This window comes from Nuphar pumila, chromosome 3 (assembly GCF_984573655.1).
Source record: "Nuphar pumila chromosome 3, dmNupPumi1.hap1.1, whole genome shotgun sequence".
Classification (NCBI taxonomy): Eukaryota; Viridiplantae; Streptophyta; class Magnoliopsida; order Nymphaeales; family Nymphaeaceae; genus Nuphar; species Nuphar pumila.
The window spans coordinates 52,625,686-52,769,864 of NC_143251.1; the positions used below are offsets into that span (position 1 = coordinate 52,625,686).

At 36.0% G+C, this 144,179-nt stretch overlaps 2 protein-coding genes across 2 annotated transcripts; one reads left to right on the top strand and one right to left on the bottom strand.

The window, feature by feature from the left end:
* Positions 1-12,169: 12,169 nt before the first annotated feature.
* On the top strand, positions 12,170-67,853 carry LOC149842893 (kelch repeat-containing protein At3g27220-like). The gene is made up of 7 exons (XM_090001627.1): positions 12,170-12,512; positions 14,087-14,260; positions 28,454-28,683; positions 35,787-35,957; positions 50,432-50,537; positions 51,253-51,459; positions 67,465-67,853. Exons 1-7 carry the CDS (start codon positions 12,315-12,317, stop codon positions 67,627-67,629), a joined length of 1,251 nt encoding a protein of 416 aa, XP_089857753.1. The 5' UTR covers positions 12,170-12,314; the 3' UTR covers positions 67,630-67,853.
* Positions 67,854-84,492: 16,639 nt separating this feature from the next.
* Positions 84,493-86,820, bottom strand: LOC149842894 (uncharacterized). Its single transcript, XM_090000755.1, has 3 exons — positions 86,632-86,820; positions 85,050-85,190; positions 84,493-84,687 (listed from the first exon to the last, which is right to left on the bottom strand). Exons 1-3 carry the CDS (start codon positions 86,818-86,820, stop codon positions 84,493-84,495), a joined length of 525 nt encoding a protein of 174 aa, XP_089856881.1.
* Between the last annotated feature and the right edge of the window lie 57,359 nt (positions 86,821-144,179).

Genomic DNA, 144,179 nt, shown 5'->3' on the forward strand with positions numbered 1-144,179 from the left:
GTCAGAACTTGTGTATGGGACCGAGGTGGTATTACCTCTTCATATTCAAAAACCTGCTTTCAAATTTGTATCACTTATAGAGCTACTGCTTGATCAGTATCAACAACAGAGGTTGATACAACTTGATCTACTAGACGAAAAAAGATTCAAGGCAGCTGAGCACGCCCAAGCTTATCATCAAAGAATAGCTCTACATCAAGCGAAGTCTATCATCGAGAGAAAATTTTGGGTTAAAGATCTGGTCCTCAGGTCGACAACTCACCTTAAGCACCGTCCATGTGGCAAATGGTCACCGAACTTGGAAGACCCTTATGTGGTAAAAGAAGCACTACCTCGCAATGCATACCGTCTAATCAATGCAGATGAGGTGAAGTTGTCGGATCCTATCAATGCTTTGCACCTAAAGAAATTTTATGCCTAAATATCAATTATATCTTTTATATTCTTCAAAGAGCTTTCTTCAATAACAATGATCATTTATCCTTCCTTCTTTTATCCAAAATTCCTTTCTTTTGCTACACTAGGGCATCTTTATTATGAAACTCTATCTTCATTTTAAACGTCTTGTATGCAGGCATGATCAAACAAAATCTTTCATCATCAATTTTCATCAATTTCCAATAATTTATCATTTTCCAACAATTTTCATCAATTTCTAATAATTTTTGTCAATTTTAAACAAATTTTATCAATTTCCAACAATTTTCATCAATCTCCTTATCAATTCTCATTCAGAATAAGGGACAATCCTGAGATCATTCACATTCATGATAAGGGACAATCTTGAGATCATTTCTCATTCATGATAAGGGATAATCCTGAAACCATTCATAGGAGCTATGCAACTCTTTATAATGGTTTAGTCAAATTATGAATCTTCTTGAGCCTAGAATTTTCACAAAATTATCATCGCAATCATTAAAAGCTTTCAGAATACCAATATTTTGCTAAATTCAACTTGCAGGTCAAGCCCTATCATTCTATCAAAAATTATATTTTCTAAATATTTTCAAAATTCAGTCTTAGCATTGAATCATTTTTTTCAAAATCCAGCTTTATGCTGGACTTTCCTTCCAAAAACCCGCTTTGGGCTGGATTTAAAAAATTTGGCCTTGTGTTGAACTTTTCTTCAAAATCCAACCTCTGAGTTGGATTAATTTTTCTTTCAAAACCGAGTTTTGACTCAGACTTTCTTTCATATCCAAGTTCCGACTCGAACTTTCTTTTAAAACCGAGTTTCGACTCAGACTTTCTTTCAAAACCGAGTTTCGACTCAAACTTTATTTCAAATCTAAGTTTTGACTTGGACTTTCTTTCAAAACCGAGTTTCGACTCAAACTTTCTTTCAAAACAGAGTTTCGACTAAAACTTTCTTTCAAAACCGAGTTTCAACTCAGACTTTCTTTCAAAACCGAGTTTCAAATCAAACTTTCTTTCAAAACCAAGTTCTAACTCAAACTTTCTTTCAAATCCGAGTTCTGACTCAGACTTTCTTTCAAAACTGAGTTTCGACTCAGACTTTCTTTCAAAATCGAGCTTCGACTCAGACTTTCTTTTGAAACCAAGTTCCGACTTGGACTTTCTTTCAAATTCGAGTTTTGACTCAGATTTTCTTTCAAATCTGAGTTTCGACTCAGTCTTTCTTTCAAAACTGAGTTCTGACTCAAACTTTCTTTCAAATCCAAGTTTCAACTCAGACTTTCTTTCAAATCCAAGTTCCGACTCAGACTTTCTTTCAAATCTGACTTTTGAGTTGGAGTTTTCTTTAAAAAAAAATCAATTCTTCACTGATCTTTTTTAAAAGACAATCCTTAGGTTGATCTCTTCAAAATCAAAATCTAATCTTTGCACTGGTCGGTCAATCAAAAAAATCCGGTCTTCGCACTGGTCCAAAAATTCAGTCTTTACACTAGTCGATCAAATCAAAATCCAGTCTTCATATTGGTCGATCAAATCAAAATCCAGTCTTCGTACTGGTCGATCAAATCAAGATCCAGTTTTTGTACTGGTCGATCAAATCAAAATCCAGTCTTCATACTAGTCGATCAAAGCAAAATCTAGTCTTCGCAGTGGTCGATCAAATCAAAATCTAATCTTTGCACTAGTTGATCAAATCAAAATCCAGTTTTCGCACTGGTCAATCAAATCAAAATCCAGTCTTTCACTGGTCGATCAATCCAAAAATCCAGTCTTTGCACTGGTCGATCAAATCAAAATCTAGTCTTCACATTGGTCGATCAATCCAAAAATCCAGTCTTTTGCACTGGTCGATCAATCCAAAAATCCAATCTTCGCACCGGTCGATCAAATCAAAATTCAATCTTTGCACTGGTCGATCAATCCAAAAATCAAGTCTTTGCACTAGTCGATTAATCCAAAAATCCAATCTTCACACTGGTTGACCAATCCAACAAAATTCAGTCTTCGCACTGGTCGATCAACCAAGAATTCAATCTTTGCACTGATCGACCAATCGAAATTCGATACTCGCACTGGTCGATTAATCAAAATCTCGCTTTCGAGCTGGTCGATCAATTAAAATCCAATTATTGCACTGGTCGATCAATTCAAGAATCTAATCTTTGTATTGGTCAATCAATCAAAATTCAGCTTTCGAGCTGATCGATCAATCAAAATCCCACTTTCGGGTCAATCAATTAAAATCCAGTCATTGCACTGGTCGATCAATTCAAGAATCCAGTCTTTGCACTGGTTGATCAATCAAAATCCAGCTTTCGAGCTGGTCGATCAATTTAAAATTCAGTCTTTTTACACTGGTCAATCAATTAAAATCCAAACTTCGCACTGGTATATCAATGCTAATCTTTTCAAAGATCCAACCTTTGGGTTGGACCAATTTGCCTCAAAACTTTCAATCATTTTCAATCACCGATCATTTTTCTACAAAGAACCCATTTTTGTCATACCCGTTCAGGTTAAGGGTCAAGCCTAAGTCTCTCCTTTGGGGAAAGAAGATGAGAATCTAGTCACAGATGTGTTAATCAGATGTCAAACAATTTTTTTCACTAAGGATTTCAGAAACATTTGACAATTTGCTATCAAAACTAGTTGTTGATCTCAAAGTTTTTATTGTACAAAATTTTACCTCAAATTACCTTCAGTATTCTTTCCAAAAGAACAAAGCTCTTATGAAGAAAGAATAAAATTCAAACACTTTTTCTATTGGTCAACCAAAAGGATGTAGAAAAAATCTTTGATATGATCAGTAAAGGAAAATTCAATGATGTTAAAAAGCCATAAGTGAATTGATATTGATCATAGCTATGACTTATTTTTAAAGATCATTCTTCTTGTAATAAGGCAGCAAAAATATTCTGTGTGATAAAAAGAATTTATTCAATCTCAATATCTCTCCAATCATTCAAGCACAATTAACTATCCGCAAAAGGAATCTCTCAATCATCACCAAGTTGAAGGTCGATGGGCGAGTTAGACCTCTGAGGACAAAGAAGACTGAGATCATCTCCAAGTTGAAGGAGCATGTGACGGGTCCTTCCAGGGAAAGTTCATATTATCGTCCAAGATGAAGACTTATGTGATGAACCTTCCACCAAACTCTAAAAGATATTTGATTTATGATATTATTAAAAGAGTTCTAATCAAAGAGACAATATCATCAATCTAATCGCTGGGGACAAAAAAGGCCTCAATCATCTCCGAGTTGAAGGAGGATGTAATGTGTTCTTCTAAGGAAAATTAGAACATCTTCGAGATGAAGGGTGATGTGATGAATTTCCCGCCAAACCCCAAAAAGAGAGCTCAATTTTATGTCTCAAAGAGTGCAAAAAGATCATCATGGGTAAACATCAGATATCAAACTGCCAAATTGCCAAGAATCGTCTTTATCTATATGAAATTCTTTTATCAATATCTTTTCAGCTAATTGCTTTTATGAAACTGAGAACATTTTCTCTCTTCATATCAAAGAAATGGATAGCTTCCTTGATGAAACTCAACAACAACAAACTTGAATTTGATTCTTGATTTTACGGAGTTAGCCCAATTAAAGGAAATACTCTAGGTAGAAAAAGAGAATATTCTTCGCATAGGCATGCACATTTCAATCATTTTGAATCAACTACATTTTTTATCTTATTGGCAATGCTTTTTTGCTATCCCGACATGAAGTGAGAACTTGATGTCCATTTTGATATATCCTAGCCTTATTTATCCTTCATTAGGACTTGATAACCTGGGTTTTCAAAATCCTTCCCTTCTGTTTGGTCTGAGCGCCCGAGATCTCAGATCTCCACACTTCTCTGCTTTCTCCATTGTCCCACCATAGACAATTCATTTTCAGGTTGAGGTCAAACCTGCTATTTTTCATAAAAGGTCTTTTTCAAAAGCTATTTTAGTCTCAGTCATGAGACGCCTCATTTTCTTTAATCCCTTTTCCAAATCTTTAGGGACCCTCATTTTCCATACATTTTGCAACTCCTTTCAGATTTCTTGTGCATAATCCAAAAGTCCCATCATGGTCTCTTCATTTGAGGATTTCATATTTTTATTTCTCCGTTCAGGTAAGGGTCAAACCTGAGCCTCATTTCATGAGGTATTTTCATCCCATCTAGGTTAAGGGCTAAACTTGAATTTCTGCAAAAAAGTCATTTCAAAGGCTTACTTCTCCTCTATCAACCTCCATTTTCAAAGCTTTGAAGATCTCATTTTTCTTCACCTTTTGCAACCTCACTTCGTGAGAATCATTTCCACAATCAATTCTTTCCTGCCCAGACTGACTTTCCTAACTGGGGCATTTCTATTTTTGAAATTTGGTGTGTTTTTCTTTACTACTAAGCTCGACTTTCAACCGGCTTAGCAGTAAAGAGGGGCATCTGTAAACACCCTAAATTTTTTAGGTTCATTCTGGACATCTCCCTTCACAGATGCCAACCCCCTATAGGGCAATGTAGAGTCTCACCACCTAAGTCTACCCCAGTCTAGAGGTAAGTTAACCTTTTTTTTTTAATAAAATTACTATTTTACCCCTGAGTCGCCCTCAGCCCTTTGTCAGTAAGACCTAGCCAAGCTCATTCTAAGTTCAGAAGAGTTAGAATGTCAGTCATTTCTAGCTCCTATGTGCTCACGATGAGCAGTGTCAGTCCATTTCAACTAAATTTAGTTCATTTTAGGCAAAATGAGCTCATTTTAGCTTGAATTTTAGCCAAATTGACTCAGAGCCAGTCAAACCCAATAGATTTTATCTCCATGAGTCTAAGTTGAGCTCATCAAGAGTTTGAATGGTCCCGTTTCAGTTCAAAGTCACTTTCTATGCTTTCGAACATTCATTTTAGCCCATTTCAGTCCAAATTGGGCTGACCCCAGCTGGTTAAGCTAGTGTTTTAGCTCTAAATTTAATTCACCTTAGTATAACTGACTTCTTATTCAGTTCATTTCAAACCTATCTAGTTCAAATTAGTTCAGACCAGTTTAGTATCATGTTTCTACCCCTGCAGGGAAAAAATAAAAAATAATGTTTTCTTTAGAACATCGTTTCTGACAATTTTTTAACTGGGACAAGTCTCAATTCACACTCGGATCAACTACTTTATTTGAGATTTTATCAATATCTGAGATCCAATTCACTTTTCAAATCGGATGCTGGATCTAATGTCTATTTTCCATCCCAGACCTCGATTTTTCATCTAATTTTATTCTATAATCCATATCCAGAGTCCAAATTCACTTTTTGAACTTGGAATATCCTATTAGATATCTAGGATCCAATTAACCATTCTTGGATCCAGATCCATTTCCATATGAATCCACTTTCTGATCCATTCAAAAGGATATTTAAAATCAATTTTCGATCTCGAACTCAGATTTATCTGATATTTGAGATCCAGTTTTGTTTCTTTGATTCTAATCCAGAGCCAAGATCCAATTCTATTTCCAGGCTTGATCCAAGATCCAAATCCAAATTCCATCATGAGACTGGATCTTTTATTTCAAATTCATTTTATAAATCCATTTTCAGGGTTCAATTACCATTTCGAATCAATTTCCTTCAATCAAGATTCAGATCCAATTTTTTTTAAAACCTCGGATCCAGATCCTTTTCAAAATCCAATTTTTATCCTAATTTCAAAATTAATTCTTAGATTTCAAATTCAAATCTAGCATTTTTGTGAAATCTTTTGAAAAATATCCTGGATCCAATTTATAATTCAATCTGGATTTTGAAATACAAAAATGGATCCAGATCCTTTTCAAAATTTAATTTTTACCCTAATTCCAAAATCAATTCTTGGATTTCAAACTCAAATCCAACATTTTGTGAAATCTTTTGAAAAATACCCTGAATCCAATTTATAATCCAATATAGATTTCAAAATATCAAAATGGATCCAGATCCAAATTCAAAATCTATTTTTTTTATCCTAAATCAATTCTTGGATTTTAAACTTAGAATTCAAAATCCAATTTTTATCCCAGTTTAAAAAACAATCCTTGAATTTCAAATCCAAAATTAGCGTTTTTGTAAAATCTTATGAAATTTAATCTGGATCCAGTTTTAATTCAATTTGGATTTCAAAAAAAATCAAAATAGATCTTATATCCAAATAAGATCCATTATTTGATTTTTAAATTCCCCTTTAGTTTCATCTTTTATTTCTCAAACCTTTCATTAAAAAAAATATTTCTTTTCTAAAGGAGGCGCCACTTGGCATTTTCCTCTCAAATTCAAAATTGTTTTTTACTTTGTTTCAAACACTTTGTTTTAACTTGTTTTTAAAGCTTTCTATTTAGTTTTAAAAACCAACATGTGCACACCCTTGAAAAGGGTGCCACATGTCCCCTTTTAGCAAAATCCCCACATTGCCCATTTAGAAAAAGTAGAAAAGACCCACATGGGGTTGGCGCCCCCCTTTTATGCCACCTTAACCCTATTTCAACTAACTTTGAACTTTGGGCATGCCCAAATTGCCCCCAAGCTCAACTATAAATAGACCATTTGGGGAGTCTATTTCGATAAGTTAAAAATTTTGAGAAGTTGAAAAAGAGAAGAGGAATTCTCTTGAAATTGGAATCCGCTCTCCCTCCTCCTATCTCTCTCCTCCCTCCTTGGAGTTGGCACCAATTAGGGAGAAGAAGGCCTCCCTTTTCAGCCCAAGGTAAGCCCCTTTTTCCCTCTTTTGATTTTTTTGTTCTTTTTTTTTTTTCATAGTTAGATTTTTTATCTTCTTTTATTTTCTTTTTAATTTTATAAGTAGCAATGTAGATCTACTTCATTTCTGTATTAATTTTCATTTTATGCTTTTATTCCATTCAATTTGTTATTTGATTTATGCAATTTTATTTTAGCAATTAGGATTATAAAATTTGATCTTTTATAGATCAAATTTCATATTTCATTGGTAATATTAATCTCAATTCGTGTCTCAATACTTTGATTATATTTATCAATGTATATTATTTTAATTTTTCATCATCCATGCATTCATTCATTAGATCTCATATTTTGATCATTCATACATGTGTAATTTGCTTATATCATGTTCAATTGTCTTTAGATCATATTTTTAATTTTGACTCATTTTTAGATCTATTATTTCATATATAATTGAAGGTCATTTTAATCTATTGTTTTTTTTACAACTTCATGCATATGTTTTCGGATCTCCACCAAAAATCAGATCAAGATTCAGATCTTGTCATTTTGGACCATTCAGATTGTCCTTGAATCAGGCTCGACTTGCTAGAGTGATTTCTCCCCAACCAGAGATGATCTTACCAATCCGTAAAATGTTGTGTCTTTGGCATTGAATATAGTTTGTTCATGCCAATGTTTAGCAATTTCTATTGTCATTTCATACCTGATTTTAATAAAAAACTACAACCCTATCACCCTTTGTCATTTTAATGGCTTAGATTTTAATCCATTTTGTCAGAGTCATATCTCCCTAATGGAAGATCATTTTTTAAATCTATAAATAAAGTTATTCTCATCTGCATGTCTAGTTCATCCCTTCAAATTTTCATCAATTTTTATTGTAGATTTCTATTTTTTTTATATTTAAAATCGAGACTCTATCTATTTATAATCTCAGGCATTGCTTAGACCCAGGATCGACTTATTGCAGTCATATCTCCACAATGAAAGACCATTTTCTAGATCTGTAAAAAGAAGTCTCTTATTTGAAATGTCTAGTTTATGCATGCTAATTTTTATAATTTTTTATTGCCTTTTCACATTCCAATCTGATCGAAAGTCAGAATCCTATTATTTTTCTTTATCAGGCTTTACACAGGTTTTGAGCCAATTTACTTGGATCAGATCTCCCTATTGGGAGATCATTTTTAAGATCTATAAAATAGATTTTCTTTCTCTGCATGTCTAGCTTACCTATGCAATTTTTTAACCATTTCTAGAGACATTTTATATTCCATTTAGATAAAAAATCAGAACCCTTTAATCTTGCATCATTAAGCATTGCTTAGATTTTATCTCATTTTGTTTAGATTAACTCTCTCTAATGAAAAATGATTTTTAAAATCTATAAAAATGGTTTTCTTTCATTTTGTGTCTAGTTTATCTCAGTCAATTTTCATACTCATTTGCTATCTCAATTATGCTAAAAACTAGGACTGGGTACAAAACTTCAAGTTCTATAATAGGTTCATTTTTTGAGATAGAACGCTGACTTCCTGAAGTCACCATTTCCAAACCCGGATTGATTTTTCATTTATGTAAATTGGAGTTGTTTCATGATTGTGTTAAGCAACGTAGACTAGAAATTTGGGAGAAATTGAGTCGGTTTAGCCTCTAAAAACCCAAAACAGATAAGCTTGTGTCCTAAAACCCAATCTCCTGCTTCTAAAATTAATGTTTTGATGTTTCATTCATATCTCAAGTTTTAAAAAATGATTTTGAAGTTCTATAAAAAGGAGATGTTTTTCTGATGTATCATGAATCTATGGATTCATATTGAGCTTGATTTGAGTTGTTTTAGACCTTCATTCATCCAAAATGCTCTTATAGGTTTCTTTATAAACCCTGGTTTTATAAATTCCTATTTTAATTATATAAAAAACCCTAATTTGGATTTCTCTCAATCTTTTCTTACATTTTTTAATTCTAGAGTATTTTTAAGGTTGTTAGGAGTCTCTATATCAATTTTCATAAATTTTATATCAATTTTCATAAATTTTTATGGACATTTGACCCTTTATTCATTGCATTTTTCAAAACTGATTTTATAAAAAACATTTTCTTTGTTAAAATGAAGTTAAATTGAGCATTTTAATATTTTAAATTTCAATTTTCAAACATAATTCATATATTTCATAAATTAAAAATGTTTTTCATCAAATTAAAATACCTTAGCTTTATTTTAACAAGTTTTGGAGTTTATTTGCTTTTTATTTCAATGACTTTCAATATATTTTTCACAAAATCTTTAATTTTAAAGCTAATTCACTTTAAATTCAAATTTTAAAGTGAATTTATACATTTCAAATATTAATTTCAAATATTCAAAACTCCAAAACATAATTTCAAATGCTTTTATAAAGTTATACATCATGTGCATTTATTTAATTTAATTTCTTTTTATTTTTGAGACATAAAAGACTAATTTTGCATATTTTTCTTTAATTTTCCAATAATTGAAGGAAAAACCATAAAAGCCTACATTTAGTTCTAACAAGTTTGCTTATTTTACAGGAATTTTCTATTTTGTTATTTTTTTCAATTCTTATATTAGTTTCAGAGTTCTAATTGAACAATTAATGAGAATTTTACTTTATGCTTAGTTTAGAATGAATGAGTATATATAGTTTAATTTTATTTTTCATGATTAATCTATTTTATTTTTTTTTTATTTCAATTACACTATGGTGAAACACAAATGACACGTGCACCACTTTAATAAAGGGTAATAAAACTAAGTAAAGTTGGTATTTGTGGCTATAGTCAGAATACAAATAATACTTAGAATTATTATTCTCTATTAAAGAAAATTTAAACCTATACTCTTGGGTCATTTTCGAAAATCATCATATTTCAAAAATTATTTCTTTTTCTTTCTTTATTAGAATTTAAATAAAGATTAAATTCAAAGTATATTTGTGGGCATAGTCATGGATATATAATTTTTTTTTTAATTCTATAAAGGCACAAATTTCAAATAATTTTCAATAAAATTCTTTCAGAAATCTTTTATAAAATAATGCATTCATCACTTAGAATAGAATTGCATCCTTCCATTATTTTCTATTTTTCAAAATAACATCAATTTCAAAATATTTTCCAAGTGATTTCCAAGTTTATTTTCAATCATTTTCGAAATATTTTCTAAGTAATTTTCAATTCAATTTCAAAATTCAAAGCAATTTCAAAATTCAAAGCAATTTCAATTTCAATCTTCAATTTCAAATTTCAATTCCAAATTCAATTTCAATTCCCGATTTTGATTTTCAATTTTCAATTTTCAATTTCAAGTTTTATTTTCAATTCCAATTTTCAAAACCAATTCAATTTTAAACTTTAATTTCAATTTTAATTTTGATTTTTATTTTCAATCTCAAAATATTTGCCAAGTAATTCTCAAGTTATTTTCAAAATATTTTCAAAACAATTTCAATTTTAAATTTGAGTTTCAATTTCAAATCCAGTTCTCAATTTCAAAATGTTGAAATAAAGTTTCAATTTCAATTTAAATTCCAAATTCAATTTTTCGATTTTTAGACTTCAAAATGAATTCAATTAAAATTTCAATTTCAATTTTATTTTTCAAATTTCAATTTCAATTTTTCATTTTAATTTTATCTTTGATTTCAAATGTCAATTTTCAAATCAGATTTCAGTTTTAATTTCAACTTTTAATTTCAAAATTCGATTTCAATTTTCATTTTCAAAATTCAATCTTTCAACTTAAACGTCAATTTCTAGTTCAAACTTCAAATTTCACTTTCAATTTCGATCTCAAGTTCAAATCAATTACAAGTTTTAATAATTCTGAGTGATTTTCAAAATCTTCTCAAATCGATTTCAAGATATTTTTCAAACAATTTTTCAAAAGCATATTTTGAAATCAACTTCGAAATCACTTGGACCTTTAATTCTGAAATATTTTCCAAACACTTTTTCAAATCAAAGCAAATTTTCAAAAGTATGCATCACATTTCAAAAATAAAAATCATAGCACAAGCATGATTCTATGTGCATTTAGGACTTAGAATAATTTTTTAGGCAAAGTAAAGACATAAATTCGATCATTGGTTTAATTACTCCTAGTAAAGGCGTCAGGAATGGTTGAACCTCGTACCGACGAGCGAGCCTCATTTTTCAGTTTTATCGTATTTTTAAAAATGAAGACGAGTTATTTTCAAAATTCTTTTTTCAAAGGTCAAGTAGACTTTGCAAGAGTTTTCTTCTTAAAAAGAAGAAATTTTTTGCAACGATCACACAAAACCACGAGCTCCAACATCAATTGAACATAATGTTGCAACAATTAGAGTGTACCTCTATGATTTTCATGAAAGAGCCTCACAATGAACCCCTTTGTGAGATCCATAATGATTCGATCTACGACGAAATCAAAGATGGGGAGGAAGGAGGAGAAAGCTCATATGTGATGTCAAGCCTTTCATAGATGATGACTTTAATAGAGCTTAGTAGTTGATGTGCAAAAAGAGAGCTTGAAACTTTCTTCCGTACCATATAAATTAATCATTAAAGATAAAATACAGTCATACAATTTGAATAATCTACCTTCAACTAAAGAATCTGGGGTCCTTCACATTTCGAAATCAGAGACTCATGAAATGAACGTTCGGGCACACTCGTATGGAACCAATGCCAACAAAATTCATTCTTCCATGGGGATAGAAGCTGGAGATCTTGCCGCTAGTAAGTTTTTTGTAAACTATCTAGCTCAACTTGGCTTATTTAGCTTGAGCTTAGCTCGACTAACTACAAAGATGATCTGAACTCGATCACTCCATCTTTGGTTCGTTCCATTCCTTTACGACATGGGGCCTGTTCGAAAACTTTCAGAAAAAACCGGAGGTTTATATCATAAAATTGGGAAAATGGAGGTCCATTTTCGAAATTACGGACAAACGGTTGCTAACTAAAAAAAATTTCCCTTTAAAAAAAAAGGTCTGTCCTTGATTTTCTCGTATATCAATCATTGTCCCGTTTTTTTTTTGGTAAAAGGTGCTCGAGCACGAACGCACATACTCTCTCTCTCTCTCTCTCTCCGCGCCATTACTTGTTGTCCTCCCTCCCCCGCCAGATCGATGCCGTAGAGATCACAAATCTATCGAATCACTCAGTCTTAGAGGTGAGGATGGTGAGAGGAGGGGGAATGGGCAACGGCAAGCCCCCGTTGCTGAGGTACGTCGTCCTCACCTCCTGCTTCGCTCTGCTCGCTGCCGCTCTCCTCTTCAACATCCTCTGGGCCTCCTCTTCCTCCTCCCTCGCTTCCTACTTGCCTTCCGTCGCTATTCCGGCGAGGCAGGTCGTCTCCGTCGAGAAGCCCAAGATGGTGAGTCTAAATCGGCTTGCATTCCCCCCCCATGATCCCTTCCCACCCACCTTCATTCTCTCATTCTTTTGCCCTCTTTCTTTAGAGTTTGTGGATGTGGATTCCTGTTCAGGAGGAATACTTGTGTTTTTGGTGGATTTGAAGTTGGAAGGGGCGTTTTGATTTCAATTTGGTTGCTCTGGTGTTTCGTTTCTTTGTCAGTATCTGAATTTGTCAATATTTTGCTGTTTTTTCTGAATGAGTTCATTGCGGAATGTTTGATATTTATAGAGGTTTTAGTAGTTGAAGCGTATTTCTCTTTGAATTTGTTGCTGTATCTGGAAATTTTTATCTAGGGGTATTAGTTGTACAGCATGAATCTTGGGAGAAAGCAGTAGATTCTCAATTGTTGAAATATTTTAAAATTTGGATCAATTCTGGTGTGCAATACCAAGATTACCTACTGTCTGCTTCAATGTTTCTTCGTCTTTTGTTGCTATGATTATCTCTTCTGGATAGATAGAGTGAGATAAACCTCCGGACTAGTCTCCACTTTTGAATGTACTTATGATGTTTAATAAATCTTTTACATTGGTTTTCTAATCTGGTAGAGATCTTCCTAATCCCAGCTTGTTTATCCAAAAATATGTGCTTCTCTGCTTTTGTGTAGCTCAATATTGAAAGGCCAATTCAAGAAAAAGGACCTTGAATTTCAGGCAGCCTAGCCTCTCTTGAAAAACATGATAAACAGATGCTCTAATCTGTTAACGTTCCCAGATAAATGGAAAAAGCTAAAACATCAGGTGGCTAACTTTGCTTTTTGGGGGGCTAGTGACCAATTTTTTTCCTGTTTTGGGTGAGTCCATGGAAAATTAAGATTCAGCATAATCAGATGTGATCCAATTTGTAATTTGCCACTTAATGATGCTCAAATGAACGAATGCCACATTTTCTTATTATTCCCTTGAAAAGAGATTATTCTTCTTGCCTAGGAATGAGAACAAGGGAAGACGGGAGGCAAAGCAATGGTCCTAATTGTCAGAGGTTGGGGTGGTTCACCTAATGGGGAAATAAAAATGTAGGCATGCTAAACAGTTGTCCGAATTCAGAGGGACTAGCATCTCTAAATCTTACGTGCAGGCAACTGCACAAAATATCACACACATATGTACATGTCTATATATTTTTATGTGTATATGTACGTGGTATTGGTTAAAGGACTATGCTCGTTTGTTTTGTGTGTCCTAACAAGTTTATAGAGTATGTTCCCCTTCTATATCATGTTTCAAACTTGAGCATTCTGAATGCTTCACATTTATTTTGGTAGATAACTTCATTGATGTCCTTATGATGTCTATTCACATTTTGAACTTTTTCTAACCAATTGCAGATTTGTCTGGCTTTTAAAATGGTTCATCATTGGCATACATGATGCTTTTCCAAATATCAGTTGAACAATCGAAAAATTATGATACTTGCATGTTAGTCTTAATTATCGATTTCTACAAATCCAAATAGCATGTTAATATGTTTGAGCTAACTTGGTTTGTTATGCCAAATGGAAGATTGATGATTGATCTTTTGTTTTTTTCCAGAAAACAATTGCTAATGTTGAGAAACTAGAGTTGAATGCAACCTTTGCTGATCTACCTGCACCAACGTTAGAATGGGAGGAGATGGCAGAAGCACCTGTGCCTCGTTTAGATGGTTCTGCTAAACAGCTGGGCAATCTTTTATATGTGTTTTCTGGATATGGTACCATTGATCATGTGAGTTTTCTGTTGTGTTTTCAGATATACAGTCTGATTCTGTAATAGATTAGTGCTGTTTGTGATTTATCTGGTGTAGGTCTACACTTAATAAACAAAAAAAGAGTTCCAATGCATGTTAGTGCTTAGCATATCAGATGTTACGTTCTAAGATGTTGACAATTTTCTAGTCTATACAACAACAACAACAACAACTACGCCTTCATCCCAAAACAATTGGGGTCAGCGATATGAACCAAAAAAGAAATTCATTTTGGGTCTTCCACATGAATTCTTTTCCTCCAATCATTTCTATCCAACGCCATGTCCTCGGTGAGGTTCAAAGCATTCATATCCTTTCCTATCATCTCCATCCAAGTCTTCCTAGGCCTACCCCGACCTCTTTTAACTAATATATTTTCCCATTTCTCCAACCTTCTAACTGGAGCATCATTAGGCCTTCGCCGAATATGTCCAAACCACCGTAAACGATTCTCTCGCATCTTATTTTCAATGGGTGCAACACCTACCTTCTTACGTATCTCTTCGTTCCGAATCTTATCTTTTATTGTATTTCCACACATCCATCTAAGCATCCGCATCTCAGCTACACTCATTTTTTGAATATGATGTCTCTTGGCAGCCCAACATTCCGTACCATATAGTAAAGCGGGTCTAATAGTCGTCCTATAAAACTTTCCCTTCAACCGCAATGGCATTCTACGATCGCACAGCACTCCAGTAGCACTTTTCCATTTCATCCACCCAACCTTTATCCTATGATTTACATCTCCATCAATTTCTCCATACTTTTGAATGATGGATCCCAAATATTTGAAATAATCATTCACCGGTATATCTTGCTCACCAAGCTTCACTACACTCCCATCACTACTTCGTTGCTTACTAAACCGACATTCCATATATTCAGTCTTACTCTTACTCAACTTAAAACCTCTAGCTTCCAATGTCTGTCTCCATAATTCTAACTTAGCATTAACCCCAGCTCTAGACTCATCAATCAAAACAATATCATCAGCAAACAACATACACCACGGTACATTTTCTTGAATTGATCTTGTAAGCTCACCCATCACTATCGCAAATAGGAAAGGGCTTAAAGCAGATCCTTGATGTAACCCAACCGTTATCGGAAAATTGGTTGTCACCCCTCCACAAGTGCGGACATTGGTTACTACTCCTTCATACATATCTTTAATTATACTAATGTACTTGAGAGAAACACCTTTCTTCATCATTGTCCACCAGAGAACGTCCCTAGGTACTCTATCGTATGCCTTCTCTAAATCAATAAAAACCATATGCAAATCTTTGTTCCTCTCTCTATATCTTTCAATAAGTTGTCTAAGAAGATGTATAGCTTCCATAGTTGATCTTCCAGGCATAAAACCAAATTGATTCTCCGATATCATGACAACCTTCCTCAACCTAGACTCAATCACCCTCTCCCAAAGTTTCATAGTATGACTCATGAGTTTTATACCACGATAGTTTGTGCAATCTTGTATATCACCCTTATTCTTATATAAAGGCACCAAAGTACTCTTCCTCCACTCATTAGGCATCTTATTTGTTCGCCAAATCAAGTTAAAAAGATTTGTCAACCATTCTAAACCTTTCTCTCCCAAGCATTTCCAAGCCTCGATAGGTATACCATCTGGGCCAACTGCCCTTCTTGATTTCATTTTCTTCAAAGCCTCTGCAATTTCTTTCTTTTGAATCTTGCGCATGAAGTCACGATTTATCTCATGAAAAGGAATGGAGAAGTCTCCAAGATCTTGAGCATGACTATCATTAAATAGCTTATCAAAATAATCTTTCCATCTCTCCTTAATCTCCTCATCTTTGACTAAAACCCTTTGCATTTCATCTTTGATACATCTAACCATACCCAAATCCTTCGATTTCCTATCTCTCATCTTTGTAAGCCTATAAATATCCTTCTCGCCTTCTTTGGTATCCAACTTGTCATAAACCTCCTTATATACCTTAGCCCTCGCGTTTCGAACAACTTTTTTAGCTTCCTTCTTTGCTATCATATACTTCTCCAAATTCTCATTATCACGACTCTTACTTAGATTTCTATAACACTCTCTTTTAACCTTAATAGCTAATTTGACATCCTCGTTCCACCATGATGTATCCTTACCTAGTGGTGCACCGCCTTTAGACTCACCCAATACCTCCTTAGCTACTTTTCTCATACCACCCGCTATCTTATTCCACATTGATTCTGAATCCTCCTCGAGACACCAATCAACTTCCTTAACTACCTGCTCTACAAACATTCCTTGTTTAGCTCCTTTCAGTGCCCACCACTTAATTCTAGGATCTATCCTATGTCTATCCCTTTTGCGGCATTGTCTAATTCTAAGATCTAAAATTAAGACTCTATGTTGTGTAGCTACACTTTCTCCTGGTATAACCTTACAATCGATGCAACAACCCCTATCTCTCTTTCTAAGTAGGAAAAAATCTATCTGACTCGTATTAACCCCACTTTTAAATGTTACTAGGTGAGACTCCCTCTTCCTAAACCAAGTGTTTGCTAAGATCATATCATAGGACAAACAAAAATCTAAAATCCTTTCTCCACTTTTATTTCTTTCTCCTATACCATAGCCTCCATGGATATTCTCAAATCCATCCCTACTAATGCCTACATGTCCATTAAGGTCACCGCCGATAAAAAGCTTTTCTCCATAAGATGTCTCTTGTACTACTCCATCTAAATCTTCCCAAAATTGATGCTTAATGGAATCATCTAAACCTACTTGAGGTGCATAAACACTAATAATATTAATAATATCCGTACCTAATACTAATTTAATAAGTAAAATTCTATCACCCTTCCTACGGACCTCAACTACATTATCTATAAACTGACGACTCATAACAATCCCTACTCCATTCCTATTCCTATTTATTCCTGTATACCAAATCTTATATCCCCAAGGTTCTATCACTTTAGCTTTCTCACCTACCCATTTGGTCTCTTGAAGACATAAAATATCAATCTTTCTCCTACACATAACATCTACTAACTCTACCAACTTACCAGTTAAAGACCCTATGTTCCAAGTGGCTAACCTAATTTTATGGTCTTGGACTAACTTCTTTACCCCCACCCGTCCAACAAAGTGAGGGAACCCTTGCCTATTTGACACCACACCCGGGCGCCGGTGTGACGCGTCGCTTCTGGGCGACGACCTAGCAACCCTTGCACATTTATCACTGCCTCCGGGCCTTGAGAGTGCAGCGCGTCGCTCAGTAGGGAACGCCCCAACGAAATTCTCATATTGGTTCATTTTCATAGGATATGACAAAGTTTTTATGCTGGCTGTCACAGGCCTACCGCAACCCTCCTCCTTTATCCGGGCTTGGGACCGGCAGTGTATAACTACACAGGTGAGGCAAGCGGTGAATTTTCTAGTCTATATAAGTACTATATTTTGTTGATTCTCTTATATCCTTGGTTAGTTGCTGAAGAATATAAATGTAACTGTTGATTCTTTTCTTTTTTTTCATTTTCAAGTTGGGAAATTAAGTTCCCTTCGATCCATTATCTATAAATGCTAAAATCAGCATTATCAGCATAATGAAGCAACAACTGTACGGGCTTCTCTTTCCAATCTTCCAAATCGATGGCTATCAGTGTTGTGAAAAGCGTTGAGGCGTAGCGAGGCGCTCAACCAAAAACCGAGGCGAGGCGTAAGCCTTGAGGCGTAAAGCGTAAGCCTCAAAAATTTTTTTTGAAAACTTTTAAAAAATTATAAAAAAATATCTAAAAATACAAATAAATAAAGAAATGCGTTATTGATGAAATTGACAACCAATAAGAAATAGAAAATGTCAAATAAGTACTAAAAAATATAAGATTAACATATAAAAGTAACTAAAACCTGATTACATAACTAAAAAATATATGAGATTAGCCTACAAAAGTTAAAATATATGGGATTAACCTATAAAAGTTAAAATATATGAGATTATTCTAAAAAATATGAGATTAACATATAAAAGTAACTAAAAAATTGATTACATAACTGGAAAATATATGAGATTAACTAAAAGAAATTAAAATATATGAGATTATTCTAAAAAATATGAGATTAACGTATAAAACCTAACATCAAACCATGACAGTATATCATACACCTAACATCAAACCATGGCAGTAGAAGTAAATTTAGCCACAAACAACTTAGTTATTGTATTGTGGAATAATTAAAGATTGATAAAATTGATTAAATACTTAGTATCAAGAGCATTTACATTATTATGCCATAAAATAAGTTTGTTTGCATGTGCACACAGTGTTCTGGCCAATGAATGGAAACTCTAAATAAAGTAAAGTAAAAGGGTAAAGAAGACATGAGAGGGATCCCCAACATGAAAAGAGATCTGATATTTTTTTATGACATAAGAAGCGAACCAATACAATTAGCCAGAATCCTATATATTCCCAAACCTGTACCATGTGCTTGAAGTTAGACTATTGGATTTGATTCCTGAATTAGTTATACTTGTCAAATTATGTGTTGAAAACTACGTTTCTATAAGCTAAGTAACCAGTGAAACTATGGTTTTCTTTACTGATCCAACTGTGATTTGCATCTTTTTATGAGACAGCGTGCAAAATACAACACTCCCAGTGTGGATGCTATTGAGAAAGCAAGAACAGTTCAACTGTTACAGTTGTATAAACTGCAGTGAAACAACCGTGACACTTTCATTAACGTGACACCCTTTTCTAAGATCTAGTTATTTAACTAATCCTAGGGATGATGTTTCTATATATATACCTATATATCCATTATTTTTGTAGAATAAGATTTAAGTCTGAGCAGAAAATTGGCCTATTGTTGGCCCATCTTTAAATTCTTGTATAATAGTCTACTACACTTCTAATCTTACTAAAAGTGAATCTAACTTATTGCTTATGACTTGAATAGTAAATTCCAGGACAAACTAATTAAAGTTGAACGATTAAACCTATACAAAGATTCTCACAAAGCACATATGAACAGACACACCACAGGGAGCACTTTGGAGTGGAGATAATAATAGATCGATAAGAGAATCCTGGTATTAATTCTGTGTAAAAAGGTGAATGTGGATATGATGAACATATAAGTGATCACTTTATTGAAGGGGAAAAGTGGGCATGAAAATCAATTATATAATTTCCTTCTTCGATAGGCATGTATCTATGGATTATATATAGAGAGATTCAGATGGCATATGCTAGCTGTTGGAGAGTATAATTTGCTAATGACATAGGATAAAGTTAATTACCCACTTAGTTCTTAATTTCATAAGGGGGTTTACTGTTTTCATACAACTTGCAAAAGATTGGTGTTTGAGTTGGACTCCCACTGCATAAAAGTTAGAAAAAGTTGGAGAGAAAATTCAATAGGACAAAACCAGTGTTATTAAAAGCCTCACCTTGAGGCGCGTACGCCTCACCTTGAGGCGCGCCTCGCTCTGAGGCGTACGCCTCAAGGCGTATGAGGCGTGCGCCTCAGGGCTTTTGCGCCTTATGCCTGCGCCTCAAGGCACAAAGCCCCTCGCCTTGAGGCGAGGCGCGCTTTTTGCGCCTTGAGGCGCGTTTTTAATAACACTGATGGCTATCTATGTTTCTATATGGTGAAACACATATGCTAATGGAGCTTGAACTAAGAAATATACAAGAAAAAACTTATCTTGTATTTGACATATTATTGGGGACTTGATTACCCCCCAACATCCCTCCTTAATGTTTTTAACAGCCGAACTCCTTTTTTGGTTATTTGAATTAAGTGAGAAGCTTCTTCCTATCCTGCACCACTTCTATGATCCCTCACTTGAATGGCCCCATTTTCATGAGAGAGAAGCATGCAAATATTTCTTAGGGTCCTAGGTTTTTAATGCAACCAACTTCATATGTGATCTGTTAGCCTTAGCTAAAAAAGCTAAGAGATAAAAATTCTTTGTTTCTCCAGGATTGGTCATGAAAACTTAGTCGTAGTATTGTCATGATGGGTGGCCACATCAAACCAGTGAATTATTTAAAGTTGGGAAGCTCCATAAAACTTGGAAAATATGCAAGGCACCAAGAAGAATGCCAATTTCTTGTCAAAGTTGATCATTCATTCTATAACCTTGGTATATAATTACATTTTATGTGTGTGCCTAGTGTTTATATTTGCTTCTTAATTATAATAAAAAAGTCACTTGATGAAAAGGCCATTATACTTGATATGATAGTAAACTGCACATAGGAGAATGATGAAGGCAGCAGTTAACCTATTTGCTTCTTTACTACTGCAAGCCCTGGTGTTTTGCAAATAATCTCCAATATCAAACAATCTCCAGAAAGTGGATGTTGTAGCATGTATTTTTCTTGTCTTCCCTCTCCTTGTTTGCTTAAGGTGAGATCTAGCAAGAGTTTGTACTGAAGTCCTGATCATTTGCATTTCTGGGTTAGGAAGCCTGAATAGGCACATAACTGAAGTGCAGAGTGGACAAAAAGAAGGTTTTCCAATCAACACTGCTACTCAAATATTTGATAGCACAACAGGGCTTCAGCCATGTGAACGAGGGCCAGAAACATGCTAAGCACAGCATTTTCTATATCTAGGAAGGACCAGTTTTATGTTTGAATTGAACAGATGCCACTAGCTAATATAAAATGAATATCATGGATTTCTTTCTTTTTGTGTCATAGAAAGTAATTGATCTTATTAAATCAATATAGTATGGCACATAGTTAAGAGGTTAAAATATCAATAAAAATTGTCACGTGTAACGTTGATGTGCAGATGAATGGGCAATAAGCCCTCCCGAAAAAAAAAGAATGGGCAATTAATTGATTTAAGAGTTTATCCTGGTGATGTTGGACATTTTATCAAGCAGTTAGTAACTGTAGTCTGCATCAGACATGTGGGCGGCTTTCAAAACTTGAAAAAATTAAATATTTATATAGTTATTGATGCTAAAATGGATGGTGACTGCATAGAGGAGTAAACCCTGGTCAGCAATGCTCACACTCTAGCTGTTCAGAGCTTTTTTCCTGAGTTTTTGACTGAAGTTGACTTCAACATGGCTATTTTTTATGTAGACCATGTATTGGACACAAGAGACTTAGGAGGTCTTTGGATGACAATGAAAAACTCCACAAAAAATTGGTCTTGTTGTCTTTCATTGTTAACCTGTGTTAAAATGTAAAACTGTACATATATGTATATATAATAATATTATATTATTATATATATATATATATAAATACATTTTTAATTTCTTTCTTTTCTGTATTTTTTTTTCTTTATTTTTATTTTTTGTCTTTATGTCATCTAGTTCAGTTTGAACTAGAATGACTGTTGCTAGTCAAGTCCTGTCCAGACTTGACTAGCAATAGAGCTGTTGGACTGAGCTCTTAATAGAGCTGTTGGACTGACACATTCCAACAACTCTAAATAGAGCTGTTGGACTGTGCCCAACAGCTCTATTGAGTCCTCTTTCAGCTGTGTATATAAAGGGGTGCAGCCCCTCTTGTATTTCACTCCAATGCTTCTTAAGCAATTGGTTTTTCATATCAATAAAGAATACATTTTTATTTTTATTTTGTTTCCAGTTATACCCTTTTTAAGGGTTATGCTTTAGTGTCATTCTTGACACTTGCTCTTGTTAATCAAAGCTCGTGTTTCGAAGATCCCCATTTCATTTCATGGTATCAAAGCCGCGGAAGTACTAAATCTTGAGGAAAAGCTGCCTCGGTTTCCGTGCCCGTTTGCAAAAGTGTTCGCCACTTGAAGAGAAGTGTTTTATCACTTCATTGGAGAAGATTTCACATCTTGTTGTATTGTTTTTTTTTTCTTTCTTTCTCATTTTCCTTCTTGTTTCTCTTCTATCCCTATTCTTTCTCTCCTTGTAATCGATGGATGACAATGATAAAGTCACCATCATGCCTATGAAACTAAGCGATACCAACTATGTAACATGGGCTTCAATCATGAAGCACCATATATGGGGAAAAGGCTTATGGGGGATTGTGGATGGTTCCGATTCGGAACCTAAGCTATCTCTTACTGAAAAGGAGGGAGATAAAGACGTCCCTCTATCGGAAGAAGAGAAAATCAAGGCTATTGCCTCATACGAGAAGAAATGGAAAGAATGGAGAATATCTCATGCGAAGATAATGTCATGGCTTATCAATAGCGTTGACATTAAAAAATGCTCAAGTCTTGCCAAATTTGATCATGCCGATAAGGCATGGGAATACCTTAAGAATATGTATTCCCTTAAAGATATTGTACACGTGTGCAACCTCCAAGAAAAAGTTCGAATGATGACACAAGGAGACAAAACTATTCGTGAATATTACAATGGGTTGTCCGAACTTTGGGAAGAACTTTCCCTTTTAGAACCAAAGTGGCATTGTGCCGAAGACATCGAGCTTCGTCAGAAACAACTCGATGTTGAACATTTTTACCAGTTTATCACTGGATTAAGGCCGGAATTTGAAACCACTAAATCGGCCCTACTTCACCGGGGAAAAATTTCTTCTATTGTTGAAGCTATTGAAGAGTTAACAATGGAAGAAAATCGTCTCCGGAAAGGTTCTTTAAAAATTGAAGATGATTCCGTTTTAGCCGTGTCTAGACCAGGGAATCATGTTCGATCATATAGGCCTCCTCACTTTAACCGACAAAATGGTGACTATGATAAGAAGAAAGTTATTTGTCATCACTGTCATGAACCGGGACACTACAGGCCACAATGTCCCAAACTTAAGGAGCTGAGAGAAAAAAGAGCTGCAATTGCTGGATCGGAGCCTAAAGATCAGGATGCACCAGTTTCTTTGGCCCAACTAATGGAGATCCTTCAGCCTCTCATCAAAGGTGCCTCTTCCTCATCTGAAGCTTCAACCGGCACAGCAACCTCATCTTTTTCTGATTTAGGTAAAATTTCTTGGCTTCTTGACTCTGGTGCATCTTTTCATATGACCCCAAATAATCAAAGTCTATCCAAATGTGTTAAAAATAAAACAAGTGTGTCAAAGGTCTTTACTGCTGATGGGACTTCTCTTGAAATAGAAGGAATAGGAGATTTTGAAAAAATTTATAAAACAAAATTTTTTTTTATTCCAGAAATTAGACATGTTCCCAAATTAAATTTAAATCTTTTATCTGTATCTCAAATTTCTGATTATGGGTGTAATATTTCTTTTTCTTCTCATGGTTGTTGGGTACAGGATCGCCAGTCAGGCAAGCTGATTGGGGAAGGCCATAGAGAAGGAGGACTCTATTACATGGATTTTTTGGAAATGCCGAAGAAATCTTTTTGTTATAATATTCAAAAAATAGAGTTGGAACTGTGGCATAAGAGACTTGGTCACCCACATATAGCCAAAATCCAACATTTTCCAAATCTAGGGAAATTTTGTAACTCTGAATCATTTGATTGTAAAGATTGTATTCTCGGCAAAATGAAAAGATTACCATTTCAGAACAAAACCTTTTTCTCTTCAAGACCACTTGAATTAATACACTCGGATGTTTGGGGTCCTGCACCAGTAATTTCTAAAGGAGGATTTGTTTACTATGTTATTTTTGTCGATGATTTCTCCCGACATACGTGGATGTACTTTCTCAAACATAAGTCTGAAGTATTTTCATACTTTCAAACTTTTCATAATATGGTTAAAAACAAATTTCAAAATGATATTACTATTTTTCGCACAGATTCAGGGGGAGAGTTTTTATCCACAGATTTTCAAAATTATCTTAAATTGCATGGCATCACACATCAAAGATCTTGTCCTTATACACCTCAACAAAATGGACTGGCAGAACGAAAACATCGCCATATTATAGAAACCACTAGAACTTTATTAATAGCAAATAAAGTCCCTAAAGACTTTTGGGCAGAAGCTGCCTTAACTGCCACCTATCTCATTAATAGGATGCCATCTTCTTCGTTACAAAATATCACTCCCATTGAAAAACTTATGAACATTTCTCCAGACTACTCTAGATTAAGAATATTTGGGTGCAAATGTTTCATATTTACTGACAAAAATGATAAACTTTCCCCTCGTGCGATTCCCTGTGCCTTTTTAGGATATGCTGAAAACCAGAAAGGTTATAGATGTTTTGACTTCAAAAATAATAAACTATATGTGTCTAGAAATGTTTCCTTTCTTGAAAAGGAGAGCTTCTTTGATTTTAGAAAATTAAAAGACGTCACTGAGTACTCCTTTTTGCTAGATCTAACATCAACATCTGATGAATATGACCTTGATTGTAACTTTGATGATGATCCAAGAATTATTGATCTTAATGTTGAAAATGAAGAAGTTCATAGAGATACTAGTATTCAATATTCCAGGCGACAAGAGTCTAATACTCCATGTGCACTTGAGAAATATTCTAACATTCCAACTAGACAATCATCCCGGATCTCGAGGCTTCCAGAAAAGTTTGTATCATACGAGTCTTTCTCACCCACATATAGGGCAGTTATTGCATTAATTCACTCATATGAAGAACCATCCACATATTTTCAAGCAAAAAATGATATCAAATGGATAGAAGCCATGAAAGTTGAATTAGATGCACTTGAAAAGGCTTCTACATGGAATATTCAAGATCTTCCTCCAAGGAAGAAAACTATAGGATGTCGATGGGTTTATAAAATTAAAACCAAGAGTGATGGTACTCTTGAAAGATATAAAGCCCGTTTAGTAGCCAAAGGTTATGCCCAAGAATATGGGATTGATTATGAAGAAACCTTTGCTCCGGTGGCTCGTATGACTACTGTCCGAACCTTAATTGCCTTAGCTTCTATCAAAAAATGGTCTATTTTTCAAATGGATGTCAAAAATGCTTTTTTAAATGGAAAGCTAGTTGAAGAAGTATATATGGAACCCCCTCCTGGTCTAAGTATTCCTAAGGGTAAAGTCCTTCGCTTAAAAAAAGCTCTTTATGGACTTAAACAAGCACCAAAAGCTTGGTATGATAGGTTTAGTCGTGTTATGATTGATATTGGTTTTCAATTTTGTTTAACTGACACTGCTTTGTTTATTAAGAATTCTGATGCAGGGATCATTGTGCTTCTTCTCTATGTGGATGATATGATCATCACCGGAAGCGATAAACAGGGAGTTGAAACAATCAAAACACTTCTTAAATCTCATTTTGAAATGACTGATTTGGGCTTGTTGAGATATTTTTTAGGCATTGAAGTTGCTTATTCTCCTAGAGGATATTTATTATCTCAGACTAAATTTGCTTTTGATATTGTTTTCAGGTCTGGTATTACTGATGATAAGAAAGTTGACACTCCAGAAGTTGTTAATGTTAAAATGAAGATTGATGATGGAGAACTTCTTGCAGACCCTACTCCTTACAGACAGCTTGTCGGGGCACTTTCCTATCTATCCATTACCAGACCAGATATAGCACATGCTGTTCATACAGCAAGTCAATTTCAACATGCTCCTACTTCTGTTCATATGAGAGCAGTCATGCGTATTATCAGATACATCAAGTCTTCTATTTCACGAGGACTTTTCTTATCTTCCTTCTCTTCTCTTGATTTAATTGCATATACTGATGCTGATTGGGGAGGTGATCCCAATAACAGACACTCAACCACTGGCTTTTGTGTCTTTTTAGGAGAATCATTAATCTCGTGGAGGTGTAAAAAGCAGCAGAAGGTATCTCTCTCATCCACCGAAGCTGAATACAGAGCCATGGCAACCACGACCATGGAAGTAGTTTGGCTCCGACGACTGCTTGCTGACATGGGAGTTGAAGCAACAAAGGCTTCACAAATGTGTTGTGACAACAAAAGTGCGATCTACATTGCCAGTAACAGAACATTCCACGAACGCACCAAACACATCGAAATGGATTGTCACTACGTCAGAGAGGAATATCTACACGGGATAATTGATCTGCCATATGTCACTTCAGAATATCAGTTAGCAGACCTCTTTACAAAGCGGGGAGTGTTAAAATGTAAAACTGTATATATATGTATATATAATAATATTATATTATTATATATATATAAATACATTTTTAATTTCTTTCTTTTCTGTATTTTTTTCCTTTATTTTTATTTTTTGTCTTTATGTCATCTAGTTCAGTTTGAACTAGAATGACTGTTGCTAGTCAAGTCCTGTCCAGACTTGACTAGCAATAGAGCTGTTGGACTGACACAGTCCAACAACTCTTAATAGAGCTGTTGGACTGACACATTCCAACAGCTCTAAATAGAGCTGTTGGACTGTGCCCAACAGCTCTATTGAGTCCTCTTTCAGCTGTGTATATAAAGGGGTGCAGCCCCTCTTGTATTTCACTCCAATGCTTCTTAAGCAATTGGTTTTTCATATCAATAAAGAATACATTTTTATTTTTATTTTGTTTCCAGTTATACCCTTTTTAAGGGTTATGCTTTAGTGTCATTCTTGACACTTGCTCTTGTTAATCAAAGCTCGTGTTTCGAAGATCCCCATTTCATTTCAACCTGCATAAACTGGGTTTCAGAAATTTCAGTGTTGCATTGTTCTAATTAACAGGAGGTTCTATGTTGATTTCTGATGCAGTAGGATTAGAAATTTCAAATGGATAACAGCTATATATGACTGAAAAATGTGCACAGAATTCAAGGAAGCTGCACTACTACTTATGTCTATGCTTGCTACGTAGACACTCCTATAAGCTTGCTATTTGCGTGTCTAACATGTGATGACACTTATGCTCCTTGGAGACTTTTCGGAGTTACATGGAGTGTCCAACACTTGTACACTCATTATAGTGTTCAACATTTGTTCACACCTATAACCAGAGTTACCGGAAGCGCCTAGCCTAGTGGGGAAGTGCTCTTCCCCGAAGCGCGAACCGTCGTGCTTCCAAAACGCATTGGGAAGCGTGCTTCCCATTTATGGGAAGCACGCTTTCCCCCCTTTTTAAATTTTTTTGTATTTTTTTTGCATTTTTATTTTTCTTTTTCTTTTTTTTCTTTTATTTCGCTTCCCCTCGCTTCCTCCTCACTTCCGGTTCGCTTCCTAGGTCGCTTCTGAGACGATTCTTGATTCGCTTTTAAGTCGTCCCATGCTTCCCGCTTTCTAAAATTTTGAAAGTGCCTCGCTTCCCGCTTCCGCTTCCTGTATCGCTTCCCGCTCCCGCTTCCTCGACTGACAACCATGCATATAACCACTTTTAATTTTGACTTGGAGCCTTCCCCTATGCCCTTGTAACAAAACATATTTTTTGTAGTTGATCTCGTTAATTTTGTTTAAAATGACAGTCATCTTGATGACTAAGTATGAAAACATGTCTTCATGGTTTTTGGTGAATCATCAAGCTAAATTATGGGATGAAATACAAATATTTTATTGAGTTTTAGTGTCATACATTGCATTGCTAGTTCGGCACACTTTCTTTGTATTTCAAGTTTCAAACATGTCTTCATGTCTTAATCTTTTTATATGCATGGGTACTTTGTATGTGTATGTGCATGTGCGTATGTTCACATGTAGGTTATAAGGTTCAATGTTCCGATATATCATGACACTAATATCCATGTCTCTAGGTGGCACATTGGTAACAATTCAACCAGTGGAATCCTGCTTAGATTTTTTATTCTATTTTGTGTTTTTTCTTAATGTATCATCTGAAAATGGCTGGTAATCTATGTCACACGGACTCTTCTAACAGGGCACCCTACCCGCGTCGCACCTGCACCCAGGCGGCTGCGACACTTGGACACAACTTCCTTTGTGTTAGGTGAAGTCAACCACACTGAGGTCCATTCCTATCCAAAAGTAGATTCAGTTAACCCTAATCAAGTCCATTTTTATCTATATTATATATATAAATACATAAATACACATAAATACACATAAATACACATAGTGTTAACTTAAAAATTATATATATATCCTCCCCGCACCCCCGCACCCAAGTTTTTTTAAAGTGCCGCATCGCCGCATCCGCACCCGCACCTATGTGACATAGCTGGTAATGCTTTTATTTATTGTTGTGCCCAGTGACCGGAGGAGACAATGTGATACGTGGATTTTCCTTTTTGTTCTGAGACACAAGTCTGTTGACTTTTGATTTTCCTTAATGACATGAATTGCAAATTCAATAGAAAAAGCAATTCTTGCTAGTTTTGAACATCTTACTATTTGTACTACAGGTGCATTCTCATGTGGATATTTATAATTTTAGTGATAACACATGGGGAATAAGATTTGATATACCAAAAGAAATGGCACATTCCCATTTAGGGGTGGCAACAGATGGCCGATATATTTATATAGTTACTGGACAGTATGGACCACAATGCCGAGGCCCGACATCTAAATGCTTTGTTCTGGATACAGTGACAAAGCAGTGGGGAGAACTGCCTCCACTACCTGTCCCCAGGTTCGTGCTTTTTATGTTACATAAGCTCTACCTTGACGAGCCCATAAATTCTTCATTCTCTATCGTTTATTGCAATCTTGCCTTTATAGCCATAAAATCTGTTCCCTCACATGATGAAAAACTGACCATGTAGATGAGGTTTTAATCAGATCCTTACATGGTATGGGTTCATATTTGATTGGTAGTGTAGTCAGATGTTGGTATATGTTTGATTCATGGTCACCAATTGTCATGATATTTTCTTTAATTTGTTGCATTTTAAAAGGATTATTTTTTTTGTATGATAAGGACTCATGAATATCACAGAAAGTGCAAGAATTTTAAAATGATAATATCATGACATTATCATGTTAATTTCTTACAAAGCATTTTTATTTTTATTTTTATTAAAAATTAAAAATTTTATTTTTGTTTAAAAAGCATGAGTTTTTTTTTTGGGACAATGCCCCACATTTTTAAATTTTTTCAAGAAACATCTTGCTGATATTATCAAAAAATTGACATTCGTGAAGGGTGTCAAAGAATTGGTCATCCACAAGTCATACTCATGTTCATGGGTTTGGACAATGGTCTAAGCATATAGCAAATGATGGATATATATGGGTTTATATTTAATACATTCGATTGTAGGTACAATCTAGTTGGAATCTCATGATGCAAGTTGTTTTGTTCAGCATGCTCGATTTAGTGGGAAACGATTCTTGGATCATATTCTTTTGATGAAAAAACATGTTTTTTGGGTTGAGAAAAATTGGTGCATTTGCAACCATCCATTTTTGCATTGCCGGAAAAGCCTATACATAGATCAGATTCTGCTGATTCAAAAGCCGATTTCCCACTAAAAACATCATGCAGATCACATCCATGGGGTCATTTGGACAAAAACAAAAACAAAAACAAAAACAAAAACAAAAACAAAAACAAAAAGTTTTCTAAGTCATTTGCACATACAAATGATTGTTGCAAACTTTAGCCCTATATATAGTCACTAGCATATGAGAACTACTTTATCAACCTTGATTTTCATGAATTTTTTGTTCTTTTCTCTTAAATCTGACTATACGGATTGTAACGACCCCAACTTATCCTCGTGAAAAGTGGGATTTTTTTTCTTAAAACAATTGCGGAAACTAAAGCCAAGGATCCAGGGTCTTACAAATTTAATAATTACCAAACCACAGAGATAGTGTATTAAATCAATGAAGGATAACCAACTTTATTAACCAATAAAATGAATGTTATAAAAACAAAAATAAATAAATAGTCTGTAACATAGAGTCACTCTGTCAAGAACATCAGAACATGTCACGCAAATTCGCACGCTCCATGTAGCAAGTCACCCCATCACTGAGCTCTCAGTCCTAAAAAAAATATTTTGAAATATAAGGTAAGAACCAAAGTTCTTTATACGAATTCCTCTGAAAATCCAAACAGAAAGGAAAGAGCATAAACCAAATTCATGCATAAATTAAGAAGAATATAACAACAACAATTTCATAATCAATTTATCATTCAAGCATTTAAAACAAGTACCATGCAATAACAATTTTCATACGAAACAAAATAAGTATGAATGCATGAATTAATGCAAAACAGTAAAGATGCATGATTCAATGCACATGCATGAATAACTTATTAAGTTATTATTAGAGTTTCTTTTGTATGTATGTCCCTATTAAATGCACATAATTTTAGTTTCACTTTTTATTAAACTCGCGGATACTCAAAATAAGTACAACAATTCCCTAAATTCAAGTTAGGTTCTCAGTTATAGCTTAACGCACAATTTATATTTTATTACTGGGTTCTACACTTGTTCCTCGATCGATATCAAGAATCAACATCTAATGTCGTGACATCAAAAAAATCAACATCCACTGATGCCACTTTCTTGGTATACCAATAACAATAGTTATGTCAGCAACACCACCCCTAAGCAAAGTGGTTGAAATCTCTCTAAAACTGTGCCCGAGAGGTGAACCACCATATCGGGTTCAGGGGCGCAATTGAACATGGAGTTTTAATATCCTCACAGTTTTTTTAAAACCGTCATCCATGATTCCCACACTGTGAAAAGGACATCCAAGAAGAAAATTAATTATACTGTTTGTCTCTTTTAACTTTTTAACAAATTCAAGTTCTTTATACAAGAACTATTTTGCAAATCAACATGCAAAACCCAACTTGGGACTTGACTCACTATCATTTTTAACACTGCAATTAAATTAGAAAGCCAAAAATTCCAAAACGAATTTTGCAATTCATTAAAATAAAATTTTGGAGCAACACATGCTCCGAGCTCACATGGCCTTCAGTGGTTCACCATTGACCACAAAAGCATTTCAAGAGATATATGCTTTTTATGCAAAATTCTTAGTGAACATGCACACCTTGTTTCAACATATGTCCACAATGCACATTCAATCATACAACAGGAATGCACATGATGTCAATTTGCATACGCGTGCAAACAGATGCCTGCAACATATATTATCATGATTCATTTCATGCATAAACATCAAAACATGCACGTGATCATATTTATGCAAACATCAAAATAACTTCAGAATTTTGATGCGTATGATATGCACATTTATGCAAACATGATAAAATCAAAATCAGTTTTACGTATCACCTCAAATGGATACGTACATGACTAAACTCATGCACTTAGACAACTATGCAAAAAAAATTCTTTTTATAAGTCCAACCATTGAGGCTGACCCATATACATAACCACATTCATGTACATGGATCGACCATTGCTGAAAAAATGCATTTCTAGCATGCTGGCTGATCCATGTACATAGGTTGGCCAGACCACCCGAAACTATATGTATAACATATACAACATGCTGGCTGCACAATAATATAAAGCTGAAACATATAGTTATTTACAAATGCATCAACATATATTTCAATTAGCATAAAGCGAAATAATGCATTCAGATGCATGAGCATGTAATTCAAAATGTGGCATTCCGATGCATGAGCATAAACAACCAAGTCTGAATAAATACCAAGTATATTCAGTTGCAAAGTCTTATAATAAGACATGTTTGAAAACAAAGACTAATAGAACATGTGTTCGGTGAAACCTGGACCAGAATTGGATATATATAAAAGTCAACAAGTCTTATCAGATTTTTGTGCATATCAAGCTAAGCAAGTCTGATTAGATTTGCATACAATCAAATCTGAACAAAAGTGTATATATATGTATATATATAGGCATGAGCAAAAACAAATTCTAAATCATGTGATCTAATATCAGAACATGCTGAAAATATAGTCATCAACGAAGGATCGTACGCATATATATAAATAAATAGTCATGTGATCTGATCAGATTGCACGTCAAAACAACGGGCATATATGATCATATTTGTATATCATAACTTCTGGGTAGATCTGATCAGATTTACACACTAAAAGAGTAGGTAGATCTGATCAGATTTGCATATCATAACAATTGGGCAGATTTGATCAGATTTGAATATCGAAAGAGTGGGCAGATCTGATCAGATTTGCACATCTAAACAATGGGCAGATCTGATCAGATTTGCGCATCTAAACATTTGGGTAGATCTGATAAGATTTGCACATCGAAACAAGAGGCAGATCTGATCAGATTTGTATGCAAAAACAGTGAGCAGATTTGAATAGATTTGCATGCTAAAACAGGGGGCAGATTTGATCAGATTGCACACACACCATGCAGTGCAAAGATAGACATGAATAGAGAAATCAGTAAACTGATATATTTTATATAAGATTTACAACATGAATCGGTAGACATATATACTTATTTCATATTCAAAAGTATGATCTGAAATACATACATATATACGTATCAGATTCAACTCATGCATCAGCTAAAATCGATATACATTTTTCAGATAAAAAAAAATGAATCGAAATACATATTTATCAAATTCGAAGCAGGAATCGACTGGTAAGGATATATATACATACATCAAATTCAAACATGAACCAAGTAAAATATATATATATATATATACATATATGGACTGACTTGCAAATAAACATATAAATTCAAGTTACAAACATGATCAACATTCTGATCGTATATGCATGCACATATATGAATCAACTCGTAAAATCAACAGACAAAAATTTAAACACGTATTTTTATATGGTTCATGCTCATGGACTCGATAACTGTAAATACACAGGGCAATTTTATTAATCAAGAAATCGGTACATAAAAATACATACGTCTAAATCATTGTCCATCAAATCAACAACTAAACAAATACATGATCAGATTTCCTGAAGTCGGTAACTAAACAAATACATGATCAGATTTTCTGAAGTCGGTAACCAAACAAATACATGAAAATGTCATTTAATGCATGTACACATACATACTTTTAATTCAAATTTTTCTTTTCCATCTAAACTTACACATGAACCCGATTTAAACATATTTCTTCCTGTAAGAACTTAGAGAAAAACCCGTACCTTAGTCGAACATAGTAAAAAATCTAAAAACAACGGATATTTGAGGAGAAATCTGAATTTCTTCCTCTCCTTCCTCTTCTTTTTCTTCCTTCCTCTCTTTTTCCTTCTTTCTTGTCTTTTCTTTTCTTTTCTTTTCTCGTCCTTCTCTTTTCTCTCTCTCTCTCTCATGAGAGAGAGAGAGAGAGGAGTTAGACCCATATATTAGTTTTTTTTGGTGTTCTAGAGAGAGGGTGACGTTCTCTCTAGAGTCTTTTCTATAGATGATAGAGTATCTCTATCTAACTACTACTACTTATTGTCTTATTATCTCTTATATATATATTTATTATTAATTAATTTGAGATCTATTTAGAACACTTATCTAGGTAGAGTTCTACTCCATATAGAACTCTACCTTATCCAATAAATACAATTTCAAAATTAATTAATTAATATTTTTATTAATTATTTAATATTTAATTATTAAATAATTATTTTTTTAGAATATTCCAGAGGGTGTTGCCCCCCCTCTGGAAGTCCTCTCATAATAGAATTCTCTCTTAATTTAACCTTTAAATTAGTTACTCTTGGATTTCAGATCTAGATCCAGATTCAAGATCCAAATCCATATGGATCTAACCTGGACCAGATCCTAGTTAATATGCGTCCTTGACCGGGTTCAAATTCATATCAACTTGGATCAAACAGATCGGATCCGATTCGATCCAATCCAGAAAATGGTAAAAATAGAAGTGGGTCATTTTTGAAAAACGCGATTTCCGGGCCAACTGTAACCCGATTTCAGAAAAACGAAATATCAATGTTCTCAGAATTACGAGACACATCTAACGGTATACTTACCTGATTTTTGCCTCCAAATTTTGCTTGAATTTAACTTGAATTTCGTTCGATTTTTGCTCAAATTTAAAGGTTAAAAACAAAAAGTTTTACAAATATTATTTGTCTCGTTTTGGTCTTGTCAATGGGCCCTGGGCCACACCCAGACCCGGCTGACGTCGCCTATAATTGAGGATATTTTCCATGATTTTTATCAACTTTATAAAACACATGGCCAAAATTTCAGAATTTCAGATTTTAAAACTATGGAAAACACACAATATTACAGGGATGTGATCTACATGCTTGGTTTTATAAGGACCAGCTCTTGAATTATCCAATTATGGTGCATAAACGAGATTTTTGAAGGCTTTAAAATCAATGGCTCATAATCTTCATAAATATTCAAGCATCCAAAAATTATATTTTTTCATCGAAAATACACGATCCAATAGTTCATTCCTAGAAAATTCACAATTCAATAGTTGATTCCTAGCAAATTTACCATGTCGTACACACCTACATGGTTGGATTTGCAAAAAGATTGTTGGAAATGCCGAGTTCACATGGTAGTTCTTATTTCTAGTTCTCATATTCTAGTGACTATATATAGATGAAAAAGACATGTTGGATTAGTACAACCAACTTAAAAATAAAAGTTTTACAAAGAAAGAGTCAAGGCTTGCATCTCAGACCGTCTTAAAACTTACTAATGTCTGAATATCTGAACAGCCTCATCTTAACCTCTAAGTCTTTTAACACCTTACTTTTAGGTGATCTTCTTTAGTAAAAGATTGTTGGTTGCATGGAGTATTCTTCTATATCAGAACAAGCTGCTCTTCCCAATCTATATGGGATTGCAGAGTGTTGTTTCATGGAATAAGCATAATTTTGAGCATAGTCTCAAGTCTCGTTATCATGATTTTCTCAACAAAGGAAATTCTCACTATAAATTAGAAAAAGTTGTTTCCTTAGGAAATTCTTGGAAAATATTGGTAAATTTAAAGTTTAAAAATATATAAGGAAATACATAAAATATAAGAAAAATGAAACATATACAAAAAATAAATGCCGTGTTAATGATGCAATAATATCATGATAAAAGCACGATATTCTCAAAGTAGATGATATTTTGAAAATATCGCATTTTGTCAAGAGTACATTGGTTTTTGAAAATATCATGATAAAATTGTGAGATTTAAAAAAGAAGCACCAATATTTGTGATTATGGTTTCAAGACTATGAAAAATTTATGGATATAATCAATCTGGAGTTATGATACTAACACAGTATCATGGATAGAGGCAATATGGAATATATGATACTAGTAAGCACACCTTAATCTATGTCACACGAATACTCCATTTTGGTTGCCGCATCGTCTCCCCTTATTTACTACTCATATATAAAACTTTGTAAAAATGGTTGTATCCCTCTACCCACCGCCATATTCGTGTGACATATACCTTAATAAATTTACCCCACCTTTGATGTTAATATGTTGTATCTCCTGCTGCAATGGAGTATTTGGTCAAACAGGTTTCACTGTTGCAATATTCATCGCTCATTTCCAAAATAAATGCCTTTTCATTGAATAATCAATACTTGCACTCTGAGAAGAACCAGTATATCAGTTCTACTTGCAATCAGAACTATCCATGTTATGCTTTCTGCGTACATCGATGGTGCATGCTTTTGATTCTTTTAAAGAAAAAATTCTTGTTGCTTTTATGAAGTTAGTAGCCATTCAGAAAATTCACTTGCTTTTTGAGAAGTTGAAAAGATTACGACACCATCTATAGGTATGCCCCAGCAACCCAACTGTGGAGAGGTAGACTCCATGTAATGGGTGGTAGCAAGGAGGATCGCCATGAACCTGGGGTGGAGCACTGGAGCATTGCTGTAGAAGATGGTAAAGCATTAGAAAAGGAGTGGAGACCTGAAATTCCTATACCTCGTGGTGGGCCTCACAGGTTTGTTGGTTGTTCTGGTAACTTGTAGGTGTCGGATGATTAAGGCAATTAATTTTGAGAGTTGGTGGCTGCTCTTATTTTTTTTTTTTGATGGATGAGTACCAACATATTTTTCTCTACTATGTTCCCTGGTTATTGTGCTTGCAAGTTAACCTGATATTAAACAGTTTCCGTAAAGAAAATGCCACTCAATTTGTATTATGGTTGTTATCAATAACAGAAAGTGCTGCTGGTCCCCAATCCGTCAATTTAGGATGTTTTGCGCTTCTCTTCAATAAAATAACACAGTTTGGTTTTTTATGTAATGAAATAAACACAAAGTGTAGATGTATTAGAATATGGATCCAGTAGAGAATCCATATCCGATACAGCTTCTTATACGTGTGTGTAATATGTAATACTTGTACAGGGCAGTTTTGTCCATGTAATTTATTTGTAACCCTATTAATCTTAATGAAGGATTAGTGCAGCCATTAAGCATAGTGTGGCTGCGATTCTCAGAAAGGCCGAGTTCTCTCTCCTTTCTCTCTCACCAATTCTTTGATCCTTTTAGCAGTTTTATCATGTTATCAGAGCAACGATGTCTCTAGGCGTAAGAAGATTCTTCATCGGGAACATGAACAGCTGGGCCCTTCCTCCTCCTCGTCATCAAGTCAAGTTTTCTTCATTTTATTCCATTTCTTCCTTCTAGTTTCACGCAAAAGCTGAGTTTCATTTCTTCCTTCTTGTCGCACACAAAATCCGAGCCCTTCTCATTTCTCGAGCCCTTTTCATTTCACACAAACTTTTTCTGGTCACGTGAATATCGTATGGTCTTCTGTCCTCACGCCACACATCTCGTCTGATCTAGATCACGCCTGTTTCTTTCTTTATCCTAGCCTTTCTCATTTCACACGATCTTTCTGGTCACGTGAACCTCATCTGTCCTCATCTCCCAGATCTGGTTGAATCAGATCTGTTGTGCCCCAAACAGACCTACTGTAGTCTTTCTATTCGTCTGCTCAAATTCCATTCTGTCTTCCTAATCTTTCTCAAGCACATAAAAGCCGAGTTCTAGTCTTACATCCACATCTGTTTTCCTAATCTTTCTCTTACCTGATTACTTAAAGTTCTGTCGTGACATACTTCATTTTGCCGAGTTCTGTCATACAGCTGCAACTTTAGGATATCAATCCAATTTCTGTCGTAAGGCTGTTTTCTATCATAGATATGCAAATAAATAATTCAGTCAACTCGGGCCTTTCCTCCAATTTCCTTGGGCAGCTAGTTTCTGAAAAACTGAGTACAAACAATTATTTGACTTGGAAACGACAGATTATTCCCTTCATCCGAAGCCAAGATCTTTCAGATCACCTGGATGGTTCCATTCCAATGCCTCCAGAGTTTATCACACAAGAAGCGGAAGAAGATGGAGGTTTACCAAACATTATTCGTAACACTACTTTTGTTATTTGGATAAAGCGCGATCAGGCTCTAATTGCGTACATCACTTCCACATTGTCACAAGAAGTATTAGTTTCTATTCCTGATGATTGCACAACTAAAGTCTTGTGGGAGACTCTAGCTCAGACCTACTCTCAGATATCAGAGGCTAAGGTGTTGTTTCTCAAGCGTGAATTTCAGCTTTTAAGAAAAGGGACAATGACCATTATTGAATTTTTAAATCAAGTCAAAAGCATCACAGATCAATTAGCCATTGTTGGATATCCAGTGTCAGATAAAGAAAAGGTGCAACCGACACTGAGTGCCCTGGGATCAGAGTATCATGTTCTTGTGACCTCTTTATTGTGTTTGCCGATGTTACCTAGTTTTGAAGATTTATGTGCTAAACTGTTCCAGTACGAAATGTCCTTAAAAAACATTTCTGATGCCCCAACAGGGCAATCATCTATGCATGATGTTCTTGCCACAGAGATGACTGCTGATCGTGCACGAGGAGGGCGTGGCAAAGGCTGGGGAGCACAAATCCAGGGTGGACGTGGTTTGCTGCATACACCAAATGTCACTCCCAGCCCGTCAAGGAATGTTCCCACATGCTACTAGTGCAACAAACGTGGCCACATCAAAGCCAACTGCTGGTTCAATCCTCAAAATCCTCAAAACCGCAATAGAATACAAAACAATAGAAATGTTGCCACATCAGGATCTGCGGGTACCTTTTGGGTCAGTGATGACGCTAAGGATTTTCTCTTGTCTGCTATGGCTAACTTGAACCTGTAATAAAATGATGATGGAATATGGTATGTAGACTCTGGGGCAGCAGCTCATGTCACTGGCAATGCATATAAGTTCTTTACTTTGATCCCCTATTTTGGTAAATCTAATATTGTAACTGGAGATGAGACTCACCACCCTATTTCAAACGTAGGCAACGTTCTCATCCCTTTGTCTGAATCTTCATCCATTCCTTTATCTAATGTTGTCCATGCACCAAATCTAAAGAAAAATATTGTCTCTGTTTCTAAGCTTGTTGATTCTACCAATTCTTCTGTTGAATTCACTCCTACTTCTGTCTTTGTCAAGGACCTTTAAACAAAGAAGATGTTCGCTAAAGGAGAGCGACGTGGAAACATGTATATCTTCAATAAAGATCCAGCCTCTAGTGTTCTGAAGCCTCCCAAGTCCGATCACACCTTTAGAAGTATTCTAAGTACATCCCAATGTAATAAGCCAGAACTTTGGCATTCCCGTCTTGGTCATTGTAGTCAAGTCTTTATTGAAAAACTAGTGTCCAATGGATTTCTTCCAGAGTCTGTTTCTCCTTCGTTGAAGAATAAAATGCGTTTCAGTTGTCAGGTCTGCAAAAGTCATGTACTTCCTTTTCATCAAATAAATAAAAGAGTCTCCATGCCTTTTGAGATAACATGTTCTGATGTTTGGGGCCTAGCCTCCAATCCTTCCTCTTCTGGAAGTAAATATTATGTATCCTTTATTGACAATTTTTCTCGCTGTACCTGGATATTCTTTATGAAACACAAATCAAAGTTTTTTTTCATTTTTCGTCGTTTTCATGCCTAAGTTAAAACCCAATTCTCTCAAAACATTCAAATTCTCCAATGTGATTGAGGTGGTGAGTATTCCTTCAAAGAATTTTTAGATTTTCTCCAAGATAATGGGATATATTGTAGAGTTTCTTGCCCGTACACTCCACAGCAAAATGGAATTGCTGAACGTAAGCACAGACACATTGTGGAAAGTGCAATGAGCATGATGCATGGTTCTAATGTGCCTATTAGTCTTTGGACAAAAGCTTTTCATACTGCCACTCATGTGATAAATCGTCTTCCTATGCCTATTCTTGAAAATCAGTCTCCCTATTATGTTCTCTTTGGTGTACATCCTGATTATGATGAGTTACGAGTTTTTGGATGCACATGTTATGTACATATTGATAGATCAATGAGAACTAAATTTCAGGACAAAGCCTCTATATGCTAGTTTGTAGGTTATGAAGATGAACACAATGGTTACATGTGCTATGATCCTGCCAATAGAAGGATCAGAATTTTCAAAAATGTTATTTTTGATGAAAATAGTTTTCTGGGGAATAAAGCAGATCACAATCGTGAACATATTGACACCAATGATAATTGGTATGATCCATGGCTCAGTGCTGAACTTATTTCACAGACTGAGGATTACGCTACTTTGGCTCCTGAAAGCGCAAATGATGAGACGGTTTTAGATGAGGCATCAAAAACAGAATGTCTGAGATACAAAGGAAATGTCTATACCAGGAGACTCAAAGAGCGAACAGATGTGCCTGCTGGAGAACACGTGGCATTGTCAAATAACAGAGAGGCACCAAGAAGATCAAGCAGGATAAGGCATTCCATTGAAAAGTGGGTGAGTTATGATAGTTTTTCAATGGATTTTCAGGTTTTTCTATCCAAGATTGAAAAACACGAAGAACCACTTGGTTTTTGTCAAGCTATTCATTCTAACAAATGGATTGAAGCGATGAATGAGAAAATCGGGGCACTTTATGAGTGTCAAACATGGGAGATAGTTGGACGTCCTTCAGATAAAAATGTTGTTGGCTCAAAATGGGTTTATAAGATTAAATATAAACCGGATGGTAGCATTGAATGATACAAAGCACGTCTTGTTGCCAAAAGGTTTTACTCAAGAATACGGTCAAGATTATGAGAAAACCTTTAGCCCAATGGTGAAAATGGGAACTATTTGTATTATTCTTGGCATGACAATTGAATATGGGTAGACCCTTAGTCAGCTTGATGTTAAAAATGCATTCCTGCATAGAGATTTAAAGGAAGAAGTCTATATGGAGCAACCTCAAGGTTATGCAGAAGGAGACCCAAAAGAATATGTATGGAAATTAACCAGAGCATTGTATGGATTAAAGCAAGCGTCCAGATCATGGTTTGAAAGTTTTTCCTTAGAAATTCAAAACCACGGTTTCATCCGTTCCCAACTAGAACATTCTCTATTCATATACAAGGATGGTACCACTGTGGTTTTCTTACTTATATATGTTGATGATATCGTGATCACTGGCAATGCCTCAGACCACATTCACCGAATTAAGGTACTACTAAATATGCGGTTCAAGATGAAAGACCTTGGGGAACTGAGATATTTTCTTGGTGTAGAGGCGGACAGACAGGATGGAAAAATGTCATTAACTCAACACAAATACACTCTTGATCTTCTGGCCAAAGCAGGAATGACAGATTGCAAACCTCTGCCTATACCCAGTGTTGTCAATCAAAAGCTCAACATTTGTGATTGTGAGTTGTATTCTGATGCGAGCAAGTATCGCAGTATAGTGGGCATGTTACAGTACCTCACTTTTACCAGACCAGACATCGTATATTCTGTAAATCAAGTATCTCAGTTCATGCATGAACCGAAAACTGGTCACATGGATGTCGTCAAACGTATTCTTCGTTATCTAAAAGACACGGTGGGTGATGGACTCATATATGTTCAGTCTTCATGAGGGACATCAAAACATGATATATTGGCATACACAGATGCAGACTGGGCAGGAGACCCAGATGAAAGGAGATCTGTTTCAGGATACTGTGTTTTTATTGGAAAAAATCTTGTCTCATGGAGTAGCAGAAAACAGAAGGCTGTGGCAAGATCTAGCACAGAGGCAGAATATAGATCTATGGCAGCTGCCACAGCTGAGGTGACTTGGATTAGGCATCTACTTACAGAAATGAGAGAGAATGTCTCAAGTTCGACTCTTATGTGTGATAATAGAAGTGCCATGCAAATTGCAATCAACCCTGTTCATCACAGTCGGACTAAGCATATTGAGATTGACCAACATTTCATCAGACAAAAGATAGCAGACAAAGAGATTGAACCAGTTCATGTGTCTTCAGAAGACCAAGTCGCTGATGCGTTCACAAAAGGTCTCACAAGTAACCGTTTCTGGTATCTGAAGAACAAGTTGCATATGGTTTACTCCCATGCACAACTTGAGGGAGGGTATTAGAATATGGATCAGATATGGATCCAGTAGAGAATCCATATCCGATACAGCTTCTTATATGTGTATGTGTAATATGTAATACTTGTACAGGGCAGTTTTTGTTAAATTATATGTAATTCATATATATGTATATATTTATATACATATATATATGTATTATCTAAAATACCCGATAGGCGTATTTTAGTCATTTCACAAGTACCCGATAGGGGTACTTGTTTCTTTTCTTTCTTTTTTGTAAATTCTTTTTTTATTTTTTACTTTTTATTTTTTGTATTTTTGCCCACCTAAAAGGGGCCCCACCATGGAGTCGATGGGCCCCCCAACGGTCACATTTGTGACCATTGGGGGCTCCCAACGACTCCATGGGAGCCCCTAGGTGGCTCTTCTTTTAAGGCCATAAGGCCACTTCTCCTCTCTTCCTTTTGTGTATAAATAGGGGTGAACCCCTCTTGTATTCTTCACTCTTGAGAGCTCTCTCTCTTTTCAATAAGAGACATTTATATTTTTATGTTGTGTTGTCTCTTGTGGGTTTGGGTGTTAGCCCTTTTGTTTGTTCATGAGTGGATGTTGTAAGTGCTTAATGCACTCTTTGCTTTTCTGCATATTTCATTACATGGTATCAGAGCCTTGTGTATGCTCTTCTTCTTAATATAGCTAGTTGTGTAGTTATATTTTTTCCTTGTTGTATCTCTCTTCATTTATCCTCTTGTGAGTGATTAAAATGGAAGGAGAACAAAAGATTGATCTCTCCTTCAAGCTCAATGGCTCCAACTACATGATGTGGGCCACCGCCATGGAGAACAACCTCAAAGGTAAAAAACTTTGGGGATACGTTATGGGCACCATTCCGGAACCACAACTCCAACTAACTAAGATGGATGGTGATCAAGAAAAAGCTCTTGAAGGAAATGCCCGCATGAAGGCCATTGAAGATCACCAATCTAAAGTGGAAGATTGGGAAAGTAAGCATGCCAAGATTCTTGCTTGGTTCATGAACAATGTGAAGCTCAAGATTTACGTCAACATTGCCAAGTTTCGGATGGCGAATGAAGCATGGTTCTTTATGAAAGGTATGTTTACTCAAAAAGACCTTGCTCGTCAATTCTTTCTTCAAGAAAAAATCCGGACTATCAAGCAAGGAGAAATGAGTGTAAGGGATTACTTTAGCACTCTTGGTCCCCCATGGGATGAACTATCTTTACTAGAACCAAAATGAGTTTCTAGTGTGGATGTGGAATTAAGGAGAGAACAAATGGAAAAAGAGCATTTTTTCTAATTTTTACATGGCCTTAGGCCCGAATATGAACAAGTTAGATCTTCCCTCCTACATAGATCTAAGCCTCTTTCCTTGGAAGATGCCATAGCCGAAATATGCCAAGAAGAAACTTGCCTTGGCATGATTAAAGGGGGAGATGATGTCTTGGCCGTATCAAAACCCGACAACCATATGAAAGCTTACAAACCTCCACATTTTGCAAGGCAAAATAATTATAATGGAAACTATAGAAAAGCCATTTGTCATCATTGTCAAGAGTCGGGTCATATAAGACCTAATTGCCCTAAGTTGAATGAAGCACCTAAAAATAAGGTTGCTTCCGTTAAAGAAGCTACTCAAAAGAAAGAGGAAACCATCAAAGGGAAGGAATCTTTTTCTCTTGCTCAACTATCGGAAGCACTACAAACTCTACTCAAGATACCATCAACCTCGGGTGCCGCCATAGCTTCTTCCTCTCCTCCAGGTATGTCTTCTTGGATCCTTGACTCTGGAGCTTCCTTTCATATGATCCCACTTGAAAATGAGCTTTCCGATTTATGTAATAATTATAAAAACTCCTATGTTTCAACTGCCTATGGTACATCTTTACAAGTAAAAAGTTTTGGAACTTTAAACTTTTCAAAAGATTTCTTTGTGCCAAACGTGAGAGTTGTACCTCAACTTAATTTAAATCTCCTCTCTGTTGCTCAAATATGTGATCATGGATGTGAAATCTCCTTCTCAACTAAGGATTGCTCTATACAGGATCTCCGGTCCGGGAAGCAGATTGGGCAAGGCCATAGGAGGGGAGATCTCTATTACATGAGCAACTTGAAACTCCCCACTAACTCTTTTTGTAACTATGTCCAAGATAAAAATATTGAAATTTGGCATTAAAGACTTGGACATCCAAGTTTCTAAAAAATGTACTCCTTTCCATTTGGAAAGAAATTTTGTAATGAGAAACATTTTGTTTGCAAGAATTGTATTTTTGGTAAAATGAAATCTACTCCTTTTCCAAACCGAACTTTTGTGTCCAAAAGACCTTTTGAGTTAGTCCATTCGGACGTTTGGGGTCCTTCCCCGGTCATGTCTAAAGGAGGGTACTCCTATTACATTACTTTCATCGATGACTACACTAGGTATGTATGGATCTACTTTCTCAATTTAAAATCCGAAGTCTTTGACTTCTTCAAAAAATTTCATATGATAGTTAAAAATCAATTTTCAAGTAATATCTCTACTTTTAGATCCGATTCGGGTGGAGAATATTTATAAAATGAATTTCAAAACTATTTAGAAGTAAATGGAATTTGTCATCAAAGATCGTGTCCTAGGACTCCCCAACAAAACGGCTTGGCCGAAAGAAAGCATAAACACATCATGGAAATCACTAGGACACTCCTTATTTCCAAAGAAATTCCAAAGAGTTTTTGGGCCGAAGCGGCCTTAACCTCAACTTACTTAATAAATAGAATGATATCTTCATCTTTACAAAATACATCTCCATATGAAAAACTATTTGAAAGAACACCCGATTTCAATAGATTAAGAATTTTTGGATGTAAATGTTTTGTCCTTACACATAAACGGGACAAATTATCTCCTAAAGCTATTGAATGTGTTTTCTTGGGATATGGAGAAAATCAAAAGGGTTTTAGATGTTTTGACTTGAAAAATAACAAACTCTATGTATCCAAAGATGTAACCTTTTTGAAAAATGAAAATGGTTTTGTGAAAACTAAAGATATTGACGAAAGTGAATATGCTTTTTTATTTGATCTTCTATCTCAAGAAGATGAGACTCCTCAAGAAGAGGAAATCTCTAATGAGTCTTTGAATGACCCAGAGGATATTCCTCTTGACAATGTTATAGATGAAAGTGATAGACCAATCCAAACCTATGTTAGGCGTGGTCAACAAACTCAGATGAGCGCCTTAGAAAAATACTCTCAAGGATCCAACATAGAAGAAACCTCTTTAAGGAGATCCGGTCGGATCTCCAATCCTCCTAATAGGTTTGTTTCCTATGAGTCCCTAACTCCAAGATATAGAGCGTGTCTAATTGCGTTGCACTCATTTCATGAACCTTCACACTATAATGAGGCCAAAAACATTCGTCAATGGGTTGAAGCCATGAGCTTAGAGCTTAGTGCCCTTGAAAAGGCAAAAACTTGGGAAATAACTTCGTTACCCACTGGAAAGAAATCAATTGGATGTAGATGAGTCTTCAAAATTAAAACTAAGAGTGATGGTTCATTAGAACGTTATAAAGCACGGTTAGTAGCTAAAGGATATGCTCAAGAATATGGTATAGATTATGAAGAAACCTTCGCACCTGTTGCTAGAATGACTAGTGTCAGGACTCTTATTGCCATTGCGTCAGTGAAAAAATGGCCTATCTATCAACTAGATGTTAAGAATGCATTTCTAAATGGCGAATTAAATGAAGAAGTTTACATGGATCCCCCACCAAGAGCATGTATTGGTAAAAGTAAAGTTCTCAAACTTAAAAAGGCATTATATGGTTTAAAACAAGCCCCAAAGGCTTGACATGATAGATTTAGTAATGTAATGACAAGTTTGAATTTTCGTTCATGTTATACTGACACTGCTTTGTTTGTGAAAAGTGCAGGGTCTTCAGTAGTTATTTTACTACTTTATGTTGATGATATGATCATTACTGAAAGTGATGAGCAAGGAATTTATGATATTAAGAAAGTTTTAAAAGAACATTTTGACATGTCTGATCTTGGTTTCTTAAGATACTTTTTAGGGATTGAAGTGGCGTACTCTCCTCGAGGGTACATTCTGTCTCAGATGAAACTAGCTGCTGACATTTGTTCTAAATCTGGTATCTTCGATGATAAGAAGACAGAAACCCCTGAAGTCATCAATGCAAAGTTAAGGTTGGAAGATGGAACACCTCTCGAGGATCCTACTCCCTACCGGCAACTTGTTGGGTCTCTAACCTACTTATCCATTACTCGGCCAGACATAACGCATGCTGTCCACTCTATCAGTCAGTTTCAACATGCACCTACAACCGTGCACATGAGTGCAGTCTTAAGGATCGTCAGATATATCAAAAACACCATAACTAAGGGAGTTTTTCTTTCCTCCTCCTCATCACTTGATTTAATTGCTTATACTGATGCTGATTGGGGAGGAAATCTCAATGACCGAGTCTCAACTACGGGATTTTGTGTTTTCTTAGGTGACTATGATTTCTTGGAGATGCAAGAAGCAACACAAAGTATCTTTGTCCTCAACGGAAGCGGAATATCGTGCTATGGCCACTACAACCATGGAACTTATATGGCTAAGAAGTCTCCTCAGTGATATGTGCATTGTCATCTCTACTCCTTCGAAGATGTGTTGTGACAACAAAAGTGCAATTTATATTACAAGCAATCACACCTTCCATGAGCGTACTAAGCATATTGGGATGGACTGCCATTACGTCCGTGATGAATACCTGAGAGGAACCATAGCACTACCTTACATCACATTTGAGTACCAGTTGGCGGACTTCTTCACTAAGGCCCTTGCTGCTCCTCGTTTTTTGTTTCTCCTTAACAAGCTTTCGGTTATATCCCCGTAAAGCTTGAGGGAGGGTGTTAAAATATATGTAATTCATATATATGTATATATTTATATACATATATATATGTATTATCTAAAATACCGTATTTTAGTCATTTCACAAGTACCCGATAGGGGTACTTGTTTCTTTTCTTTCTTTTTTGTAAATTCTTTTTTTATTTTTTACTTTTTGTATTTTTGCCCACCTAAAAGGGGCCCCACCATGGAGTCGATGGGGCCCCCAACGGTCACATTTGTGACCGTTGGGGGCTCCCAACGACTCCATGGGAGCCCTTATGTGACTCTTCTTTTAAGGCCATAAGGCCACTCCTCCTCTCCTCCTTTTGTGTATAAATAGGGGTGAACCCCTCTTGTATTCTTCACTCTTGAGAGCTCTCTCTCTTTTCAATAAGAGACATTTATATTTTTATGTTGTGTTGTCTCTTGTGGGTTTGGGTGTTAGCCCTTTTGTTTGTTCATTAGTGGATGTTGTAAGTGCTTAATGCACTCTTTGCTTTTCCGCATATTTCATTACAGTTTTGTCCATGTAATTTATTTGTAACCCTATTAATCTTAATGAAGGATTAGTGCAACCATTAAGCATAGTGTGGCTGCCGATTCCCAGAAAGGCCGAGTTCTCTCTCTTCTCTTTCTCACCGATTCTTTGATCCTTTTAGCAGTTTTATCAAGATGCACATACACAAGTCCAACTAAGGGACAATATAAGAGCACAAAGGCACAACACAAAGTTAAACATAAATATATGCATTTATAATAACAATAGTCAAATATACAAATGAGTGATACAACACATTCACGGAACCAGAGATCTAACAACCGTCAATTAAAACCAAACTATAAGTCGACAATCTAAACTGACAAAACCAAGGTGCACACAACTTACCCCAACAAACAACTCTGGTTCAACAAAAGCAACATGGATCCAAAGGCCAATCAACTATCAATCAGATCCAAGACAAGTGTCAACACATTACTTATAAACATTGATAATTACAAACTGATAAGATGACTTGAGGTGCATACATAACTCACCTCAACGGCTAATTCTGACCTAACAACAACAAGGCTAAAAAGAAATGATGCATCATATAAAATTCTGTAATGGACAAAACAAATGCCATAAAAAGGCGATACAAGCATACGGAAATCAATTTCCAAATATGGGGGTTCATATATAAGAACCGAAAAAGAAACAAAGTTTCAAATCAATTCCAATGAAGGTAGATGGAAAACTTAATGAATATGCCTTCAATCACGAACAAAATCCAAATAGATACAAAAGTGGACAAAGATTAACAAGGAACCCACTATGGAATTCACACAAAAACCCACAAAGGGGTATACCACAAACATCCATACAAGGGGTCACAAGAAAATAATATTTCATTCAATATCACAAGTGTGCAAAAAAAAACTTAACACTTAAAAACATCATGTGAGGTATCGTGATGCAAATGCAATCATACGACAAGATAAAATGTCCACTAATGAGTCTTTAATTACGAACATGCATGTCCATCAATAGATACAAAATGGACAAGTACTAAAGTGAACCACGAAGAAAATACTTATAACATACACAAAGAATACTCATAATTCTCAAATTAATATTTTACTAATGCCAAATATGCAACAAACGTAATACTTAAATATCATGCAAAATATGTAAGATAATGTTCATTAAAGAGCCATGAGATTAAGAAATGACATAATCACAAGGGCCACAAAGAAAGGGCTAAGAAAAGATCGGACAATAACATAACTATTTTTAATAAGAACATATTTAAAAGGCATTCGTTAAAGTGAATAATTCTCATAAGAAATCATGCTCAATACCTTATGCACGAATAGACAATCTCATTCATCATGTAAGACAATCACAAGTACACAAGGATCATATATAAATATAAAAATTATTTATTTAAATTTCAAAAAAATAAAAAGGTATCCATGATCACTAAGATCTAATTTTTAATTCTTCATAAACTATTTTATGTTTATCATAAGAATACATCAAAGAGAGAAAATTTTAAGCAAAATCTCATAAAATCATACTTGTGAATGACAAACAGAACCATTTTAAATAATTTTAAAATATTTGATAAATTTTCAAAAAAGAACAAAACAAAGTTCAATAATAAATCCGGGCATGATTTGACACTTATTATCATGAAGTGTTCATAAAGCATCTAAATGCCAACAATACATGCTCAAGAATACTAGATCGTATATGTATATATTAAAGAAAGCGAGTTCGAAAAATTATGATTCAAACTAGATCTCATAAAAGCATACACATAATTTCACAAGATCAAACAAATATTGTAAACCTTATAAAACATTTTAAAAAAATAAATCCAACAATAATTTTGAAAAGTATTTAAAGATTTTTTGTTTTTAACAAAATTAACAAATATCTTTTCAAAGATAAGAAAAATGAGTTTTTTCTCATGCATAATAGATAATTCAAGTAACACTAAGGATATAAGATACATACCAGATCAAGATTTTCCTTGAATCCAAGTCACACAACAATCATGAATCCTTCACTAAGCATGAACTCGAACCAAAGAATCCTATGACCCAAAAAAAACAAAATACCAAGAAAGATTTCTTGACTCTGATACCATGTAATGAAATATGCGAAAATACAAAATGAGGGCCTGTAAGGGCTTATAAGATAATAAACACAAAGTACACATACATATACACAGGTCCAACTAAGGGACAATACAAGAGTATAAGGCACAACACAAACACTAAGTACATTCAAGACATCAAAGAATTGAAGAGAGGAACACAAGAATATAAAAAATATTCATCTTATTGAGCATGAATGCTTAAGAGAAGCATTAGATACAAGACGGAGAATTACCCCCTTTATATAGACAAAAGGAGAGCACTTAGAGCCCTTGGGACCACCCCCAATGGCTATAAATATAGCCGTTGGGGAGGTTCCAATGGCTCTAAGAGCTAAGGACAATAATGCCCTTAGCTCAAAACAAAAAAGAGAAAAAAATGAAAGAAAGAAAGAAAGACTAAAGTGCCCCTAATGGGCACTTCCTATTACAATGCTGTGAAATGACAAAAATACGCTTAGAGGGTATTACCTATTAAATCATTCTTAACACCTTAATGATGTGTTTGTTTAGGGACCCTATAAAGTGGAGCAGATTTACTAGACCCAATGGATCTTTTTCACTTGCTATTGAACTACTCCATCCCCTTGCCAGAGTATAACAGTAGTATGGGAGTGCATTGCTCTATTCACTTAAAATCTCAATAACCTAGAATTGTGGCACCTTGGTACCCTGTAGGCTGGGTTGTCAGTTATAGAAAAAAAAAGAGACTCTCTTTTAGGAAGAGTGTCACCTTCAAGTAGCTTTGGTCTTCTTGGGTGCCCCACATCATGGTGGCTTCCCAAATATGTTCTTTCACTGGTTATCATTTCCGTTCTTAGCATTATGTTACTACTTGGGCATCACTGGCCTTCTGTTTTTTAGTGGAATCATGATTAGTTTCCACCCTCATTCTGTGCACAACAAGATGAGAGTTTCTGATTGCCTGTATCTAGTTTAAGACTGCTGAATTAGTCCATTTGCTCAGTCCCATTTTGCCAGTAGCTGGTTAAGACAATTAGTATCGTATTGCTCTGCTTCATTTTGTCCACTAGGGTACTGTGCTTTCATTTAATCTAGGATTTGAATTCTGGGGATGGACCTTGGTTGCAGGTTGTGGCTGTAACTCGTTATAAGGCTCATTTTTTGCAATCTGTTGACGGTTACTCTGATGCCATAGAACATATTGACAAAGGTTCACAGACTAGAAATTTACAGTGCAAGAATAGTAGGTACTGGAATTGTGAAAATGATTTGTCTTCAACTAAATTTGCCAATCCTACAAGTAGGTAGGGCATCTCAGTTTGGCTAGCTAACTGAGCTATGTGATTAAATTAGAATAAATAAGGTAGATAGACATCTTCACACTGAGTACATGGAAGTTTTTTTACATAAAATATAATTTATTTGTACAACTTTAAGAATGCTATGCTAGAACTACTATAATAGTACTCAGACATTGTTATACCACTGGACTTTTTATTTTACTGAGATACTGATTCTGACTTTTTATTTTTAATGTTAGGGCATGCATTGTTGTTGATGATCGTCTCATTGTAATTGGTGGTCAAGAGGGAGATTTTCAGGCCAAACCAGGATCACCCATTTTCAAATGCTCTCGTAGGGAAGAGGTATCTATTTCTTCTCTTGGCCTTTCAACAATAATCTTACTTCTGGATCAATGGATGTTGAGGTTCATGGCTGCCTTTTCTTTAACCAAGATAAGACTGAAAATAAAAATATATATTCTTAAAATATGTCATACATGCATTGGCACTCTGAACTTTTTTGCTAGTGCCAAAACTGAAGTCAAAAGCAATTCTGGGAGGATCATTGACCTTGAAAAGGATACAAAAGTAACAAAACCACTGTCTTGACATGATTTAAGGAAAAAAAGCATGTAAGAATGAAAGTGTGTTATCAGGGGTTGCAACAAGTGGATATAAGGCAAATGATTTCATTTATTAGTTTGTGGAAGTCCTGACAGGAAAATGTTTGGTAGTAATGGATCTGGTAAAATTTGGTTCTCAATTTGGAATTATTTGGCACCCCATACCTTTACGGTGCATATCACTGATGCACATGTGCTTATGCTGAAGATTGATTTACTCTGATAGGCACTTAATATGATGATTTACTACTGAACATTTTACAAATGCAATATTGCATGTGATGTATTTCAATCCCTAAAGTGCAGCTGGGAGTATCTGTTTATTATAGGGGGCTATTGTTTTACTTGGATTCCTTGTGCATGTTTTTTTCTTCATTAAAGAATTTAAGGTGCTAGATTGACTTGTTTACATTTTGTTTTTTCTTGTAATGCAATTTATGATCTCTGTTTTTCAGGTAGTATATGGCAATGTTTACGTGACAGAGGATGGTAAAAAATGGAATGAATGGCCTCCCATGCCAAAGCCTGATTCTCACATAGAATTTGCATGGGTAATCTTGAATAATTCCATTATAATTGTGGGAGGCACAACAGAGAAGCATCCTGTGACAAAGAAGATGATACTTGTTGGGGAAATCTTCCGATTTCGTTTGGATACATTGGTATAATTTTTGCTTATTAATGAAGTCTCTAATGATGAATATTTCATATTTCTATCATAATTAGCATATCTTAAGATAGTTGAGGCATTCAAATTTTGTTTCTAGCCTAGGCTGTTAATTTGGACAGTTATGTTATAATGTGAAACAAACTTTGGAACTTCTGCGGTTTGTTGGAAGAATTCAGCTACAGAACACTTGGACATGTAGGTTTCTCAACTAGCTCTGATGTCATGTGTACATGTACTGAGGGTTAAACAGTAAATTACATGGCTGCCAAGTGGTTGAATACCCTTAGCTAAAGGCAAAAAGGAAGAAAATTGTTTAAAGACCGCTTTTCCACTAAAATCTTTAATTATGAAAGAATACAATTTTGGGAAAAGACAGGTGCCAATATATGCCATCACAAAGGCCTCAAATGACATTATTTTTCATAATTGTTAGTACTTAAAAGCCATCAGGTTTATATTGACTTCAATAGTTGATGGATCAACATGCACTTGTATATATTCTCTGTGCAGTCAGCAGATTCAGTGTAGTGGACCTTGTAGTGATATTGGGATCTTGTCTCAATGAAGTCTACCCCAGAGTTGTCAGTCGAGGAAGCTGAAGCAGGAAGCGAGGAACTTCTAAAATTTTAGGAAGCGAGAAGTGCAGGACGACTTAGAAGCAAACCGGGAATCATCTCAGAAGCGAGAAGGGAAGGGAACCGGAAGTGAATCGGATTCAAAAGCGGGATGAATAAGGAAGCTACCTAGGATTTGAGTGGAAAGCGAATAAGAATAAAAAAGGAAACGAAAATGTAATTACATTTTCTCCAATTTACCAAAACATAAGATTTATGTTATCATTGACAAAATAAAACATGAGTATCTAAAAACTGAATCATATATGCAAAGTGCAACCATTTAACAAATGCATCATGTTGCAAGCATTTAATAAATAATATATCAAGTAAAATTCAGAATTCATATTCATGTTGCAACCATTTAACAAATGCATCATGTTGCAAGCATTTAATAAATAATACATCAAAAAGATCCATAATTTATATTCCTGGTGTAACTTGCAAGCATTTAATAAATAATACATTAAGAAAAAATCATAATTCATATTCCTGTTGCAACCATTTAACAAATGTATGCAAGCATTTAATAAATAATGCATTAAGAAAACTAATAAAATTGATTAAGAAGCATACCTTTTTCAAGAAAAGATCAAATGACTTGTTATTTGATGTTGTGATCTCTGCAAGATAGAAAATGAGAAATCAATAAACTAAAAGATTACATGGAGATATGGTTAAATTTGTCAGTGCACAAAACAAATTACACATTTAAATACTAAAAAGTAAAAGCATAATTTTGAAGTGAAGGACAAGCAAATATACTTGCATCACAAAAGTACATGCATTAGTCTAGAGACTCTATATAACAGTTCGTGCATAGAATCATGCCGAAATAAATGTATGTAAACAAGCCAATATTTTAACATGCATGCCTGCATTCTACAAAGTTACAAACCATGATTTTAACATGTCATAAATAGTCAAGACACCAGAGTTATAACACTTAGAGTCTTAGACTGTAATCATGATTTACAGAACCTCTATTAAAGCTCAACAATATTCAATCGAAATATAAAATGTAAAAGCATGGGTTTATGTGCAATAATCCAAATGCTAAGCAACTTTTTATAAAATACACTTAGCCAAGATAACAAATAAATTCAGATTTTTTAAACATGGAATCAAGGAAGAAATCGTGGATCCACCAAAATAAACATTAAAAAAACAACGCCCAGATGATAAAATCATCATTTTGTTCATGTAAGACATGAAGAAACCATCACCTAAATAACCAAATAAACATAAAACTACAACCCCACAAATTTAAGACGAAACCAACAAATGGCATACTAGATCATCGTCCTCTGTTCTGCATGAAATACAAAAAAATAGAGAAGAAACAAATACCCAAATCATGAACTCATTTCAAAACCCAATGGTGAAACTAATAACAAAAACTACCAATTGAACACAGAAGCAATGCGATCACATTCAGAACAGAGGATGATGATCTACCCCACTCATAATTTTCTTCTTTTATTTTTAGTGTCTTTTCTATTTTTTAACCAACAAACGGCCTAGTGAATCATGACTTTACAAACAAAGAAAATAAAAAAACAGTACATAGAATGTGACCAGCTTATTGAAAGTCATACTAAATCATCATCCTCTGTTCTGCATGAAACACACAAAAAAACAGAGAAACAAATACCCAAATCACGAACTCATTTCAAAACCCCAATGGTGTAACGAATAACGAAAACCAGAGTGAGAGTGAGAGTGAGAGTGAGAGTGAGAGTGAGAGTTTGAGAGACAGAGAGAACAAGAGAAGAGAGATGGAGAGATGGAGAGATGGAGAGAATGAGATAGTGGGATACCCAAATGCATGTGTTCATTACCTTTAAAAAGAACCAATCTGATCAAAACCATAAAAAATCTCAAATCTGAACAAGAAACTATTTAAACCCCAGAAAATATTGAAAAATTCATAAAAAATCCAATACAACTCAGATCTCAATGATCCTTGATTTGTTGTACTCCTAAATTCAAGCTCTATGAAAGCCCTATCTCAATCGAACCAAAGCTGACAGAATGTGAAGTGAGAGTGAGAGACGGAGACAGAGTTTGAGAGATAGAGAGATGGATTGAGCGAGAGTGAGTGAGAGATAGAAGAGCAAGAGTGAGTGAGAGAGAGCGAGAGTGAGCAAGAGAAGAGAGATGGAGACAGAGAGAGCGAGAGCGAGAGCGAGTGAGAGTTTGAGAGATAGAAAGAGCGAGAGAAAAGAGACGGAGACAGATAAAGTGATAGTGAGAGACTAAGAGAGTGATAGTGAGAGCAGAGTGAGCGAGAGAGAGGAATAGGGAGAGTTAGAGAGAGAGACAGGAAGAGATAGAGCGCGCGCGTGAGAGAGAGAGGATGTATGTACTTGGAAGACACTCATCGCCAGAGGTTGGAGGTCGGTGGAGCACTGGCGATCATCGAGAGAGAGAGAGAGAGAGAGAGAGAGAGAGAGAGAGAGAGAGAGAGAGAGAGAGAGAGAGAGAGAGAGAGAGAGAGAGAGAGATTTGGAGTTTTTTTACGAAATTTTCAAAAAATGACCATTTTTCCCTCATTAAAAAAATTGCTTTTTTATTTTTTATTTTTTTGGTAAAAACAATTTAAGAAAAGGGTAAAACTGTCCACCAACCTTAAAATAAAGGTAATTCACTCCTTTAATGGGAAGCTTCCCATTAAAGGGAAGCCAATTTTCGATTAAAGGGAAGTGTGCTTCCCATTAACGAGGAAGCGTGCTTCCCCCTGTGCGTTTCGGAAGCGTCGCGTTTTGGGGAAGTTGTTAAAATATGTATATATATATACATATACTTATATATATACATTCGTATATATATACATATATGTATATATATACAATTTCCCTTTTATTGAAATACCCGATAGGGGTATTCTTGTAAAACCACAATGTAACTTTTTCTTTTTTACTTTTTTCTTTTTCTCTTTTTTCTTTTTCCTTTTTTCCTTTTTTATTTTCTCCTTTTTGTAAGACCACAAGGGCCCCACACTTGTAGTCGTTGGGGCCCCAACGGTCAGATTTATGACCGTTGGGGCTCCCAACGACTACATGGGAGCCCCTTGTGGTCCCTTCCTTTAGTCTCCCTCCTCTATAAATAGAGGAGGTATTCTCCTCTTGTAAGCATTGGGTTTTTTACCCTTCTCTTCCATTCTTCAATAAATCCAACTTATGACTTTAGGTCATTTTCTACTTTTGAGAGTTTTGTGTGTGCACTTTTAGTGTTTGTGTTCTTGGCTCTTGAGGTCACTCTTAAAGAGTGCTTTTTACTCCATTGGTGCTTCTGCCTCTTTTCATTACATGGTATCAGAGCTCGGTTGGTGATTGGGCTTCTCTTTATTATCTTGGAGCGTGTGCCTCTCAAATTTTAAGAAGGAAGGATTTGGTGCCGATGGAATGTGATTCTAAAGTGGAGCTTTCTTTTAAGCTAAATGGGTCCAACTATCTCATGTGGGCCTCCACGATGGAAAATCATCTAAGAGGTAAGAAACTTTGGGGTTTTGTTATGGGAACTACTCCCGAACCCTCTCTTGTTCTCACTAATATCGAAAATGAGGTTGAAAAAGCTTTAGATGGCGATGAGCGCATCAAAGCTATCAATGACCATCAATCCAAAGTTGAGGATTGGGAAAGTAACCATGCCAAAATTTTGGCATGGTTTATGAACAATGTTGACCTTAAAAATTGTGCTAATATTGCCAAATTTAGAAGGGCCAATGAAGCATGGTTTTTCCTTAAGGGTATGTATACCCAAAAGGATCTTGCTCGACAAATTTTTTGTCAAGAAAAAATCCGTTCCACCAAACAAATGGATATGAGTGTCCGAGACTATTTTAGCTCTCTAACCCCTCTTTGGGATGAACTTGCTCTTCTTGAGCCTAAATGGGTGGCTCCGGAAGATATTGAATTGAGAAGGGAACAAATTGAAAAGGCGTACTTCTTTCAATTTCTTCATGGTCTTCGCCCGAAATTTGAACAAGTTAGGGCATCTCTTCTCCATAGAAGCAAAGCCCTACCTATTGAAGACGCCCTTGCCGAAATATGCCAAGAGGAAACTCGACTTGGCTTAAGTGTTAAGAGTGATGAAGTTTTGGCCGTTACTAGGCCTGGATCAAATGTTAAAGCCTATAGACCTCCTCACTTTAACAAAAATAGTAATGGGCCTAGAAAGGGAATAATTTGTCATTATTGTAATGAACCGGGACACATTAGACCGGTTTGTCCCAAACTTAAAGGAAAAGTAGCCGCGGTTGGAGAAAATTCTCCAAAGAAGGAAGAAGAAAGTACCAAAGAGGGAGATATCAAAGAGACTCTTAATCATATCTCCGAAGTTCTCCAACATCTTCTCATGACTTCTTCCTCAACATCCGGAGCCGCCATAGCCTATTCTTCATCACCTCCAGGTATGTGGATACTAGACTCCGGTGCTTCTTTTCATATGACATCTCATAAAAACTCTCTTTCAAATGTTTTTTCCGAACCCATATCCTCTTATGTTTCAACCGCCGATGGAACATCATTGAAAATTGAAAGTATTGGAACGCTTGATTTTAAAAATTCTCAAAAATTTTTCGTTCCTAAAGTAAGAATCGTTCCAAAAATTAATTTAAATCTTTTCTCCGTTTTTCAAATCACCGATCATGGATGTCAAGTCTCTTTCTCGCCTAAAGATTGCACCGTGCAGAGAAGCTGATTGGGCAAGGCCATAGAAGGGGTGATCTCTATTTTATGGACTTTTTGACTCTTCCATCTAAGTCATCTTGCAATCTTGTAAAAGACAAAAGTATTGGAATTTGACATGAGAGACTTGGTCATCCAAATTTTGTAAAAATGTCTCTTTTTCCGTTTTTGAACAATACTTGTAAAGACAATCACATGACTTGTAAAGATTGCATTTTTGGGAAATCTAAAGCTACTCCATTTCCTCAAAGAAGTTACTTTACCACTCGGCCATTTGAACTTGTTCATTCCGATGTGTGGGGACCTTCCCTTATTTTGTCTAAAGGAGGATTTTCGTATTATGTGGTCTTTATTGATGACTTCACTCGATTCACGTGGATTTACTTTCTAAGTCACAAATCCGAAGTTTTCTCCTTCTTTAAAGAATTCCATGCAATGGTTAAAAATCAATTTTTGGGAAATCTATCTATTCTTAGGTCCGATTCGGGAGGTGAGTATATGTCCAATGATTTTCAAAGCTATTTAAAAGAAAATGGAATTTGTCATCAACGTTCTTGTCCCAATACTCTGCAACAAAATGGTCTTGCGGAAAGAAAGCAAGACACATAATAGAAACTACAAGAACGTTATTAATTTAAAAAAATATCCCAAAATCCTTTTGGGCCGAAGCGGTTCTAACCTCAACGTATCTTATCAATAGAACCCCTTCATCCTCTTTGAAAAATCTTTCTCCATTTGAAAAACTTTACAATATGTCTCCCGATTATAAAAGACTAAGGATTTTTTGATGTAAATGCTTTGTTTTAACTCAGAAAAATGATAAACTTTCTCCTAGGGCTATTGAATGTATTTTCTTGGGATATGGCGAAAAACAAAAAGGTTATAGATGTTTTGACATACTCAAAAACAAACTTTATATCTCAAAAGATGTCACATTCCTAGAAGAAGAAAATGGTTTTTCGCACCAACCAAATGAAAATATTGATTATTCTTTTTTATTTGACTTATTGCCTCAAGAAAACATCATAGATGATCATATTGATCCTAGTGAACCCTGTTAAATTATGTAAATCAAACTTGTAATTTCATATATATATTTTATATATATAAGGTAATACATATACATATATTATATATATGTATATGTATTTACCTATTATATATATATATATATATTCCTATTTTAGTCTTAGGGGTAGTTTAGGCATTTTACACATATTCTTTTTTATGAATATATTTTTTTCGTATTTTCTTTTTCCTTTTATTTTTCTTTTTTATTTTCTTTTCTTTAAATGCATTGTACCTACCTTGGGAGGGGCCCAACACACTAGTTGGAGGGGCTCTAACGGCTATGTGAAGCCCCTTCCAAGGTCTCCTAATGCCCTATAAATATGGGCACTCCCTCTTGTATTTCTCTCGAGGGTGTTGGGGTTTATTGCCCAACCTTTTTATTGTTTATGAAACTTATGAGTGCATTTGCACATTTGTGATTTCATGTTTTGTGTTTTTTGTGCACAAGTGTTCCAAGTGTTCTTGGTGTGTGTATGTTCATACATTTATATCGTTCCATCGACTATAGTATCTTGTTAAAGATACTTTTACATGGTATCAGAGCCTCGTTGAAGAAGAAGTAATTGCGATTTTCCTCCGTTTGAGTATCTTGAAAAGCGTGCCTTCAAGCTTTTTGAGATTGAAGTGGATCATCTTCTTCGGGCAATATTTTAGAAGCCTCTTTTATCAAGAAAGACGCGAAAAATACTTAAGGTACACATTATTTCTTGTCTTCTTTCCTCCCTAATGGGCGAAAAAGACTCCCATTTCTCTCTTGGGTTTAAGTTTAATGGCTCAAACTATCATATTTGGGCCGGTAATATGGAAGCCCATATTAAAGGAAAGGGGCTTTGGGGTTACATTCATGGTTCAATACCGGAACCGGAACCCAAAATCACCATCATTGAAGGAGGGGATATTAAGATCCTTGAAGGGGATGAGAGACTAAAGGCTCTTAAAGAATATTCAAAAAAGCATGATGATTGGGAAATGAAGAACTTCAAGATCTTATCTTGGATTTTTTCATCCGTTGAGACCAAGATTAACGCCAATATCATCAAATTTAAAAAAGCTTCCGAAGCTTGGTTGTATCTTGAGAAAATGTACACTTCAAGAGACTTATCTCATAAGTACTTTCTCCAAAAGAGGGCTTTAACCCTCCAACAAAATGATATGACCATTCAGGAGTACTTTGCCGAATTATCCTCTATTTGGGACGTGCTTGCCATCCTTTAACCAAAATGGAGTGGAGAAGCTATCGAGTTAAGGCACAAACAACTTGAGGAAGACCGATTCTTCAATTTTCTAAACGGTCTTAGACCCGAATTTGAACAAGTTCGGTCCTCTCTTCTCTCCGCCTTTACATCTCCCTCCTTTGAAGATGTTATCACCAAGCTAAGTGGTGAAGAAACCCGTATGGGGATTAGCAAGAATAATCCTAGAATTCTTGTTACCTCTTCCGCTCAAGAAGATGGTGAATTGGTTAATGCCGTGTCAAGACCGGGGAATAACGTGAAGACCTATAGATCTCCTCATTTCAAGAACCAAGGAGGAAATGATCGATATGGCAAGAGGGACTATAGCAAGTTGACTTGCCACTTTTGTAAAGAACCGGGACATATCAAACCTATATGTCCTAAATGGAAGAAATTTATTGCAACGACTATGGCATCCCAAGCGGAAGAACGACCTTCATCAAGTGAGCCTCTTTCTCTTCAACAAGTCGTAGATGCTTTGCAACCTCTTCTCAAGGGAGGCATTTCCGGAGCCACTATGTCATCTTCTTCCCTCGGTAAGACATCTTGGCTTTTAAATTCTGGGGCATCCTTTCACATGACCCCAAGTACTTGCTCCCTTTCAAATTTTTCTAAAAATACTCTTCTATCCTTTGTCTCAACCGCGGATGGAACACCTCTTGAGATTAAAGGAATAGGCAATTTTGAAAGACAAGATTTTTTTGTTCCAAAAATTCGTCTTATCCCAAAACTTAATTTAAATCTTCTTTCCGTCTCCCAACTCTCGGACCATGGTTGCGATATAAAATTCTCTTCTAATAAATGTTGGATACAGGATCGCCAGTCCGGGAGATTGATTAGGGAAGGCTCTAGAAGAGGAGACCTCTACTACGTTGATTTTCTTCAAGTTCCCAAGAGTCAATTTTGTAATGTTGTTCAAAACAAAGATATTCATGTATGACATAAGAGATTGGGTCATCCCAATATTGTTAAAATCTCCTATTTGCCTTTTATTAAACATCTTTGTAAAAGTGATTTTATATGTAATGAATGTATTCTTGGGAAAATGAAGTGTTTGCCTTTTTCTCAAAGATCCATGTTTATGACAAAACCTTTTGAAATTGTTCATTCTGATGTATGGGGTCTGGCTCCTGTAATGTCAAAAGGAGGATTTTCATACTATGTGATTTTTGTGGATGACTATACTAGGTTTTGTTGGATTTATTTCCTTAAACATAAACATGAAATTTTCTCAACTTTTAAAAGCTTTCATATGATGATTCTAAATCAATTCAATGGATCCCTAAAAATCCTTAGGTCCGACTCCGGAGGAGAATACCTCTCAATTGAATTCAAAAGTTATCTTAAAAATTTTGGTATTCTTCACCAAAAATCTTGTCCGAAAACCCCCCAACAAAATGGGTTAGCCGAACGAAAGCATAGGCACATCATTGAAACAACTAGGACTTTACTCATTTCACAAAACATTCCAAAGAATGTCTGGGCTAAGGCAGCCCTTACCTCTGTCTATCTGATAAACAAACTTCCATCGAAAAATTTAGGCAAAATTTCTCCCTTTGTAAAATTATATGAGAAGGAACCTGATTATAGCAGGTTGAGGGTCTTTGGATGTAAATGTTTTGTTCTTACTGATAAGAATGACAAACTTTCTCCTAAGGCCATTCCTTGTGCCTTTCTTGGCTATTCTGAAACCCAAAAGGGTTTTCGTTGTTATGATGTCAAAAGTGATAAACTATATGTTTCCAGAAATGTGAGTTTTTTGGAAAATCTTAGTGGATTCGAACGTGGTGAATCTCATAATGAGAATGTGGACTATTCTTTTCTATTTGATTTACTGAATAAAGATGATGACTCTAGTGATGATGAGTCAGATCAAGGTAACTTAAATGAATTTGAAATTGAGGAAAACGTCCCTTTGCTCCCTTCATCACATCAACATACTGATGAAGGGTTACCTAGAGACCCTATCACCTATACTCATTGAGATCGAAACAACTTTAGAAGTGCTCTTGAAAGATATGATGATACTGGTCCAAGTGCTTTTCAGAACGAAGTAATTCCTCGTAGAACCGAAAGAAGTAGAAAGGCTCCTTCTAGGTTTATTTCCTATGACTTTTTTTCACCTAAATATAGAGCATGTCTTAGTGCCATTCATTCTTATATAGAACCTAGAAATTTTGAAGAAGCACAAAAGTACCCTGAATGGATTAGTGCAATGAATTAGTGCAATGAACAATGAACTTGAAGCTCTGAGAAAAGCTAAAACTTGGGAGTTTCAAAATCTTCCTAAAGGTAAGAAAACAATAGGGTGCAGATGGGTCTTCAAGGTAAAAACTAAAAGTGACGGATCCTTTGAAAGATATAAAGCTCGTTTGGTTGCAAAAGGATATAGTCAAGAGTATGATATTGACTATGAAGAAACTTTTGCTCCTGTAACTCGTATGGTCACTGTCCGATGTCTTATAACCGTTGCTTCTATCAACAAATGGAACATCTATCAAATGGATGTTAAAAATGCTTTTTTAAATAGTGATTTAAACGAAGAAGTTTATATGGATGCTCCACCTGGGATGGAGACTCCCAAGGGAAAAGTGCTTCGTCTTCAAAAAGCACTTTATGGCCTAAAACAAGCCCCCAAGGCCTGGTATGATAGGTTTAACTCTGTAATGATCGAAAATGGATTTGTTTCTTGCTTTACAGACACTGCTCTATTTGTTAGAAAATCCAATGCAGGGATTGTGATTTTATTATTATATGTTGATGACATGCTTATCACTGGGAGTGATTCTAACGGGGTTAAAAGTATAAAATCTATCTTGAAAGATAAATTTGAAATGTCTGATTTGGGTTTTCTAACTTACTTTTTGGGGATTGAAGTAGCATACTCTCCTAGAGGTTACTTCTTATCTCAAACTAAGCTTGCTTTTGAGATCATTGATAGGTCAGGTATTACAGATGAGAAGCTGTGCGAAACTCCTGTAGTAGTAGGGGCAAAAATGAAAATTGATTATGGGGTTCCTCTTTCAGATCCTACACCCTACAGACAGCTTGTAGGATCTTTGATGTATCTGAGTATTACCAGACCAAATATATCCCATGCACCCATGCAGTCCATACTGCAAGTCAGTTTCAGCATGCGCCTACATCAGTTCATATGAGTGCCATCTTGCGAGTCGTAAGATACATAAAGGGTACTCTAAATAAGGGAGTTTTTCTGTCCTCTTCATCCGATTTAAAATTGATTGCTTATACTGACTCTGATTGGGGAGGTGACCCAAATAACCGTCACTCCACCACTGGTTTTTGTGTATTCTTAGGAGATTCACTAATTTCGTGGAGATGCAAGAAGCAACAAAAGGTGTCGCTCTCCTCAACTGAAGCTGAATATCGTGCTATGGCAACTACTACCATGGAGATTGTTTGGATCCATCAACTGTTGGAAGACATAGGGATCACAATTGAAGGACCCACCAAGCTGTATTGCGACAAGAGTGCAATCTATATTGCGAAAAATCACACCTTTCATGAGCGGACTAAACACATCGAAATGGACTGTCACTATGTTCGTGAAGCATATCTCCGAGGAGTCATTGATCTCCCTTATGTCACGTCCGAATACCAGTTGACAAATTTCTTTACTAAAGCCTTGTGCGCCCCGCGGTTCAACTTCCTTCTTGGCAAACTATCGGTCATCTTGCCCTAAGTTTGAGGGGGGGTGTTAAATTATGTAAATCAAACTTGTAATTTCATATATATATTTTATATATATAAGGTAATACATATACATATATTATATATATGTATATGTATTTACCTATTATATATATATTCCTATTTTAGTCTTAGGGGTAGTTTAGGCATTTTACACATATTCTTTTTTATGAATATGTTTTTTTTGTATTTTCTTTTTCCTTTTATTTTTCTTTTTTATTTTCTTTTCTTTTAATGCATTGTACCTACCTTGGGAGGGGCCCAACACACTAGTCATTGGACCCCTCCAACGGTCACATTTGTGACCGTTGGAGGGGCTCCAACGACTATGTGGAGCCCCTTCCAAGGTCTCCTAATGCCCTATAAATATGGGCACTCCCTCTTGTATTTCTCTCAAGGGTGTTGGGGTTTATTGCCCAATCTTTTTATTGTTTATGAAACTTATGAGTGCATTTGCACATTTGTGATTTCGTGTTTTGTGTTTTTTGTGCACAAGTGTTCTTGGTGTGTGTATGTTCATACATTTATATCGTTCCATCGACTATAGTATCTTGTTAAAGATACTTTTACAAACCCCTTGGTGAAGATCATATTGAACATCCAAATGATGATCAAAACTTAGAAGAAAATGTTTCAAGACAAATACAAGTCTACTCTAGAAGGAATGAAAGAAATCCTCCTTGTGCCCTTGAAAAGTTCTCTCAAAGTGAGTCAATCGAAGAGACCTCTCAAAGAAAATCAAATCGGATTTCCAAAATACCCAATAGATTTGTTTCTTATGATTCTTTTTCTCCTAACTTTCGAGCATGTCTACTTGCTCTTCACTTCTTTCATGAACCATCTCATTACAATGATGTTAAACAATATGCTCATTGGAATGAAGCTATGGAACTAGAACTTAATGCTCTTAAAAGGGCGCAAACTTGGGAAATCATTGATCCTCCCAATGGCAAGAAACCCATTGGATGTAGATGGGTTTTTAAAGTAAAAACTAAGAGTGATGGTTCATTGGAAAGATATAAGGCTAGGTTGGTAGCCAAAGGATATGTCCAAGAGTATGGGGTAGATTATGATGAAACTTTTGCCCCAGTTGCTCGAATGACTAGTGTTCGAGCTCTTATTGCTATAGTCTCTGTTAAAAAATGGCCAATCTTTCAACTTGATGTCAAAAATGCCTTTTTGAATGATAATTTAAATGAAGAAGTTTATATGGAACCGCCTCCAGGTATGCATTTAAATGAAAAAATTTTGAAATTAAAAAAGGCTTTATATGGACTTAAGCAAGCTCCTAAAGCTTGGTATGATAGGTTTAGTAATGTATTAATCAATTTAGGATTTTCTTCTTGCTATACTGACACTGCTCTTTTTGTTAAAGGACAGGTGACTCCATTATTATGCTTCTGCTGTATGTTGATGATATGATCATCACTGGGAACGACAAAAAGGGAGTAAATGATGTAAAGTCTATGTTAAAAGAAACTTTTGATATGTCTGGTCTTGGATATTTGAGATATTTTTTTAGGAATTGAAGTGGCTTATTCCGCGCGAGGATACATCCTATCTCAAATGAAATTAGCTGCAGAAATTTGTACCAAATCAGGAATATTTGATGAAAAGAAAGTTGAGACTCCCGAAGTTATTAATGCGAAACTGAGACTTGAAGATGGTGTTCTTCTTGAGGATCCAACCTCCTACCGTCAATTAATCGGATCTCTCACCTATCTATCCATCACACGTCCAGATATAGCTCATGCAGTTCATGCAGCAAGTCAGTTTCAGCATGCACCTACTTCGGTTCATATGGCGGCCGTAATGAGAATTGTGCGATACATCAAAAATACTATATCCAAGGGACTCTTCTTATCCTCTTCCTCATCTCTTGACATAACTGCTTTTACTGATGCTGACTGGGGAGGAAATCCCAATGATTGTATATCAATAACGGGTCTTTGTATTTTTTTAGGTGAATCCCTCATTTCGTGGAGATGCAAGAAGCAGCAGAAGGTTTTCACTGTCATCCACTGAAGCTGAATATCAGGCCATGACAATGACAACTATGAAAATCGTATGGCTCAGGAGTCTCCTTGGTGACATGGGCGTCCCCATTTCCACTCCCACCAAGCTCTGCTGTGATAACAAAAGTGCGATATACATTGCCAGCAATCACACTTTTCATGAGCGGACCAAGCATATCGAAATAGATTGCCATTATGTTCGAGACGAATATCTCAGAGGGACTATCTCATTACCATATGTTACTTCAGAGTATCAACTAGCTGACTTCTTCACCAAGACGCTCCCAACTCCACGATTTATGTTTCTTCTTAGCAAACTTTCGGTCTTCTCCCCGTAAAGTTTGAGGGGGCGTGTTAAAATATGTATATATATACATATACTTATATATATATATACATTCATATATATATATATATATAAGTATATATATACATATATGTATATATATACAGTTTCCCTTTTATTGAAATACCCGATAGGGGTATTCTTGTAAAACCACAATGTAACTTTTTCTTTTTCTCTTTTTTCTTTTTCCTTTTTTCCTTTTTTATTTTCTCCTTTTTGTAAGACCACAAGGGCCCCACACTTGTAGTCGTTGGGGCCCCAACGGTCAGATTTATGACCGTTGGGGCTCCTAACGACTACATGGGAGCCCCTTGTGGTCCCTTCCTTTAGTCTCCCTCCTCTATAAATAGAGGAGGTATTCTCCTCTTGTAAGCATTGGGTTTTTTACCCTTCTCTTCCTTTCTTCAATAAATCCAACTTATGACTTTAGGTCATTTTCTACTTTTGAGAGTTTTGTGTGTGCACTTTTAGTGTTTGTGTTCTTGGCTCTTGAGGTCACTCTTAAAGAGTGCTTTTTACTCCATTGGTGCTTCCGCCTCTTTTCATTACAGAAGCATGCTTCTCCATGCCTATGGGCGCTTCCGGTAACCCTGGTTTTATCTCAGAAAAAATATATTTTTGAGCTTCTAAAGAAGGTCTCTCTCCAAGGAGCTAAACTTGTCTCCACGCCAATGGTGTTGGGACCTTCGCTTTCTGCTTCAGATAGTGCAAAATTCAGTGTCCCTTGTACAGAAGTGTTGTCAGAGGTATGCTACAATGACTAAACCCGATGTGGCTTTTGCAGTAAACTGTGTTTGCTAGTTAATGCATGAACCTACTGAAAATCATTGGGCAGCAATAAAGCACATATTAAGATACTTGAAAGGAACCTCACATTATGGGTTGGAGATCAGGGCATCTCAAAGTACTCTTCTGTCTGCTTGCTCAGATGCCGATTGGGCAGGAGGTCTACAGTTGGCTATGCAGTATTTCTGGGTCCTAATTTGATCTCTTGGAGTTCCCGGAAACCGGCTACATTCTCATGGTCCAGTACCGAACTGAATACCGAGCCTTGGCTAATGCAGTTGCGGAGTTAACTTGAGTTCAGTTTTTACTTCAGGAACTAAAAATTAATGTTGACATGCCTATTCTGTGGTGGGACAATGTTGGTGTGTCTCATCTGGTGTATCACTCATGCAGTAAACATATTGAGATTGATATTTACTTTGTGAGGGAAAAAGTTGCCAAAAAATAACTAATTGTGAAATATATCTGGTCCAAAGATCAAGTTTCAGATGTGTTGACAAAGCCCTTGATGTCACAAAGGTACAAAATGTAATGCAACAAGATCAACGTGGTTGCCACCCCGTTGACCTTGAGCGGGCTGTTAGAGAAGATGTGTGTGGCCCGTCTCAGAAGGTCTCTAGAGGATCCATCTTGACATATGAGGAAGACTCTTCACATTGGAAAGAGTTGAACTCAAGACCCAACATAACATATGAGAAGGGATTCTCTCAAAGGAAGGAGACTAATTCGTGTAACTCCTTGGACTGCAAGGAAGCCATAAGTAGAAAGTCCTTTCAAGGACTCCATCTCTTGCCTAATCAAAGTCATGATGATAAGGATGAATGTAGACAAAATTCTGCATGTATTTCAATTATAAATAAAGGAGATTCACCTTCCTCTCACGTTAAGAGTGTGAGGCTTATAGCATGGATGTAGGTTCGTTAAGAACCGAACCACGTAAAACCGTATTTGTGTGTGTGTGTTCGTTAAGAACCGAACCACGTAAAACCGTGTGTGTGTGTGTGTGATTTCTTCTGGTCTGAACCAAAACTTTTAGGATTTCCTGGTCTGTCATGTACTTCAATGTCTTTTACCTTATTCAGAAACTGATAGAATGTCTTAAAGTTCAATTTCTGCTTTATGACAAGGTTATCCTGCAGTTGCAGCTTTCTGCTGCACTTTGTTCTAAGCAATTATCTTTTGTATGCTGATTACTGCCACTGTAACCATAGAAATTAGATGTGTATGCTATCTTTCCCTGAAATATGTCATAGATTAGCAGTTTAGATTCTGCAATGAGCAACCATTTTAGGCTGGACTTAAATTATTTATAGTGGTTAGACTTGTATTATTTACAGTTGATACTTGTTTCTGGATCCCTCTTCAAGTTTTTGATTAAATGAGACTAATTTAGTTATTCCGGTTTATCATTATTATATTCTTGTTCAGATGTTCTCAATGCAAATTGTGAGCTAAATTTCTAGCTACTTTTTAACTTCATGTCTCGGAGTGCACTGTCTTGAATGATTATATTGGTTCCGCAATGCAGGAATGGTCTGTAATTGGGAAGTTGCCGTTTAGAGTCAAGACTACACTGGTTGGGTACTGGGATGGATGGTTGTATTTTACGTCAGGTCAGCGGGACAAGGGGGCAAATGATCCTTCCCCAAGAAAGGTCATCGGAAGCACATGGAGAACTAAATTGAAGTTTTAATCATTCATCTTATCATTCATTTATCTAAATTTATTTTATGACCTTATGCTTTGAGAGCATCTGGTTCTTTATTTACCATCCACATTGTATACAGCAGCGTCATTTGGTCGTGTATGCATAGTTTATTGCTTTTCATGTCTGTAACAGAAAAAAAAGGAGGAAAATAGAACAGTAGATAGACGCATGAATTGAATAATTTTATTCAAAAGTTGAGAGATTGGTGTATGATTAGTAATGAGATGTGTCAAAACTAAAATTGCAGATTTTTTTTTCTCGTGTCCAGCCAGTGTGAACGTCTCAAATACATTGGTATCGTAGTTTCTTGGTGAGAGAAAATCTTACAATAAACTTGGAAAAACGTTTTTTTAGAAATACCGGAAAATAATGGCACATGTAAAAGTTGAAAAATATGTGAAGTTACATAAATGCATAAAGAAAATCTAAAAAGCATACAATCATTAAAAATAAGTGCTAATTCATGATAAAATCGTGGTACTTAATATCATTTTTTTTTGCACTGAATATGCTTTTCAAGATAGTGATATTTTCAAAATATAGTTGGTGTATGACTATGGCCAGCCCCTCCAGATGGGTGGATAAAGATGATATACAACAAATGTACGTACCACTGGGTAGTTGGTTATGCAGTTCCTGATCTTCAGCGTCACGTTGAATCAAGGTTAACGGAAACTCTACACATATAGAGTAATGTTCCTTAGGCCCCATTTTTTGTTAGGTCTCATTAGGCCCCTTCAAAAATCATATTTTTTCTCACGTCTAATACTAATACTGTAGATGTGATCTATAGGTTTTGTTTTGTGAGAACCAGCTTTTGGATAGCCAGAATCTGACCTGTATACAGGTTTTTTCGGTGATCCAAAATCAATGGCTATTAAGGTACCAGTTTTTCCCGGCTCAGAAAAGCATGTTTTTTCGGTGATCCAAAATAAAGGGCTATGAAAGTGCAAGTTTTTTCTGGCTTAAAACATCATGTTTTTTCGTTGAAAAAACATGATCCAAGAGTTGATTCCCACTAAATCGAGCATGCTAAACACATCTCCTTCATACCCAAAATTTTGATTCTTGACTTTTTTAGGATATTTTTACTTTTCGCACAAGCAAACCTGCTGATGTTTGTGTGATAGATACATAGCCGTTTGAAGATCGCAATTTCTCAATAATAAGGAGATCCACATAAACATTTTGTGAATCAGTTGAAATCCATATAAAAAAATTTGTGAACCTTGTTAAATTGAATCCCAACAAAAGAGATTTGTATATCAAATGCGCACATCTTTTGAGGTTCACAAGCTCTATGTGAACCTTCTAACCTTTTTTTCTTTAGAACCTAACTATTTTTCTCTCTCCTTACGATGATTCCTATGCAATTCATCTTGAAGCATTTTGATGAGCTTGCAGCAACTTTTTAGTCAACTTCTCAGTTTTCTGATCCCAAAATACTTGAGACAAAAACTGAGTTCTATATGTTTTCTTGCATTTTTATGATTTTTTTGTATATATAAAAACATGATCGATTTGATAGGAATTGACCTTTGGATCAAGCTTTCCTTTTAAATTTTTTTAATAAAAAAACAAGCGTTTTTATAGTTGACTTTTTAATCATCATATTTTGACCAATAAAACGCTGATCTTCACTAAATGAAGCATCTACAACTTCAGATTTAATGAAACAGCCTCCAACAATGAAAACTCTAGAGAGAATATGACATTAGGGTATGAAGACAGGAAACACCATCACAACTCCTTGGGTATCCCAACAATGGCTCAAGAGAAAAGGAAAACCCTACTTCATTAAGGCGTTGATACACAAACACATTTTTAACCAAATGCTATTATTGGAATTAGGTTCGCCACAACTTGGGTTTTGCTAAAATCTCTTAAATCATAGAAATTGTACACTACTTACTATTAGTTCTTTAAATCTCAAGTTTTTGTATGTCATCTAAATAGTACAGAACTTACAAATTCTTATTTTTTTAAATTTCCATGTTCAGAACATAAAAAACAATGATTTGGAAATTGGATTGATGATTGCAAACTGGTAGAATATGGGTAAGTACAGGCTTGACCTGACGCTATATATAGTTCTACATAATCGAGCCTGCATCTGGTTTGAAATCCTACTTAAGCCCCATCATACATTTCAGACCATAGTTAACGGAACCACCTTCCTAAGGGGGAAACACACTTCTTCGGAATTGCACTTCCGAAGCAAGATGCACCACTCTTCTTCCAAAAGGGTGAGTGGGGGAAACTTGCTTCTCATTTGAGGGAAGTGCTCTTCCCAAATTGCTTTACTCTGGCATCCTTTTCATTTCTCACTCGTTTTCCTTTTACTTCCCACTCGCTTCCCCCTCATTTTTGTTTGATTCCTCTTGGTTTTTGTGTTTTTTATATTATTGTTTATTTTTTCATTTTCCTTTGATTCCTCTTGGTTTTTGTGTTTTTTATATTATTGTTTATTTTTTCATTTTCTCCTTACTTCCCACTAGATTCTCTTGCTTCCTTCACGTTTCTTTTGTCCCTTCTCACGCGCGTTCACAGTTGCTTGCAAAACAAATCCCACTTCAAGCTACTTTTTAACACTAGCTTCTCCACTTTTGCTTCATGCATAACTTCATGTATCCATTTTGTTTCCTTGTAATAAGACTGATCTACACATCTATGTAGTAGTGGTCGGACTGATGATCTTTGGTCCAATATGATTCAAAGCCAATTGTATATATTGGTTGGTCTTGCTTCAATTTTCAGCATGACGTGCACTAAGGTAGAAGTCTTGGTTTAGAAGATATACTCAGTATTTATGTGCTCTATTGGGTCTACATGTGATATGCATTGGTTAATTTTTTTTATTTGTGTGCGTATTGGGTCTACATGTGATATGCATTGATTGTTACATCTAAGTCTAGATCGAACCCAGTGGCCATAGTTTTGTTTGAAACCTAAGTGAGGTGTTATGTCCATTTTGAATATATATATATATATATTAGCCTTGTAAAATCTACGTTTGGTTTTTGCTGTTGATGATTTATATTTGTTTGCTTGTTTTTTATTTAATATTTGACACTAGATTATACATTTAGGTTAGTTATGTTCAAGATTATATATATATATATGTATATATATATATATATGTATATATATATATATATATTTATATTTGTTGGCCTTATAATATTTATGTTTGGTTGTTGTTGTGGATGATTTATGTTTATTTGACTTTTTATTTACTATTTAGTTGTTTTGTTTTGGGCAATAGGGTTAGGGTTGACTGTGTGCATGCATTTAATTGGGGTAATGGGATTATGGTTAAAGTGATTGATTTTCAGTGTGGGGCAACAATCATGTTTGGTGTTGATTGTTGTAAGCAATTTTATTAGGATAGCCTTTTCTTACATGTTATTTTTATTTGATGTATGATATGTTATATGGATGGTGTAGGCAATTAATGATGACCTCATAAAGGGTTAAAGTACATTACCATTTTATTGATTACCCTCATTGGAGATCTATAATAATGTAAAAAAATAGTAGCTTTAAGGAATTTATGGTTTAGATGTCTCGTAAAATCATATATGACTAAGAGTAAATGAGTTTTTAGTATGAATATTCTGCAGACATAGAAAGTCAGAAAAGATTGATACTTGTTTTGAATTACAATGACACAAAATCTATGTTATATAATAATGATGTTTACTTAATTATTTTCATCGTACAACATGACCAAGTTAAATAAGAAGCAGTTGATTTATCTCAAGTAATATCTGTTGAGGGCAATCATGATGTGAACATCAAACTCTTCCAAACAGTTGGCAATATTGATGTTCATAACATGCACGTAGAGGGCATGCAGTTGCTCAAACCAATTAGAGATATAGATATCATACGTCCATGCAATGAACAACTTCACCAATAATTAATGTTTTACATTATTAGAGAATGTTTGCAAAGAATGTGGAGCTACATTAACAAACCAATTCTACTGATGTTTACTACAATAATGTGGATAACATCTAGCATTCTAAGGTGGAAGACGTAATTAGTTACAAGTTGTTGGACCATATAATCTATGCTTGAGATGTAGGTATTATGATGAATGTGTTATTTGTATGGTTAATCATGAAATTTAAAAATACAAGAATGATACATATATTAAAGCAAATAAAGAGATAAATATGATGCCTTATGATTTAGTTTATGCATCTGAACAACCAATTAGTGATAGTAATGATCACGTAGATAGTGGATAATCAGATGATGATAATGATGACCATACAATGACAGATGAGGGTAACTCTGAAATGATAGGAGAGAATACAAGACAATTAATAGAAGATGCAAATGATATATAAATGTCAATTTAAAAGTCAAACCCTTGGTGAATTTTCATACAATGAACAACAATTGAAAATCATTGAAATAGTCATCTAAAATGATTGACGAGTTGCATAAAGAAAAACTCAATAACTAGGAATCTTTTCATTAGGTAAAAATAGACTCAAATGGCAAAGACATTATTGTCAGTTGAAGGTTTAATGATCTAAAGCATTGTCATAAATTTTTGAGATATTATGTGATCCGACAGAAATATAAAACAAAAATCTTAAAGAGCTGGAGTAATAGAGTAATTTTTGTATGCATGAAGAAGAACCTACAAACTATAATTGATTTCTCTTATAAGATCCATTGCACAAAGTTGCATTGAACAACTTTCTTTCCAATGAAGGCATATGAAAGAGAGCATATATGTGGTGGTTTATTAGGCAACCTTTGAGAGGAAAAAATCTCTTTCACATAGATTGCGGGTGTTATTTACAAACTCATGTATGATAACCCAAAGATGACTTCAAAAAAAATCATTAATGACATCAATCACGTGGAAGGTGTGCAAATTAGTTACAAGCAAACATGGTGTGGATGAGAACACATGAAAGAAGTGTTATTCAGTACATATAAAGAGCCCTACTAGATGCTTCTTGCCTATTTGGATTATTTGATAAAGACAAACACATGAACTCTAGGAGTTATTGAGATTGATAGAAAAAATCGATTTAAGTACCTTTTTTTTTATCATTTTGTCCATGCATTGATAGCTTTTAAAAAATACATCCTCTAGTTCTTATGGTAAATGACACATTTTTAAAAGAAAAATACATAGGTATATTATTGTTTGCCCACAATATTGATAATTCTAGCGAGATATTTTCTATAGTATTTGTAGTTGTAAACAAGGAGTCCAAGAACTCATGGCATGGTTTTTGAAGTTTTTAAACTAAGAACTCATACACTACGATACGTTAAGAGAGAGAAGATAATTAATGGTTATATCAGATAGGCACTCAAGGCTCTTGTGTGTTGTCTCCCACACATTGCATAATTGCCATGTTGGATATTGAATGAAGCACTTAACAAAGAACTTTGCTACAAAATTTGGTATACTACTTAGTACACTTTTGTAGAGAACAACTCAAGAAGCCATGCTACAACAATGCACATATTTTCTTGAAAAACTCCAAGATCAAGATCAAGCTTCATATAATTATATTGTCATCGACATGGAACCAAAGTTTTGGGCTATATCTCACTTTTCAAGTAAAAAACATATGGGTGTTCAACATTTAATATAGCAAAGAGCTCTAATTCATGAATTTTTCTCATATATGACAAGCCTCTAGTGTCGCTATTTGAGAGATTTTGTATCATATTAATGATATTGTTTGAGAAAAGAAAGAATATTGGGCAAAAAATATCAGAAGTTGTTGTGCCTAAGGTAAAAGAAAATGTAGAAGCACTAAAAAAAGGTATAACAACCACATGTGGTTATCATACATTATCATCGACGTCGGTATAAGGCTCACAACCAATTTCATAGTTGTAGCGTTGATCTTGAAAATGATAAATGCTTTTATAACCTTTGGCAAGTGAGTGAGATTTCATGTGAACATGCAATTGCATGCATTATATATGAGGGAAAGCTACCAAAAGATTATTGCAGTAAATACTTTAAAATTAATTTGTATATAGCTACATGTCATACAATCTTATTTTTTTCAATAGCGAATAATGTCTCATACAACCCGTCATTGATTCTTATTTCAGTCTATCCACCAAAGGTAACGTATAAACTAGGAGGACCTAAGGTGAAGAGACAGATAAAAACACCAAAGGATGTTGTGTCATACAAGTATAATATATGTAGCGAGATTAGCCACAATAGGCGAAAGCACTCATAACAATATGTTTAAGTAATTTTTATTGTTAAATATGTATATATATATATATATTAAGAATTGCTAAATATATTGCTTTTATGTATTTATCGAGGATTTTTCAATAAATTGCTCCAATGTTTTTATTAAGAGATGATGAATTTACTATTCTTATCTTCTATGTATATCTTTGGTATTTGGCGATATGGATAAAGCGCATAAAGAAAAACACGACAGAAGAAATGCTATAATCAAATCATCATCTATAGAAACATAACCAAATGAGATAAGATGTATAAGAAAACACCCTGTGTATTTATACATTTATTTACAGTACATGTATGTATTTATATTCAATCGCAATTGGCCATGAAAACTAGTGGATGAGAAGCCACCAGAAGAAGTGCACGAGTATGATTTTGGCATGGAGACATTATTAAGTAGTGATATAAGTGTTTGCATGCTTGCATGTTTGTTAGGTTTGCATGTTACAAATAAGTTTGTATGTAGATTAATTTAAATCTAACATGAATATATCACAAATAATGATTATATAGAATCTAAAATGATAGATAACTAGAATTAAACACATCCATATGGGATGATGCACTAAGAAACGAATTATCAAAGACCATTTACCTTAACATGTGGTTCTTAGTGAATCCTGAAAGCAATAGTCCTATTTTTCTCTTGACTCAGAGAATTTAATTGCTTAACATTATTATTCACAACAAATGATTGGCAATCCCGAAAGGCGATTTAAGGATCGTTCTTTCTTAGAGAACCATTACTTGTGGTATCCTTTTACAAAATGTAACATGCTTTGGAATTATGTTTCCTACAAAGACTTATGAAGTCTGACCCGTGTATACTAGAAATTTTATAAGTCAGGAATGAGCACAACTGAAGCGGTTATGGAATGCTGAGAATGGTGCCATGATCTCCAAATTTCTGAATGACTAGGATATTATTCAAACAATAATTATTTGTATTTAGTTAAAACATAATATAAATAATTTATTTTTGATCTATGGTGTACTCTTTTTGAAATGTGTTTTAAAGATGTATTTTTATGAAATTAATTTGTAAAAGTCGTCCACCAAATTATAAAAATCCAACTCTCACAAGTAGTGAGAACCGGGTCGAACTCGAGGAATGGGTTTGATAAACTTTGTATTCCACTCAATGCAATTTTTATTGCCTTAAAAGAAATTTTTTAAAGTAACTAAAAGTTCAACAATGAAAAGTTAAAGGATTATTATAACCCAATGAATTGAAATAAAATTATTTATAAGGCTTTAATGTGGCCAAAAGGCTCTAATTAACTAGAAATAAAAATACTAAAGAAATATAAAAATAAAGCTTTTTCACCTTTCACTTCTTCACTTGAGATCCAAATCCACTTCACTTTAGCATAATGAACACAACAATTGGCACCCTCCTGCAAAAATACTTAACAAAAATACAAAAGTACAAAATCTATACTAATTGGGGTTAACACACAAAATTATAGTTCTGCCATTGACTATTTCAGAATTTCCTATCAGAATAGGTTTCTGTAATTTGGAAGAACCTGATATCAATTGGATTCAGATGTAACACCCCAACAATATGGACGTGAAATTTTGGATAACAATTTTTTTTTTTGGAAATAGCGGAAGTGACGAGTCCAAGTGTCAGGCAGATTACAGATAAGACAGAGAAGTACTGAATCATTTTATTCATTAATTGAAAGTGTCAACTACATCTTATAAATGAAAAATACTAATCAACTAATCAGAGTTTGAACAAGAAATACTAAAAAAAAAGAGATGTCTTGGCCACATCCAAATGCGATGCCACAATGCTCCGATTTACTCGCTACCTGAAAAAAAATAAAGCAGAAGGGTCAGACTCCCCTGTCTGCATAAGAAGTATTATATTCATATGTTGTGCTCAGTGTCTCGTGTACAAATATGTGTAACAATTTAAATTCTAAACTATCATGCAGTTTAGGAAAATTCTTTAAAAATTTAAGCATGCTTTCTAGGTCACTATAAAACAAGGAAACAATGTTATATCTAAGTTCATTTACACAAGCATGATTTTGTTTCTATCATTTCTACAGTTCTGAGCTACTATTTACAACATTTACTCAGGGACTATTACTAGAAAAATTCAACACTCTTTATGTTTATCTTACTCTTACCCTGTGGGTACGCACAAACATTCAGCATCGTATCAGACTGAGACCATATGTGGGTCTGTTATTTAGTAACCCGTATGACTAGCCGTACGAATATCCAAAGAGGATAGTCCATGATCGAGAGAGAACTCCCTGATGGCTAGAAACTAGAATTAGGATTCACCCTCGATACTTCTGCAGAAGACTCAGATCTACCACCTAGGACGCATTGGTAGTCCTGGCCTCCTAACTCCGTGGACTGGAGACCAGGTGAGACACCTAGCCCTCACAAACTCGAATGTCCACGACGCTTGTACCACCTACCCTCTCCAAGGTAGACCATGGGTCTGGTAACATACACCATCTTTCAGGTGTACCTAGAGCCCAGAGAATCCAGTAATCATACACCATCTTTCGGGTATACCCAGAATCTCAAAGGTATTATATTTATATTTTATTTAACATTTTCTTTATAACCATGTGTGAGCCATCACACCACGATGGGTTCGGTAACATACACCATCTTTAAGGCGTACCCAGAGCCTCACAACTATATGAATTTTCATACATTTTTACTCTTTGTTTAATTTTCTGTGCGAGCCATCACACCACAGAGGATTTCCAAAATCCTAAACCCGCCACTGGGTTCAGACACATTGTATGCATTTTATAGCCGGGGTGCCATAAGTACCACCAAGAAGTAGCATTTCTCAGAACTTGACTCGATTTGGAGCCCACATTTAAACATTTGTTTCTGAGCTATGGCGTACGCATTCATACCCATGAACTATGCCATCCACGTATATATATTTTGAAATGCTCTAGGCATGGTTTGGTGAAACCCCTAGCACACACGTGGCTCAAGGATCCATTGACTCAGCATGGCTTCATGGTTGCCACCACAAGGGGATACATAATCCGGGTGTTGCGACCTTACTGTCGCCCAAATCCGTGATGTATACCGCTCTCGGCAATATGAACCACCACACCACTGCCCTGCTACCGATGGTGCCAACATCTTCAACCCATCCCCCCCCCCCCCAGCAAGCCCTAGCACGTCCACAGGTGTTGACAGTGCAGACGTAGTAGTGGGACAACGCTTGCTGCCCTACGAGATGGGTCACAACCCCGGCCAGACATGACGACTCACATCGGACACACCCAGGTCCAGTTATGATAGGTGGACAGCAGGGTCTATTCAGACCCTACTGGTGGTTGTTTCTACCAGAAAATGAGGTTGGTTTCACCCGAGCCTCCAACATTTTCCTTCTTCCCTGCACAACCCCATCCATTTTTTTTCTTATATATTTTTTTCGAGTTCTAACTGTGCACACTAACGAACAACATACCATCAGCACTTACGTTCTCATAGAATGTTGTTACATTACCCAGACATGTCAAGTGACTATGCTGGATCACCCGATTTTTTTTTTGTTTTCCTCTTTTGACAGACTAAGTGAGTTTGAGTGGTATGGGTTCAGACGCATATTTTTAATCGGTGTAAAAATTTTAAGTGAAGCAACAGGTGAGGCAAGAAGGGGCCTCGACAACCACATAACAACATCCATACCTATAACACATGGTCTTATATTTTTGATATTTTCTACATACCCCTAGGTGTTTCCCTCAAAAAAAGGAATGATTTCTAGATCATTGATGAGAATATGGACACACAGTAAAAAAAAATGAAAGAGATGGTGAGTAGGAATTCCAGACTCATCCTTTCGGTCATTGATTCAACCATAATCATCCATAGAATTCATTTGAGATTTTTAGATCGGCAACCGAGACGACTGAATAAATTGCAATAAGTTACATGCTAGAAAAACTTTGGAGGCTAGTAGATTGTAGTCTCATGGTCACGCATGATTTCTTTGGTATGCAACATGGCACAAGATCACGTGTAAACTGGTCGCAGCAACACGTGACCCCTTGCATTGACCTGAATGAAGGTCTGGCCTGATTAAACGGCCCCTTAATGTCAGACCCGAATGTCATGGGGTTGACATTGTAGTTGACATTGTAGCCGTTCATCACTTTAGGGTTGCAACTCGTGAAGGAGTGCAACACTATTTGGATGGTCAAAAACCCATTACGATGGTTTCCAAATAAATCACACAACAAGGCTTTGACCCAATGCCAACAATGGCCATGATCATGGCTCGTGACCACCGTAGTAGGCACATTTTTCCTGCTAGAATGTGGAAGGTGGGATGCAACGTACTCATACTACAGAGCATTAAACACTTGCATATAGAAACAATACCCCTTACCTTTTTGGAGCTTCAAGATGCGACTACGCTTCTCTTTTTCGATGGAGCAACACGTCGTCACGAAGAGGAAGACCTTCACTGTCCAAAAATGGTGGTCGAGCACAAGAAAGAGAGGGAGAGAGAGAGAAGGGTTTATAAAATCGTGTTTCACAATTTCTAAATTTTCTTCCTATTTTATCTCCACCCTCTTAGGTGGATTTTCAAATCTCAAACTCAAGTGCATCTCCCTCAAACCCACGATTTTTGGTGGAACCATCTCCTCTTCTGATAATGCCCCTCACTCCATGTATTAAAATTTCTAACTTCCACCATTTTCTTTCTCTACTGTGGTACCCCTCATCCCATGATATATGCACTACAACAAAGCAGTGGATTAGCGACGACCTCATGCCGTCGCTAACCGGCTTAGCGACGAAGAGGCGACAGACAACTTATGTCACAATTTTTTCGACGCTAACTGGCGACAAAATAAATCCGTTGCCAGTTCCGTCGCTAATTGCGACAGAATAATGAACGACGGATTCCGTCGCAAATCCGCCGGTACTAAACGACGACCTCAGCTTGGCGACGGATTTACATCCGTCGCTAAGCCGTCACTAAATTATATATATAGCGACGGATATATCCGTCGCTAATCCGTCGCAAACTTGAAAAAAAAAAATATTTGAAAATTAAATATCGAGAATGCTACAATTTATATTTCCTGTACAATTTATATTTTCTGTAAATAAAAAACAAAGTACACATAAAATTTCATATAAAAGGAATCTAAAACAATTAATCGTTCCACTTTAAAATTAACAAGTTTAATTATTTACAATTCAACAATTACATTTTAGAAACAAAAAAAAATATAACTTCTTCAACACATTAATCTAATCATCACCAAGATTTTGTGCGTCTTCTTGTTCATTGCCTTGATCTGTCCCTTCAGCTCTGCTACACTGATTATCGCTAGCAACCTACACAAGAAAAGAACAGTCAATATTGATAAACAAAATATATTGAAATAAATTCTACAATGTATGTGATTCTATCATGTGCTCATATGTGTTCTAAGGCAGTAAAAAAAATCTATATGTGATTCTATCATGCTCATATGTGCTCTAAGGCAAGCAAAAAACTCTATATGTGATTCTATCATGAATGATATGTATTCTAAGGCAGTAAAAAAACTCTATATGTGATTATATCATGCTCATATGTGTTCTAAGGCAGCCAGAAAAACTCTATATGTGATTCTACCATGCTCATATGTGCTCTAAGGCAGACAAAAAGCTATATATGTGATTCGATCATGCTCATATATGTTCTAAGGTAGTCAAAAAATTGATTATGTGATTATAGCATGCACATATGTGTTCTAAGGCAGTCAGAAAAACTCTATATGTGATTCTATCATGCTCATATGTGCTCTAAGGCAGGCAAAGCAAAAAACTTTATATGTGATTCTATCATGAATGATATGTGTTCTAAGGCAGTAAAAAAACTCTATATGTGATTCTAGCATGCTCATATGTTTTTTAAGGCAGTCAAAAAACTGAATATGTGATTATAGCATGCTCATATGTGTTCTAAGGCAGTTAAAAAACTGAATGCGTGATTATAGCATGCTCATATGTGTTCTAAGGCAGTCAAAAAAACTTTATATGTGATTCTATCATGCTCATATGTGCTCTAAGGCAGGCAAAAGACTTTATATGTGATTATAGCATGCTCATATGTGCTCTAAGGCATGCAAAAAACTCTATATGTGATTCTACTATGCTCATATGTGCTCTAAGGCAGGCAAAACGTTGTATATGTGATTCGATCATGCTCATATATGTTCTAAGGCAGTCAAAAAACTGAATATATGATTATAGCATGCTCATATGTGTTCTAAGGCAGTCAGAAAAACTCTATATGTGATTCTACCATGCTCATATGTGCTCTAAGGCAGTTAAAAAGCTGTATATGTGATTCTAGCATGCTCATATGTGTTCTACGGCAGTCAAAAAACTGAATATGTGATTATAGCATGCTCATATGTGTTCTAAGGCAGTCAAAAAAATGAATATGTTAAGGCAATCAAAGTTACATGAAATCTAACGACATGCAATATATTGCATGAAACTTTCATACCTGAGAGGGACCTGAAATCGAAGTTCCCCTGTTCAGCAAAAAACTGTTGAACTCAGCTCGGAGAACGTCGGCAACTTTTTCATGGAAGTAGTCACACATTGTGTCCTTAACGATTTGGCGTACATCTTCACCGGAAAGAATAGGTTGCTGCTTGGAGCTTATGTCGACGGAAGAAGTCTGTGAGCCGTAACTGGAAGAAGCAATAATAGGTGAAGTGTTCATATTACTCCCAAACCCGAACACACGACCCTTTTTGGGTTCACCTGCTGCAGTCACCCATGCTGCAGGATCAAATGATGGATGCTGAGTAGCGTCATAGCCATATCGCTCTACCATCTGTTGCTCATATGCTTCCTACAAAATAATGTTTAAAGTATGCATTAATAATTAATGATAACATTATGATAACTTGCATATTGCAGTGATTATTAATAGAATAAATACATACCATTGCCGTTCTCGCCTTCTCTGATACGAAGTCTCCCGTGGTCTTCCGTTTATGTGTTTCAACAAACACATCCTTATATGGTACAATGCCTCCTTTTTCTGCTTCCTGCGAAGTTAAATGATAAAAGATTTAGTTAACAAGTTTGCAATAATACTTATAAAATTAATAGTATATATTGATGAGTTACCATTTTCTTCAAGTGACTCCCAAATGTCTTAGATCCACCTGTGTAGATGGGATTTGGGCATTTTTGCTCGATTTTGTGCAGCCTTTGCAGAGCGATTTTGAAATGCATCTCCCACCCACTTATCACACATTCCATCCCAATAATCTCTTTTGATAGTAATAGGGCCATGACCATTCCACTGTACTGGATCATCTAGTCTGCCAGATGTTTTTTTTGCTGCAGTCTTCATATTGTGCAACATGTCTGCAAATCGATTGGTGGCCAGCTTCCACTACACCTTCCTTGCATCATTTTCCTCCACTATAGTTGCGAAGCGATTCGAAGCCTACGAATATTTTCAGAAAGTTAGTAGACATGACTAAAAAAAATTTAAATAGGAAACACATTAACTATGAGAAACAACTGTATACCGTGAATGAGGACTACAATCTATCTATCACCTCTTTTGGATACTCTTTCCATTGAGCGACTGGTCCTAGTAGATGTTAAAGAAGTAAATTCCTAATCTCGCATACTACTTCTTGTGGCTCAAACCTCGTGCTGCATATGAATTAGTACACAGTAAATATCAATATAAAATATTTATAAGATATGCAACAATTGAAAACAAAATACTTACGGTCGATTATCGATATACACTATTCGAATGAGTCTTCTTGTGCCAGACTAAGAAGACCCTGCTTCCTGTGTTGGCTCCTGACTTATGTGATCAACTGGTGTAGGTGGGTCGTGTACAGGCAAAACATCATCTGTAAAAAAAATACGTTAGAAATTCTCAGAATGCGCATTTCAACTAATCAAGCATCTAATTAGTTAAATGATATACCTATCACAGGAGTCCGTGAAGATGAAGGCTGAGCTTGGCTACTACTGGATGAACGACCACTGTAACCTCCACGAACCATATTCTAACAAATAACATATGTCATACAATACATTCAAATAATTTGCATCAAGTATGGACAAAGAGAGAGATGAGAGACATAGAGAGAGACAAACGAGAGAGAGTACCTGTCGGCAAGAGATGAGAGAGAGTGAGTGATGGCAACAAAATCTATAAGACACGGAACATGAAAGCTAAACAACACAAGTGTACGTAAATAACATATATGCCCTAAACTAATGATGCCTAATTAGACAAATGTATACTAACTATACCCAGAACTAGAGATTAATACCGAAGTCAATAAAGCCCACCTGTCCTAAATCAGTAAATGTAAACAACCTATGCTAAAACATGCAAGCAATACCTAAATTAAACTATGTAAGAATGTGACAAAGTGGGTATGTTGGCCCTATTACCGAACCCTAGTGGATTATGATATCATTAAAGAAACAATCCTATTGTGAAGACCTTACACTAAATGACCTTTTTCCCAAACAATGAATACTCACAAGCGCACACTTAACAAACTACCATCCCAACAAGAAGCACTATCAATCACAAATTAACTATACGTGGGAGTTTTGGAAACAAATTAATTAAGCATATAATCGAGCACAAAATTTTAATCCCTGAATGCATGCAACATATATGAATATGAATCTGCAAACACACGACAAAATTCATACCAGCAAGACAAATTTTAGTTCATTGAGCCATTTCATCAAACACGTGGTGTGTGCCTCGAAACAGAATTTTGGCATGAATTTTCTTGCAATTCTCAACACGATAAATCGTGAAAACAACAAGATATGTCATATAAAACAAATACTGAACAATTAACATGCGGTTTTCTGATTTAATCCATCAATAATGAAATAAACAGTCATAAGAATATCAGTCCCATATGAATAAGCAATATCAAACATATATAAGACTCCTACAACAAGGTCTTATGAACTGAAACCCCACACACACTGTATCAAAGAGGATTATGTCAGAAACACCACATTCACGCATTAAGCACGATTCAGTACAAATTTCTAAGCAGCGATATTTCAGTTTTAACCAATAAAATATGACATTTAATTTCAACTGTTAACATTTGAAGATCTTAAACAAATTCTCATTCCCACAGCACACGGACAAGCCTCCATGTGGGGGCAATCTTCGCTCGTCTTCTCGTGCAACAACGCTCTCCACGGCTACTACTCACGAGGCTGGAAAAATCAGTCGGAGGAACAACAGGGGTCGACCCCCCTACCAAAACAACAATTTTAAAATTTACCTAGCGGCGGCGGTGGAAGGCTGACAGGGATCGACAACCGACAACCGACAACAGTGGACGGTGGGAGCCGGAGAGAGGCTGATGGATAGGGCGGCGGAAGGGAGAGGGTGGCGGGCGGGAGCGGGAGCAGCGGAAGAAGAAAAGAAAAAGAGGGTTGGGATTAGGGGTTATGCGACATTTAGCGACGGATTAATTCCGTCGCTAAGCCACCGTAAACAAAAACACAAAAATGGCGACGAAATATATTCTGTCGCTAAATTGCGACAAAATATTACCTCGCAAAATCCGTCGCCGTCACTAATTAGCGACGGATTTTGCGAGGGGATATATTTCGTCGCTATTTTCATAAATTTCATTGATTATAGCGACGGATGTATTTCTCTCGTTAATCCGTCGCTAACTAACGACATAATTATTCTGTAGCTAAATTTCGTCGCTAATAACCTATTTTCTTGTAGTGATGGGATTCTCTGAAATGTTTTTTTTGGTCTAAGTGAGTGGAGTAGCAACTCCTCTCACGGTTTTGGTGGAGAGAGGCTAAAATGTAGGGTTTCTTTTGAGCCCACGTTTTACCTTTTTCAACAAGGTAAAAATCGTAGGTGGTTTGTGCAAAAAGACTTTGTGCACAGGGGTTTTCAAATCGTGGTCATCCACCAGAGGGGCAACAAACCCCACCACTTGTGCTATCTTCAATTCCATTGCAAAGAGTGCACCTATTTGGTTTAACTCTAGTTTCCATGTAAAAAGGAAAAACATTTTTCCTTTCTACATGGGCGCACAGTGGGTTTTGAACTAGGGTTGTGGCACTACACAACCGTGTATCCTACTACAACACCACTTCACCACTGGTTGTTTGATTTAGCATAATTAATTCTTATATGCTCACTCGAGACATTTCTCTATTTGGCAGATTTTCGCGTTTTCACGCGGGCTTTCTTGATTTTTTTCTTATCTCCGCACTAACTTACCTTTAATATGCTTCGGATCTCACACTATAGTCCAAAAATATTCAAATTCTTTGAATTAACCTCACAAACCGGGCTGGATCTTCGGATCTCACTGAAGTCCAAATCGGAGTCCAATTTCGAGTATTCTTTATCAGATTAACACTAATTAACCCGTACACATTGGAATCACATTGGATATGACAAAAATAATTTCACACAAATGCACATTTTTATTTCATTGAAAATTCCTTAAAATTCATGGGTTTTACATCCTTCCTCCCTAAAAATAGAATTTTGTCCTTAAAATTCGTTATACATATCAATCAAATAACTGAGGATACTTGTCCTTCATCGCTGCCTCTGATTTCCACGTGCATTCCTCTAAGCCATGAATCCTCCATCTCACTTTGACTAATTGGATGATCCTGTTCCGCATTACCCGCTCCCGACGGTCCACGATCTCGATCGGTCTCTCTTGTACTGTCAGATCCTCTTGCACACTTATATCCTCAATCTGAATCACATGTGAAGAATCTTGAATATATTTCCTTAACATTGATACGTGGAATACATTATGAATCCTAGCAAGTTGAGAGGGTAGCTCTACTTGATATGTTGTCTCACCGATCCACTCCAATATCGGGAAAGGTCTGACATATCTAGGACTTAACTTCCCCTTTTTGCCAAACCTGATGACGCTCTTGGTCGGCGATACCTTGACAAACACTGCATCTCCCACTTTGAAACTAAGCTCTTTGCGTCGCTAATCTGCATAACTTTTCTGCCGGCTTTGTGCAGCTTGAAGCTGATCTCAAATCCTTTGTATCTGCTCCTAGTAATGCTGAAGTACTATTGGCGACTCGACCACTCTTTCACCAGCTTCATCCCAATGTACTGGTGATCTGCAAGGCCGCCCATACAATGCTTCGAAGGGTGCCATACCGATGCTTGCGTGCTAGCTATTGTTGTAGGCAAATTCTGCGAGTACCACATGAGCATCCCAATCCCCTTTCCAATCTAGCATATAAGCACATAGCATGTCTTCTAGTATCTGTATGGTTCTCTCCGACTGTCCGTCGGTCTGTTGATGAAAGGCAGTATTGAACTTCAACTTAGTGCCCAATGCCGTCTGTAACTGCCCCCACAATCGTGAGGTGAATTGAGGTCTTTGTCGGAAATGACTGAGACTGGCACTCCGTGTAGTCATACTATCTCCTATATGTACAATTCGATCAAGCTTTCTAATGATTGACCCTTCCTTATCGGTAGAAAGTGTGCCAATTTAGTAAGTCGGTCAACCACTACCCAAATAACATCATGATTCTTGTGGGTCTGCGGCAGTCCCATCACGAAATCCATTATGATATGCTCACATTTCCATTGAGGAATTTCCATCAACTACATCGTTCCTCCCAACCTCTGATGCTCGTACAATTCGGTCAAGCTTTCTAATGATTGACCCTTCCTTATCAGTAGAAAGCGTGCCAATTTAGTAAGTCGGTCAACCACTACCCAAATAACATCATGATTCTTGTGGGTCGGCGACAGTCCCATCACGAAATCTATTATGATATATGCTCCCATTTCCATTGAGGAATTTTCATCAACTATATCGTTCCTCCCAGCCTTTGATGCTCAAACTTGACTTGTTAACAAGTCAAACACTTTGCGACGTATCTGAAATTATATCTAGATTAACATAATATCAATCTTAAATCGATAGGAAAAACAACCTAATTAAAGCACATAAAATTTGCTCGCGAATTGGTTACCTTACAACATTGCACTTCATTCCATTCCACCAGTACCCATGCTGTAGATCTTTGAACATCTTGGTACTACCCGGATGAATGGTGTACTTTCTCTTGTGTGCCTCGATCATTAATTCCTCTCTAAGTTTTGGATCGCTTGGCACCCACAATCGATCCTTAAACCATATGCTTCTGTCTTCCTTGCGATGAAACGTTGTGTCCTCCTATAGAGCCAATGCCTTCATCTTTTCGTACTGTGAGTCCTCATTTTGTTTAACAACGATCCTCTCTCGCAGTTTCGATCGTGCCGTCAGGATGGACATCTTGAGTATACCTCGATCGTCAGAGAAAGGCTTCCACTCTGTGAACTCAAAAATCATCTTCTATCCGATGTTTATCAAATTGGCCAGATTTCCTCCAGCCTTGCGACTAAGGGCATCTGCGACCACATTTGCTTTCCCGGGATGGTAAAAGATAGTAAACTCATAATCCTTTATGAATTCAAGCCATCTCCTTTGCCACATATTGAGCTCTTTCTGAGAGAACATGTACTTCAAACTTTTATGATCGATGAAAACTTCGAACCGTTCTCTATACAAATAGTGTCTCCAAACCTTTAAGGCGAAGACTATGACTGCCAATTCTAGATCATGAGTGGGCTAGTTTCACTCATGAGTCTTCAATTGTCATGATGTGTAGGCAATGACTTTGTCGTGCTGCATCAGCACATAACCCAACCCAGTACCAGAAGCATTCGTGTATACCACAAATCCTCTACTTCCTGATGGTAAGGCTAACACCGGAGCGGTGGTAAGTTTTGCATTAAGGATCTGGAAACTCTCTTCACTCTTCTCATTCCACTCGAATTTCACCCCCTTCCTTAGGAGTTTCGTCATGGACATAGCGATTCGAGAGAAATCTTGGATAAATCTCATGTAATACTCGGCGAATCCCAGAAAGCTTCAAATTTCACTAGCATTCTTTGGTTGTGCCCAATTCATCACAGCTCAACCTTGGATGGATCTATTGAGACTCCGTCCTTTGAGATCACATGCCTAAGGAACATGACTTCTTCAAGCTAAAATTCACATTTCAAAAATTTGGCATATAGTTGATGTGTTCAGAGGGTTTCCAAAACAATCTTTAGGTGTTCCTTGTGTTTCTCTGTATTCTCCGAGTACACTAGTATGTCATCAATGAAGATGATGACAAAAGTATCCAAGTATGGCCTGAATACCCGATTCATCAAGTCCATGAATGCAACTGGTGCATTCGTGAGTCCGAATGACATCACCACGAATTCATAATGCCCATACCTGGTTCTGAATGCTGACTTAAAGATATCTTCATCTTTTATTCTCAACTGGTGATATCCCAACGTCAAATCTATCTTCGAGAAGACCTTTGCCCTTTTTAATTGGTCAAATAGGTCCTCGATACGTGGTAGTGGATACTTGTTTTTTCACGGTCGCTTGATTCAACATTCGGTAGTCTATGCATAGCCTCATAGACCTATCTTTCTTTTTCATGAACAAGACCGACGTGCCTCATGGAGATATGCTAGGTCGCACAAAACCGCTCTCCATCAACTCCTGCAGTTGCTTCTTGTAAACACCCCACATTTTTACCCTCATTCACAAACACCTACCTCCTGCCACTTGGACCTGCTCTCAGCAGTCTTCAGGGAACCAGTTGACCAACATCTGAGCCAAAGCTATTCAGAGCCCAAATTTTGCTTCAAATTTGAATATTTTAGACTTCAATCTCCTTTTGGCTCAATTCCACAATCATCAAGTTTTGCCTTTAGATGAGAATTCTCAATTCTTTGTCTTTGCCAGGGGTCCGAGACTTTAAATCCCTCATCCAGGATTTGCATTTTGCATATCATTACGTGTCATTTCTCATCATTTTATGGCATTTCATTGCATTTCATGGCATTGCATCTCATTTTTGAGATCCAACACTTCTGTTTTTCAAAATCTTTCAATCCAGATTTGATTTTAAAACTTTTTTTTCAAGATAAATTTCACAAACCTGGGTTTTGCATCGATATTTTTCATTTGTTAACCCCCACGTCTTATTTTCTTTAGAAAAACAATCTAGATTTGTTTTAAAATCAAACTTTAACTGATTTCAATCCTTAGATGAGGCCCATCTAGGTGGTGTCGCTTCTGTATTCCTTTATTTATCAAAGTTCTAAAAAATTTCAGAGTCCTAGTTGGATCAGGACTCTGTCTTTTCGTCTCTTTAAACCTTTTCAAAACTCTATTTTGTTTTTTAACCAGATGTAGACTTATCCTCTATTCATTTCTGTCATTTTGGCCAAAACCTCAGAGTCCTAGTTGGATCAAGACTCTTTTTCCAGAGTCCTAGTCTAATCAAGACTCTACTTTTCACTTCTATTTTTATCTGTTTTCGAAAAAACCTTTCAAAATCTTTTATTTTGGCCAAAATTCTAAAGTTCCAGCCAAATCAGGATTTTTTGTTAGAGTTTCAGTCGGACTAGGACTCTATCCTGATTTCATCCTTTGCTCTTGTTCTTCACCTATTTCGAAAACCTTCTCATCTGACTTTCAAAAGAGCCAAAATTTTAGTGTCTCAGTTGGATTAGGACTCTATCACGAAGTTTTAGTCAGACTAGGATTCTTCTTTTTATCTCTATTTTTATCTATTTTCAATAAAATTTTGTCAAAATTCTTCATTCTCGTCAAAATTCTAGAGTTTTAGTTAGACTGAAACTCTACTTCAGAGTTTCAGTCGGATTAGGACTCTATCTTTAAATTGCTATTTTACTTGTTTTCAACCAAATCTTTGAAAAGAAGTAAAAAACTCAGAGGTTTAGTTGAACCAGGACTCTATTCAAAGAGTCCCAGTTGGATCAGGACTCTGAACCTGACCTCAATTTTAAGAGAATCTTTCAAAAATCTCTTCAGAAACCAAAATTGTTACACTTTTATTATAGAGTTTCAAAATTCTGGGACTCTATCCCAAAGTCCTAATCGAACCAGGACTCTATTCTGAGTTTATTTTCTTACTTCATTTTCACCTGTTTTAAAAAATTCTTTTCAAAATCTCATCGTTTGCTTCCTAGAAAACCAAAAATTCTTAGAGTTCTAGTCAAATTAGGACTCTTCTCTAGAGTCCTAGTCAGATCAGGACTCTGAACCAGACTTCAATTTCTACCTTATTTTCACCTATTTTCCAAAATCCTCTTGTTTGTTTTATCAGAAAATCTAAAATTTTAAGAATTTTAGTCGAATTAGGACTTTGTCCCAAGAGTCCCAGTTGGATCAAAACTCTGTTCTGATTTAACCACTTGTTGCTATTTTCAGTGATTTTCAAAAATTCTTTAATATGTCTTTCAGAAAATACCAAAAAACTAGAGTTTCAGTCCGATCAGGACTCTGTCCCAGAGACCTAATCCGATCAGGACTCTATCCTGAATATTGTTTCTATCTTCATTCTCATTTTTGCCACTTGTTTTAAAAAATTAGTTCATTTTGCAGAGTTTCAGTTGATTCAGGACTCTATTTCAGAGTTTCGGTTGAGTTAGGACTCTAACCCTGACTGTATTTTCCAACTTATTTTCACTAGTTCTAAGAAAATCTCTCAAAAACCTCTTCATGTGGCTTTCAAGAACCTAAATATCAGAATTTTAGTTGGTTCAGAACTCTGGTCTCGAGTTTAAGTCTGCTTAAGACTATTTTCAAAACCTCTGAATTTTATCTGTTGATTTTAACTCTATTTTAAAACCATTTTCAGTCTTTATTTTAACTTTTTCAAAACCCTGAGGTGGGCCCCACTCAGTTGGTGCCACATCTGGAGGAGTTTTGATCTAGTCAGGACTCTATGTCGTTTCAAAACTTTCAAATTCAATGTTAATTTTAAACCTCTTTTGAAAATCTCTCATTCTCAGGTTTTAAAATCGTTTTTGAAAAATCAAACGGAGCCCACTCTAGGTGGCGCCACATTTGAGAGAGTCAGGGTTAGCTTAGGATTAGTCAATGTTCTAGTTAGGTTAGGAGTTTAGAAGTGTCAAAATTGATTTTAAAAAAATCCATTCTACTTTGGTTTTTAACTCTTGCTTTTATGGTTTTTAAATTAGAGTTTTAAAAACCCAATGTGGGCGCACACTAGGTGGCACCACATTTGAACTTTTTAGGGTTTTATTAGGATTTAGATTAGGTAGTTAGGGATAGGGTTAGTTTAAGAAAATTCCAAAAAATCGCCCCTCCCCCTTTGATCTATCTCTTTTAATTAAGAGAATTCTAAAACAATTAGAATTCCTCCTAATTAGAATTTGGAAAATTCTATATAAAGAAGCCAAGGGGGGGGGATCGACCCCTAGGCTTTATCTTCCTCTTTCTTGGAGCTTCTCTCTCCTCCCAGCATCATCTCCTTCCTCCATTGTTGCAGCAACATCTAAGGTAAAAAAATGTATTACTTTATCTCACTAGTTATATTAAATTTTCATGTTTATTTAATGAATTCCACCATGGACGTCCCCTTGTTTATGAGTTTTAAGCATAGTTCATATTCAAGAACCCTAAAATGAGATCAAGAACATGATCTAATGTTGTTCCATGGTTTATTTTTAATTTTTGATCTATTAGAATGGTTTAGAATATCATTTTTTATGTTTTTGCTCAATAAAAGATGAGATTCGTCCGTTAAATGGGTAAAATCTCTCTTTTCAAAGGCTAAATCGAATCTAACCATGCTTTTGCTGATTTTTTATTTATTTTATTTCACTGTATTAATGCTTATTTTGATCATCCAAACATTAAATTTAATTTCGTTGTGTTGTTTGCATATTTTTTTTATTAATTTTCATGTTTAAATTAGGGTTTTTAGTGTTTTATTGAATATCCATGTGTTTCGATCCTAGAGCAGTAAAAATCATATTTTTTCATGCTTAAATCTTCAGTAAATTTTTTTTTGGGTTCGTTCACAGATTTGTCAGTGACTCCTTGTAAAAAAAATCAGATAGTTTTGGGTTCAATAACTCTGTCATAAAAATAGAAAACCGAACCCTATTTTTTAAACCATGAAATCGCTATTGAGATTCAAGAGCAACTTGCAGATACAATATTTCTGTCATCTGAGATTTGATTTATAATCCGTAAATTGCAGTAGCTTTGTAATGGTGTCTAGTATTTACTATATTTTGTTTATATTTTTCTATTTCTTTTTGATATTTTTCCTTTGTCAGAAAGTAGAATCAGTTTCTTAAAGCTTGTTATATCTCATTTAAACTCTAGATCAACTTGTGTCGATTGTATCTCCTTAACCGAAGATCTGATTGACAATCTATAAAAGGGAAAATCTTTATTTATGTGTCTTATATTCACTTATAAAATTTAATAAATTTTGAATGAGATTTTCTATTTTTTTCTGTACCCGAAACCGGATGCACTTATTTCAACGCATTTTATATTCGTTAAAATCAAGCGTATATTGTCGGAATGATATCTCCCTAACCGAAAATTATTTTTCTAATATGTAAAAAGGGAAATCTTTGTTTTACTGTCTAGTATCTCTTTGTAAAATGTTATAAGTTTTCATGGTGATTTGATACCTAAGTCAGGTCTGACACTATGACAGGTATGTGCCCATGGGCAAAATCACATATTTTAGGGTTTTATACAATTTTCATATTAAAATAATAAAAAAAATGTATCTTTTTTATTTTATTTTAATTTTATGGTTATCATAACTATTCATGTTGATTTTTTTTTAATTTTTGATCTCATTTGATATGTTATTTTATTAAATCATGAAAACAAGGTGCCTGTAGAGTCCCGATCTAAGGGAAACACTGGCAAAAACCATGATTTTATGATATTTCGAGTTTTTTTTATAAAATTTTATGTTTTTAGGGTTTTTTATGCTTATAATCATGTTAAGATACTACATATCTGATTTGGCCTTGATTTAAATCTTTTTGAGCCCTAAATCCAAAATTTTACCAAAATATTTTTGGAAAACCCTGGTTTCAAGGTCATAGTCTTGTTTTCAGGGGTATTTTTGTCATTTTCTCTAAAATCTGAATTTTAAAGTTATTTATCCTTATTATTTATTTAATTTTATATTATATTTTATTATGTTTATCTTAAGAAATCATGGAAAAAGGCTTATATCTGAATAAATTCAGTAATTTCTAGATATTACTGGATAAATCTAGAAAAGCCAACATATCTTCACTAATAAGTTTTCTAGTTTTGCAGGGATATTCAAGGCTATATTTTCTTTATTTATATTTAATTAGTGATATAAATTAAATATAAATTTGGAATAAGAATTTATTTTTCCTGCTTAGAATAGGATTGCATTACATATAGTTTTATCTTTGCAATAACGTTAATGTGTGATGGATGATGATTCATGCATGTTCAAATCCACCATGGTCTACACGAATGGCACATGTACTAGATTTTAGGGAGTTGGTAAACTCGATTGAGTTCGTATTTATGACCATAGTAAGAATACGAACAAAATCCAGATGTATCTTCTTTTAAGCCACAATCAGCCTACATTCTTAGGCTATCTTAAAAAACCATTGCATATTTTAATCTTTTATAAATATTTTTCTTCTTTTAAAATCAAATGAGATATATTCAATCTATATATGTGGCCATAGTCAGGGATATGAGGCGAATTTACTTCATTAAAGTTCTATAAGACACATAAACTTCATTTTTCAAACAATTTTCTCAAAAGTTTTTCAGAAAACGTTTTCTTCAAAATTGCATTCATTCATCTAGGTTTAGATTGCATCATGAAAGTATTTCACAAGGACATACACCCCTTCTTTTGATTTATTTTTCAATTTTATCTAAGAAAAATCAATTTTCCTTAAATTTCTCCTAATTTTCCTCAAAATCGATTTTCTCAAAAACCCTTAGTTTTTCAAAGGATTTTCAAATGCTTTTAAAATATCAAAAACCGATTTTCCAAGTTATATTCCCAATTCAAAAGTTCAAGTCCATAGAAAATAAACTTTTTCTCAGAATTATCCAAGTTTTCCTAAGAAATCAATTTTCACAAAGCATCAAAGATTTCTTCAGAAATTGGTTTTCCTTTTCTTCAGAAATACTTTCCTAACCATGATTCATGATTTTCAAAGGGTAATCTTTTCCAAGAATTTTATAAGTATTTCAAATCTCTGAAGCATACATCATGGTCTTCAGTCAAAAATTTTCCAAGTTATAGCACATGCTTAATTCTTTGTACATTTAGGAAATAGAACATCAGTTTAAACAAGTTGAGCAAAGCAAAGCACATGATTGATCCTTGGTTCAATTACTCCTGGTAAAGGTGCCAGGAATGGTTGAACCTCGTACCGACAGGCGAGTCTCATTTTTTCAGAATTATCCAGCATTTTAAAACAGAGGCGAGTTATTTCCAAAATCTTTTTCAAATGTCAGTATGACTTGCAAAAGTAAAATTTGGCAATGATAACACTTCTTCAATTCCTCCAACTCAACTGGTGCCATCCGATAAGGTGCTCTCGATATTGGCTTTGTACCCGACATTAGTTCAATACCAAATTCTACTTCTCGCTGTGGAGGTAATCCAGAAAGTTCTTCTGGAAATATGTTAGCAAAGTTGCAGACGATTTCCAGATCTTCAATTGGCGTTGGTTTCATTTCTCCTCTGATCACACTAACCAGAAAAGCCATATCTCCCCAACAGAGATACTTCTAGGCCTTAAGGGTCGAAATAACCCTTTTCTTTATTCCAGGCCTTGCCAGACGAAACTCAACCTCTGGCATATCCGGTTGAGACAAAATTACTTTCCCTTCTCTATAATGAACTCTAGCATAGTGTTAAAAAAGCCAATCCATACCCAATATGATGTTATACTCGATCATATCAAGCAGTGTTAGGTTGGCTGGTAAATTATGTTCTCCTAAAATAACCTCTACTTATAGCATGTAGTTCACACAAATTTCATTGAACCCTATGGGGTTGTACATTACTAGTTCATGATTCAATGATTCTGTGGGGTTTCTAAGTTGTTTGGCAAAATTTAAAGAAATTAAAAAATGAGAAGCTCCATAATCAAACAATACAAAGGCAACTTGGCATGAAACAAACATTATACCTTGCACCAAGTCCCCTTTCTGCAATTGGTCAGCAGTGGTAGCATAGACTCATCCTGCTACGTGCTATGGAGCCGCCTGTGGCTATGGCGGCGGTGCACGGTGTTGTTGTGGTTGCTGCCCCCCAGTCCCATGCCACGCATCGTCGACCAGTTTCTTCCAACACTCCTTGATGTAGTGTCCCATCTTCCTCCAATAGAGACACCCTCCTGTCTCACGGGGACACTACTGATCGGGGTGGAAGCGGTTGCACTTCTGGCACCTCTGATTCTGTCCTGGCCTGGGTCCGGTGCCACCATCGTGCTTTGGTTTCTTGGTCAGATGGTTGAAACGTCTCCCACCAAACCTCTTCTTGAACTCGAGTTTTTGAACCCCAGTTCTATTCTTCTGCGACTTTTGCCCCTCCTTCCAGTCATCGTCAAGGAGAGTCACAACCTGGTTATTCAGAACAATCTAGAACAAGTCACCATTACTTGATATTCGAAACAATAACTTTACTAATCTCAATCAAACTTATCACAACAAGTGTAGTGGTTTTATCTGAATGGCTTCATCAAGGGTGTTGGGCCCTCAAGTGTACAGATGGTTTCTCAAGCCCGTCTTCAAGCCTCGGGCAAACTTCATAGCCCAATCCTCGTCCAAAGTGTACATGTTTGGGCAGTAACGCTCCAAGCTATGGAACTTGGTAATGTAGTCCGTCAGGGACATCTCACTCTATTGCAGGTCCAAAAACTCTTGCATCTTCTTCGTCCTCTCATGCTTAGAGAAATAAGAAGCGTTAAAGACCTCCACGAACTCTGCCCAATACACAGGGCCATCCTAGAACTTAACTGCCTTGGTGGTCTCCCACCACTTCTTGGTGTGTTCTTTGAGACGGTAAGTCCCAAAGTCCACCCGATGCTCATCAGGTACCTCCAACACCTGGAAGATGCATTCGATCTCCCGGATCTAATTCTTGGCCGCCTCTGGATCGCGGGAGACATAGCCCCACCGTTGGTAGTCTTCTCGTGGGCCACCTAGTGCAGATTTACGACCATCTGTTGCGTGACTGATGTCTGCTGGCCTACCACCTCGGCCAGGTTATGCAATGTCTCCATGATGTCATTGCAGCAGTTTGACCAAGTCATCTATTTGGACAAACAAAAAGGTTGTCACAACTCTTGTTTATAATTTCGTATAAGTGCAATATACAATTATACATTTTTACCTCTAAGTTATAAAAACATTATAACATACTTACAGAGCCATCATGGTCACAGAAAGAACCAAGATCTCATATTTTTCAGTTTGGCTTTGATACCAAAGCTGTAACACCCCAACAATTTGGACGTGAAATTTTGGATAACAATTTCTTTTTTTGTGAAATAGCGAAAGTGACGAGTCCAAGTGTCAGGCAGATTACAGATAAGACAAAGAAGTACTAAATCATTTCATTCATTAATTAAAAGTGTCAACTACATCTCATAAATAAAAAATACTAATCAACTAATCAAAGTCTGAACAAGAAATACTAAAAAAAAAAAAATCTCTTGGCCACATCCAAATGTGATGCCACGATGCTCCGATTTACTCGCTACCTGAAAAAGATTTAAAGCAGAAGGGTCAGACTCCCTTGTCTGTGTAAGAAATATTATATTCATATGTTGTGCTCAATGTCCCGTGTACAAATATGTGCAAAAATTTAAATTCTGAACTATCATGCAGTTTAGGAAAATTCTTTAAAAATTTAGGCATGCTTTCTAGGTCACTATAAAGCAAGGAAACAATGTTATATCTAAGTTCATTCACACAAGCATAATTTTGTTTCTATCATTTCTACAGTTCTGAGCTACTATTTACAACCATTACTCAGGGACTATTACTAGAACAATTCAACACTCTTTATGTTCATCTTACTTTTACCTTGTGGGTACACACAGACATAAAATGTCGTATCAGAACGAGACCATATGGGGGTCTGTTATTTAGTAACCCATATGACTAGCTATACAAATATCCAAAGGGGATAGTCCATGACCGAGATAGAACTCCCTGATGGCTAGAAATTAGAATTAGGATTCACCCTTGACACTTTTGCAGAAGACTCAGATCTACCACCTAGGATGCATTGGTAGTCCTGGCCCCCTAACTCCGTGGACTGGGGACCGGGTGAGATGCCTAACTCTCATGAACTCGAATGTCCACGGAGCTTGTACCACCTACACTCTCCAAGGTAGACCATGGGTCTGGTAACATACACCATCTTTCAGGTGTACCTAGAGCCCAAAGAATCCAGTAATCATACACGATCTTCTGGGTGTACCCAGAATCTCAAAGGTATTATATTTATATTTTATTTAACCTTTTTTTTATAACCATGTGTGAGCCATCACACCACGAGGGGTCCGGTAACATACACCATCTTTCAGGTGTACCCAAAGCCTCACGACTATATGAATTTTCATACATTTTTACTCTTTGTTTAATTTCCTGTGAGAACCATCGCACCATAGAGGATTTCCAAAATCCTAAACCCGCCACTGGGTTCACACACATTGTATGCATTTTATAGTCGGGATGCCATAAGTACCGCCAAGAAGTAGCATTTCTCAGAACTCGACTCGACTCGGAGCCCACATTTAAACATTTGTTTCTAAGCTATGGTGTACGCATTCATACCCACGAACTATGCCATCCACGTGACATATTTGGCTTGATCTTTTTATGTATATATATATATATATTTGAAATGCTCCGACCATGGTTTGGTGAAACCCCTAGCACGCAAGTGGCTTAAAGAGTCATTGACTCAATGTGGCTTCATGGTTGCCACCACAAGGGGATATGTAATCCGGGTGTTGCGACCTTACTGTCGCCCAAATCTGTGATGTATACCGCTCTCGGCAGTAGGAACCACCACACCACCGCCCTGCTACCGATGGTGCCAACATCTTCAACCCATCCCCCCTGTAAACACCCCAAATTTTTCAAAATCTTTTAAATATTCCCTTTTTGCCCCTGATTTCACTTTCTGAGCAATTGAGTCGCGTTTAAATCTAAATTCCAGTTCATTTCTCAAATTTTACTGAAATTAAATTCATTTTATATGTCTAACTTGATTTCGGATCCGGATCCATTGTCCAGATCCAAATCTGAGTCTCATTGTCCAGCTTTTAAATTAAAATTACAGAAAATACCAAAAATAGTTTGTAAATAGCTCAGACAGTCCATCCGACATCCGTTTGGATCCATCGTGTTGTATTTCTCGATTCGAGTTTTAAAACTCGAACAATTTTTTTCAAAACCTGGATCCAAGCCCATTCTTCTGAAGAAATTTCCCCAAAATAACCCTGACTTTTCATAAAGATCCTTCTTTTGTAAATATCTTAAAATTTTGTAAAATTAGTTTAAATCCCTTAGTTTTTAGAGTTTTGTTTTCAAAAAATACAAAACAATGTAGAAAATTCAAGAAAAGAATAAAAAAATAAGAAAATTGAAAAAAGAAAACAATAGAAAATTTCCAAAAATTCAGAAAATATGCAGTTAAACTCTTTTGAAAATTGTTTAGAAACCTCTTTTTTTTTTTAGCCTTCTCTCTTTAAAGCCATCTTTTCAGAAAATCCTTGAAAGAGAACCACTTTTCAAAGTTTTTAAATGTTTCTTTGGACCTCCCTTGTAAAGAGTGTAACAGCCTCCTGTTATAAAACAGGAGGCGCAGGGGGTCTTCAGCCCATCCGCCATCCACCTCGCCATCTCATTTCTTCTGATTGCCTTCTTTCGGTCTTATTCTTCTGATCTTCCCCAACTCCTTTTTCTTCTTCTTCTTCACCTTCCTATCTCCTCTGGTTCTCCTCAAGCAGCAGCGGAAGATCCAATTACCTCTGCCATCACAGGAAGCCGACCTCCTTCTCCAAACATCCGTCTTCACCCCATTAACATCAAGCATCCATCCATTCCATCGATTCCATCGCGCTTCATCCCACATCTTCTTCTCCCTAATCTCCTCTTCCTCCTTCTCTTCCTCTCTGAGCAAGCAAAGAAGATCCGATCTCCAGTAACAGCTACGCAACAAAGGAGTCCAGGATAGAATAGTAAGCTCCGACTTCCTTCCCTTGAGAAGTCCTGCCAAGCCAGAGGAAAATCGTTTGCCGCAAGCAATCTGGTACTGATTTTTTCCCATTTCACCTTTATAACTTCCGATTTCCCTACCTTCTTTAATTTTCCCGTTTTAAGGCACACATGTAATGTCGCCTTGCTCATAGCGAGATCGGATTACACAGTGCAAGATTAAGGAAATGGTCTCATTCCAATACTTTTTTTTCTTTTTCTTTTTTTTTCTTTCTTTCTTTTTTTCTTTTCTTTTCCTTTTCATTTTCTTTCATGTTTTTGCTATTTTGTTCAGTATTGTATTCCAGTCCATAGTGTTATTTTCTTGCATTTTTGAATCTCTGGTTCGTGTTTAATTTCCGTCTTTCTATTGATGATCGATTTATACACAGGATTTTTGGGTCTCCTATATGCATTACGATTTAACCTCCCACTAATTTTGGTTTTCTTCTAATCGGATTTTTTCCCCTCTTTGTCATGGTTTTCATTCGTTTATCTCTGTGTTTCATCTGCAGTTCTGTTAGAACCATCTGAGTTGCTGCTTATTTGACTTTTCATCGCAGACACAGTTCGATTGCAATGGCATGATATCATCCCCCACATATGATGACCTTTTCTGTATATTTACCCATTGTCTTTGCTTCATCCAATGTATACATTGTGTCCATCACCCTATATCCGTCGTCTCTTGGAAACTGAGCATACCTATGGTTCCTTCAGGTTTCTCTTCATGAATCAAGTTTGGTTATAGTATAGACTTTTATTTTCTGTTTGGGGTAGCTTGAATGTTTTATATATTAGGTGGTTTGCAAGTAGGTTTTTCCGAAGCTTGCCTATAAGAAAACCGAGTTTAACAAGGGCATTGTCATTTTTCTTTGGAAGAAAGTGTCATAGAAAATATTCTTCTGTCCGCTATTTGTGTTGTCTTCCATCTGTCAGTTTATATTCTATCCATCCACCGGTATAATATGTCCCCAGCAATCAGTAACTCGTTCAACGAGGGTGTGCTCTGATTTCTACATCTCTTCACGTAAAGGTATATGAAGGGTTCTGGTGGATAATGAATGGCTAGTGGTAGGCAAGGTTGTTATGCTTCTCCCAGATCCCCAGAAGTAATCAAGGTCCTATTAAAAGGCAATGGATGCCTATAGATGAATTCTATCGGATCATGGGAATCTCGATAATCCATGTTATGCTCAGATTCAGAAAGAGTCTGCTGTCTGCTCTTGTCAGGTGGTGTTAAATTAGCATTCTCAGTTTAGTTAACTATGACAGACCAGATGTCTAGTTGAACTGCTAAAAAAAAAAAAGAAAATCAAGTTGGGATTAAAGTTAACGGGGGTTTTTGTATTCGACTCTCAGGTTAATTTCAGAACCAGTGATATATGATGATCAATAGGATTTCATCTTCCTTGAATTTTTTTTATAAAGAAGCAGGTTTATGGGAGGGAGGGGGAGCTCGTGCATATACTCAAAATCCATTAAACCACGGGTGCTGCACCTTCAAACATATTTTTTTTTTACATCAGCATTTTGCTTCTGTTTATATTTTCATCGTTTATGATATCCATCAGTGCCTATCAATTTCATTAATATACCAAGTCACGTTCATTACAAAAACATGCTGAATATTAACAGGTTGGTGATGATTTGTTATTGAAACATTTCTACAGAGGGTTATTAATAGCAAAGAGGAAACATCCATCTCTGTGTACTCTATTTTCTCTGGTTTTACTGTAAAGGTAAGAAGGAGCCAAGGGTGTCTGCTTCATATTTATTGCCTAGTATTATTATATTTTCTCTGGGGTTTTGTCTCGTGTATTCTACCATTTGTGATTCTTTCTCTCTGGAGATGGTGTCCAAAGTAGTTTTCAACTCAGGATCGAGTGCTGAAGGAAACTATTCGTTGGTGCTTTGAATTCATATCATTATTTCTATGATCTAATATGTCTGCTAAACCTTTGAGGCAAGTTTCTGGTATTCTAGTTATTTATCGGACTTTTTCTATTTGTCCCTGGTGAAAAGGGTGTCTTGGTTGAGTTCGGGATTGAATTATGAAGGAAGCCATCTGCTGTTGTTTTAAACTTGGGTCGAGTTCAAAAGAAAGCTTCTTAACTTTGGAGTTTTGCTTAGTGGAGACTGTTTTGTGGCAAAAGGGTGAAAAAGAGCAATACCCCCCCCCCCCCCCCACACACACACACACTTGAGCAACCTGTACATTCACCTCCTGTGTTGCACAACCACCGACATTTACAGCTTGTACAATGCCATACTCATACTACCACCACCGAACCTTTCCTAATAATCACTTCACTACCTAGTTGCTGTCACATACCTCCCATACATGGCAGTGTCATACCCACCTTCCAGCAGCACCATCCTGATGTTATCGCCCAGTTACATTCTTACTGCTGAAAAATGCAACATGCATTTGCAAGTTAATCTCCTGTCACCTCAATGCACATTATCTCATCTTCCATATTCTTGCACTTTCTTTCTCCACTTCTTTCACAATTGAACTTTCATACCCTTTACACATTCTCTACACAACACATTGCTATACTCACAGCATGCATTTGCATCACTGCATTGCTGCTGTATTATCTAGCTTCTATTTGCATTCTTAGCAGTGCAAGGTGCAGCTGTGATTTCCCTAAGCCCACGGCGGTGCAATGCTGTATTTTCATGGCATTGTGCAGCAGTATAAAGTACTGTTGTAGTCTTCTTACATTCACAGTGGTGCAAGATACTGCCATGCCTCACATCATTTCACTATCAGTACATACTGCTTTCCTGTCACTATATACCTGCTGTTACCCTGTTTCCACCTTCATTACTGTGCATGGACACCTCGCAATTTCCTGCATACCATACATTATCTGTATGATTGGTGACCTCCACAACACGTTATACATGTGTTCCACCAGTTAAGGTAAGTATCATATTCTCATTAGAATGAAGGGATCTCCATATATATTTTCCATATGAGCATAACATCTCAAGTTTAGTTTGATATCTTCTCTCATCTTTCATATTTTGTGATCTTGCCCCATAATAATTCTATTTTGCAGAAAAGGCTAGAGTGTTAAATTCTTCCTCTTAGATTAAAACATCCTGTAATCTTTAAATTCAAGTTGTAATAGTTAGGTACTAATGAGAAGTTTAATTTTAAGCATTAGATTTAAATGAGCATGTATATGTCTTAGAAACTGCTAGTTTTTCATATCATTTTTCTCTTATTTTTCCAAAATCTCACAATGGTGAAACACGAATGGCACATGCACCATTTCGTAAGAGGTAATTAATTCTAAGTTGATGATTTACATCAATGGCCATAGTCAGGATGCAAACAAAACTTAAAATTTTTATCTTTTATAAAATAACACTGGATCCACACTGGACCCTTTCCAAAATTCATCATATTTTCTTTAAATATTTTCCTCTTTTATCAGAATTTAATTTAAAATTAATTCAATATATATACCAATGGCCATAGTCAGGGTATATTGAAAGTTAATTTTATTTTAAATTCTATAAAAGCACCAAAATATATTTTATTCTTTACTTGAATTGAAATATGATTATTATATAATACATTCAATGACCATAGTCCAAGATGTATTATATTTTCAATCTTATTTTAATTTGTTTAAAGAATGAGGTATGCTTTTCAAAATCCAATTTTAAATTCTTTAAATTCATTCATCATTTATGATAGAACTGCATCATATTTTCAAAATTTCATTTTCAAAATTTCAAGTGATTCTTTTCTTCATTTCTCAGATTAAATCTTATTCATAGATTCAAATTCAATTCTATCTCATTTTCAAGATTCAAAATTTGATTTCAAATTCCAATTTGATTTTGAAATTTCAAATTCATTTTGAAAACTGCAAAATTTCCAATCGAATTTCAAAGTTCCAATCAAAACTTTGAAATTCTAAATTCAAGCTTCAAAATTTGAAGTCCAATTTGACTTTGAAATTCATTTGTATATCCCAAAATTCAAAATTCTAAATTAAAATCAAACTCCAAAGTTCAACTTAACTTTGAAGTTTCTGATCCATCTTCTAATTTCAAAAATTCAAAATCAAGTTTATCTCCTTCAAAATCAAAGTTTGAGATTAATTCTGCATCTCAAAGCTTAAACCTTTCCTAAGTTTCAAATTCAATCTGGGTTTTCAAAACCCAGATCCATCTTCAAAAAGTCTCATTTGGACTTTCAAAGCCCAAATCCAAAGTTAGATCAACTTGGATCCAGATTTCTAAATACAAATTCCACTTTGGATCTCAGATTTCAGATCCAAATCCATTCTAGGATCCAGAATCCAATTCTACATTGGATCTCAGACTTCAAGATCCAAATCCATTTTAGGATCCAGAACCTAGTTCCACTTTTGGATCTCAGACTTCAGATCCAAAATCCATCTTAGGATCCAGAGACCAACTCTATCTTGGATCTCAGATTTCAGATCCAAAACCCATTTTAAGATCCAAAATCCATTTTAGGATTCAGAATCTAATCCCATCTTGGATTCCAGATCTTAGATCCAATTCTATTCAGGATCCAGAATCCAATTCCATTCCCAATTCTAGATTTCAAATCCAATTCCTTCTTCAGATCTCATCTGAACTTCCTAAATCCATTTCTATTTTTAAATGCCATTTGATTTCCTCAAATCCATTCTGACTTCAAATTTTAAATCTAGAATTCAATATCACTTCAAATTTCATCTCCCTCTCTTAAATCCATGTTTAAATTTAAATTCAAAGTCCATTTCTGACTTTGAAGCTTCATTTTCTTTATAATTCAAATCATTCTTTTCAAAATCAAAGATTTACTTTCCCAACTCTGATTATTTCAAAGACTTAGAACTTCTCTGATCTATCTCAAGTTTTAAGTTGGATTTTATCATTCAAAAACCATTTCTTCACTCCATCATTAAGTTCATCTCAGAATACTTGGAAATTTTCAAAACATCTTTTCAAAAAGAGCATACATCCTTGCATTGCACAAGCATGATTCTTTGTGCATTCAGATAAATTCTTAGATAATATTTAGGCAAAGCAAAAAGGCATAGATTCGATCCTTGGTTCGATTACCCCTGGTAAAGGCGCCAGGAACGGTCGAACCTCGTACCGACGAGCGGATCCCGTCTCCCAATTTTTCCCGCAATATATTTCAAAACGGAGGTGAGTAATTTTCTAAATATTTTCAAATCAAGGTCAAGTGAGACCCCGCAAAAGAGTTCCTCTCTCTTCTCTTTCTTTTCTTTTCTCTTTTTTTCTTTCTTCTATTTTTCTCCCTTCAAAAAGGAGGAAAATAGAGATTGGAAAGGAAAAAGAGAAGGAAGAGAGTGAAACCACAAGAGAGGAAAATTTTTTGCGATGATCACACCCCCCCCCCCCCAAGTAAGCCCTATTGGCCTGATTCTTATGTGTTTCACCACTGCAGCCCAGCAAGACTAGCACGTCCACAGGTGCCGACAGTGCAGACGCAGCAGTGGGACAATGCTTGCTTCCCTACGGGATGGGTCATGGCCCTAGCCAGACATGACAGCTCACACCGGACCCACCCAGGTCCAGTTATGACAGGTCGGCAGCAGGGTCTGTTCAGACCCTGCTGATGGTTGTTTCTAACAGAAAATGAGGCTGGTTTCACTCGAGCCTCCAGTATTTTCCTTCTTCCTTGCACAACCACGTCCATTTTTTTTCTTATATATATATATATATATATATATATATATATATATATATATATATATATATATATATATATATATATATATATATATATATATATATATATATATATATATATTTGAGTTCTAACTGTGCACACTGACGAACAACATACCATCAACACTTACATTCTCATAGAACGTTGTTATATTACCCAGACACGTCCGGTGACTACGCTGGATCACCCGATTTTTTTTTTGTTTTCCGCCTTTGACATACCAAGTGAGTTTGAGTGGCGTGGGTTCAGACGTATAATTTAATAGGTGTAAAAATTTTAAGTGAAGCAACAAGTGAGGCAAGAAGGGGCCTTGGCAACCACGTAACAACATCCATACCTATAATGCATGGTCTTATGTTTTTGATATTTTCTGCATACCCCTAGGTGTTTCCCTAAAAAAAAAAGAATGATTTCTAGATCATTGATGAGAATATGGGCACACAGGAAAAAAAAATGAAAGAGATGGTGAGTAGGAGATTCAGACTCATCCTTTCGGTCATTGATTCAACCATAATCATCAATAGAATTCATTTAAGATTTTCAGATCGGCAACCGAGACTACTGATTAAATTGCAATAAGTTACATGCAAGAAAAACTTTGGAGGCTAGTAGATTGTAGTCTCATGGTCATGCGTGATTTCTTTGGTATGCAGCATAGCACAAGATCGCGTGTAAACTGGTCGCAGCAACACGTGACCCCTTGCATCAACCTCAACGAAGGTCTGGTCTGATTAAACGGCCCTCAACGTCAGGCTCGAATGCCATGGGGTTGACGTTATAGGTGTTCATCACTTTAGGGTTGCAACTCGTGAAGGAGTGCAACACTATTTGGATGGTCACAAACCCATTATGATGGTTTCCAAATAAACCACACAATAAGGCTTTGACCTAATGCCAACTATGACCATGATCATGGCTTGTGACCACCGTACTAGGCACATTTTCTCGCTAGAATGCGAAAGGTGGGATGCAACACACTCATACTATAGGGCATTAAACACTAGCATATATAAACAATACCCCTTACCATTTTGGAGCTTCGAGATGGCAACGACTACGCTTCTCCTTTTCGATGGAGCAACACGTCGTCATGAAGAGGAAGACCTACACCATCTAGAAATGGTGGTCGAGCACAAGAGAGAGAGAGAGAGAGAGTAGGGTTTGGAAAATCATGTTTCACGATTTCTAAATTTCCTTCCTATTTTATCTCCACCGTCTTAGGTGGATTTTCAAATCTCAAACTCAAGTGCATATGTAACGCCCCAAAATCCTAATTTGGAAAATCCTTTAGATTTTTAGAGATTTTTTTTTTTGAAAATATTGCGCAAAGCTAAAAAATATAACGGAAAATTGGTTGGAAGTTCTGGGTGGGTTACAGAGTGAACAACAACAAGAAGAAACATTTTATTATCACTGTTTTACAAAATGATATAGGAGAAATAAACAACATTTCCCTTTTACAAGACAATTGCCTCAAGTTCTAGAGTGTGGGTTTAGTCCTCCTTCGCACATCGAGCACCATCGCACCACGAGAAGTCACCACCTGTATCCCTATAAAACGGGGTCAATACTCTTGCAAGTTGGTGAGATATCATCCACGATAATCCATTTGCGAAAATATAGCATTTATAACATGATATGCATCCAATAACATAAATAACCAAGGTAACAACACAAGAGAATATATCACGACAGAACAGATAAAATATCACAAACAATGCATATGTACAAGTGGGCATATATGTGCTTCGTGGTGAGACAGGTAGCATAGTTGAAGTGATTAAACAAGTGTAACTGCGATAAGTGAAGAAGCAATATGAATTATTATCAAATGACTAGCATGACTATGTAATTAATATTAGCAAGCAATGGCAATAATGAACATCTCATTAATTATAACTAAGAGCAGAAACATACAACCCTAAAACACAGGGTTTCTATTAAATAATGAATAACATTATTAGATAGCAAATACGCATCTAATAACAAAAATAACCAAGGTAACAACATTTTTTTTTGAAACCGTGTGTGTGTCATGGAATGTACCACATCTAGTGCTACGAAATGAAAGTAAATAGCAACAACACGGATCTAATCTACCAAATCTATATGCAACTCAACATATATGCATTGTAGAATCCAATTTCATGTACACACAAGGAATGAAGAACACATTACTTCAAGGAACAACAAAAATGAAAATGCACATGGAGAAAGGAAGAAATCTCATAATGCTATTCCGAAAATCCAAGGATGTCAACTTCCCTTTTGCTTAGAGTGTAGAGGGAAGTCCCTCTTCGGTACCCAACCCTACACAAAAGCTCAAGGTAGGCTCTAATGAAGGTTCACGAATTTGGTGGGGGAGAGAGAAGAGAGGAGAGGAGGGGAAGAGAGAAAATTGCCACTTTTTCTCTCTCTTCCTCTCAAGAGGATGCTTAAATAGGTAGGGTTTTCAATATGTGGTTGAGATTAAATCTCAGAAAAGGGATGACTGGGATAGATTGCACACCCATCCATGCAATGGCATACTTGAAATACTTCAAGTATGCCTCCCACGCCCTCTATGAGAAGCAAGCATTCAAATCTTCTAAAAGTTCTTTTAAAAATGCCATTGAATAAAGTCTACTATGCCCTCTTGCCTTTAAAACTTTTCAAGAAGTGTCTCAGGGCTGGAACCAATCAGATTATATCCTTTTAGCTACCTTTAAATTCTTTCAAAAGTGCCATTTTAAGAAGTGTCCTAGGGCTGGAACCAATTAGATTACATCCTTTTAGCTACCTTTAAATTCTTTCAGAAGTGCTATGAGTTGCCATCCATATGACCAATCAAAAACATTTCTGAGAAAAGTCTTACCTTATTTTACCACAATGCCATCGCCCAAGTTAGTCAACTTGACCAGCTGGTCTCTAGGGTTATCTTTGTCCACCTATGGTCAACCATGGGCTAGGTCAACTCCCTAGTCGGTCTCAAACCTGACAGAAATTCAAATATAACTCGAATATTAAAATATATTCTAAATTATTGTTTTTCTTGAAAAAACATCTTCGGTATGACTCATGCCTCTTAAAATTTACATTCCTTATTAATTTACATAAAATGATGGGGTTTTAACATCATTTAAATTCTTCGATTTGAGATCTGATCGATTTTATGCAATTCAGATAAAACTTAGGGTTTTGATGACCAATGCATCAAAGTATGCATGCATATGCAGTTATTTCAATACATATATAAACATTTGTCTATATTAGGGTTTTCGATATATAATTATACACGCATATATATATATATATATATACACACACACACACACGACCTATGCAAACACATAGAAATCATGATTTTCCATCATGTATCAGAAAACTTTTCTCAGAAAATTCTCGGGTCTTACAACATCTCCCTCAATCCCACTATTTTTTGTGGAACCATCTTTTCTTTTGATAATGCCCCTCACTCCATGTATTAAATTTTCTAACTTCCACCATTTTTTTTCTCTACTGTGGTACCCCTCATCCCATGATACATGGGATTCTCTAAACTTTTTTTTTTGGCAAAGTGAGAGGAGTAGCAACTCCTCTCACGGTTTTGGTGGAGAGAGGCTAAAATATAGAGTTTCTTTTGAGCCCACATTTTACCTTTTTAAACAAAGTAAAAATCGTAGGTGGTTTGTGCAAAAAGACTTCGCGCACAGGGGGTTTCGAACCGTGGTCGTCCACCAAAGGGGCAACGAACCCCACCACTTGTGCTATCTTCAATTTCGTTGCAAAAAGTATAAAATTAATTGTATTTAACCTATTTGGTTTAACTCTGGTTTCCATATAAAAAAGAAAAATATTTTTACTTTCTATTGTTACGACAACGAAGCCATATATGACATTTCCAGAACTAGATTTTGATGATGAACAAGTGAATCAACTGCATTTCAGCTAAGGCAATGAAGAAATATGACAAGAATTGAAGAATTCAATGAAGAATCTTTGAAGACATATGTGCAAATGTAAATTTAGTTAAATGTCTTAGATTCTTATAAGAGCCTTACTTAGAGTGAAAATTTCAATTGCATTTCACTTAAAAAGTCTTTAGAAAAACTTTTCTAAAAGAACCCTTCATGAAAATTGTTTTAAAAAACTCTTTACTTAATTTTTCATGTTTATTAGTCGACCAACAGACTCACCAGTCGACCAACTTTCTTGCGCCAATTTCTCAAAGCAAAAATATCAACTTTCTGAATTAGTCGACTAATCAACTCTTAGTCGACCAGACAGAATGTTTAATTTCTGGGAAATTTAGCAAGAGTCGACTGAAGATTTTCTTAGTCGATCAGACAGAATGTTTGTTTTCAGAAAAATTTAGCAGGAGTCGACTGAAAGGTTTTTTAGTCTACTGATGATTTTCATCAGTCGACTAACTTTTCTTTAGTCGACTAAGTTTCAAACTCTAGATTTTAAAACGGTTTTGTTAAATACAGTAGTCGACTGACGATAACTGTCAGTCAGATAATATTTGATTTTAGTCGACTAACTACTGTTCCAGTCGACTAATATAGCCATTTTTTGTAACTTTTAAAAGGTATGTCTTTTCATTTTTCAAACAAATTGACTGTTCAAAAGTGACTGTTTTGACACCCCTTCATACCCTCAACGTATGGAATGTTTCAACTATAAATAAGAGTGAATTCTACACTAAAAAACAAGAAATCTTATTGAATTACAAAGATCAAATTCTTTGCTTTTCACTCCTATTCATTCAAGTATTCATTTTCTCACTCACTTGATATTTTCACTCCAGTTTTTCACTCAAATTCTTTTGAGAGATAGTGAATTAGTGAGTTGAGTATTTCAACAACCTCAGAAGCCAATTGCATTTCATCTGCATTTATAAGAAAGGCTCATAGGTTGATTGTAAGTTATTTATTTCTTTTTCCCTATAATAGGAAAAAGATCTCCTTGGTTTAAAGAAGTTGTTTGCTTTCAGTAAGGTTGTTACTGAAAGTGGGACCGGTTTTGGTCTATATGTTCTTGTGGTTACACAAGGTTGATAGTGGAAATCTCAAGCGGGTTTTGCTTGGACACTGGATGTAGGTAAGGAAGACCGAACCAGGATAAAATCTTGTGTTATTTGTGTGATTGTTTTGCGAATTTCAAAATCCTTCAAAATTCCAAAGACGTTATTTAAAAGCACTATTCACCCCTCTCTAGTGCTCGTTGCCTCAATCCTATAGCACTTTCATCTACATGGGTGCACAGTGGGTTTTAAACTAGGGTTGCGGCTCTACACAACCATGCATCCTACCACAACACCACTTCACCACTAGTTGTTTGATTTAGCATAATTAATTCTTATATGCTCACTCGGAATGTTTCCTTATTTGGCAGATTTTCCCATTTCTACGTGGGCTTTCTCGATTTTTTTCTTGTCTCCACACTAACTTACCTTTAATATGTTTCGAATTTCATGCTATAGTCCTAAAATATTCAAATTCTTTGAATTAACCTCGTGAACTGGGCCAGATCTTTGGATCGCATTGAAGTCTGAATCCGAGTCCAATTTCGAGTATTCTTTATCAGATTCACACTAACTAACCTGTACGTAATGGAATCACATTGGATATAACAAAAATCATATTATTTCACACAAATACACATTTTTATTTCATTGAAAATTCCTTAAAATTCATGGGTTTTACATCAGATCCTTCTAAAACTTTTCAGATATGATCTCAACACATGTAGGAAGGGAATACAATTTACAAAATTAAAAAGTTTTATGCGAAACTTCAGTTATTACTAAATGAAAAATAACTTCAAAAAGCAGGAAATTGTTGTCAAACTATCTAAAAGCTTCTCATAACTGAAAAATTTAATATAGTAAAAGAGATTAAAACTGAACAAAAATTGCATACAAGAAACTATACTCATTCAAGAGTTTAATCCAATTTACAGATTTGGATTCGGAATCCGGAAGCTTCAGATCTATTAAAAACAAAATGCAAGAAAAATACAGGAAATAAGAGAGCAGAAAAATAGAGTTACCAGAATATGTCACCAGAAAAATCTAGAACAGACCATGAAACATAATCTGATCTTACTGAATTTTTGCAGAGGAGAAGTAGATTCAAGCAAGAATCAGATCCAATTTACGGATCTTGATTTGGATTTTGAAACTCTATTTATACTTTAAAAAAAAATCAGACAAAAATTAAAATTGAAACAAAATTTAAGAGTTGTCAATTTTTACTCTTTGATCCAATTGATCGGATCAAAGAATGAATCAATCTAAACTCTAGAAACTAAAACTACTTTCTAGATTATCTAATTGCAAAATAAAATCAAAGAAACAAAAATTAAAATGCAGAATTTAAAACTAAGCTTATGAGATGAATTGATCTAATGCTACCATTGGATTTATGCCAATTGAGCATAGATCCACATCTTCTTTTTATATTTTTATCTAAAATAAAAGAAAAAATCATATTAAACATAGATTCATCAATTGGATCTGATCTAAACACAAGAGGAAACAAAAATTATTGCTGAAATTAACAAAGCAATGGCTAAACTATCTCAGATCAGCCATTGGATTTGTGCAAGAAGCAATCCATGGTCGGTTGATCTCTTTGAATGTAAATTTTTTCTAAATTCAATTATACAACAACTAAAGGAATCATAAAAAATAAAAAATTACAGAATAGCAAATTGAGGAGAAGAAAAAAAATCAAAAGCGGATACACATTTTCATGCGTGAAATAAAGAATGGGAAAAGAAGACTTACCGAATTAGAGATTTGACAAATCTGATGCTTGGGTTGAGAGAAGAATGGTCTTCAACCTTTGATAAATGTGAAGCGCTCCTCTGAGTGAATCTCCATGCAAATCTCCATTAAGAAGAAGAAGAAGTAGAAGAAGAGATTAAGAGAGAGAGAGAGCAAGAGGGAGAGAGCATGAAGCAAAAGAAGGGAAAAGAAGGAAGAGAAGGGGCTGGCGTAAAAGGGGTTCAAGACCCCTTTCATGCCCCCCAAGATGGTCTATTTATGTTCTAAATTAGGTTAGAACAATTACTAATTAACTTACTAAATTTTAGCCTATTTCAAAAACCTAATAATTGAAGTAAAAAATTTGCAAGAATAGGGTGGCACCATTTACCAAAAAGGGTTTTCTTGAAAAGTTGTGAATTAAAATGGGATTTGGATGTTTGTTGATCATGTTTGAATTGAATCCATGATCCAATTAACATAATTTGGACTGGATCAAGGTCCAAATTGTCTTTGGATTCACTTTAAAATTGTAAAATGGCCATAACTTCCTCTTTGTAACTCTGAATTCTACATGATTCGAACAATGACTTCTTTAATCCTGAAACATCATAAGCGTAAAATGTAAATCAATAAAAGATACTTAAATGCATGATTTATATATTAAGAATGAATGCATTATCAAATTCTCCCATGCTTATTGTTTGCTAGTGCTCAAGCAAATGCTACTCCAGACTAAAAAAAAATGAAAGCTCCACTCAAAATAAATGCAAAAACTAAAGTAAAATGCCTAACTCACTTTCGTAGGAATCAAGGTTGAATTTAGCACATGCAACAAGCCCTTTAAACCTCCGATTTACCCCAGTAGTCGAGTAAGGTTTCATAAAGGTTTTCAGTGATGATACCCATAAATATCTCTGTCATGCATAATTTCATAATTTTCTAAAACTATCAGGCAAGTAAAAGCTATTTTTAACAAATATATTTTTGGTATTCACATTCTTTTTCATTTATTGAATCATCTATGCCTCCACATTAGAAAAATTTCTTTCTATCTTTTTAAACTTCTAGATTATCTATGTTTTATTTGTTTAAAAAAATTGTTTACTCATGTCATCCTCTATCTATCATTACACAAATGCTTTTACACTATTTTGTAAAATTTTTTAAAGCAATGTTTTCCTTTTCTTTAAGCTCTTTTATTTTTCTTTTACATTTATTGAGCACTATGTCAATTTTCAGATTTTATGACCCATGTAATGAGCTTTAGACCAGTGACTCCTAGATCAGACAACCTTAGGGTACTAGACACAGAGTGTCCCTCAGACTTAATTAATCGGGTCATTACATCTTGGATTTTCATAGTTACATATAGTTTTTCTCTCTACTTTAGCAATGTTTCTACTAACCGGGCTTTCTAATAGATCCTTGTAGCGAGCTTTGGGTCGATGGCTCTCAAACCAGATGATTTTAGGATACCAGGTGTAGAACACCCCTCGAGCTTAATTACTCAAATCCAAAAGGCCTCAAGTGATAAATGCACAGAGAGTTTTGATATTCTAGCTGCCCTATTCACTTGGATACAAACACTTCAACTCGTGTCTGGGACCAATGATTAGGAATTCAATCACATTAGTACAAGCATTTGAACTTGTGCCTAAACCTTACTTTTAAATGCACTACAGCTAGAAGTATCAAAATACTATTTGTATGTTCTTTATTTTCGTTCTTTGCTAACATTGCACTTTTTCAAAAAATTTAGCACATCTATATTCATGTAAATCATAATACATTTTAACAATTATAAACAAATATTTTCTTCAAATGCCACATAAGTAATATTTTCATCTAAATTGATTTTGGAAATTTTTTTATATGGAGCTTAAAATTCATCTCAAAATGTCAAAGATATGCAAAAACCATCATATAAAAATTGTCTAATTTTTATGAGTTTTTCAAAATTTTATCCATAGATAGAAATTTTTAGGTATATCATACCTTACCCCCATGCTTGAATGTCACTATCCTCAATGACACTCCCCCATGCTTGAATGAAACTATATAAATGCATGAATGCACATAAAGATATAGGGAAGTAAAAGAAAGAAAAGATACGATCAAATAAAAAATGTTGGAGCTCTTTTGATAAGATGCCTTGGGCTACGAGGCTCCAAACAGTCCTATACCTGTAACTCATCATGATATGTATGTATGATCTATCTTTTATGCTCACAACCATAAGAAATAAAAAAATAAAGCAGAAAAAATTAATAATTTACAACACTATTATGAGTTGTCTCCCATCAAGCACTAAGTTTTACATCTTAAGCCAGATGGATCTTTGGTTTCTCTTCATCATCCACGAGATCAATGGACTGATGGTCATGCTTAATCTAGAGGTCTCAGATATATTGTTTCATCTTTTGCCCTTTCAACCACGTTACCCCCAACTGGTCCCAAGCTCACCATGTGGTAGCCCTTTTTTGATTTTCAATATTATCATCATCCACACCTAATTGTAATTAGGTGTGTAGTGTGTGTGGATGAGTGGTAGAGCCACAAACCAAGCAGTTTGTGATGCCATTATCTAATTGTGAATCAAGATGATATCCATGTTGAATGGCATCAAGCAAGGGAAAATTTGTATGAATATGCTCGAAAGTCTTAAAAATTATTTGCATTTGGGTTTCTTGCTTTTTGAAAATTCGTGGTTTGTTAACGGCCTCAGTAAATGGGTCTGTAGAAATACAGGAAGGAGGCCTAGAGGAGGAAGGAGTCAACTGTTCTTGGATATTTGCTTGTGGTTCAATGATCGTCTCCTTGGTTGGATGAAAGTCTTTCCCACTTTAAAGGGTCATCACATAATTGACTTGCTCTTAATGAGTCTCTGCCATGTGCAGGTCATTATGTATTGGTTCTTTATCCCTTGGGTTAATCACAGGTTGACTTGGCAGTCTCCCTTCGCTTCGCCTACTCAAGGCTTTAGCCAACTGTCCTATCTATGTTTCAAGTTTTTGATTGATTGTGTATGGGAGTTAATAGTGGCTTTGATGTTAGAGAAAGCCTTGATGAGCTTCTCCTCACATGATTTACTTGACGTAGGTTCTTGGGAAGGAGGTAGGTTTAGCTGAGGAGTTTATTGAAATATGGCTCTTTGGTAACTTTGCTGAAAGTTACTTGGTCTGACCTGTGGGTGGGAGTAGGGTGGGTCTTGTGGATTTCTCTATGAAAAGTTGGGGTGGTTTTGCCAACCCTAGTTATATGTAGATGCATATGGGTCTTGAGTGGGTCTAGCGAAACCTTGGGCAACATGCACCTGTTCCTGAACAAATTCAGGATAGAGTAGTGCTACAAGGCAATCTGAAATATAGTGTGTAGGGCTAGAACATAGCTCACACACTTTACTAACTTGATTCAATGAAGTTGAGTTGACTAATAATTGATCTATTCTTTTGGTCAACTGGTCCACTTGATATAAAGGTTTTGGTTGGACTCAACTTCATAAATCCCTCATTTCTTCGAACTAGTAAGATCAGAAGTGATCTTATCAAATCTTGAAGATGAACCATGGTGCATAGAATTATCACTTAATGTTTCAAATAGGGATCAGGCTTCATGTTCATTTTTTAGCATGAATGTGCTCCCACAGGAAGCATCCACCATTTGACGGTCCTTTTTACTAAGTCTGTCATAGAAATATTGCACAAGTTGCCATTTTGAAATTTGGTGGTGGAAACACTTCCTAAGTAGGTCTTTCAATCTATCCCAAGTTTCATAAAAATTTTCTCCCTCTATTTGAATGAAACGGGTTATTGCTTTTCGAAACTGGTTTGTTTTACCTACGAGAAAATATTTTTTTAGAAATTCTTTTTTTATTTGTTGCCAACTGATAATTCTAACCATGTCTAAGGAATTAAACCAGTGTTTAGCTTTATCTTTTAGAGAGAATAAAAAAAGCGTTAACCTCATAGCATCATCTCCAAAAATGTGGATCCGCATAATAGAGTAGATCTCATGAAATTCGTCAAGGTGACAATATGGGTCTTCATTATTTAGGCCATAGAAGGGTGACAACATTTGAATAACACTAGCCTTTATTTCAAATTGATGTACTCCTACATCAGGTCTCATAATGCAGGAGGCGGGATTGTAAACAATTGGAATGAAATGCTCCCTAAGGGGATGGTTAAGGTGTTGATCTTCGGCCATGTGGCTAGATCAATGGGCTTTTCTGATTAAGGACTTGGGGTCCTCTATAGGCAAAACAAGTTTGGGGTCTTTCGACCTTCTCTCATGCACACACTTGGTTAGAGACTGGTGTAGACAACCATCCTAAATGGTTTTCTACCTATGACTGGCATGCACACGTGATTAAACCACGCAAACCACGAAGCAGGCAAAGTAAAAATAATTAAAAAGCAAACAAACAAACAATAAAACATGCACTTACACCCAAGCAATTTAAATTGCAAAAATTGAAACTACGTGCACAGTACCAATCATGCACAGTTACCTATGAGAGGGACACCCTACTAGGTGGGCCGAGCAAGAAAAGTAAACTGGCACTAAGGATAGCAAACAACATGGATCTAATCCTAATTAACAAAAAGCAAACTAACAATCCTAAAAAAAATGCAAGAAAATTAAACTAGCAATCCTAAACAAATTGCAAAAAGTAAATTAACAATCTTAGTTAATACATGAACAAGCAAAGAGGCAATAAAATGAATACTCATTTTTCAAGTGCCATTCCCTAACAACGACACCAAAAATTTGGTGTACTCTTTTTAAAATGTGTTTTAAAGATGTATTTTTATAAAATTAATTTTTAAAATCGGCCACCAAATTATAAAAATCCAACTCTCACAAGTAGTGAGAACCGGGTCGAACTCAAGGAATGTGTTTGATAAACTTTGTATTCCACTCAATATGATTTTTATTGCCTTAAAAGAAATTTTTTAAAGTAATTAAAAGTTTAACAATGAAATGTTAAAAGATTATTACAACCCAATGAACTTAAATGAAATTATTTACAAGGCTTTAATGTGGCCAAAAGGCCCTAATTAACTAGAAATGGAAATACTAAAGAAATAGAAAAATGAAGCTTTTTTGCCTTTTGCTTCTTCACTTAGATCCAAATCCACTTCACTTTAGCATAATGAACTAAACAATTGGCACCCTCCTGCAAAAACACTTAACAAAAACACAAAATCTATACTAATTGGGGTTAGCACACAAAATTATAGTCCTGCCATTGACTATTCCAGAATTTTTTATCAGAATAGGTTTCTATAATTTGGAAGAACCTAATATCAATTGGATTCAGATCCTTCTAAAAATTTTCAGATATGATCTCAACACATGTAGGAAGAAAATCCAATTTACAAAATTGAAAATTTTTGTGCGAAACTCTAATTATTACTAAAAGAACAATAACTTCAAAAAGCAGAAAATTGTTGTCAAACTATCTAAATGCTTCTCGTATCTGAAAGATTTAATATAGTAAAAGAGATTGAAACTGAACAAAAAATTCACATAAGAAACTAGACTCATTCAAAAGTTCAATCCATTTTACGGATTTGGATTCAAAATCCGGAAGCTTCAGATCTACTAAAAATAAAATGCAAGAAAAATACAGAAAATAACAGCAGAAAAACATAGTTGCTTAAATATGTTGCCAAAAAAATACAGAATATAACATGAAATGGAATCCAATCTTGCTGATTTTTTGCAAAAAAGAAGATTCAAGCAAAAATCAGATTCAATTTATGGATCTTGATTTGGATTCTAAAAACTCTATTTATACAAAAAACAAAAATCAAACAGAAATTAAAATTGAAACAGAATTTAAAAGTTATTGATTTTTACTCTTTGATCCAATTGATCGGATTAAAAAATGAATGGATCTAAACTTCAGCAACTAAAAGTACTTTATAGATTATCTAACTGCAAAATAAAATCAAAGAAACAAAAATAAAATGCAGAATTCAAATCTAAGCTTATAAGATGAATTGATCTAATGCTACAATTGGATTTATGCCAATTGAGAATAGATCCACATCTTTTTGTATTTTTATCTAAAACAAAAGAGAAAATCAGATTAAACACAAATCCATCAATTGGATATAATCTAATATGATCTAAATGCAAGAAGAAACAAAAATTATTGCTAAAATTAACAAAGCAATGACTAAACTATCTCAAGAAAACTGATCGGCCATTGGATTTTCGCAAGAGGCAATCCATGGCCAGTTGATCTCTTTGAGTGTAAATTTTTTCTAAATTAAATTATACAACAATTAAAGGAATCACAAAAATTCAAAAATTACAGAATAGCAAATTAAGGAGAAGAAAAAAAATCAAAAGTGGATACACATTTTCATGCGTGAAATGAAGAATGGGAAAAGAAGACTTACTGAATTGGAGATCCGACAAATCCGATGCTTGGGTTGAGAGAAGAATGGTCTTGTAAAGCCCTCCTCTGAGTAAATCTCCATGCAGTTCTTCATTGCTAAGAGGAAAAGAAAAGAAAAAGAAGATATTAGGAGAGAGAGAGAGAGAGAGAGAGAGAGAGCAAGAGGGAGACAGCATGAAGCAAAAGAGGGGAAAAGAAGGAAGAGAAGGGGCTAGCGTGAACAAGATGGTCTATTTATATTCTAAATTAGGTTAGAACAATTACTAATTAACTTACTAAATTTTAGCCTGTTTCAAAAACCTATTAATTGAAGTAAAAAAAATGCAAGAATAGGGTGACACCATTTCCCAAAAAGGGTTTTCTAGAAAAGTTGTGAATTGAAATAGGATTTGGATGTTTGTTGATCATGTTTAAATTGGATCCATGATCCAATTAACATGATTTAGACTGGATCAAGGTCTGAATTGTCTTGGGATTTGCTCTAAAATCATAAAACAGCCATAACTTCCTCGTTTTAACTCTGAATTTCACAAGATTCGAACCATGACTTCTTTAATCCTGAAACATCATAAGCATGAAATGTAAATCAATAAAAGATACTTAAATGCATGATTTATGTATTAAGAATGAATGCATTATCATACATTATCAATCTATGTGGTGATTGATTTTTTATTAAAGGATTGAATGGTTGTATCTAATGCAAACACTAGGAACCTACCCAAAATTTTAACCTACTAAAATTTAATGTTTTTGTTGTGTTTTACAAAAAAATGTGCTATATTTTTTGTGTAAAAATTTGGGGTGTTACAGTTTTAACCAAATTACTCTACAAAATAATAAGCTTGAAACCCAGTATTAATCATACCTAATATGAAAGCAAACTAAAGATATTATTGAATAAGTTAACAGTTTGTAATAGATCTGACGCATCCTTGTCTGCATGCGTTGTGGTCCCCATGAAATGTTATGCCTGAACTTTCTTGCTTTCATGTTCATCTCCCAAAGAACCCAATGTTGATTGTCCCAATGTAAATCGAGTTAAAGGCATAAGCACACATCGTATGTATTGTAAATATAAATATAGGTATGCATTATAATAGAAAATCAATACACTATGACAAAGTGTCAAGCATAAATGAGCATACATCATTAAGATCATATGAAAGCAATATTATCACATTCCTTCAAGACATATATAACATAAAGTCATGCCATATCATAGAACCATTTACTAAACACATATACAACATTTGGAAACCAAACAAACAATATAATTTGAGGCATGTAAAAACTTACAACTTGACATTTACATAATCATAACATAATTCAGTAACAATTACCCTAAGTAAAGCTATTCAAGTAAATTTTTTTGTTTCTCTTGCTTACCCCCTGTGGGTACTCGCAGTTTGCTTATGTCAAGACAGATGAGATTACTCAAGGGTTTATTATGCGATGCATTTTAATGCCCTGAATAACTATTTGAAAAAGATTTCAAAAGAGGTGGTATAATAACCCAAAGAAAATCCCTAGAAGCCAAAATAAATAGGATTCATCCAACTTTTGCAAAAGATAAAGGACATACCACCTAAGATAAATTGGTAGTCTGGTCCTCTAACTTCGTGGGTGGGAGACCAACCAAGCCATTGTTGCTCAAAGTATATTAAAATAACAGCCCAACGGAGTTTGTACCATCTACCCTCTCTAAGGTAGCTCGAGACTGAATGGGTTATAAATTATGTTTTATGTTATCACATTACTTTACAAGCGTTACCTTGAAGGTACTTGCCTCAGTTGGCACCCAAGGCTCCAAAACTCAATTACATTTTTAGGGTAACTTAGCACGACTGCCCCCTTGGCAGGAGCAATGGGCTACACAAATATGGTAGTTTAACTATTTAATTTAGTTCATTCAATTTAACTTATCAAGTGTGCTCTGGTGCCTTTAAATCAGTCAAACATTAATTTAGATTATGTGTGAATGTATGTCAAGTTTATAAATTTAGGTACATTTACAATACCTTTGGGTCTTTACAAACATATGCCCAACCTCGGGCAATCACATGTGTACCAACGCATTACTGCATATTCATAACATGCCACACACATAACATATCATGAGGGCTCATATGGCACCACAAGGGTTCTTCGGAACCACAAGCTCAAATTTGAGTTGTCACTATAAAAGCATGGACATAACATTGCATTTTTCATTATCATGCATTTTATCATAAACATTCACTTACCATCCAGCGGTCCATACCCTTGTCATGAGTTCATTCACATGCATTTCTTAATGATATATTCAATACCATACACAGGTATGTAACATTATCAAGCTCTCATCTTTAACATATGCATCATCAACATAACATCATTATTATGTGCAAAAATAAATAACAGCATAATATCAACATGTGTAAGAAAATTGAATTTAATAACAAATGCATATGTGCCATATTTTCGTGACATAATGGGCAGAATACTAAGTGCATAGAAACCGATACCCCAATAGACCACGAGTCTCCAAGTGAAACAAGTCGTTCTGATTTGTTATACAACTATATGGGAAGGAGAGAGAGATTAAAGAGAAGAAAGAAGAGAGAGAGAGAGAGAGAGATTAAATGAGAAGGAGGGGCGTGTGATGATCCCTCTAAATAGCCCTCCACATGGAATTTTGATTTCCCATGTGGAGTCTTCCTCCATAAGGGAAAGAGAGAGAGGGGTGCACCTACTTACCAAAGTTGGGGGACCCTCTCAAGGTAAGTCTCTCTTATTTTTTTTCTTTACTTAAGGAAAGGCGGGGGATGATCCATCCCACTTTCTCCTTGGTTTAAATAGGTTGAGTCTATCTAAAGTAGACTTTCTATTATATGGGAGGGGACCACCTAGGAGGGGGCATCCCTCCACATGCCATTTTTATAAGATTTATACTTCCTCTTAAGCCTCATTTTTATTTTTAGTAATGTTATTGAATTAACTTTTAATTTATATAATATCTTAGGTAGATAAGGTTTTAGATATAGACAATTTCTTATCCAAGTAAGAGGGCCCACAAGGGGGGGCAAGCCACCATTGAGATCTTATTTTCCTTTAGTAAAAATTTAAATCTTTAAATTTTCAAATTGGATTCCTAACCTAATTATCCTATTTGAACCCAAATCTAAATTAGATCCAATTCTATTTGGGTTAGACATATCCATATACAATTTTAAATAAATTTTCAAATCTGTCTGAGATCCAAATCTAATTGCTAGATCCAAATTTTACCCCTAATAAATTCCAAACTCTAATTTAAGCTTAATTAAATCCAAATTCATATTCACGTAAAATTAACTCCAAGTTCTACTCAAATTCCAATTTCATGTGGAATTTAACTTCAAATTAAATTCAATAGAGATTCAAATTCACTTGAAATTCAATTTCAAATTATCATTCATATTTATTTCTTATTTAATAAAAATTAAATCTAAAATTAAGATAAAATTTTATCTTTATTAATTTAAATAAATACTAAAAATTCATGGGTATTACATTCTTCCCTCAAAAGAATTTCATCCTCAAAATTCAATACAAGCCTTACTCAAACAAGTGAGAATATTTTTTCTGCATGCTAGCTTATGGTTCCCATGTGCATTTTTCAATGCCATGGTATTGCCATCGTACTTTGACTAGAAGAATGGTATTTGTCCTCAATACTTGTCCTTTTTTATCTAGAATCTCTCATCCTCTTTCAGTCTAAAAGAGGTATGCTTCTACTGAGCAAGTACTTTCAACTTCTTATATTGAGGGTCTTCCTTCTATGCACTGAATTCTATACACATATAATGAATGGTTTAATGGTTCACCATTCACCCTTAATTGTTTGATAAAGTTAAAAGATATGAATGAATTTGTTACACCATAATCAAATAGAGCAAGGGCCGCTTGACCAACAAGTATAGTGCCTTACACCAGGTCACTCTTCTTCAGTTATTCCACCATGGTGGCATAGACGCATCCTAACACCTTCTTTCGGGTAGTTTGTTATTGTTGTTGTTGCTGCAATTATGACGGTCTACCTCCAATTATTTGCCTTTGCAAATCTGCTGCCTTCTTACTATAATCTCAGGCATAATGGCTCAAGTGGGGTGAACCTCTTCCCTCTAAAAAAGTGCTGCTTGCAGGTCCTACTATTGCCAACCGACCTCTTAGATTGATCCCTCTTGGATTTTCCCACTCTTTAGATAGAGTGGTGGAAGCCTCTATTGCATCCACAAGGGTCAATGGGCTATTGGTCATCACCCAATACCCATGTCTATCCTTAAGTCCTCGAACAAACTTCGTTGTCCTAGCCTTATCATTAGCAAAAAGGTTCAGACAATAGCGCTCTAAACTCTAGAATTTGGTGGTGTAATCCACCAAACTCATGCTCCCCTACGTGAGCTCCAGAAACTCCTACTACTTTCAGTCTTGACATGCTGAGGAAAGTTTGTCTCCAGGATGACCTCTCAGAACTCTCTTTATATAATTTGGTTTGCTCCATGAACTGAATCTCTCGGGCCGTGTCCCACTACTTCTAGGCATCTCCATTCAGTTGGTAGGTACCAAAATTTGTTTGTCGGTTCTCAGACACTAGCAGAACATGGAAGGCTGGCTTAATCTCCTTGAGCCATCTCTCAGCAACCTCAGGGTCAGGTTTTCCCAAGTATGTGGGTGGATCCAACTTCAGAAATTTCTTGTACGTAACTGGATTGAGATTATTATTTGTACCCACCAGTGCAGCCTGCCCATCATGGTCTGGGCCAAGTTGTTAAGAGCATCCATGATGAAGCCCCTCTACTCCTGCCAATCATTTGCAACATTTATGTTTGCATTTTCTCGGTGATATATCTGCCATTTGTTTACCAATTTTTCATGAGTAAGTGAAGAGTTGAACCATAATCAATTAGATTAAAAGCATTGCAACTAAAATTAAAATTAAAAGACATCGATTGATCATAATAGTAGTTATTTCTTTATACTTTTGCGACAATATTCATTCAACACTTAACATTTCTTGTTTACTATAAAAAGAAAAACTAACTATTAGGAGTCCATTAATTCGACTCATTACAAAATGTGGCGTCAGCTACTACTCCCTAGGGTAGCATGAAAATTGCTTGACATAGTTAATCACGTTGCCCGTTCACCTATTCTTCTGCAGAGTCTCGCTTCCCTCCCTTACCGTGTGTGGACACCCCAAAAATTTCAAAATATTGTAAATATTCCCTTTTTGCCCTTTGCACCCATTTTCTAGGTAATTGAGTCACTTTTAAATCTAAATTCCATTTTTATTTCTCAAATTTTGTTGAAATTAAATTTGTTTTACATATCTGACTCAATTTCGGATCCGGATCCAGATAAAAATCTAAACCTGAGCTTCGTTATCCAGTTTTAAATCAAATTCCCAAAATTTCTAAAATAACTTTTTGAAAAGCTCAAACAGTTCGTCCAGTATCCGTTTGGATCCATCGAGTTGTGTTTCTCAATTTGAGGTTTAAAGCTCGAATATTTTCTCAAAACTTGGGTCCAAACCCATTTTTTTTTGAAGAAATTTTCCCAAGATAGCCTTGAAAACCCTCTTTTGTAAATATTTCTCAAAAAATACAAAAAAAAATAGTTTTAAAACTTTATTTTCTCATAAATTTTAGGATTTTATTCCAAAAATATCGAAAAATATAGAAAATGAAGAAAAGAACAAAAAAAATAATATATACAAAAAATAAAGAAAATGCAAAAAATATATATATATATAAATAGTTTAAAACCTCTTTTTGAAAATTACTTTCACTAGAACCCCTTTTAGAGAGAATTCCTTTGAAAACAAACCATTGTTTCAAAATTTCAAAAAAAAGTAGGACTCCTGCAGCAAGATGTGCAACGGCTCCCTCTCGAAAGTTCATTACGAGGACCGAAGGATGGAGGACCCTTCGATCGGTCGATCTTGCCTCCTCCGTTGATTCTCAACAACCCTCTTCTTCTCGATTCTTCTTCCCTTCTCTATAAAAAGAAAGCAACAGGAGAAGCGAGGGGATCATCGGATGGCGCCATTATTCCATTAAATATGTTTTCTTCATCCTGATTCACTTGAGTTCTATCCTTGGGTTCCCGAGCGAAGGGCTGAAGAGCGATCTCTCCATAGAGCACCCCCTCCCAGCAGTCGCCAAAAGGAAACCAATCTCCTACGAAATCAGGTAGGAATTCTTCCACTATTTTCAATTTTTTTTTCTTTCTTTCTTCGTTGTGGTTCTTCGTTTCCATCTGGTTTTGCCTTTTTTTTTCTTCTTTTTTTCTTTTTTTTCTTTTTTTTTTTAACGCACTCTAGAGAGGTTGGTTTCGCCTGTAGCCACATCAATCTCTCTCTCTCTGTGCAACATCAATGGAACAAATGGTTCCCACATCTCGCCTTCGGTCTTATGATTCCTTTTCGCCAAGTTTACTTAGTTTATATAAGTGCATATTTCCTCAGACATGTTATTCTTGGTGTGATTCACGGCATCACACTTTTTTTCTTTAAGGTTTCGCCCTCCATTTTCCTTCATCTTGTTTACAGCATCATCCTTCGCTATATGTTTTCGTTAATCTTGTAATTCGAAATGGCTAAATCCATTTCAGCTATATGCATGCTCTGGGGTAACATTTTTGTAAATAATAACCCAGAGTTGCTTTTAGTGATCTTGTCTTCCCTGAGACCACGCTTCTGCCGTTAATGATGGGAAGATTTCACTCTCTTTTTTTCTTTTTCTTTTTTTTTTTCTTTTCTTTCTAATTAATCTCGTATTTTAGTATAATGTCATCATCGCCACTTTTCAATTCTGTAATGTACTTCATTTAGTGGGTCTTTTAGTATCAAATCTATAATACCCCACTTAATTAAGTTCTGTTTTGCAGCATCTGACCTTCATTTTTGTTGTGATCTCTGTTTTATTTGAATTCTGGTTCGTTCTGTATGATCTTGTTTCATCATGATCGACATCTTCGTTAACAATTGTAATTCAGCTGCATATTAGCTTTAATCATTAGCATTATATTTTTGTTAACTTATCTGAGATGATATGATTTTTTTTTTTTACACTTGATCCATCCCTGCATTCCATAAGGCATTTGTCCCCTGCATCTTAGGCATCGTAAGTGCCTGGTTTCTGTTTATCATAAAAAAAAATATACATATATATTGATATTTCATCATTAGAATGTCTTTGTTGCGAAAACTCTCCTCCGTGATGTCTTCTGGTGTTTCCTTCAACAATACCCATTGGCGGCACTCCCTCGTTAGGCAGTAAGGATATGAAAATAGCTCTTTCGTTTATACTTACATCTTCAAATCCCTCAACGCGAGGTTCAATCACAAGGCTAGTATGGTGAGGTTGGCGTAAGAGAAAGAGGTGCATTTTGTCGGCCTTGATCAATGCACTTTTTTTTTCTTTTTCTGCAAGATGAGCGCATCAAGAAGTTGGAAAATTAGGCGATCTATCTTGACTTTGAATACCTCTTGCAGATGCCAGGAGATTCGTTCGATCACCATCTGTCATAAGATCTTTTTCCAAAGGAATGTCATAAGAAAGGAGGATCGAAAACCTCTTTTGTTTGGGTGGAATGGCCGAGAGAATATGACATTGAAAATCTTCTTCGGGCCTCTTAGTTTGTTACTGCTACATGTTTACTATCATCTTGCCTTGCGCGGACTAATAGAGATGGTTTTTGCAGGGATTTTTTTTCCCTTTTTTTTTTCTTTCTGGGGTGTTAGCTACATCTATCAGATTGCCAACTGACACAACAAACCCGGAATCACCAGGATCAAAGATCTGGGCTATGAAAATGTTTGGGTAACCAGTACCCAAACAAGCTGAATAACATTTACATGATTTCTGAAAAGAAAATGTGGTGACGCCTTATCAACCTAGTTGTATTTGATTCTGTTTAAAGGACACTGAGATATTGAAATTCTATTTCTAAACCACACCACCACCATTCACTATTTGCCCATTACCCACCATTTCCAGCATCTGTTGCTCCTCTTCACCCCATTTCCCTTAAACATCACTTAGGCATTCATTTGCTGCATTGGTGTTTCTCTTTTTTTTTAGCAGTTAGCAATAATATGTATCTCATTTCCTGCATGTCAGTCCCAACCATCTCCTGCAAAAGCCATTGTAGCAACACTGATGTCCGGTTATCACATGCCTTCTTAGGATCACACCATCTCATGTTCACAGCATGTCTACACAACAGTATCTTGCTGTCACCACCTTCTTGCACTCATATCACTCTCACCATTTGCTGTGCAACACCCTGTGTAATGTCTACATAACAGCCCCTGTTTATTGGCAGCAAGTTTTTCAGCCCCCATGCATCTTTGCCACAACACCTACAACATTTCGTTTCTTCATTTCCTATTTCCATTCTAGCATAAATCTGATCTCATTTTTTTTTCTCTGCTTTCGATATTCACTAACTTCTTTGTTTCTTTAGTTAGTAGCTTTTCTTGCTTAATTTCTTGTTTCGTCATATAGTAGTTCTATATGATTTTCTGTTTTACATGAATCTACTGTGTGTTTATATGACTGCGTTTCTTGTATTATCCATTTTTTTGATATCTTGAATTCCTGCAAGTTAGCTTAATTCTGCAAATTAGCATCATTGTCTTTTATATTACATTTGAAATCTGTTGCCACTGTGTGTTTTTTAGTTTGCAGTAAATATGGCTTAAGAATTGAATTGAAATCATTGATAGACTCACAATCTCTGTTCTGAACGAGACCACAGTGAGGTTCACAGTCTGTGTATTAAAAACCCTGTGAGAATGGTTCATTTGTGAATGAATTAAGAATTGACTCAGCACCAACAACAATTTAGAAGAGATATGGGTGCCAAGCTTACCAGCATTGCTGAAACTCACTAATCTTCATAGCCAAGAAAGGGGGGGCCAGTGCATTCCAGATTATTCCAGCAGCACCTTGCTGCGCCAGTCCCTATATTATCTGCATTCATGTCATCTTCCTAATATCATTGCCCATATGTCCACCAGCACACCATTCCACCTATGTATATGAATATATATATATATATATATATATATATATATATATATGTATATATACATATGCATGTATATATATATTTATATTCATGTATACATATGTGTATAGATTTACATATATATATATTCATATATACATATGTATATATATATATATAAATACATTAAGTTATCTTTCTATTATCTATATTATTTCATTGGAAGTTAAGCATAGGATAAGCATGTGAATACTTTATCATTGGCATCTTTGGAATCCATATGATAAGGGCAAATTCTCTTCTATTTTCATACTAATCGAGTGTTTTGCAGGAAATATGTGGAAAATATCATCATTGGGAGTTGCAATTTCAATTTTTTATATTGTAATAGCTAGGCCTTAATGAGAATTTATATTTCCTGTTTTAGATAGAATGAATGAGCATTGTAAATGTCATCAATTGCTTGTTTTCATGCATTTCTGCCTTTATTTTTCAAATTTCTACAATGGTGAAACACGAATGACACGTGCACCATTTTCGTAAAAGGTAATTGATCCTAAGTTGATGATCCACATCAATGGCCATAGTCAGGGTATGGACAAAACTTAGGATTTTGATCTTTTACGAAATAACACTAGATCCACACTAGATCTATTTTTAAAATTCATCATATTTTCCTTAAAATATTTTTCTCTTTTATCAGAATTTAACTTAAAATCAACTCAAAATACATACCAATGGCCATAGTCAGGGTATGTTGAGAGTTAATTTCATTTTAAATTCTATAAAAGCACCAAATGTGTTTTATTCTTCACCTGAATTTAAATACAGATTATTATATAATACATTCAATGACCATAGTCAGGGATGTATTATATCTTCAATCTTATTTTAATTCAGTTTAAGAATAAGATAGCTTTTCAAAATCTAAATTCAAATTCTTTAAATTCATTTCATCATTTAGGATAGAACAGCATCATATTTTCAAAATTCCTTTTCCAAAACTCCAAGTGATGTAAACATCTTCTTCAATCAATCTTCAATTCTTGTAAAAAAAACAATTCATCTGTTCATTTTCAATTCTATTTCATTTTCAATCTCAAAGTTCAATTTAACTTTGAGATTTCAAATGTATTTTATATTCAAAAATTCTAATTCAAATCAGATTTCAAAGTTCAATTTATATTCAAAACTCCAAATCAAATCCAAAGTTCAATTTAACTTTGAGATTCTCTTCATCTTCTAAATTTCAAATTCAAACTTTAAAATTAAGTCCAAATTGACTTTGAAATTCATTTGTATATCCAAAATTCAAAATCAAAATGAATTTTCAAAGTTCAAATTTTGAAACTTTTGATTCATCTTCGAATTCAAAACCAAGTTTATCTTCAAATTCAAAATCCAAGTTTAAGATTGATTCTGAATCTCAAAAGCTTGGCCTTTTCTAAATTTTAAATTCAAATCTGGGTTTTCAAAACCCAGATCCATCTTCAGAAGTCCCATTTTGGACTTTCAGAATCCAAATCCTAAGCTAGATCCCAATCACAACTTGGATCCAGTTTTCTAAATACAATTCTACCTTTGGATCTTAGACTTCAGTTCCAATTCCATCTTAGGATCCAGAACCCAAGTCTACTTTGGATCTCAGACTTCAGATCCAATTCCATTTTAGAATCTAGAACTCAACTTCCATCTTGGATCTCAGACTTCAGATCGAAATCCATTTTAGGGTTCAGAATCCAACTCCACTTTGGATCTTAGGTTTCAGATCCAAATCCATCTTAAGATCCAGACTTCGGATTTGAATTCCAGATTTCAAATCAAATTCTTTTTTTAATTCCAACTTTCAAAATCCAAATTCTATTCCCAACTTTAGATTTCAAATCCAATTCCATCTACAGATCACATTTGAATTTCTTAAATTCATCTCTAGTTTTAAATACCATCTGGATTTCTGAGATCTATTCCAAATTTCCAACTTCAAAAATTTAAATTCAATTCCATCTCAAGTATTCATTTCCTTTCCTAAATTAAGGTTCAAATTCAAAGTCCATTTTTGACTTTGAAACTTCATTTCCTCTCATTTCAAAGCTTCAAGTCATTCTTTCCCATTTATTCCTCCAACCCTGATTTACTTCAAAGACTTAGAACTTCTCTGATCTATCTCAAGTTCTAAGTTAGATTCAAATCATTTCTTCACTTCTTTATCAAGTTCATTTCAGAATACTTGGAAATTTTCAAAACATCTTTCAAAAAGAGCATATATCCTTGCATTGCACAAGCATGATTCTTTGTGCATTTAGATCTTTAGGATAAATTCTTAGATAATATTTAGGCAAAGCAAAAGGCATAAATTCGACCCTTGGTTCGATTACCCCTGGTAAAGGAGCCAGGAACGGTCGAACCTCGTACCGACGAGCGAATCCCGTCTCTCCATTTTCCCACAAATTTTCAAAACGGAGGCGAGTTAAATTTCTAAATATTTTTCAAATTAAGGTTAAGTGAGACCGCGCAAAAGAGTTCCTCTTCTCTTTCTTTTATTTTCTCTTCTCTTTCTCTTTTCTTTCTTTTATTCTTCTCCCTTCAAAAAGGAGGAAAATAGAAGTTAGAAAAGGAAAAGAGAAGGAAGAGAGAGAAACCACAAGAGAGAGGAAAAATTTTGCGATGATCACACCGTGTTGTCCAGGAGGGTTTGCTCCACTGTATCCTAAAAATACCTTAGCTTGAGACATCATTGGCGAGAGCTTACGCCGATGTGTACTTTCTATCATCAGCCTTCTTCATTTGACACTCCCATATGGAATGGCCTATCTCACTGCAGTACAGATAGTCTTATAATCATGAGGTCATCTCAATCCCTCATGGTGATGATGACACCATGTTATCATCGCAAAATTTTTACTTTTGTGAGTCAAACTGACCTTTGAAAAAGATTTTGAAAATAACTCGCCTCTGTTTTTAAAATGCGGGATTATTCCGAAGAATGGGACTCGCCTGTCGGTACGAGATTCAACCCTTCCTGGCGCCTTTACCAGGGGTAATTGAACCAAGGATCAATCAAATGCTTTGCTTTGTTCAACTTGTCTAAACCATATTCTAATTCCTAAATGCACAAAGAATCAGGCATGTGCTATGAATTTCTAAAAATGCACATTTGAAAACGTGATGTTTGCTTCAAAGATTGGAAAATATTTGGAAGATTCTTGGAAAATAAACTCTTTGAAAATTGTGAATTATTTTTGAGATGCTGTATTTGAGAAAGTGAAAATCGATTTCTGAAGAAACATAAGGATTTTGTGAAAATCGATTTTGAGAAATGTGAAATAACTTGGAAAAACTTGATTTTTTTGAATTCAAACTTTGAAATTGAAAATATAACTTATAAAATCGAATTTGGAACTTGGGAAATACTTGAAATATCATTGGCAAATCCATATTTTGAGAAAATCGATTTTTGAATAAGACTTAGAAAATTTTTGAGAAAATAAACTTCTTTGAATTGAAATTTGAATTGGAATTGGCAAATGCATGAAATGAATGAATATGGATTTGAGGAATTGAGAAATACTTTTTGTATTTTTGAGAAATGCAGTGCATTTTGAAATTAGCCTAAGAGTGTAGGCTGAATGTGGCTAATGTGAAGATCATAAATCTAGATATCCTTCATATTCTGACTATGGCCATAAATACGAATTCCACCAAGTTTATAAACTTCATAAAAGCTAGTGTATGTGCCATTCGTGTAGACCATAGTGAGTTTGAATATGCATGAATCATCACCCATCACACATTAACATTATTTTAAAAAATAAACTATATGCAATGCTGCCTAAGCTAAGCAGGAAATGTAAATTCTTATTCCAAAGTTTAATTTAATTTACATCACTATTGAAATTTAAATATATGAAAAATAAAGTCTTCAATGTACCTGCAAAACTAGAAAACTTTGTTAGTGATGATGTGTTGGCTTTTCTAGATTTATCCAGCAATATCAGGAAATTGCTGGATTTTGCTAGATATAAGCCTTTTTGCCATGATTCCATTAAATCAAAATGATACAGTATGAAATAAAATTGAATAACTAAGAAAGAGAAGATATGAAATTTCGAAATTGGGGTCAAAATGACCAAAATATCCCTAATAACAAGACTATGGCCTTGAAATTAGGGTTTTCAGAAAGATATTTGGTAAAATGCAAGTTTTGAAATACAAATAATGATGAATCAAACTAAATATGATGTGATATGATTAATAATATGAAAATTAGGGTTAGGGATTTCAAAATTTAGGTCAAATGACCAAATTGCCCCCGATAGCAAGACTGTGGCCTTGAAATCAGGGTTTTCTGAAATAGATTTTGGTAAAAACTTAGGTTTTATCCACTAAATGAAATCAAATGAACATCAAATTCAACCTAAAGTATCATAATATGATTATGAACATGATTAAACCCTAAAAATACATGCTTATACACAAAAATCTAAAAATATCACAAATTTTGTGATTTTGCAGTGTTTTGGAATTCTTCGGGTGCCCTGTTTTGCAATTCAAGCCATTCAAGCATCAAACGGATTCTAAAAATCCTCAAAATTGGTACCTGCACTTGTGATAACCCTAATATCAAATTAGAATTATAAAAATATTTTTTTTGGCATTAAATTAATCCGAAAATAGCATCAAACCCTAAAAATATGCTATTTTTGACCTAGTTCACCAACCAGTCTCAGTCCAAGACCCGAACCAGGGGTCAAACTTCCATGAAAATCTATGAAATTTTAAAGAGAACAAATAGACAGAAAAACAAAACTTTTCCTATTTATAGATCTGAAAAAGCTTTTAAAACCAGGGAGATACTCATCCGACAATTCAGACTTGAATATATTGATTTTAACTTTGGTCCTGACTGATACTTTCAATTGAAAATTCCGGGATAAATAACAGTACTCATTAAAAATATCTAATAATTTAACAGTGAACATTTGACAGAAAAATAACAATACTCACTTTTTACAGATCATGAATCGGATCTGTAGTTTGGGATTTATAAACAACACAAGTCTGATTAGGGTTTTGGTAAACCCTAACGAGTTTTAAATTGAAAATCGGAGTTTCTGACAGAAGAAAAATACTAAAATGTGGTACAAAATTCTGAAAATTTCACAGTAAATAGATCTAATCAACATGAATACATAGCACTTTACAGATCTAAAATCGGATATAGGATGAGAAAAATATCATCACAGCAAGTTACCTTCTTGATTTTAACTTCGATTTTAAAGATTTAAAAACCCGATTTGATGTCTGATCTTTCTGACAAGGTTCCCGAAGTCCAAAACCTCTTATTTTTTTACAGTAGTTTAATCACATATGCATGCATCACATATAAAAAAATCAGAAATTAACAACACATATTTCAATCCGAAATAGCATGCTCGTTTCTGTTCTAAACTAAAAACACACAGAAATCTAAGAAACTTGAGAAAACATGCATTAACTAATGAAAAACAATAAAATAAACCATAAAACAGTAAAATAAAATTGATTTCTATACTGGAAAACGTGTAATAAACATGAATAAGCAAAGAAATAAATAAAATACAGGGAATCCATGGCTGGAGTTTGCTTTCACCTTTGAAATCATGGATTTAACCCATTTAACGGGTAAATCTCACGTTTCGTTAGTTAAGAACATGAAAAACGTACCTCTCATCAATTCTAATGGATTAGAATCCTTGAACTCACCCTCAAACTGAGTTAGATCATCTTCTTGGGTCGATTTTGGGGTTCTTGGATGAAATCCATGGTTAAATCCATGAACACAAGAGTTTCCATGGTGAAATCTATTGAAAAATCATAAAAACTAATAAAACAAATAATAAAATAATATTAAATAAACTCACCTTGGGGCTGCAGATTCAATGGAGGAAGGTAGAGGTGCTGGAGAGGAGAGAGAGGCCACAAAAATTTGAGAGAAAAAGAGCCCCTTTTGACCTCTTGAAGTCATCTTTTTATAGGTTTTTAAAACCTCCTTAATTAGGGTTAATTAAGATATTTTTTTCATTTTTTCAGGACTCTTTCTAATAAACCCACTAAGGGCAACGATTTTTTGGGAGAATTATAGCCTAGGTGGGACTCTAATTAATCCCTAATTAAACCCTAGAAAGTCCAAATGTGGCACCACCTAGTATGGACCCACATTTGGTTTTTAAAACCTGAATTTAAAACCTTTAAAAACCAATGGTTTAAAAGTTAAATAAAATGGATTTTTAAAATTGATTTTGACTCAACTAGACATCTAACCTAGGTAGGACATTGACTAATCCTAGTCTAACCTTGACTTATTCAAATGTGGCGCCACCCCGAGTGGGCTCCACTTGAATTTTCAAAAAATGATTTTAAAACTTGAAAATAAGAGGTTTTTGAAAAGAAATTCAAAAGTAGACTTTGAGATTGAAAGTTTTGAAATGGTACAGAGTCTTGACTGAGTCAGAACGCCTCTAGATACGGCACCAACGGGGTGGGCCCCACATCGAAGTTTTGAAAATCTTGAAATAAATACTAAAAATGACTTTAAAAAAGGGTTAAAATCAACAGTTGAAATTCAAAATTCTAAAAATAGATCCCATTTTGGACTTTCAGAATCCAAATCCTAAGCTAGATCCCAATCACAACTTGGATCCAGTTTTCTAAATACAATTCTACCTTTGGATCTTAGACTTCAGATCCAATTCCATCTTAGGATCCAGAACCCAAGTCTACTTTGGATCTCAGACTTCAGATCCAATTCCATTTTAGAATCAAGAACTCAACTTCCATCTTGGATCTCAGACTTAAGATCGAAATCCATTTTAGGGTTCAGAATCCAACTCCACTTTGGATCTTAGGTTTCAGATCCAAATCCATCTTAAGATCCAGACTTCGGATTTGAATTCCAGATTTCAAATCAAATTCTATTTTTAATTCCAACTTTCAAAATCCAAATTCTATTCCCAACTTTAGATTTCAAATCCAATTCCATCTACAGATCACATTTGAATTTCTTAAATTCATCTCTAGTTTTAAATACCATCTGGATTTCTCAGATCCATTCCAAATTTCCAACTTCAAAAATCTAAATTCAATTCCATCTCAAGTATTCATTTCCTTTCCTAAATTAAGGTTCAAATTCAAAGTCCATTTCTGACTTTGAAACTTCATTTCCTCTCATTTCAAAGCTTCAAGTCATTCTTTCTCATTTATTCCTCCAACCCTGATTTACTTCAAAGACTTAGAACTTCTCTGATCTATCTCAAGTTCTAAGTTAGATTCAAATCATTTCTTCACTCCTTTATCAAGTTCATCTCGGAATACTTGGAAATTTTCAAAACATCTTTCAAAAAGAGCATACATCCTTGCATTGCACAAGCATGATTCTTTGTGCATTTAGATCTTTAGGATAAATTCTTAGATAATATTTAGGCAAAGCAAAAGGCATAAATTCGACCCTTGGTTCGATTACCTCTGGTAAAGGAGCCAGGAACGGTCGAACCTCGTACCGACGAGCGAATCCCGTCTCTCCATTTTCCCGGAAATTTTCAAAACGGAGGCGAGTTAAATTTCTAAATATTTTTCAAATTAAGGTCAAGTGAGACCGCGCAAAAGAGTTTCTCTTCTCTTTCTTTTCTTTTCTATTCTCTTTCTCTTTTCTTTCTTTTATTCTTCTCCCTTCAAAAAGGAGGAAAATAGAGGTTAGAAAAGGAAAAGAGAAAGAAGAGAGAGAAACCACAAGAGAGAGGAAAAATTTTGCGATGATCACAGTTTTGGCGACCGTGATGGGACCCGTCTCTGTCTGTTCGAATTATGTTATTGCTTTGCTTTTATATTATCTAAGTCTTTATTCTTCTATGTCAGCTTCATTTTTCATGCAAACCTTAGGAGCCTAGACTCTGTCCTAAGCTGACATTATTTTGCATATAGGATCTAAGTATGGTTTGGTAGGACCATATTGAGGAGATTATTCCATGTTCACATTAGACTTAGTGTAAGACCCGCAATTTTTCAGAAAATATCTGAATAAAATTCATGAGGCATTTACCGGTAAAAATGGCATTTTTCTCAGAATGCGAAACGAATCAATTCCTGCGAGCCAGTTACACTTAGGATATTCGTCGAATCGCGAATATATGCTCAAACACTCTGGAAGCCATAACTTCCTATCTGAACAAAATCAAAGGATTTCTGCGAGCCAACTTTCTTAGTGGCATCAATACGAAGATAATGGCGTACTCAGAATTTTTCGGAAAAAAATCGCCGAAAACTTGAAATTCTTGCGGGACCCACAGAAATATGGGTGGGACCCACATAAATATTTCTCAGAAAATATTCTAGAAAATTCTAGAATATTCCAGCACCTTCCAGCACCTTCCAGAGCCTTCCAGCTCCTTCCAGCACCTTCCACGGAAGGGATTTTCTGAAAAACCAAGGGGTAAAGAGGGGATTCTGAAACTTGGGGCCCAAGTTTCAGAACCTATAAATAGAGGACCCCCCCTCCTTTAGAAAATCGCCAACCCCTCTCTCTCTCCTCCTTTTCCAAACCTCCCCTACCTAGCCTAGCCCACCTGACCTGGTCTGAGCCTGCCTGACTTAGCCTGAGCCTGCTTGACCTGGTCTGAGCCTGCCTGACCTGGTCCTAACCCACCTGACCTAGGTCTGAACCTACTTGACCTAAGTCTGAACCCAGTTGACTTGACTTGAACCTGGTTTGGTTCAAAGTCAAAGTCCAAGTCCTTTTTCGTCCAAAGTTCGAAGTTAATCCTTTTTCGAAGTCGAGCCTCGTTCGAAGCGTTTGAAGCAATCGGAGTCGTTTCTTCCTCAAATTGAAGTAAGTTCGCTTCATTAAACCATCTCTCTCAAGTATTTGATTGTTTGTATATAGCATATACTTTCTGAAGTAGTATCTTGCTTTAGTTCTTGGTTGAGCCCTCTAGGACACTTCGGTGTTCACGCGCTCGCCTCGTAACTATCGTCGGATATATATGTTCGAATACGCAGTATATGCGTTCTTCAAAATAGTATCTCACCCTAGTTCTTGGTTGAGCCCTCTAGGACACTTCGGTGTTCACTCGCTCGCCTTGTAACTATCGTTGGATACAGATCTAGGTGTATATCTGCTGATACTGCCGACGCGTCTTATATCGCACAGGCCATGTAATTTACCTTTGCCGTCGCGTAGTATGATGCCAAGGCTCCCTGCTTTCTGTACTTCCGATTACTGCATTTACTTACGCCGTCGCGTCGAACGATGCCAAGGCTCCTGCTTTCTGCAATGTATTTACTTACGCCGTCGCGTCGAACGATGCCAAGGCTCCTGTTTTGTTATATATGTAGAATATTTCGTTCAGTTACACACCCTGAATAATAGTATATGCATTTCCTTTACGCCGCCGTTGTATAAAGCACAGGCTTCTGCTTATATTACATATATGGCGCGTAAGTGAGCGTTCAAACGGAGATCAACTCCAAAATCGCCCATGCGATTCCCTTACCGCTCCTCGTACAAGATTCTGCTTGACGAATGAAGCCCCTATTGGAAAGGCTTCGCCTTTTGGCAAAATGCTCTTTACGTAAAGACTAAATCAATTACGTATGGCCTGGCTATGGCCCAAGGTTCCTGCAACCTTGATGGATGCAAAGTACGCACAACGGTGCGCATCCATTTCCCAAGTTAAGCGTAGCGATTTCCCACCAAAGAGGGGAGATGCCGCTGAAATGGATAAAAGAAATGCACGCTTTCTCCGTAAAAGAGAGGAAGTGCTGCTAAAATTCTTGAAGGGCTAAGAATAGCTCAGAAAGAACGTGGCAGAAGTGCTACCCAGTTATGGAACGCCTTCTACGATGTAGAAAGGTTCGTCGCACCACTGCCGGTAGAGCAGAGAAGGTGTTGACAGAATGGTTGGCAGAAGAGCTGCCAAAACCAGTTAAGTGGCACAATGATGTCCTTTGTTGGAACGATGTCAGAATGACTCGTCTCCCTGACACCTGCAAGGGCATCATACTTGTAAGAGCCGTTGCGCCAAAGTAGTGGTAGCGCCTTGACAAGGTCCTGAGCTCGTTGCGTAAAAATACGCCGAGTAGCCGATCCGTAGAGATCGAGTCATGTGCATGCTCATTGAGAATTATCAGACAACCAGACTCGTAAGGGCCGCTGAGCCGGAGTGTGTTGTTTCCACCGAAAGAGGTGAAGTGCTCGTCAAGGCCGAAGTGCCGAGAGCAGAGTTAAGCATGCATATGAATAAAACCTTTGTTCCACGGTGAAAACCGTGTGGTTGATTGGGGTCGGGTACATACTTCTCAAAGGCTGCCCTATAGGCATGCAATGTTCGTCAAGTAATTGTAAGACCGACAGGCCCCTTTCAGAATTTCTCACCGAGGAAGACGGTGATGGCGCAGCCTTGAGTGACATATATTTCACCCGAACCTGATAGAGTTCATTGATGGCCTTCGTCACTCAGAGGTATGGAGGTCGTGGTTATCCTTAAATATCTAAGGATTGAACCCAACTACTGCAGTAGCAGAATACATTCGGATACCTAGTAAGGATCTCTTTCGGTATGTTGTACCGTCCTACTAGGGGGATGGGGTCAACAGGCCTCTGGGGTATCTAAAATACATAGAATAATCAACCCCCAGATCGTCGCGTTGTCGCCCAGATATGAGTCCCCTAAGCCCAGGGGGAGGTGCAATTATCGAAACAAAGCATTAGCTTAGGTACAGCGCTACTTTGAATGTATGAGTGGATGACGTTGTTGAGTCAGTCCTGCATAACCTTTGTGAAGGTGTCATGGTCGGTATACTACTGGACCGATTGGGAAAGAACCCCATTGATATCCGTACGACTAAGTGAAGCTCGGAGAGCTGTCCTTAGATTCGTAGGATACGGATGTGCCAAGCATAAAGGTTTGAGCTAGACATCCATTCGTGACTCTGAGGAAGTCAAGGCTAAGTCGTAGAGACTTAAGAGGTTATTCTAACTCACAGCCCTGAAGAGGCTTATGCGAAGTCATGACGACTTGCGTGGATGTTCAACTCATAGCCCTGATGAGGCTTTTGCGATATACGCTAAGTCATGGAGGCTTGAGCGTCGTATTACGAACTGCGACCCTGAGTGGTCTATGCATTTACTTGGGTTGAATAGATAGGTGTTTGCCTACTTACCAGACCATCAGTGGTTCTGACCCCATTTAATGGGGATTTCAGGTGTTGAACCTGCGTGGCGATATGCGGAGCAAGGCGGCATCAAGTTCCAGGGTTTCTCTAGACAGAGTTGTACTGCTTCCTTTTATTGAACCTACACTGCTTTTCTAAGCAGTAGTGTTGTAATAAACATGAGTTTTCGATAAAATGGAACACCTTGGTGGTCAATGAATTGCTTGGCCACATACCTGCAACGTGCTCGGAGTTTTCTAAAACCGACGACTCATTATCGTCTTATTCCGCTGCTAAAAGCTTTTCTAAGTTCCGCTGCAAAGAAAAAAAAAAAATAGAAATTCATGAAAATTTTAACTTAGCTTTGTTTTGGAAATCCGGAGCGTTACAGAATTGGTATCAAAGCAAGAGTCTGAGAAACCTGGTTCGAGATCCGACTTGTCCACTATATCGCACTGTAAGTATATTTTATACTTCTTGTTCTGATCTGGGTGCATCTTTGTATAGATGGCAACTCACGACTCCCGAGGATACTGCTATCGTTGCGGGATCATGCACGATGAGTGGGTATGCCCATATGAAGTCCAAGACTGCCAGTATTGTGGCGAAGAAGGGCATTCCGTCAACGAATGCCAAATGAAGCATACCGCCGATATGGGTCGGCGGGGATCGCTTGGTCTTAGGGATGAGACCTCGCATGTTAGTGGGCCACATTACTCCAGTAGAAGGAGTAGCCGTACTCCAGCAACTTATGATGAACTACCGTCTCTGGTAGGATTTGACTTGAACTTCCTTGAGGGATTTGGTCAATCGCAAGGCTATCAACAGGCATCATGTACGCCTAGCTTGCACAGTTGGGAGGAGGGATGCAACAACTCCTTCTATAATCCCATTATGATTTTAGATTCCTCGAATCAAAGTACTATTATATGGGGGAACAGAGCGGCTACACCAACGCCGAGTCTGAATAGCCAGGAAGAGGGATACAACCTATATCATCCCGTTATGGTCTCGGATTCTCCGAGCCATGATGCCACTGAATGGGCAAGTGGACCGGCATCACTGATCTATCCACAAGAGTCGCTTGAGAGTGCGAAAGTGCCGCCCAAGCCAAAGCTAGTTGTGCTTGCACCAAGGCAATGTGGAAGTAAACGATACTTCGGGTTCTTTGGGTCAAGAAAGAAATCCAGTTCCTAGAAGAGACTGGTAGTGTTTTGGAGTCAATAGACTCATGTACCTAGTTTCTCAACGCCTAAAAGTCTGCCAGTGCGGCATGACGTTTTGTTTAAGGCGATGCTTGTGTAAATGTGATGTATATTAAGTAAATAAAACTTTGCTTCGATATATACATTGTGAAACTAAAACACGTTGTTTGTATGTGGTAGATAAATGGCTCCTACGACGAGGAGAACCATACCAAGCAAGGAGTCCCATACTCAAGGATTTCTGCTGGAAACACTCAACAATTTGGTTACTGCCATTCGAGAAACAAGGCCAGAACCAGTCGCACCTCGAAGCGAAAACCTTGGTGGAATAACCTATGAAAAATTTCTCAAGCTCGATCCACCAGTCTTCGCCGGTAGAGCCGATCCTGAACTGGCAGAAAGTTGGGTCGAAGAGACCGAACGTGCCTTCCTGGTGCTGGGAGTACCAGAAGAAAAGAAGACCAACTTTGGCACGTACAGGCTGAAAGACAACGCACAGAAGTGGTGGGATACCACTAAGATTATCCAGTTCTCGGAAGTTGAAGTCATTCCTTGGACTGACTTCCGGAGAGCTTTCATGGATAATTACTTTCCATTACACTCCAGAAACAAGAAGAAGATGGAGTTTCTGGAATTGGAGCAGGGTGGCATGAATCTGATTGACTATACCACCAAATTTCAAAATCTTGAACGGTACTGCTCCCGGTTATTTGAGACCGACCAAGAAAGGGCCGACAAGTACATCAATGGACTGCGAGAAGGGCTAAGGTCACGGGTTATCACCAGCATGCCCCAAACATTTCAAACGGCTGTGGCAGCAGCTTCAAAAATACAAGTGGATTGGGAGCGATCAAAAGTGATCATAGCAAAAAGGCCCATAGTTGATGGTGGGAGCAAGAAGGGAATGTTTCCAAGTGGCCAGGGTTCACGACAACCCTTTCAGAAGAAAAGGTTCCAAGGTGGGAACAACACTCAACAAGTTGTAAGGCCAAGGCAGAACATGGCTCCAAACAACCTGCAGTCCAACCCAAACTGCCCAAAATGCCATGTTAATCACGCAAGAGGACCATGTCCACGTGACACAGGTGGATGCTTCTACTGTGGCAAAGTGGGCCACATTGCAAGACAATGCAGGAAGAAGCTTATTGATGAGCAGAGGAGGAATGTCGGATCTGCCGGACCCTCTCAACAAGTACCACAACGAACACTAGTCCAACGACCCCCACCTAGAGTAGAACAAAGGCCTGCTGCAGGTCGTGTATACGCTGTAACGACTGAACAAGTCGAAACCGATGACCTCATTGAAGGCACCGTACCTGTTAATGGACATGCAGCTTACGTCTTGTTTGATTGTGGTGCTACTCATACGTTTATCTCCGACGATTTCACCGAAAAACTCCACGCCTCGGTGCAACCGATTGATAAAATGATCAAAGTATATAACCTGTTGGGTTCACGCACCAAATGTATCCGGTGTGTGAAAAATTTGGATATTGAGATAGCAGGGCAACACTTGCCTACTGACGCCATCCTGATCGATATGATACAGTACGATGTCATTCTGGGAATGAATTGGTTGGCTCAGATTAATGCCAAGATTCTGTGCTGCGAGAGCAGAGTGATTCTATCTCGACCCGGATTACCTAAGATGGAATACCGGTTATCCAAACCAGTTCCACAAAAAAGGCTCATATCAGCACTTAAGGTACAAAAATACCTTAGGAAGGGTTGTGTGGCCTTCCTGTTGAGTCTCTCGGTGGAAAAATCCAACGACCAACCCCTTGAGAGTTTGGAAGTAGTGCGGGAGTTTCCCGATCTGTTTCCTGAGGAATTGCCAGGACTTCCGCCACTTCGTGAGGTTGAATTTGGAATTCAATCCTTACCTGGAACAGCGCCGATATCCAAAGCCCCTTATCGTATGGCACCGGCTGAACTCAGTGAGTTGAAATGTCAGTTGGAAGAACTGATGGAACAAGGGTTCATCCGACCAAGTATGTCACCATGGGGAGCCCCAGTACTATTTGTAAAGAAGAAGGATGGATCCCTTCGGTTATGCATCGATTATCGGATGCTTAACCAGGCAACCATTAAAAATAAGTACCCGTTGCCTCGGATTGAGGACTTATTCGATCAGCTCAGAACAGCGAGAGTGTTCTCCAAGATCGACCTCAGGTCTGGATACCATCAGCTCAGAGTTAAGGAGGAGGATATACCTAAGATTGCCTTCAGAACGAGATATGGCCATTATGAGTTCGTAGTAATGCCCTTCGGACTTACTAATGCGCCTGCTGTCTTTATGGACCTGATGAACCGAGTGTTCAAGCCATACTTAAACACTTTTGTCATCGTTTTCATTGATGACATTCTCGTGTATTCAGAGAATGAGGAACAACACAAGGAGCACTTGAGAATCGTCTTGAAAACCCTTCAAGATAATCAGTTATATGCCAAGTTTTCAAAATGTGAATTCTGGCTAGACAAAGTAATGTTCCTTGGCCATGTGATCTCAAAAGATGGAATCACAGTAGATCCTGCGAAGGTCGAAGCTGTGATAGACTGGAAGCAGCCAGAAAATATCACTGAGGTCCGCAGCTTCCTTATACTTGCCGGATATTATCGGAAGTTCATACAAGACTTCTCCCGAATGTAAACACCCCAAATTTTCACTCACTCCCCCGACATTTCCACTAATCATCAACATTCAGCCTCTGAAATCGCTGGAGGGCAAAATGGTCATTTTCTGAGCCGGACCTTGCAAAAGTCCAAATTTCATCTGAAACTCTCAAATTTTCTCTATTTTTATCTCAGATGTTCAAGATTTTACACCTGACAGGAGACAGACATCTCCAGAGTCTTGGTTCAAGATTGCGTTTCATAAGACATGACATTGCATATCATTGCATGAGCATTTCAAATCACTGCACTGCACAGCATGTCATTTCGAGGTCCAGAACTCTTGATTTCAAAATTTTCAATCCAGATTAGAATTTCAACTCTTTTCAAAATTGATTTCAAAACCCTGGGTCTTCAAAATTATCAATTTTTCCCATTTTACCCCCAGGACTCTGAATTTCAAAATATTTCCTCAGGAAAACCATCTGGATAGTTTTCAATATGGATTTGAGTCACTTCACCTCAGATTTTGCCCTTTTTGACAATTTCAAATATCTTTCTTTTACAAAATCGCCCTACAAGGGCCAACTCTTTCCAAAATTCCTGTTTTGCCCATCAGTCAAGATTTTATGAAAATTCCAAAAAGAAGTTGTGGTTTTATCCTTATTTCAATAAAGAAGCAATGTGGGACCCACACTGAGGTGGTGTCACACAAGCTTTCCTTTTGAAAATTTGAATTTTGAAAAACCCAAAAATATAGGAGCCTTGTCCCCTGGATTGGTGCCACTTGTCCTTTCTCTCTCCTCTCATCCACATGCCAAGTGTCAGTGTGGGGCTACCTTCAGAAGCCGCCACATGTCATCCCATTTTATCTGCCATGTGTCACCCTATCCATCCTGCGCCATGTGTCATTTCAAAGACTACCAGAAGATGCCAAGTGTCATAGGTTGTCCTGTCTAGAAAAAGTGGAGTTTGTCTCCTCTGAGGTGGCGTCACTTGAAGTGTGTCTCCTGCAGGGGACACGTGTCAACCTCTCCTTCCTTCTAGAAAAGTAGCCTGACACATGTCTCTTCCTACTTTTCTCAGAAAAGTAGGAGACATGTGTCACTCCTAAATTCCTACAGAAAAGGTAGGCTTGTCTCCTCTGAGGTGGCGCCATCTGGAGTGTCTCCTGCAGAGGACACGTGTCAAGCTCTCATTTCTTCAGAAAAAGCAACTGCCACGTGTCATCTTCTACTTCTTTCAGGAAAAGAAGGTGACACATGTCTCCTTCTCATTCCTTCAGAAAAAGTAGAGGACACATGTCCTCTCCCTATTTTTTTCAAAAAAGTAGGAGACACATGTCCCTTTCCCTCCTTTTCCTCCCTCTTGCCACATGGCATTGTAGGAGCCACCCTGAGGTGGCGCCACATGTCCATCCTCCATTCCTCCAGAGCCAACCTCCATTTGAATTTCAAACTTCCCCCTGAGGTGGCGCCATTTGAGAAAGCCTCTCCAGACAGCTGACACTTGTCCTCCACATGTCCAGATCTCCTTTCTGCAGAAAAGGTAGAATTCAAATTCCTCTGAGGTGGCGCCCTCTGAGCCCACTGCTCTGTCCTTCTGACATGTGTCAACACCTTTTGAGGTGGCACCATTCCAGGACTCCACTTGGCTCCATTTTTATTTTTTTATTTTATTTTAAATAAAGGTAGCCCACCATGAGGTGGCGCCACCTAAGGAGTCCCTACAAAAGGTGAGTTTGAATTTCAAATTCCAAGAGAGCACCCTCTGAGTTGGCGCCTTCTGGGAGTTCCCTGCAGAGAGAATCAAGCAAACTTTTGAAAAATTCCAAATTCCCCCTGCTGAGGTGTCTCAACCACAAAAATTTCCATTTTTATTTTCTCAAAAAAAAATCAAAATAGCCTTTTGAGGTGGCGCCATCTGAGGGCTCCCTGCAAAAGGCAAATTCGAATTTCAAAACCCCCAGATGGCACCCCCTGAGATGGCGCCACATGGAGGGCTCAGATCCAGCCTGTTTGAATTTCAAAAATTTTCAGAAAAATTATAAAAACAAGGGTTCACGCCCAGCCTTGGAGATCATTTTTTAGCTCTTGTGAACTTGGAAAATCCAACCTAGCCTTCCTAACATCTGATTTTGAACCTTGGAAATCGTGCCCCCTTTGGCGCATTGAAGAAGGTGGAGTAGAGCTCGTGCTGTGGCCAGTCCAATTCCAACGGAGCTCGATTTTGGTGGACCATCCGAAGCCCGGAGTGAAGAACGAAGGAAGCTCGTGGTAGCTGCCTCTTTCAAGAGCACCTACGCTGCGTAACGAAACAAGGTGCACTTCTTTTCCCCGTGATGTGATGCTATAATCCGAATAGGGAGTCGTTTGAAGAAAGAGCTCATCCGAGGGATGGATTGAGCTATTCTCATAAAACGACATATATAAAAATGTCTTGTTATGCTTCCTTGATGATTTTAACATGCATGTAGTTAGCTAGGTTTAATTTGCATTTTATTTCATTCATTTAGCATATTTCATGAATTAATTAGGATTAATTTAGCCTTTTTTTCAATTCTGCTTATTTTTAGTAAGTCTCTGTTTTTGTCAGTCAGTCCACACGTCATTTCATGCATTTATTTTTTATTAAAAATCCCAAAAAAATCACGGAATGCGCCCTTAGGTGTCCCTAAAATGTTGCCAAAAATTCGGAGCCATTTGAATTTGTTTACTGCGGTAAACATCCAAAATGGTAAGTCGGGTTTTGTAACCCGGGATGCGTTTTGAAAAACATTTGCCGACTTGTAAAATCGAGTTCTCCCTCCTGGGAGATCCGATTTTCGATCCGAAAAATGCCCTGAACTCGGGAAAATGTCTAGTTTTTAATATGATTTTTTTCAGATTTTTATGATTTTTGTTTATGACTGACAAAAATCCGAGAGTCCGGGACACGTGTCAGAGCCTAATTTGGGCCTCTGAGATCTTGGATCGACTTAGGGCTATGGTTTCTCTTTGTGTGTTGCTCCAAATCTGAAACTGTAAAAAGTGAAAGTTATGTCCGTGGTGTCCTCTGTTTTAATCTAAAAGCCTGTAATTTTTAGAAGAGTGTTGACCCATGCTTCGGATTTTGCTT

What these genes read in the sequence shown, in the direction of transcription:
- LOC149842893 (XM_090001627.1), top strand. Translation starts at nt 12,315, where the DNA reads ATGGTGAGAGGAGGGGGAATGGGCAACGGCAAGCCCCCGTTGCTGAGG. An exon ending in CCGTCGAGAAGCCCAAGATG is followed by an intron (nt 12,513 to 14,086) that starts GTGAGTCTAAAT and finishes GTTTTTTTCCAG; the next exon opens with AAAACAATTGCTAATGTTGA. An exon ending in GATATGGTACCATTGATCAT is followed by an intron (nt 14,261 to 28,453) that starts GTGAGTTTTCTG and finishes TTTGTACTACAG; the next exon opens with GTGCATTCTCATGTGGATAT.
- LOC149842894 (XM_090000755.1), bottom strand. Translation starts at nt 86,820, where the DNA reads ATGACGAAACTCCTAAGGAAGGGGGTGAAATTCGAGTGGAATGAGAAG. An exon ending in TGCTGATGCAGCACGACAAA is followed by an intron (nt 85,191 to 86,631) that starts GTCATTGCCTAC and finishes CTTATATGCTAG; the next exon opens with ATTGGAAAGGGGATTGGGAT. An exon ending in AGTACATTGGGATGAAGCTG is followed by an intron (nt 84,688 to 85,049) that starts GTGAAAGAGTGG and finishes CATGTGATTCAG; the next exon opens with ATTGAGGATATAAGTGTGCA.